General features: G+C 41.8%; 1 protein-coding gene, 1 long non-coding RNA gene and 1 pseudogene across 7 annotated transcripts; 2 read left to right on the top strand and 1 right to left on the bottom strand.

Moving 5' to 3' along the window:
• Positions 1-43,205: 43,205 nt before the first annotated feature.
• LOC140599975 (uncharacterized) lies at positions 43,206-47,375 on the bottom strand. Its single transcript, XR_012003066.1, has 3 exons — positions 45,600-47,375; positions 44,028-44,123; positions 43,206-43,290 (listed from the first exon to the last, which is right to left on the bottom strand). It is a non-coding gene; the product is annotated as an uncharacterized lncRNA (long non-coding RNA).
• Positions 47,376-47,915: 540 nt separating this feature from the next.
• On the top strand, positions 47,916-137,988 carry SLC22A15 (solute carrier family 22 member 15). Of its 6 annotated transcripts, none has more exons than XM_072766800.1 (13): positions 47,916-48,070; positions 64,934-65,146; positions 88,813-88,945; positions 89,754-89,918; positions 92,942-93,071; positions 98,851-99,066; positions 105,412-105,552; positions 107,717-107,802; positions 120,628-120,748; positions 121,451-121,518; positions 122,215-122,291; positions 125,789-125,977; positions 126,309-133,346. In XM_072766800.1, the coding sequence occupies exons 1-13, from the start codon at positions 47,984-47,986 to the stop codon at positions 126,396-126,398; spliced, it is 1,716 nt and encodes a 571-aa protein (XP_072622901.1). In that variant the 5' UTR covers positions 47,916-47,983; the 3' UTR covers positions 126,399-133,346. The 6 variants fall into 6 exon arrangements, 3 of the variants coding, with proteins under 3 accessions (XP_072622901.1, XP_072622900.1, XP_072622903.1); XR_012003065.1 differs by lacking the exon at positions 121,451-121,518 and adding an exon at positions 124,378-124,457 and having other exon boundaries at positions 47,936-48,070; positions 122,215-122,287; positions 126,309-137,988; XR_012003064.1 differs by having other exon boundaries at positions 47,936-48,070; positions 122,215-122,287; positions 126,309-137,988.
• LOC140599974 (high mobility group protein B1 pseudogene) lies at positions 76,160-81,903 on the top strand (annotated as a pseudogene).
• Positions 137,989-144,179: the final 6,191 nt, after the last annotated feature.

The raw sequence follows: 144,179 nt of genomic DNA, 5'->3' as shown, positions 1-144,179 counted from the left end.
TAGTTCAGTAGGGACTGCTGCTCTTGATTTAATTAATAGTTTGCATAATTTTCCTTAGGAAGAACTATTAGCACATCAAAAGGACATTGAAAGTATCCGTGATGATAATAAATACAAACCTAGTTCATCACTTGGTCAGTTTCCACAAACACCACTCTGTTGCACTAACCTTGCCCATTGAGGTGCCCTAGTTAAGTCCACAGCCAGCCAAGTGGGAAAAGTGAACAGAGGCTCAGTCTGTGACCTGGTTGATGGTGAAAGCCAAAATCATTTTTAAAAGGATATATTTTCTTTGAATTCCCAAATACCTGAAAAATGCCAGAGGCACGTGTATGACTCTTCCCTTCCCTCCTCCCACTTAAACAGTTTCATGGAGAACCTGCTGTGCTGCTAGCCCTTTTCTTTGCATCTCAAGGGAGCACTTTGTAAAAATGTTTTTAGAACACTAATTTTTATAACACCCCAGAGGAAGAAGAAAAGGTGGGTCATTTACATAAAATTAAAGAATCCTGTACAGCCCATTTCTGTCCCACCCCCAAAGAAGAGAGAGGGAGAGGACAGCAAATGTCCTTCAAACATCAGTAGCCATGTGAGGTTTGACTCAATAAAGAAAATGCCTCTGAAGGCAGAAGGTAGAGAACCAGAGAATCTGACCAAGCCCCCCAGTGGCTCAGGATCTGCCAAAACATAGGTGAAACCAAGCCACCCAGTTATGTGCACCTCTGGGCGGAATTCTAAGGAAGCTTGGTTCTGTGTGGTAAGTATACTCCATAAAATCGCTCCAGCCTCTCCATGGAAACTTTGGCAGTTAAAGCCTGTGGACTATTTTCAAAAACGAAAATTCAACTGATTTGGCTAAAAAAAGAAGTACTTATTTTAGTCATGTATGTACCACACCCAGCCTCATTTTCATACTGAACACAATGAATTTTTTTTTTATAGTCATCATCTGGCAGGTCTGAGCCTGGTCTTACTAACTGGAAACTGGAGAAGTACGTTCAGAAATGAACAAGATGTCCCCGAGGCAACCAGAACTCCATCCAAAGTGGCAGGGCAGTGTTGGCCTCTGTCCTCTGTTCCTGTTCCTCCTTGCTGCTTGAACTCTGGCTCCCGCTGGCATTTCTCTTTTTGCCACAGAGCTCTCCGGCCTCCAGGGAAGTGGATCCAACCCCAGTTCCCGCCTCCACTTGACCCAGGGGTTGGATCTGATCTGGTCAGGGGTCATCTCAACCCGCTGCCAGTGATTGGTTCAGAAATGGGTGTGTAATCATTTGGGCCGATGAAGAAAAGGAGAGATTTTTCAGAGACTGCCTTGGGAAGAGTTTCTCTGAACATCACCATTCCTGGATGGGAGGTCCCTCTGCGACAGATGTCTTGCTGCCAGGTTGAGGATGAAGGTGCAAGCACAAGTGGGCAGAGCTAAGAGAAGAGTGGGAGAAAGGGGCAGGAGCCACAGGACCCCACCCACCCCAAAGCCTCAAACCTCTAGACTTTGGTTTTGGGGGCTGTACTTTATTTTTAGCTTATAAGCCAGTTTGAGTTTTCTATTGCTTGCAATAAAGAAATCTTAATACAAGTTGTCAAAAACTAAAAACTTCTAAGTACTAATGAGAAAAACAAAGCATGTGGCCTATGTAAAGAAAGAATGTAATATTGACCAATGGATAAAAGGAAGAGAAACTGCAAGGTAATAGAACTAAGATAAGATGGCTTCCTTCCAGTGCAAAGGGTTAAACTATCAAATAATTTAGTGCCAAACCTAAAGCACTGTCCTCACTCAGGATGGCTTGAATATGACCATCTTGGCCATCAACCATGGCTGTACTCAACCTCAGCATAAGACCTGTTGTAGAGCATGAAATAGATGCAACCTAGCATACTATTTAAAGTGGCCCTCAAGGGGCACATGGATGGCTCAGTGGTTGAGTGTCTGCCTTCAGCTTAGGGTGTGATCCTGGGTCCAGGGATCGAGTCCCGCATCGGGCTCCCCCCAGGGAACTTGCTTCTCCCTCTGCCTATGTCTCTGCCCCTCTCTCTGTGTCTCTCATGAATAAGTAAATAAAGTCTTTTAAAAAAAGGAAAAAAAAAAACATAAAATGGGCCTCAAGATGCCTGGGTTGAGATACCAGAGATTGTTCTGGAGGCTCTGACAATAATCATACAGTTCCCGATGGAAGGGCATGGGCCGGAGGAAAGACATTTAAATTCGTGGAAGCGAAGGTCAGTTTTATGCATAAGTGAAAATGGAAGGCTTTAAGGAAATGGAAAAGTGTTCCCTCCCCATCTGAAATACATCCCCCAAATCCCTGCTGTTTGCAATTGTTACCTTAGGAGTGAAGACAGATAAAGGACCTCAAATGAAAATTTCCATGAGAGCACTAATATATTGTACTAAAAACTTGGCCATTCGAAAGTCTGTTTCACTGCCTCTAGAAAGTAAGCTTTGCAAGGCCAGAGATAATTTGTCTTGTTCATCACTTTATCCCTTCTAACCAAAAGGATGTTTAAGCCACAATACATGCAAAAGAAACATTTGTGACTAAATGAATGACCTATATCTGAGTCTCACCAAGGGCAAACCTTTATAGGAGACAAGAAGGTCTCCAGAGGCGGATTTATCAGGCAGCTGGGGAAAGGTAAGCATTAGTGCCCCTCAGTCTGCTAGGAGGAACCCTACCAGTGCATTCCCTTGTCACATGTTTTTGCAAATTTGTAAAAGTCAGTTAGTTTAGTCTGGACAGATCAGACTTCTGTCTGTGTCTATTCCTTTCATTTTTCAGATTTTATTTATTCATGAGAGACACAGAGAGAGAGAGAGGCAGAGACACAAGAAGAGGGAGAAGCAGGCTCCCCACAAGGAACCTGATGTGGGACTTGATCCCAGACCCCAGGATCACATCCTGAGCCAGAGGCAGATGCTCAACCACTGAGCCACCCAGGTATCCCTGTCTCTCCATTCCAACGGCTCTCCTACCCGGTGGCATCAGTCGCTGTGGGCATTTGGTAGTGGGGGGGCGAGGCAGCTGAGGCAAGCGGATTCAGAAATACATTAGTTTTGGTGTAGCGTGATATATTTATGTGATTCCCAGTCACTTGTAAATGTGATATTTCTAGCCTTCCTCCGGTGGGAGTGGATTTCAGGAAAACTGTGGAAACGCTTCTGATGTCCTAACAACGTAAAGTGGCAGATCTAAATGTTGTATCACAATATGAATATGTCCTATGACCTTAGTGGAGGAAAAGAAATATTTGAAATGGAGCCCAGGAGCTAGTCTGTGGAAAATTCTCTTCAATCAATTGTAAACAAAGTGGTTTTCATTGACACCTAGTCAAAATGAAGTTTTCTCTTATTGGGAAGGCACAGGAAGATGTAGGATATACTTTTGTGTTTTGGTACCATATAATAAAATCATTTTTCATGTATTTGCAAATGATGGTAGTAGAAATCATTCTGACATCTAGACACGTGAATTGTAACAAAAAAAAAAAGATGATTCCAAGAGTAGTAAATCATTAAGAGGAAGAGATAAATTGCTAATAGAAATAATAAATAGGCTCCTAGATTATTTAATGATCCAATTAATGAAGAAGAGTGAGTTCCGAGAACATTTTTGAAAAATATTTAAATTTTTTTATGATTTGACAAGAACTTCATATTGAGAAAGATAATGTAACTAATGATTCATCACTACAGTGAAGATATTGGCAACAAATTTGTTCACAGTGAGCCCCAACTCAAAACATTTATGATTTGGCACCAAACACCAAAACCTGGAAATGCTCTGAAATCTTATAACTCATATATGACAAAATGTTTCCCCAGAATGACTATAATCCTGAACACTTCCGTGATGGTACCAATAATGAGATAAGGAGCTCACAAAATTTTCAAAATTACCAATGAAAGACACATTTGATCAACCATGTACAGGAAAGATTGATTTATACTTTCTAGGTAACAAATATACAAAATATTTGCCATATGAAGAGGTAATCCATGCAGAGTTAAACAAAAAGAATGAAAAATCATACAGGGGTTTTAGATAGTCAAGTAACAAATATATCATAGTAGAATAGTATATGTGTATTGAGGATGGAATTCAGGAGCCCTCCTAGACTTTCTAAAGTAGAAGAAAGAATGAGGGTCACTGCCCTGAGCAATGGTATCTAGAGGAAAGAAAACTGACTTTGGACTTCATGTGTCTTGGGTTGAAATCCCAGTCCCTCCACTTTAATAGTTGTGTGACTATGGGCCTTGATTTCTACATTTGCAAAAATAGGCAGAATATTAAGTGCCTTTTAGAGCTTTTGTGAAAATTAAATGCTACTACTGAAATTAAATGAAGCTATAAAAATTAAATGAATAGGGCTATCCTAAAGTCAATGTGCTCAGTAAAAGGTGTTCTGTAAATGTTAGCTTCCTTCTGAAATACATAGAGCAGGATGTCAACTTATGCAAAGGATGTAAATTTGTTCTGGTCATAAATGTCAATGCATTTTTTGACAATGCTGGTGAATTTGTACAGACTATATGGATTATGTTTCACCTTTTTGCCTTATCCTGAAGCTAATACCGAATAGGGCAATGACATGTATGGACAATTTATGAAGAAAGAAATAAGAATATCTGGTAATATAGCAAGAATTGTTTGACATACCTGGTCGTCAAACATGGTGTAAACAATCAAATACCATTTAATCACTCAGATTGACAAAGAGTAAGAAGAATGGAAAAGACTGACCCAGATGGTAAGGGTGTGAGGGAGAGGAGTTCTCAAACTACTGGCTGCCTGGAGTTCAAATTGGGACAACTGTTTGGAGGCCAATTTAAAAATACAGTTGAGGGCGTCTGGGTGGCTCAGTCAGTTAAGCATCTCAGGACATGATCCCAGTGTCCTCTGTCTGCAGCTCCCCCTGCTTGTGCTCTGTCAAATAAATATTTTAAAAAATACATAAAAAATAAAAATATAGTTGACCCTAGAATGATGTGGGGCTTAGGGGCTCCAAGGCCCCACTTCCCGCACAGGTGAAAATTGTGTATGACTTTTGACTGCCCCAAAACCTAATTTCTGGTAGCCTACTCTTGACCAGAAGCCTCACCAAGAACCTGTGGAGTGGATTCGTGCATCTTTCATATGTTATTATGTATCATATATTGAATTCTTACAATAAAATGAGCTAGAGAAAAGAAATTTTGTTAAAATTGTAAGGAAAATACATTCATAGTGCTATACTGCAAAAAATCTGTGTAAGTGGGCCCATGCCGTTCAAGCATGTGTTGTTCGAGGGTCAAGTGTAGACCAAAACAGCAACAAACAAAACCCTTTAAAATTGAACACCAATAAAAATTAATTTATTAAGAAAAATAATAAAAATATATAAAAGGAAAAAAAAAGTTTTAAAAATAGGGATCCCTGGGTGGCTCAGCGGTTTGGCACCTGCCTTTGGCCCAGGGCATGATCCTGGAGTCCTGGGATCAAGTCCCATGTCGGGCTCCCTGCATGGAGCCTGCTTCTCCTTCTGCCTGTGTCTCTGCCTCTCTTTCTTTCTCATGAATAAATAAAATCTTAAAAACAAAAAATGTTTACCCTGGGGCAGCCCCTGTGGCTCAGCAGTTTAGCGCCACCTCCAGTCCAGGGTGTGATCCCAGAAAGCCGGGATTGAGTCCCCGGTCAGGCTCCCTGCATGGAGCCTGCTTCTCCCTCTGCCTGTGTCTCTGTCTCTGTTTCTGTCTCTGTCTCTCTCTCGCTCTCTCTCTCTCTCCCTGTGTGTGTGTGTCTCTCATGAATAAATAAATAAAATCTTTTTTAAAAAAATGTTTACCCTGCATTTAAAGCTAAACATGCCTACCCCATGACCTACTCATTCCACTTCTAGTTTGCTTCAAAATAATATGTACATATGTCCTCCAAATGGTCTGTACTGAAATGTTCATGGCAACTTTATTCCTAATGATCTAAGTGTCTATCAACAGTAAAATGAATCAAAGTGTAGTATAGTCAAAAAATAAAATACTGTGCAACAATATAAAGGGTGAATCACTGTTATCCACAACAGCATGGATGAGTATCACAGACATCATGCTGACTCAAAGAAGCCAGAAACAAAAGAAGTATGCACCCTGGATCGTTCCATTTATATGAAGTTTAAGAAGATGGGGGTAGGTACCAATTAGGAAGGGGCCTAAAGGGAAAGTCTGGAGAGCTGCAAATGCCTAGTACATTGAACCTGGGTAATGGTTATACAGTTGTGCACACATATGTAAAATTCAACTAGCTATATACTTAAGATTTATTCATTTGATGTATATATGTTATATTTCAACTAAAAAGTTTTCTGAAAACATACCCTTTCATTTAGCAATTATGTTTTCATCCTAAAGGAAAAATCAGAGGAACAGAAAAAAGGTTTACATGGAAGAATGATCACCACAGTGTTTTTATGATAGCAAACCCCTAGAAATCAGTTCATAAGGGAGTAGTTAGGTAAATCATGGTACCTTCAAACTGTAGAGTGCTATGTAGTCATTAAATAACAATAAATAGGACACCTGGATGGCTCAGTCGGTTAGGCATCTACTTTTGGCTCAGGTCATGATCCCAGGATCCTGGAATGGAACCCCACATTGGGCTCCTTGCTCAGTGGGAAGCCTGCTTCTCCCTCTCCCCCACTGCTTGTGTGCTCTCTCTCTCTCTCTCTCTCTCTCTCTCACGTTCTCTCTCAAATAAATAAAGATGAAATAGAATAAAAATTTGGAAAGATGTTCATAACATATTGTTGGAAAAGGGATGGTTAACCAAATGGTATTTAAGGTTTAATACTACATTTGGTTAAAATGTACTATATTCCTATGGAAATGTATATACTCGTAGAAAATGTCATGTAGTATATAACCTACATGCTTATCTCTAATGGGATTTTTTTAAATTTCTCTTGCTTTAAATAATTTTCTACATTGAACATGTCTTAAGTTTTATAATCTGCAACAATTTAAAAATTCAGAAAAGGAAAGAAAAAATCAAGAGTAAGCACACCATTACCTCTCCTCATACAAGTAAACTGTTATATACATTCTGCATTCTGGGTGTGCTCTTAATGAAGGTGAGTTAACCTCTCCAAATTCAGTTTCTAGCTGTAACATGTTGATAATAACAGCACTTTTTTAAAAGATTTTATTTATTCATTTATTTGAGAGAGAGGGAGAGAACACAAGCAGGGAGGAGGGGCAGAGGGAGAGGGAGAAGCAGACTCCCTGCTGAGCAGGGAGCCCCCGATGGGGGGCTGGATCCCAGGACCCCAGGATTGTGACCTGAGCTGAAGGTAGAGGCTTCACTGACTGAGCCACCCAGGCTCTTGGCATCTGTCTTACAGCATTGCTATCTGATTACATTAAATAATCTGTATCAGCACCATGTGACAGCCACAGCATCATAAGCACATTATAAATACTAGCCATGGTGTTGCTCTGGGACGTGGGCTAAGACACTGAGTTACCAGCACTGATTTAACCGTTCTGTTTGCCTTGGGTATCTGCTGACCTGGTTATCACTTGCTCCTTTCAAGGGTGAAGCAGAGCACTGCCAGCAAGGAGGTGGCAGGTCCTGTCGCATCTGGCCATCTGATGGGCCCTGGGGACACCCACCCCCGTGTGATCAGGGGCCCTGTGTTCTGACAGCCAGCCCTCAGCATTCTTGGACAGATGCACCAGATCCCAACTGATAGCAGAGCCAGGAGCCCACGCTCTTGAGTGCCCTCGGCAAGGCGTGGGGCCCAGTCCCCCAGCATTCTGAGGCCTGCAAACACCAGCAGCAAGTTAGGAAAGCACTGACTGCTTTCTCTCGGGTTTCCCCGCGCCAAGCCCCCAACCCCGATCAGGAACACATATTGCATGATCAGGTTTAATTTAATTTTTTCTTTGTGTGTCCTCTTTCTCTTACTCCTGCTCTTCTTGTTTTCTGTTTCTATTTCTACCTTTTTTTCTAAAACATTCATTTCCCAGAGCCGCTCCTGAGCTTTCTTTTCTCCACACCAATCCGCCCCCACCCCGCCTCCTTTCTCCCCTCCTTCCTTCTCTTTCTGTCTCTTCCTTTGCGTCTCTCTTGAGACAGGTCTAGTGGCCTGGTTGCCATCTGCTGCCTTTTTTTTTTATGAGGTTGAGATCAGATGGCATCTAATCGATCGTCATGGTCTCCATGGTTACCAGGGTGACAGAGCACTTGGGAGAGACACATTCTCCAGCCTGGGGCTGTCAGACCATTCCTGTGAGGGGGAAAGAAAATAAAACCTCTTCCATCATATTCACACATTTACATCTTTCTCCGAGGCACCAAAACACAGACCCTGTTTATGTTTTACACAGCTACCCAGTGGCTTGAGGCCAGGGAAAGCAGAGTGACTTTTTTCTGTCAAAAAAAGAAAGAAAAGAAAACCAAACAAACAAAAAATAATACACTCAAGCACAAGGACTTCACTTCTCGCAAAGATCTTTTTTTGGGGGGGGACCCCAGAAGACCCCCTCACCCAAACCTCCGTATACACAGAGTATCACTTTGTTTTCTTTCCCCTTTCAAAGTTTGGACATTAAGTAATTCTAATGAGTTGTTATTCTTCCAGCAAATCACAGAGTAGTTGTACAACTAATAATTGACAACTATTTGCTTTAGAGAAAAGGAATAGGTACCCCTAGGACTACCCACACTTACTTGAACCTTTGATCAGGATCGGTGGTAATGTTTTTGTGACTTGTTCTTTGGCCAAGAATCATTGTAAGACAGGAAGCCATCGTTCCCATGCAGAGTGGGGCACATATGATGAAATGTAAGCAAAAAGAACCCTTCCTGACACAAAAAGGTGCCAGGGCATGTCTGCATCTATAATGCTTTAGTGCACAAGGGTGTCCAGTAGGGCAGAGATGTACCCGGCCCTTAGAATACGGTGGCGTCGACAGCCCAGGTCTGGTTGAAAAAGACAGTAGACACGTCTTGATAACAAGGATATAAATATAACTAATGGAACATGCGCTAGATTTGGGGAGAAACTCAGAGAAAAGAAAACAAGCAATCTGCATATCATTAAGTAAGGGTAAACCCGCAAATAGAATCCTTTGATTTATTCACACACCTTTAATGTCAGGCACGGATGACTTGGGGCTATAGGCTGTTTTACTTCCTCTCCTGGTAATATTTCATGCTTCGTAATGATTATTAGAAATCCTGTTCTTTTTGCCTTTGTCAGGCAAAGAACCAAGCTTAAAATTATGGCACAGGTAGAGGGCTTAGAAGTAAGTGATTCTTTTTCATTTAAGAAAGCGTGTCACCCCAAAGATGGGCAGTACCTCTTTCTGCTTTCCTTCCTTTGTCTCTGACGTTCCCTCAGACCTCCTCCACCACCTTCTGTACAGTATCTTAGTAAGATTCAGATATATTCATCCGCAGTGCCTTTGGCCGTTGAGCAAATATCACACTGATATTTGAAATAGAAATGATGCCATCAATTGGAGGAGAGACTTTAATATAAAGGGAGAATAATTTCTCATGAACATGAACCCTCTTATTCACTTTGCACCTCTGCATCTTCTCTAATGCCCGTCTCTCCCCTCCCTCCAGGCACCCCCTCCCACACTCCCCTCTTTCCTGAAGATCTGCGGAGCAGGGCCAGGGAACCGCTTTGACTGCAAGTCCCACCTCCTCAGAAAAGCTCCCCAACCTCTCACTCCCCATTACACAGAGCCCGCTCCCCCCCCCCCCCCAGCCTAATGGTCGAATGGTCTACCCTCTTTCAGGTCTTAGCTGTGCTGCTGCACCTTTGCTGATATATTTGTTATGTGTGTCTCCTGCCTCTCATTTCAGTGCAAGCTGCAGAAGGGAGAGACTGTGTCCCCTACATCCAGGCTTGTCTCTAACTTTCCATCCACCTAGTCAGCCCCCACTGAATGTTTAAGAAAGGTGGGAGCAGCCTGCGGTGCCTACAGTAGCTGGCTTTTCCTTCTTCAGGATTTGGTTCTTTGCAGGTCTGGACCTGCAGTGATGCTACTTTGTGTCTCCCCTACTCTTGTACCCAAGCGAGCTTTGCAGAGAAGGTGGGTTCCACCTTGGAATGAAATGAGTCATTTGTTCCCATCAGGACAACTGCCACAGCATGGTGTCAACTCACTCTTGCCTTTGGTAAATTGAGTTTGTCAGTGCTCAGCCACACAGCTGAGTGAAGTGTTGTGTGATGCGGGCTGTCTCCTGGGAGAGACAAACTGGCATAAACCACATCCTAATGGGATCCAGAAACAAAGAAGCGTGAATGAAGTGTTAATTGCATTCATAAAGACATTAACAAAGGAATTAAAATGGCAGGAGCTTCCGTCCCCCAACTCAAGATTCAGAGAAAAACATGTTATCCAAAGAATGTTTTAACAATAATCATCAAAGTTTGCTTGCCCACTACAGAGAGAACTCTCAATAAATATTAACTTCTCAAAGGACAAACATTTTTTTTTGTTCATTATCTTGAGTACATTAACTAGCAGACAGTTTATTGTAGCCCACCTCCAGTTCTTTTCTGGGTCCTTGCTGCCTTTGTATGATTTACGTTTCCGGAGAATCAAGAGGCATTTTCAATGCTGCTTCATTAACCATAAGGATGTCTGTTAACAGTTTGAACCTAATCAATCCTACAGTTCTTACTGGAGCAAAATACTCATTATCTGGAAGCTCTTTTGCTTTCTGAAGTAAAATTACAAGAGTAGGGGTTTATTCACAGTCCTTCTCAAATATTCCTGAGATATTCTGCAATGTTGGCGACCTGGTGCTACCGCCCTTGGAAGGGCCCCCAGCTGCAGACCAGAGGGCTAAGCTGGCAAAAGGTCAGAGGGCTGCGTTCAACTGAAGATGGGTCACACTGATGAATATCACGCCTGCCTGATGAAGTCAAAGCCACGGATTTGGGGTGTTGATGGTTCTTCTCATTTCACTCAATTTCACCTTCACAGACAGCTCCGCTAATCCCAGCCAATCACTTTGCATCTATGTGCAACCAGTGACCCAGGGACAAGGTAAGAATCAATGACTGTCATCTGGAAAACAGTGACCGGAAATCTCTATACAGAATGGGAATGACGGAGTGTGCTCCCCAAGAGTGCCTCCTGGAATTCACGCGGCAACTGCATGGGACACACGGAGCAGACACTCCCACCCTCATTCTGCAGATAAGAAAATGAAAACTCAAATTCACTCAAACCCCGGGATTAGGATCCAGGTGTTTTTGATCATCAGACTGCTCTTTCTATACTGCAGGCGTCTAACTCTCCCGGGAGGTCATTTGATTCTTGCAAGAATCCTGTGAAGTAAGGCAGGCTGTATAAACAAGTGGGTTGATTTGCCAGGAGCCATAGCCATGCAACCAGAGGAGCAGGTGCTCTCAAGCTCATGCCCGGAATTTGGCGGAAGCCACTGGTTCCCTAAAAAAACTGCACTTTTTTTCAGTTTTGTCTAAACCATATTCATGGATAGCAGTAGGTTTAAAAGTGACAAAATGTTAGTGTGTTGTGTGGGGAGGCTGACTGACATGGCTCAGTCCCAGGAGGGGGGCTCAGAGGTGCAGGCGGCCCCTCAGGAGTGCTTACATCCTGTCTTCATGATCAGACCCACTGAGTCTCCGGTGGCTTCTACTTCTGCTGCAGATGTTGGGAGCATTTTTTTCCCAGACACATGTGCATTATATTTAGGGATATCATAAAACCTAAAATAAAAATTTTTTGATTCAGTGCTGTTTTGTCTTTAGTTGTGCCTAGTGTCCTACTGATCACCATACACTCAAGAGGCCGTTGTCTTTACTTCTCATTAGAACACATCGTCTCTGTACTTGATTCTCTAATTTTCAAGTAATGGCAGATTTAGCTTCAGGGTAGACATGTTACCAAGTTGTTTAAGAGTCTGCTCCAAACAGCACTTAGAGCTAATTAGCTAGAGGTTTTATTAATATTACTTGTATTTACTATGTATCTATTTTCATAGTTTTTTTGGTCCTGGTTGGAGGACCTTAATGTTGCTTCTAAGATGGGAGACTAGTGGGGTGCCTGGGTGGCTCAGTAGGTTAAGCACTGGCGTTCAGCTCAGGTTATGATCCCAGGGTCCTGGGGTAGAGCCCTAGATGGAGCTCCCTGCTCAGTGGGATCCTACTTCTCCCCCTCCCTCTGCCTGCTGCCCCCCTGCTGTGTTCTCTCTGTGTCAAATAAATGAATAAAAATCTTAAAATAAGATGAGAGACTAGTAAATTGCAGTCTTACTTGTCCATGGCTGGGAGTGGGAGGCAAAGATGGCAAAGACGCACAACGGGAAAAAAAATCAAAGCTTCTAGTTGGTCAGTTACATATTCAATCTAGATAGCTGAGGTTAAAGCTTTACTTTTTTTATCCATATCAGAAAGGCTGAATATTTTTCCTCTGAATTCCCTTGATCAGAATACATAACTTTCAATTGCTTACAAATGCTGACCAGGGACATGAAGAAGTCTGATGCTATAATTATCTACTGATATTCCAAACACCTAGGTAACCATGAGATAAAAAATCTAGTCTCCTAAATTATCTTCTTTTTATCTTGACATTTGGGTATTGAGACATAGCCTGAGATGCCATCTGAATACTGGGGACAAAAAAAATCTTTCAGACACTAGTTCATTCTATTTATGTAAAAAATAAGAGAATTAGTTCACATTCCTAAGTCAAAATTGTGTCATTGTCATAGGGTGATCATTTATTCACTTCTACTCAAGGCTACCCAAGTGGATGAAGTCCTCTTAGAGGGCTGTACTGGTCATTATGGTGGTTACTAGCCATAGCTGGCTATTTCAATTAAAATTAATTAAAAATAAATAAAATTAAGAGCCGCCTGGGTGGCTCAATTGGTGAAGCATCTGCCTTCAGCTCAAATTATGACCCTGGGGTCCTGGGATCAAGTTCTGCATTAGGCTCTCTGCTCAGCAGAGTCTGCTTCTCCCTCTACCCCTCCACACTGCTTGTGATCTCTCTCCCTCTCTCTCATTCTCTCTCTCAAATAAATAAAAATCTTAAAAAAAAAAAAAAAGAAAAGAAACCAGACCTTTAAAAATAAATAAAATTAAGAATTCAGTTCCACATTCCAAGCACTCCATAGCCACAAGTGGTTAGTGGCTACTGTATCAGAGACTGCAGATTTATAGGTTTGCCATTTTTGCCACTGCAGAAAGTTCCATTGAACAGAGCTGTTCTAGGACGAACGATCTGAATTCACACAGACCACAGAGATACGTCCTATATCTAATCATATAGTTATTTGTAAAACAATAAAGTTTCAGTCGCAGTGACTTGTGAGACCAGGTTGCTGGTGCCTGGGCATCAGGGAGGGGGTGGCCTGCAGCCTTCTTTCTGAGTGCAAACGGGCCTTGTGTGTCATGGGAGACGATGAGCCAAATCTCTGGAGAAAGGGCAGGTGCAGATGAGCCATTTCCATTTTCCACTCCTGCACTCCCAGAACCTCGAGTCTAGACCTGCCGCCAAGTCACACTTGCACGGAAGCCCAAACCAAAGCTCGTTTTAGATTAATTTTCTGGCGGTTATTTCCTTGCAAAATCTATCTTGTGCCTTTGATTAAGGGCTTTCTTTCTTTTTGCCATGAATTTCAATGCATCTGAACCTAGCAGTGTTTTCCGCCAGCCACGATATTTAGCATAGGCACTGACCAAAAGAAATAAGGCTTTGGACAAGCCAGAATTATAACAGAGACTGAATTATACAATTCAGAGCTCCTGGACTGGCCGTCTTTAGGTGAATGCCATTCGTGGGCTGATCATCATTGCTAGTCGGCAAGTAAACATATCCATCAACTGGAGAAAAGTCTCTTCCTAAGATGGAGAAAGTGAGAACAATCTCTAGTGTTCACTGCCTTAGCCACTTTAAACTTAAAAGTACTGGGGCAGCTGGGGGCGGCTGCCTTTGGCTCAGGTCATGACCCCAGGGTCCTGGGATTGAGTCCCTCTTGGGGGGGGGCTGCTCAGTGGGGAGCCTGCTTCTCCCTCTCCCTCTGCCTGCCACTTTCCCTGCTTGTGCTCTCCCTCTCTCCCTTCCTCCTCTCTCTCCTCACCCCATCAGATAAATAAAATCTTAAAAACAAAAACAAACTTGAAAGTACTAAATCACCAAAGATATCCTTGTCTCCTGTGTATCTCTCTCTCTCTCTGCTATACATATTCAGAGATCAAGTCATGGTGTTTCTATAAGATTGTTCAGTCTTGGGATCCCTGGGTGGCCCAGCGGTTTAGCGCCGCCTTCGGCCCAGGTGTGATCCTGGAGACCTGGGATCGAGTCCTGCATTGCGCTCCCTGCATGGAGCCTGCTTCTCCCTCTGCCTGTGTCTGCCTCTCTCTGTGTCTCTCATGAATAGATAAATAAAATATTTTTTAAAAAAGATTGTTCAGTCATTTGCAGCAAGCACATGAGAAATACATAATTATTTTATCACATAACTCATCTTATTCAGGCTTATTGGGAACAGGTTTTATTTTCTCAATAGACTGTAAGCCCCCTGAGGCTGCCGATCATACATGTTTGCATCCCATAAGCCCCTGATATGGTAGGAGGTGCTCAGCACCTAGGTTCAAACCCATCAGTAAGTAACTGTTGAACAAATTAATGAATAAGTGAGATTCCTGGTAACAAATTTGTCCTGCCTGCGTTAGGGTAACCTTCTGCTGACAGCTATAGAAAAGGGGGCAGGGTACCTGGGTGGCTCAGTCAGTGAAGCATCTAACTCTTGATCTCAGCTCAGCGCTTGATCTCAGTGTTCTGAGTTCAAGCCCCACAATGGGCTCCATGCTGGGCATGGAGCCTGCTTTAAAAAAAAGTGGGGTGGGGGGTCAGGAAGCAGAGATGCAAAACTTGAGGAGAAACGCAGATTGTGAGCTGATTGAAAGTGTATCACTTCAAAGGTTCCTTTGAATCTCCATAGGGTTGTTGTGGGACAGAAAACATCTTTTTAAGGGCAACTAGGTGTTTCAGTTGTGCATTTGGCCTATCTCGTTTCCAGAATTTCTTCTCTGACATTCCATCCAAAAGAAGGGAACCTAAAGGTATCCTGTTAACTTGTATTGTATTGTTTTGTATTAACAGCTGAACGGCACAATCATGGAGCTAGCAGATGCTGAAGATGATTGACACCGTTGAGCCCAAACCCATGCACCTCCAGACAAATGGAAGGAAAATTAATCCTAAAACAGAAGTGACCACAGGAAAATCTTGTAATCCACCTCCGTATTTCAAATCATCCCTGAAAATCCAGGTCCAACTCAATCGTCAACATTTCCAGGAAAAGAGAATCTGAGTAGTATGTGCAAGGCCATCAAGGGGAGTTTTAAAAGATGTACGTTAAAACCTCTTTCGGGTTCTAACAATGCCGGTTGCTAACAAATTTTGTGATGTAGCTTTTTAGGTCATGCATCTTTAAATCACTGAGACTCCTATTTGTCTCTTGTTCCAACTGTTTCCTGGTGTCTCTCTTGCCGAAATGGTTTCAATTAGAGCCTGGAAAGGCTTGATATCGAACTCTTGCATGGTGCTTGCCAACATGGGAATTGGTTTTAAACATTGCTGTTTTTCATCCAAAAATAAAAATCCCCCCTTCTTGCTTTTGAGTTAGAAGAGATTATTCTCAGACAGGCGTTTAGCTGATTTTTAATGTCAAAGAAACTTAATTTGCAAACTCGTTAGAAACTCTTTAGTAAAAGCTGCCTAGTAAAACAGATGATTAATACTGGTAAGCTCTTCATTTGCATATTAATTAGTCTCCATACTCAACTAATTAAAACTGCACTGCCTGTTGGAGGACTTTTCTCTAGACTGGTGGTCTTGTTTCTATGTACAAGCTTGTCTTTTAAATAAAGGTACTAATTATGTCTGTCCTTTCCTAATGTACTCATTTCCCCTCTGTGGCACTTAGGACTCCTTGGGAGGTCATAGAACCTTCTGAATCAGCCATTTCATTGGCCCAAAGATGACTTATGTCCTAGAATGTGTGTATTTCTTTAGGTTGTGATGGGAAGAAAACAGTTGGATTATCCATGACTGGTAATAATTGAAGATAAATAAGAAAGACACTAAATTGTGTCTCAATATTTGTTTTCTTAAATCCTGCTCTGTAAAGGTAGCTGTCCAGTGTAACTTTTTTTTGATATTTAATCTTAGCTACCCTAATAATTTATTCTACTTTTTAATTTTTAATAAAGAATTATTGGGTGGGGGGGTCACCTGGATGCCTCAGTTGATTAAGGGTCTAACACTGGCTCAGGTCGTGATCTCAAGGTCCTGGGGATGAAGTCCCGCATTGGTTGGGATTCCGGTTCAGAGTTCAGAGGGGAGTTTGCTTGTTCCTCTCCTTCTGCCCCTCTCTCAACTCATGCTCTCTCTCCCTCCCTCCCTCTCTCTCTCTCAAATAAGTAAAAGAAATAGTCATAAATAAAAAGAATTATTGGATGGGTAAATAGGCTAATCTGTTTTAGAAAATTATGCCTGTAGAAAGCTCAGTTATTGGAAACACAAGACCCTTGTTCTTACTGGAAAGAATGCATTTCCATTGTAGGCAAAACAAAACCAACTAAACAAACAAAATACCTATGTAAGTGAACAACCTTTGAGTAGAATGCCCTCAAATGAGAGTCAGGAGAAATTATATTAGTCCCAATAATCAAGAGACATTGGTCAAATAGCTGAACTTCTCTCTCATCTACGACAACCAAAAACTAAATACTCATCGAATGTCTACATCAGGCATTGTCCTGTGACATTCTGTCCCCAAATTGAGTTATGTGTCACTCCTAGGTTCTTCCATAACACCCAGACTTTATCCTTTGGATAGCCCATATCTGGCAGTACTATAATCAGATCTTTATTTTTTCAAACCCCTTACTGGATGTTTCTCTACGGCAAGGCCTTTGTCTTGTTCATTATTATATCTCCCTGTGCTTATCACAGAGTCTATGCTATAGCATGTGGTAATTAAATCATTGCTGAATAAATGAATAAACAAGTAATACATAGCTACAATAATAAATAAGTTATGCTTCAGTATCTATTATTACATAACAAACAGCCTCAGGACTTAGAGACTAAAAACAATAATTTATTATTTCTTATGACTCTGTGAGTTGACTGGAAAGTTCTTCTGCTCTTTTACATGAGCCCAATCATGAGTTGGGGGTCCCTAAGGGTTGGGCTTGGTGGGGATAGCAGAGAGTCTAGAATTTTCTCTCACTCTCAAATTTTGGCTCCTTGGACTTTCTAATATGGTGGTAGCAGTGTTCCCATTAACAAATCCTCGCTGAGCTTGCATCAAGTGTGCAGACATCTCATTGGCCAAAGAAAATCATGTGGCCAAAGCCAGAGTCCGGTGTGGGTGGGGACTGCACAAGGGCATGAGTACTTGGGAGGCCCTGAATGTAATGATCAACCACGACATGTCTCTACCTTAAGGGAGCTCCTAATCAAGGGAAATGATTGAGCATATAACTTACCCAATGTGGTAAATGATGTACCAGAGATATCAACATACTGTTAAGGACATAAGTACAGACAGCATTAGGGACAGAAGATCTTAATTTTGGTACACAACTGGTACACAACCTCTCTTAGGTAGCTATTTACCTCCTAAAAGATCGGTTTTATAAAAATGGTTATTGGCCTTCTTGACATTTGTTGCAACCAACTTACAATATGGCTTCCTCATCTGCAAAATCTTAAAAAGCACAAAACTATATTTATTAGACTTCTTGCAGCTGAAGATCTTTATGTGACTTGGCTGTAACCAATCAGATTCACACCATGCAAGCCCATGTTGGGAATTGTGGGAAAATAGGCTTGAAGGGCATCCACTGTTGACTGCCATGATCTAGCAGCTCCAGCATAGCTGTGGGGCCAACAGTCCTCATTGGAGTCATGTCCTGGCTGCACAGCTTTGATGGAAGGCTCTCAAAGTCTACAGCAGGGTGGGGTGGGGGCAATGTCCAGAATCCTAGTACAGTCGAGGGTGCAGTTCCCATGGCAGCTTGGTTCCATGGTGGTGTTTGGGGCGCCATTATTCTTGAGGTCTTGTCTGAAGCTTGCTCACTGAGGCCTTTCAGTACTTTTGTAGGTACCAGATTCCCTTTCTGTTTAAAATAGCCCAAGTAGATTTTGTTTTCTTCACTGAACCCTGATGGATATATCTCCTTCCAGGATTATTATGGAGTTTATGCAAGATATTTTATATGAAAGTGGATGGCACTTAGTGTGTACTTAGTAAATACTAATTTTGCTTCTCTTATAATTTGTATACAAAAAAGCACAGATGAATCATCCAGATGTTTGAAATCATCCAGATTCTGATCACTCTCTCTTTCTCTTAGCTTTTCAGATGACGTGCAACACAATCTTTAACCAAAACCTAGTGTCAGAGCACCTGGGGAGCTCAGTCAATTGGGCGTCTGACTCTTGATTTGAGCTTGGGTCATGATCTCAGGGTCATAGGATTAAGCCCCATGTATCCGGCTCTGCCCTCAGCATGGAGTCTGTTTGAGATTCTCTCTCTCTGCCCCTCCCCACCGACCCCCCCCCCCAGCCTCTCTCTCTCAAATAAATAAATAAAATCTTAAAAAAAAAAAACCTAGAGTCACACCAATACACAAACATAAAAATAGAAATGCAAACTATATCATTCTTTTATTCATTCTTCTAACCAAGTCTAATGGACTATGTATTAAAATTAAGTACCTGATCTTAACCTTGAGCAAATCATTTTATCTTCCTAGGCCTCAGTTTCCTCACTTAAAAAAATGAAAGATTTAGAATGTATAATTTCTAATGTTTCTTCCTTCCTTGCTTTAAAATCGTATATTCTTTATATTAGTAAACAATCAACTCCCAATTCTGAGCTATACACATGCAGCTCCAGTTTGTGTCAGGACAAGAGCCTTCTATGGAGATTTGAGATTGGATGAGAAGAATTGATATGTTTTTATCTACTCGTTATGTCTCAGATCAACTAGGACTGCTGCTCCCTTATCAATAATAATATGTTTTCTTGACCAAATGGATCATGGATCTGACCTTTCTAAACACAATTCCTCCCTGTCTTCCGCTTTTAAGAAAGCACTACCATCATTATCATCATTGATAACATTTATTCAACAATTACTATTCATCAGGCACTTTATATTTTCTAATACACATGATTTATTGACCATGTAACATCCACTGTGCTTTATGTATTTTTTTGATATCATGAAACTGAGGCTAACAGTATTTAAACAAGTTGCCTGGAATCACGGAACTAGTAAGTGGCAGATTTAGACTTGACCAGGTTTATTTGAACTGAAACATTCTTTCTTAACCACTGCATTAGATGGCCTTTTAGTAATAATAATAATAGTAGTAGTAGTAATCACAATAGCAGTAGTAGTGGTTTTGAAAATAGTGTTATTTTTGCTCAACTTTTTTTGAATATTTATTATATGCCAAGTACTCTACTCTTTTATTCATATTCTGAATTCTCGTAATTTGCAACCAAAATTTTTTATAACCTAAATAATTTACAATCCTATCATAACCCTCATTTTATAAATGAAGAATGGAGGCTTATTAATTTCAATTGTCTTGACTAAAGTTTTTCAACTTGTCCTTGGTGTAGCTTAGCTGAGAGCTTAGGGAGTATGGAACCAGAGTGTTTTTATGTGTCATGCCTTATTGCCTCCTGTTTCCTCTTGTGACGGTATTCAGGAAAAAAAACCTTGACTCTACCTTAATTTAGGGAAAACGTAAATTGTCTACATATTTAAAAGCCTTATAAGTACATACTTGTATTTATAGGCAACAAGTAAATGTGATGCTCCCCATAACTGACTCTGCCCAAAAGCATGCATAGACACCATGATGCCATAGCTGGGAAACACAAATAGTGAGACTTGTTGGAGGGAATGAACAGCACAGATGGAGGGAATGAATCAGTGATCTATATATGTGAAAAGAGCTGTAGTCTGGATACATTCTCCTTTTTCTCACATTGGTATGAAGAACTATAACAACCCTCTTCATTATCCTCCCAGAGCTGGAGTTTCTAACCCTGTTTCTATCAGGGTGGTGGTGATTATATTTCTGTTTGATTTTTTAAAAAGATTTTATTTATTTACTTGAGATAGAGAGCTAGAGAGTAAGAGAGAGGGAGAGCATGAGTGGGGGCAGAGGGAGAGGGAGAAGCAAGCTCCCCACCAAGCAAGGAGCCTGATATAGGGCTTAATTCCAGACCCCAGGATCATGACCTGAGCCAAAGGCAAATGTTTACCTGACTGAGCCACCCAGGTGCCCCTATATTCTGTTTTAAACATAATTTCTAATGTTATATAGATTGTGTGTTTAAAACTCTTTTAGGGCAGGAGGGAAGGCATGGTCATTTTAAAATCCGAATCAATCTTTCAAGTGCCTACTAGATTTAATAAGGAGAAAAACTAAAACCAGGTAATTAATTATTAAACACCTAACAGACAAATATAGTACCTGTGGGCAGAGAGGTCCTCTCCTTTGAGGAGGTAAAAACTAATTGCAAAAACAGAGTTGCTGAGAAGTCACACTGGGAAGCATGGGGTGCACATAGCAGTTGTCGCTTTCTGTGTGTTGAGCCACATTAAAAGAAAGGTGGAGATCTAAGAAAAAATATTTAAAACCCCTTGGCGAATTTATTCAATAACTACACATGAAAAAGAATAGGTGATAATGAGAGCCAATGAGAAAGGCAGTAAGAGGATGTCTGTTCTGGGTTGCAGGGAGCTCTGTGAGTCGTGAAGTTTTCAATCCCTGAAAGATCAGAGGTCTGGCACTTAGTACATCCTCAAAAATAAAATTAAAATAACCAGCTAGAGGATCCTTGGGTGGCTTAGCAGTTTAGCATCTGCCTTTGGCCCAGAGAGTGATGCTGGAGTTCCCGGATGGAGTCCCACATTGGGCTCCCTGCATAGAGCCTACTTCTCCCTCTGCCGGTGTCTCTGCCTCTCTCTCTCTCTCTCTCTCTCTCTCTCTCTCTCTCTCTGTCTTTGTCTCTCATGAATACATAAACAAAATCTTTTTAAAAAATAAAAAATAAAAAAAATAAAATGAAATAACCAGCTAATCAATGATGGATGCATGACTTTTCCCCCCCAAGTTTGAGAAAAGAGAAATAATGTTTATATTCTTAAACATTATTGACAATTGTGCCTGTTATGTTTATGTCTCCTGCCCCCAGAATCACTGTTGAGGCCCTAACCCCCAAAGTCATGGGATTTGAAGATGTGACCTTCAGGAGGTCATCGGGGTTAGAAGAGGTCATGAGCATGGGGCCCTGGTCTAATGGGATTAGTGCTCTTGTAAGAAGAGACACCAGAGAGCTAGGGCTCTCTTGCTGGCTGCACAAATAAGAAGTCAGGTGAGGACATAGCCAGAAGTGGGTCATCTGCAAGCCAGGACAAGTGCTCTCATCAGGAGCCAGGAAGGTTATCACCTTGATTTTGGACTTAGCCTCTGAATTGTTAGAAAATGTTGTTTAAACACTTAGTCTGTGATATTTTGTTATGGGAACTCAGCACTTAACACCAAAGTCCTTAGATATCTTTAAGTCTTGCTCTACTTGGGAACACATATAATTATACCATAGTGTGTATATAAACATGAAGACCTATCCATCTATCAATGTATAGACATACTATGTATGTCTATATAGATATATTTATATATATACACATATATATACACTATATATTGTAAACTGTGTATACACATAATATAGAGTGTATTTATATAATATATATACATTTATATATAAATATTGATCATTTTAATGTTTTATTTTTTAATAAGTAGTTAACTTTCAATGTAAAATAACTTCCTAATTGAATGAAAATCACACTATTTTCTTACTTGGGGTCATGTCTGAGAAGTTGGCATTTAAGTCATAGGGCCATAACCAGGCCCTACAGTCAATGTGGTTGTACAATACCCAACATATAAGCAGCATATCAAGTAAGAAATTCAAATTTCTATAATACGGGTGAGGCACAAATCCACATATTACAGCTCACTTTTTCTTGCTTTCTCTCTTTTTTTTCTCTCACTTTTTCTTTTATCTTTGTATTGGGCCTTTGGGATATATAATAGATAGAAAACACAAAACCCACAGACCAGGTGGTCCCAAGATGGGATGTGCTGAATGCACTATGGGGCCGCCATAGCAAGAGCTTGCAGAGGAGGCTCAAAGCCCTTGGGCCTGCTTCCCGAGGTTAAGTTTCTGAGACTAGAGAGCATCAGAAGATGTAATTCTCCCTCTCAGTGTCAGTGTTCCTCACAATGAATACAAACCACTTCTGAATGTCACATAGAGTACCAACAAACCCCCAGGTAGGAGAGCTCTCCCTTCACCTGCAGAGGCAGCCCATTCCTTGGGTATATACATAGCCAAGAGTTGAGAGATTTTTCTAAAATTTGTTGTACAAATGAGTACCTGGGAGCATGGAAAATAAAAGATTAGCAGATTCTGGAGACTAGGGTCCGTTCTCATCTGTAATTATCACCTGTGATCCTGAGTACATTTCTTGATCCTTCTGAGACTTTCTTCTTCTCTGTAAAATGGGGCAAATCATTTCTTCTCTACCTACTTCAGTGAGTTGACCTGAAACAAGTGAGGTACATTTGGGTATATGAAATCCTTTTGTGAAATATAACATCCTACACCGGGGGAGGCAACCACTGGCCCACAAGCCAAATCCATCCCACTGTATATTTTTGTATGACCTGCAAACTAAGAGTGGTCTTTACATTTTTAAATGGCTGAGAAAGAGAATAACATTTTATGACGTGAAAATTATATATGATTCAAATTTCAGTGTCCATACAAATGAGTGTAAATGCATATTATCTGTGGCTACTTTAACACTATCATGTCAAAGTGGAGTATGGCCCACAAATCCAAAATATTTATTCTCTGGCCCTTGACAGGAAACCTTTGCCAGCCCCTGCTGTATACAATTCAAGGGATTATTCTCTTTTTATGAAATGGGTGCACTTTTATTTACAAGGTTTTCCCAAACAACCTGGCCTGCCCTCATTGAAAGGTGAGCGCTGACCCTTTTCTAGCCATAAAGTTGGGCATGCCCAGCAGTTTCATAACATCAGGAGAAGTGGTGCAGTAGGGCACCATCAGGAGAAGTGGTGTACAGGGCAGGATGAAAGACCCTAAAGATACCATAGTCATAGGAGCAGAACCTTCTCCATGGCAGGTCTTTATAAATCCATAACTGTGGTCTTGGATGATGGGGGGAAGATGTTGAGAGATGGCTCTGCATGATACAATGACATCAGTGAAAATGGATGGCACAGCATCATAGCCCTACTCAGGGTGGTCCTGAAGGATAATCAGGAAAGAAAATCACTGCAGAAGGCAGAATTTCAAGAGGGACACCAGTGCATTTTTCTCAGAAGGAGACGTGGCCTGAGGTCAGGATCTATTCTGTTTCACAAACATTAGCCAGTGATGATATGGTTGGATGGTCTGGGACTAAGAAAGCACAAGATTGGAGGACTGATTGCAAGAAAGTTTGGAGGAGTGGATGGTAGATCCCTGAGAATGGTCCAGAAATGTGAGACTATCAGTGTTCCATGTAAATGTTTACCCAAAAGTCCCTTCCAAAGTGGAAGATTTTAATCAGGTGGCTGAAATTATTTATTTTCTCTGCAAGTTAGTCACCCTCCTCCCCCAGGTATGCTAGGGCTCGTTCAGCAGGATTCTGAACCACCATCACTGGCTATGATGGTAGAATCAGAAATATTCCTAGGGATAAAATCATGAACTGTCCTTCTCTCCTGCCATTGGCTCTTGCCACTTCTGAGTGCCAAACTTGCTCTCAGGTCTGCCAACATGGGAATATGATGTGGTGCCATATTCCTCAGAAGCCCATCTGATATATCCCTGTTCCCCACTGGTAACATTGAACTCCAGCCTTCAAGTAGGGAGTCAGAAATCTGTCCTCTCTGGAGTAGATCTATGCTCTGAATTCAGAATTATTTTCCCTGTCCACCAGGATTCTGCCCCTTTATTAGACAGAAAGATGCCTGATGTATCGCCATGGCATCCCACAGAGCATCGGTTCTGACCAAGGAATTTGCTATTCTCTGAAAGAAATAAAGCAATGAGACTCGCGGGATTTATTTCTCATTACCCAGAAGCAGCTGGCCTTATAGAATAGTAATGACAGCTAACATTTACAGATCTTCCTTGACTTAGAGTGGGGTTATGTCCCAATAAATGTATCGTAAGTTGAAAATATCGTAAGTCAAAAATGCATTCAATACACCTACCCTTTCAAACACCATAGCTTAGCCTCGCCTACCCGAGGCATGCTCAGAACACTTATATTAGTGTACCCCTGAGCAAAAGCAGCTAACACACAGCCTATTTTATAGTTAAGTGTTGTCTATCTCATGTAATTTATTGACTACTGAAAGTGAGAAACAGAAGCGCCGCATGGGACAGAATGGTTGTCAGTGTACCAGTTGTTCACCTTCATGATCACGAGGATGACTGGGAGCTGCTGTTGCCCAGCATCACGAGAGGGGACCATACTGCATGTCCTTAGCCCAGAAAACGATCAAAACTCAAATTTCAGAGTATGGTCTCTACCAAACGCATATCGCTTTTGTACCATTGTAAAGTCTAAAAATTGTTCAGTAGAAGCATCATAAATCAGAGACCATCTGTATATTCCAGGGAATGTTCTAAGAACCTCACATGTGCCAACTCATCTAACCCTTATAACAGCCCTGTGTAGCAATTACATCATTATACCAATTTCTCAGAATGGTCAATAAATTGCTTCTGGTCACCCAGTTAGTAAGGGGGGACTGAGATTTGAATCCAGATAGTGCAGCTACAGAGCCTGTGCTCAAAAACACTACTATATACAGCCTACAACAGAGGAGTGGAAGGGTACATCAAAGGCCCAGTTATGGAACCTCAGTAGAAACTGCAGCAGGTGAGGTTGCAGTGTGGCCTTGGGAGACAAAGTTTATTTTCTGAACCAGCAGCCGATATATGGTGCCATTTCAGCCCTGGAGGAGATGACCCTATCTGGGAATCAGGAGGGTAGAAGCAGGAGTTATGCCTCACTACTACTTGTAAAATTCCACTTATGCTCCCCATAACTCAGTGCCCCACTGATGTAGAGAACTTAGAATCCAAAGAAGGAACAGTCCTGGGGGAGCAAGCAATAGTCCCACTGAATCAGAAGCTGAGACTGTTTCCAGGCCATTTTAAGCTCCTCATGACGATGGTGAACAGTCAAAAAAGGGAGCTCTGCTGTAGGTCAGGGTGCTTGAGCCCCACTATTTAAGGGGAATATATCAGGGTTCATTTGGCCTTAAGTGGCAACGACAGCAATACATTAAAAGTGATCTAAATCTTAACCACGTAAGTCGTGGGAAGGCTGATGGTAGGCATCCAAGGGTGGATCAATGGCTCAGCAATGTCATGTGAGAAGCAGGCTCTCTCCAGGCGGCCACTCCTCCATCCTCAACACTTGGCTACATCTCTCCATGGCGCCAAGATGGCTGAGGCCCAGCCTGGAGGGAGGAAGCGGGGGAAGCAGAGCCAGACACAAGTGGGCAAAATACAGGGGGGCTTTTAGGACCGTGAAAATACCATGGGATTCTCTAATGGTGGATACACATCATTATACATTTGTCCAAACCCATAGAACGTGAATCCCCAAGAATGAGCCCTAGGGTAAAGCGGGGACTCTGGGTGATAATGGTGTGTCAGTGGAGGTCATCACACGCAACCAGTGCCCCACTCTGGTGGGGTGTTGGTAACAGGGGAGGCTGTGCAGGTACCGGGCAGATGGGGAATCTTTGTACCTTCTTCTCAATTTTCCTATAAACCTAAAACTGCTCTAAATAATAATAATGATAATAATAAAGTCTTTAAAAAAAAAAAAAAGCCAAGGGATGGCAGAAAATGTATTTTGCAGCTGGCCCCAGTGGTTTCCAGGCCAGCAGTGCTTTGTGGCAGCATCAAGGTCCAGTGCTGGCGGGGTGCTGGCCCAGGCACCCCCTCAGCTGTGCAGGCAGCCCCACAGGCTGTGGCTGTCCCTTCCCGCCTCCATTCATTCCAGATCCTTTTCTGGCCCTGATTCTCCAGCTGTCCCAGTGAGTCAGTGAGCTACCAACACCTCTGCAGCATACCTTTTTCCTCCTTCTATCCGCAAGAACCAATTTCTGTGGTGTGTAGCTAAGAAGTCTGACTGATAACACAGCTAATCAGTTCGTTAAAAATGAAGAGGGGTTTTCTCTTTTTGTTGCGGTTCTTTTTGGCATTCCCCAGAGTTTTTAAAAGATGGCTCGAGAATAAATATACTTTACTGAAAGTTGTAGACTTTACCAAGTCTCTACGGTAATGGGCCCTCTGCAGTCAGAGATTCAGTTTCAGTTTCAGGAGAATTCAGTTTCAGAATTCAGGCCAAAACCATGTCCTCGGGAAAGGGGTACAGCTGCTGATAAATACCACATGTACTTCATATGAGTACTTACTATGAGCCAGGTACTATGAAAAGTACTTAAGTATATAAAAGTACTTTACTTATAAAAAAAGTATTTTGAAGAAAAAGATTCCTATCAGCCCTATGAAGAAGATATTCCTGTGCTGTCTATGTCTGCAGTTAGGCAAGCTGGTTTGGAGACTGGTCACACTTGGTACACCCGGCAAGTGACCCAGGTCTGTCTAACCCCAAAGGCCCCAGACTCTCTCCCGTGTACCAACCATTATTTTCATTTCTTTATGCGATCAGAGGGCAAGACCAGAACTTTTACCCTACCAATCCGCAGAAGACTGCTCAGCCATAATTGAAGTTAATGCTAAAAGCAGCTATTTTGGAGTCCATCCAAAGGGTTTTGCTCTGGAAGGACCATAAAGGCATTGGTCACTGTTTAATGTAGAACATAGTCCTTGGCCCAGACACTGAGGTTTACCTGGAAAGTGTGGCTGCAGGCCATGTGCTCATTTTAACTCACTTCACCTGCCGTGTCTCCACTCCTTCATGGAGCATGTCCACCCACGGGCCCTGGAAGAGAACCTTCCCACCCCCATCGTCCCTGCAGCTGAAGCAGACGTGCTTACTACTAACCGCTACCACCGATGGGCGATGGACAGCTTGCCCAAAGGCCCGATTTTTTTTTTTTTCTAATTCATGAGAGACAGAGAGAGGCAGACACACAGGCAGGGGGAAAAGCAGGCTCCAGGCAGGGAGCCTGATGCGGGACTCGATGCGGGGACCCCAGGATATTGCCCTGGGCTGAAGGCGGCGCTAAACCGCTGAGTCACCAGGCTGCCCAAGGCCACCAATTTTGAGACAGACCAGCCTGTGGCTCATGTGGCCTGTGTTGAAAAGATGGGCCTCTCAGAGAGCTGTCGTAGGAATCAGGAATTGGGAAACGGGAACAAGGAATGAGTTAGAAGCGGAGCTGAGGGTGAAGGGCGCCTGATGCCAAAAGGATGAGAAAACTCACACAGAAGCTGATGTTACAGATAGACTAGATAGATAGAATCTATGCTCTGGAAAACCGAGGGTCGGGAGGCTGGTTGGTGGAGAGAAGATTACCAAGCAGATGGGCAGAGAGACACTCAGAAGCTCTGAGGGAGGACGAGGAAGGGGAGAGAAGTGGGAGAAAGCAGAGATGCCGAAAGAGAGACCTGGCCTCAGGCTTCTGGGACTTTCTGCATTTCCCAGGAAGTTTTGGGGGAGATCTGTTGTTTACAATCACATGATCCTGTTGGAAACTCTGCCTACTATTGAAAAAGGAAGCTTGCAAACTAATTTGTCTTTCATCATTTTGGTTTTACTCCATTCTTCCTCCTGTGACCTGATGAATGGTTCCAAAGGCCGGAACCCCGAATGTGATGAAATGGAAGCAAGCCCCTGGGATCCTCCACAGACTTCAGAAGCAGACTCTGAGGGATAGAACCTGATTACGTGGTGCTGACACGGGGCCTCCGATAACCCCTCTGCTCCTCTCTGGGGATTAAAGGCAGAACTGAGAGCGTTTTATGTTCTTTATAGTCTAAAAGCAGAAGCAAAATGGAATTCTTTCTTTCTCTTTCCATTTCAGGACTATGAACTCAACGTGTAGGTCCATTTCCTTAGAAAAGGTATCGTTTTCTGATTCAATAACCTGCTATACTTAGGCTAAGGTGGTCCAGACACACACATCTGGATCATTTGTCTGCCATGCCAGGCAGGTGGTGGGTGAGAAAAGATGCAGCGGGCTGTCCTTTTGCTATGGGCTACCTGGAAGACTAACATGTTCCTCCTTCACATGATGTTGCTGCAGACCCCAGGCATCAGCTAACAAAGCTGAGGGCCTCTCTTGATTTCTGAGCCCACAATACTGACCTTCTGGAACAGCTCAGAAGCTGATGGAGACACAGAGGGTAGGTAGTTCCATCTTGGGCTGTGTGGCTTTCAAAGCTTCTTCAACCAGTCCACAGAGCCACGTCTCCCACCTCTTCCCTGTTTCTTTCCCCTCTTATCTGCTACTGTCTTACTTTGCCTCCATAACACAGAATGTGAGTTGCAAAGAAGGAAATTGGGGCAGTGGGGAAGGCCCCGGACCCTGGACACAAACTTCTTGTGCTCAAATCTTGCCTGTGCCACTTACGAATAGATCTCTCTCAACCTCAGTCTCTTCACCTGGAAGATGTGGATACTAGAGAGTTCGTATTTGTAAAGGGTCTTGGAAAGTTCCCAGTATATAACACACCCTAGAAGCATTTGCTAAATCAGTAAACAAACCTGCTCCACCGAAAGGAGACGCCTCCCCTACAGAATAGCCAGGCTGGCAGAAACAGAGCTTGGCTTCAAAAGACCTGAATTGTGTTTCTTATTATCAAGTGATTTTTTTTCCTTGCAGGAAATTTCCATTTGCTAATTAATCTTCACTAGGCCAGTGACTATTCTAAAGTAAGAGAGTGTTTCAAATTATTGGTAACTTGTTTTTAGAAAAAAAAAAGGAAATTAAATACAGAAATGCACCATTTAGGTCAAGGTTAATTAATTGGCAATTGAGAGCATAGAAATCAGTGACAATGCAGAATGGAGGACTTGAGGGAGTTTGCGCCAAAAGACCTGGGCTGAATCCCAGCTCTGCAACCTTTCAGGGGACCTTTGGCAAGGCCTTGTCCTTCCCCAAGCTTCAGCATCTGCAAAATGGGGACACTAGTACCCAACTTACAGGGTGGCCCTGAGGATGTAGCATAGTGCAGGCCACAGAGTATGGCGCTTACTGACTCAGCCGTTTGGGGGATTTTTTTTTTTTTTAACATTTTATTTATTTATTCATGAGAGACACACACAGAGAGGCAGAGACACAGACAGAGGGAGAAGCAGGCTCCATGCAGGGAGCCCAATGGGGGACTCGATCCCAGGACCCTAGGATCACAACCTGAGCCCAAGGCAGACACTCAACCACTGAGCCACTCAGGTGCCCCCTGTGGTGTTTGGGTTTAAACCCCTTCAAACTTTCACTCAAAATGCATTTTTTTTTTTTTTTTTTTTTTTGCTGAGCAATATTTCATCTTGGTCATGGGCACAAGATTCCAAGAGGCATGTACTCAGGAATAGGTACATGCCTCTTCCTTGAATGTCGACCCCCTGTGCACATATTTGTCTGTGTGCTGGCAGCATGTGAGTCCTTTGGTTTCCTCATACTTTTGTCAATGCTCAGTGTCAGCAGACTTTTAATTTTTGCCAGGCTGATAGGTGAAAAGCCACATCTTAATTTTCGTTTCTGCATAAACTGAGATTGAGCATGTCTTTGTATACTTGTTAGCTATTCTAATGTCCTATTCTGAGAATTGTCTAGACATATGTTTTGCCCATTTTCCTGTTGGGTTTCCTGTTTTTGTTGTTGCTTTGGAGTTGTTTCTGGTCTATTTTAGATATGGTGGACATTGGAAATATCTTCTTCCAATTTATCATCTTTTAATTACTTTTGTTTAGATTTTCCTTATTGAACAGAAATCCTGTGGTGTACTGAAGGTACCAAACTCAACTCAACTCCTGGCTATATTGACTTAACCCTCCGTCTCTATGGCCAGTCAGAAAAAAGCAGCATACCTATTTTTGGACATAAATGCTATTTATCTCAGTCGTGACTGTGTTTTTACATACAATGAGCAGCATTCAATAAAAAATTAGAAGACATACAAATATCAAAGGTTAACAATATTACTAAGACAAAGCAATCAAAGATCTTGACTCAGAGATAACCTAGATGGTCCAACTATCAGGCGAGGATCCTAAAGAACTATAATTAGTGCGCTTAAGGATCTAGTGGGAAAGGAGGACAAGAAGTAGGAAGGAATTTCAGCAGAGATAGAAATCATAATAATCCAAAGTCACACACATTCTATCTTTACTCTTCTATTTTCTTAAATTACTAAGACTTTTTCTTATGTTTATTTTTTTTCTCCTCTCTCAATATTTTTTGTTTTGTTTCTCTCTTGATTTGTTTTGATATTGTGGTCGGTTTGTCAACCTCTTTCTCACTTTTTTGGCATCCCTAGGGCTGAGATTAAGAGATGAAACAAAGTTTACCCTCTTGTCAGGAATCAGAAACCTCCTCCCATGCCTCAGCTGTGATATTCAAACTGTGAGAAAGGTGGTTTCAGTGAAAATATCAAGAAATTGCCCCAGAGCTTAAATGGCGGACCTATATGATTTTTTGAAAAGGGTTAATTTGTTTTTTATTCAAGTAGAATATCTCATTCTCTCAAAGAGCCACAAAATGGAATACTGGTTACATGTAGAATAATATTACTAACAGGCAGTCAGATTGGAAAAACAAAACAAAATAAAAGCAGTTCATCAGCCAATAATTACTTGGCCTATAATTAAGTCCATTTTTTTCTCTCAGTAATATCAGACACTATGTGTTATGTCCATAGCCATGTACCCTGAAATACTCAGATTTGGATAACATATTTTAACATTTACCAAGCTTTGGTTCTACTGCAACTTTTACATAGCTTATATTTCCCTCCATTCATTTTGTTAATGGTTTTGATATATCCTAGATTAGGCTAAAGAATGATTGCCAGAAGAAATGGAGGGTTGGGCACCTTAGTCAGTTCTACTCCATCTTGTTTCATCACTAGAAATCAAGAAAGTTGGACCCTTGGAGACAGGACACTGAGACACCTTCCTGCAGGCTATTTTTCCATCACATACTGAAGGCATGGTGCCATCAGCCTCTCAGTTTTTAAAGACTTTCAGAAATGTTTGAGGCCAGAAAAAATTCCTCTCTCTAATACCAAAAGAAACTTGTATGTTTGATACACTAGGATGGGGTAATGGGACTCCAAAGGAAAAGTGCTTAGGCTTTGCAAATCCTAAGGCAGCCTTGAACACTCATAGTCATGATCTACCACCCACTTTGTTGTTTATCTACTGTGTTCTTTTTCTTGTTAGTTGAGAGCATTGGTTGATAAAGTACAATGGAGAAAAACAGAGAATGCTAATGTTTAATTCTGGAATCTATGGTGGAGACCATCTAGTCAGAGTTTCAAACTGTGCCTAAGACGCAAAGGATGGTTGAGGCACGGGGCTCTGGTCCATCCTGCTCCCATATATACCCCTCATCTCCTTTCACTCTCTGTTCTTCCTGCCATCAGAGTAGCTACTCTTGGATATATTTTTTTAAATATTTTATTTATTTATTCATGAGAGAGACACACACAGAGAGAGAGAGGCAGAGACACAGGCAGAGGGAGAAGCAGGCTCCACGCAGGGAGCCTGATGTGGGATTCGATCTTGGGTCTCCAGGATCACGCCCTGGGCTGAAGGCGGCACCAAAATGCTGAGCCACCAGGGCTGCCTCTCTTGGATATATTTAATGTATTGAGACTCTCCATAAAGTTTTGTTTGGAAACAAGAGTTCAGGGGCACCTGAGTGGCTCAGTTGGTTAAGTGTCTGACTGTTGATTTCAGCTCAGGTCTTGGTCTCAGGGTTGTGAGTTCAAGCCCCATGTTGAGCCCCACCTGGGATGTGGAGCCTACTTTTAAAAAAAAAAATAGACTTCTGGAAAGAGAGTTCACTGCTGAGCATGAAAAAAACCACTGGCCTATCTGACTTCATCATTTTACTGATGAGTGCTCTGAGGTTCACACAATTTCAATAAGTTACCCAAGACCTCCCAACCAGCTATGTAAGCCAGGTTTTCTGACTCCTAGTTCAGGACTCTTTCTTTAGGCAGAGCAAGTTTATTCCAGAATCTGACCTATTCTGAGAGGGTGTGACTGCTGCCTTTGGGGAGCATGTGGTTTTTCACTGGAGTCCTCATGAGGTGGTTCTATCACCCTTCCAATACTGAACACCTGCCCATTGCAACTGAGCCGAGAAGGCTGGAGTTCTTTCTAGAAGCAGCTTCCTCTCTGAGGGCATGAGACTAGGGTCTCCTTCGAAGAGCAGCTCCAAGCTTCCGGATTCAGGCACTCTCAAATGATGGGCCTCCAGGAAGTGACCATTAAAGTTAAGGATAATTTGACTTTCACCTGAGGATTTGTAGCTGAGCAGGTTTTCAGGGGCTGCAGATAATGGCCTCAAGGGCCAACTTCATTTCCTTGATTTTCAATCATCAGTTGAGCCAAGTGAACAGCCGAAAGCTAAAGCACAAGACCCTAAGCAGTGAATTCCTCCCTCCCCTAGGTAGGAGGGGACTGGGTCTGCTAGGATCAGAAACATGAAAATGTGTCCATCAGCACTTTGCCGACTAGAAACCTCTGGGTGTTTTATTTTCTACACCTCTAAAACAAACCTTTAATCAAATAAATATTTATTTAAGTTTTGTCCCACTAGAGGTAGCTTTCAAAAGAGACACCTGATATAAAACAAAACTGCTGTTATGTTGTTGGTATCATAATACATTTGCTCCTCCTTATAAAAATAAAGTTTTGGTCAATGAGAAATGAGAGGCAACTGCCACTTTAGAACCAAAGTATGGGGATGGCTGGATGGCTCAGCGGTTGAGCGTCTGCCTTCGGCTCAGGGCATGATCTCGCAGTCCTGGGATTGACCCTCATTGGGCTCCCTGCATGGAGCCTGCTTTTCCCTCTGCCTGGGTCTCTGCCTCTCTCTGTGTCTCTCATGAATAAATAAATACTTTTTAAAAAGTGAACCAAAGTTTGATAAACATTGACAATTGCTGGAGTTCTGAAGAATAAAGAAACTGCTGAGTTCTCAAACCCCAAACCAAGCAAATAGAGCACCTGCTTTTTAAAAGAAGCAATCCAAGAGAAATTCAAATTTCAGATGGGCCCGAGGTAGGCTGAGTGATGGGCCCTCAAAGATCCATATCCACACCCTAATCCCTGGAAGCTGTGACTGCTACTTTATATCAAAAAGGGGACTTTTGCAGATGTGATTAAATTAAGGATCCTTCTAGAGAAAGATTATCTGTGGTATAGGAAGAGGATCCTGGGTTATCCAGGTAGGCCCTAAATATAACCACATGTGTCCTTGCAAGAGGAAGGTAGAGGGAGACTTGACCACAGAAGAGAAGGCAAGGTGAACAGGAAGCCGAGATAGGAGTGATGTATCACAAGCCACGTTTTGTGGCAGCCACTGGGACCTGGAAGCGGCTGGGAACAGATTCTCCCCTGAAGCACCCAAGAAAGAGGCTGCTGACAGCTTGAGTTTAGCCCCGTAAGACTCTTTCAGACTTCTGGCCTCTAGGACGGTAAGAGAGTAAATTGGTGTTGTTTTCAGCCACTACGTTGGTGGCAATTTGTAACAGCAGCAATAGGAAACTAAAATAGGACTCCAGTGACTTCACAAAATTAACCTAGAGGCTGAATATTTTTCCTCTTCAATCACATTAGTTTTTGCAAGCTCAAACCATGGAACGTAGAAATATCTAAGGGAAAGGTCTTGGAAGAACACAAATCAAAGAGTAAATGTTCCAAATGGCATTTGCTCCCTCAGCTTTTCTATCATCCCATTCTCCAGCCCTCCCCCTCCCAACACTCTCCATCCTGAGTTCAGGGAATCATCCAGATGCACCCTCCAGGTGACTTCTACGTGTCTGACTCGCCAAACCTCCATAGTTTAACAAAAACATCCCGATGGTCCTTGTCAAGCTACATATGGTCTGATCGTTAATAACTATATAACTGTCAGCTCATAGATTTTTATACACATCCGTTCTTTTATTCAACAAATACCGACTGAGTGCCTACTCTGCCCGAGGCACTGTGCTAGATCCTGGCACACAATAAACGAGGTACATGTGCTCACACACACACCCCGTCTTCTCACAGATTAGTAAAGGACCTGGGTTGAAGCAAGGAAACCACAAACTCATAGAAGTACTGCCTTCGGTCAAATGCTGTGGCAGAGACAGGGAATAGGGGAGCCTGCCTCTCTTTGGAAGTGGCATTGGGGTTGTAAAATGAGCTCACCTCCTAAAAACCAAGTGGGGGTGAAGGGAGCATCCCGCAGACAGCATTCAAGGACCCAGGTGGGGGGAGAGCTTTGTCTGTTTCAGGGACAGAAACAAAACCCCTCTGGGCAGAGCAGGGTGGGAGGGGAGGTCGGTTGGAGAGGCAGGCAGCCCCCTCACCCTCGATGATCTGGGGGTTGGGGGTAATGGCAGAGTGCCTGGTGCCTTTTTTCCTAGCAAACAGCCTGGAAATGTCAGGAGCTGAAAAGTGTCTACCTCAGCAATATGCCAATAGTTGAGGCTTTACCAAGAGAGATGTGCTCCTTTAAATTTATCAGAACATCCTCTAGACAAGCACTTGAACACATTATCAGTTAACGCTTCAGTGCAAATTCGCTTTCTGGACTCCTTTCCTTCATCCAGCACATTTTGCAATCCCTCTTGTGTCAGATGACCCCATTTGGGGTGCAGTGTGTGTCCTGGGGACCGGGGCTAGTAGGCCCTGGCCCTGCCCTTGTGGAGCACGGTGGAGGTAACGCACTGTGAGGGCAAAACAGCAGGGAGCAGAGGCAAGTGGCTCAAGGAGCCCCCAGACAGATCTGGGTGAAGGAAGAAGGTTCCTAAGAGGGGTGGCCCTTGAGCCAGGAACTAAAGGATGTATGGGAGTTGGCCAGGTTGGGGTACCTGTGGAGGGGACCCAGGAGCCACATTCCAGGCAGAGGGAGGCCTGTGGAATTAGCACCCCGGGGAGCAGGGGAAGCCCAGTGCTTAAGAATGAAGGATATAAGAGAGGGTGACAGAACCTGAGAGACTCCTAACTCTGGGACATGAACAAGTGTTGTTGGAAAGGGAAGTGGGCGGGGGGATGGGGTGACTGGGTGATGGGCACTGAGGGGGGCACTTGACAGGGTGAGCACTGGGTGTTATGCTATATGTTGCCAAATCGAACTCCAATAAAAAGACATACAAAAAAAAAAAAAGAGAGAGAGAGAGAGAGAAAGAGAGAGAGAGAGGCCCGGATGGGTAAGCCGAGTAGGGACTTCACTCTAAGAACAAAGAGAAGCTGTTAGGGTTATAAGCAGAGGGGCATGGCATTAGGTTTGCATACCAGAAAGAGCACTCCTATTTTGGTACAGAGAATGAGATCAGAGGGAAACAAGATTTTAGGTGAGAGAATATCAAGGAGGTGATTATTGGCATTCAGGCAAGAGATGACAGGTGGCTTGGGTGAGGATGGTGGCAATGAGGACTGCCTGACTGCAGAGCCCCTTCATCTTTGCATTTACACTTACAATTTAGCTTAAACATCAAGTCTTATCAGTGACATTGTTCACATGCTGGGTATGATTTTTATTCTTTTGCAAAGGAGGAGCATATTGTTTTGTATATATGTGAAATTAATTTCAGTTTCAAGCTCTCATTCATCTGGAAGTTGGCAATCTAATTTTAGTCAATTGGGGGGGGGGGGGTTTCCACCTCCTTGGTGTTGACCTGAATTTAGGGGTCAAGGTATGCTGAGATTCTGTACAAGGCTGGTGTAGGGTGAACAATCTGGTCTCCTTGATCACTTTTTACAGCAGAGTCCTTGGTCCATCTGACCTATGGTCAGAGGTTCACCCGGGCTTCTGCTGTACCCTTTTTGTACCATCTTGAAACATACTTGTGTCCCCTCTTCCCTACACCATGTCTGATCTGTTCTCCAACAGAAAATGTTCTGTGTCTTCCAAAACAATCTGGCTGTGGACAACACTCTAAAGCTGTTTCAATCTTGCCATCATATTAACATTCCACACGTCTCTCTTCTGCTCTAGAACCACACGTGGTGTATAGGACCAACAGATTCTTGTTGGATCTCCGAGACAGAGTCAACAGATATCTACCTAGAAGGAAAAAATGATTGTATTTGCTATTCATATACATCAAGGGTGAGGCTACAAGCATGACTCAGATTTTTTTGTATGAGACACTGGATAATGCCTTTTCATGAGACAGAATATGGGAAGAGAAGCAGGTGTAGGGCAGTGGGCTGGATTCATGAAGTCACTTTAGCGCATGATGTGTTGGACATACTCAAGAAGAGATATTGAGGATGGGGTTGGTAATGGGAAGTCCAAAGTGTGGAAAAAGCCCAGGATTGAGAACACACACCTACACACACATTGAGAACACACACCTCTCTTACAATGAAAAAAAAAAAAAACCCACCTTTTTATAGATGGGCATGGAAGCCACAGCACAGCATGAGCTCCCCTGGAGAACGAGAGAGAGTGTAGAGTGAAATGGGAAGAGGGCTTCAGGAAAACAGTGAGGAATATTGAAAAATTAGATAGGAGAACCAGCAAAATTGCCATGGAGGTGAGAGCAAAACAGGGAGAATGGCATGAAACCAAAGTCTCAAGAAGAGACTGTTTCAAGTAGGTGGGAGTGGTTAACAGCCTTAAGTGCTACCACCAAGAGGTCAAGTAAGATGAAAACTGGAAAGTTTCCTTTGGATGTCAAAGTTATTGGTGTTCCCATAAAGAGCCATTTGGTATAGAAAAGGCAAAAGACAAACTGGTGCGAAGCGACTACCATGAACACCTGGGGTTGCCACTAGACACAGCAGAGGAATCATGCTTTTGTTGGAGGACTAAATTAGCCCTGTGGTAAGGCTACTCCAAACCCACTCCAGCAAAGCCTAAGGAAAAGCTTCAAAAGGTCAAGCTGATGCACAAATAGATTAACTGCCTGCTAGAATAAAATCTAATATGCTTTAGCTAAGACAAACTCCAGTGCTCAATAACCAAACTTCACAATTTCCAGCATTTAAAAAAAAAATGTATATAAGAGAAAACAGGAAATTGGGACTTAATCAGGAGAAAAATCAATCAATACAAAAAATCTACAAAAGGAAGAGATAATGGAATTAGATTGGCAGACAAGGACTTCAAAAGTTATCATAAAAATGTCCATGTATTTGAGGGAAAACATAAATATAATGAGAAGCAGAAGCTGTAAAAAATGAAAATCTAATCAATCATATGAAGATTTATTTTTCAGTAAACCTCCCCCTCCCACACTCCCCAAAACCTGTAACTAAGTAAGCCCTGCAGCTTCTTTCTATGAAAGATATTATTTCAGGTAAGTTTCTCCTTTGGTTTCCCCATATGGAAGAATTTTTAAATGATCTTGGGGATATCATCTATATCCTGAAGGAATAAAGTGACCTTGCAGGAGCTGGGGTATCAGAGAGATGGGTAGGACTGCCAGAGAGTTCCAGCGCACTCCTGCCCAGAACTGACATTGTAGCAAATACAGGACCTGGAGGTCTGTCTCTGTGCACCTGCATCGTGGTCCATCTGAACTTGAGGTCTAACAGTTCCGAGCCTCTTACAGACAGGCTCTATCTTTTTTGTAAAGATTTATTTATTTATTTGAGGGGGTTGGGGAGCACAAGGGGAGGAGCAGAGAAAGAGAAAGTGGAAGAGCTGACTCTGCGGATCACAGAGCCAGACATAAGCCAGATCTCAGGGTCCTGAGATCATGACCATGACCTGAGCCAAAATCAAGTGTCAGTCTCTTAACCCACTGAGCCACCCAGTACCCCCAGAGCTCTTTAACTGCTGGCCATTTTATCTTTTTTTCCCTCCTTTTAACTATCCTTTGAGAGCTTTAAAGGCATTTTTTAAGGTACCCTTAACATTAAAAGAGAAACATTAATGAAAGGGAAAGCATTAACATTCAAGAGCTCATTTGAGATATTTGTGAGTCTTTAGCATGGCTATGCTGATTAGAGGTCAAATGGAGCATTTTAGGGGTAAAAGCAGAGGGCTGAACCTTCTCACCTAGCTCTGCATCCCCATCAAGGAGGTGTAGGTCAACTAGAAAGATATTCATCCCATAAACATTGCCCTCAAAGCTGAATTTTTCAGATGTGAAATCTCTCATATCATCAGCCTTTTCAAGTTTGTCCCTATGATGGAGAATGCATGGGGTTCACATTGCATTGGTTCAAAGATCACTCTGTTCCTAAAACACGACTACCAAGTGTCAGCTTTACAACTGTAACTGCTTGGACATATTTTTATTTAGAATCTTCAACTGAAAGCTCATTTATTTCTGCACTGCCCCGTGCCAGTAAGGGAATTAGAGATCCTGTTTTTAGCTATTCCCTGGATGAAGGAAAATAGAAACGTGGGTCTCAGTTGAGTGCACCAAGCTGTCATGCTTATATTTGGTGCCAGCTGGTCACCTGTTGGCAGGGCCAGAGAAGAGCCCCAGGACGAAATCCATCCTTGCCTTCTACATCCAGCTTCCAATAGAACATCTCCATCAGAATGCCCACTCCCCCTGCAAGCCACTCCACAGAAGAGGAAACCTCTCTGCTTAAGTGATGTCTAGTTATCAGCTTGTATTTTAATAAACAACAAATTAAAAACTTAAATGAACTTTAAGGCAATATCTTCTCATTATATGTTGTTCAAAGAGACACCCATCTCCTTGCAACAGAGCATGTTTTTATCTCACAGACATACAGCTGGGAAAAGCCAGGATAAGAGTGAAGACACAAACTCCAAATGATGGGGATCTTTATTCAAATACCTCCATTATCATTTCTATGGGTTTATTTTTATGCCTCAGCCATTGCACTCCTAACATCCTGCCTTCTTTCACCTACCTTAGTTCTTCCTTTGACCCTCCACAGACAGGCGAGGGAGGAAGATGGAAAGGAGAGGAAAGCTGGTCACCCGGACACTGTCATGATGATGACACATCATTAGGAACACAGCCATTTGACAGACCAGGCTGAGAATACGTCACTGATGACCTGGACAGAAGATTGTCATCTCCCATTATCATCTGAAATTTAAAAGTACCTCCTAAAAAACCGTTTGCTGCTTTGTCTGCAAAAGGTGCTCTGAACAGTAAACCAGAGACAAAACAGCCTTCAGTGGGTTGGTAGAGGACTTAAGGAGGTGTGAATTGTAATTAGCCATATGCTAGACGTTCACAGCCCAACACGAAATATGCCTGATGGTGCAGGATCTCTGTGGCCCAGTTTTATCAGGTCAAAAGCAGAATGGCTGTTCGGTGAGGAATCATCCACAAAGGAAAGTGACAACACTATTCCATTCTTCAGCTTCAAACACAACAAATGGGAGCTTGTTCTGCGTGTGCTTGTGATTGCAGCCACGTTGCTGAGTTATTACATAGACCCAACTAGAGCCCCTGGCTTGGGAGACAGGCAGGGAAGGTCTACTGAACTAATGCCCTAATCTTAACATCATTGTGGATTTGGGGACATGTTTACTCTGTTTACAGAGGAATCAGAGCACAGATGTGTTACAAAGATAATATTGTTCTGCATTAATATTTCCATGTGAGAAAAAAATGCTCAGAGATGGGACCTACCATCTGAGAGTGGTCTCTGGTAGTTTTAAAAACCAAAAAGGCACAAATTTTTGAGAACTGGGTTTTCATGTACTCTCTACCAACCCTGTGACTTTTGTGATGTTCCTTTATCATCTTAAACATATGACCTAGGGGGCGCCCGGATGGCTCAGTGATTGAGCATCTGCCTTTGACTCAGAGTGTGATCCCAGGGTCCTGGAATCAAGTCCTGAATTGGGCTCCCCACAAGAAGCCTGCTTCTCCCTCTGCCTGTGTCTCTCTTGAATAAATAAATAAAATCTTAAGAAAATATATGGCCTAATCTCTGATAGCCTTACATTCATCATTTCTATCATGTCGGGGCTGGACTTGGTGATTTTGAAAAAATAGTATTCCAAATGTGTGTATGAGTACACCCTGTCCTGTACCCTCATTTTCCTGAGAAAAACCATTCACTTGCATTAGATTTGCAAAAGGTCATGTGACTACAAAAAGGGTGATGGAAGCATCTCAGTCCTGGTAGGAGTGGAAAATGAAACTGAGAATATTCAAAATCCTGTGCTGGAATAGACGATTGACAGGAAGATCTGATTCGCTGTGTTTGGCTGTGAATAGGACATTCTCCTCATGCAAATGAAGGCTGATGAAGAGGAGTTTATATTAAAATACATTATGATCTTTTGGCTCAAATAGCTGTATGCCAGTAAACGAGGGATTCATTTGGTTCTGATGATCACGCAGATTCTTTTTGTGAATTTATGTATTACTGTAACTTTCTACTAAATGACTTTCACTACCGGGAGATAAAAGACATTTGGCTACCTTCTTCTTAAAGGAGATAAACACAGGGACAAGAGCTCTTAGACTGAAGATTGACTGGATTGCAAAGCCCCCTTTATGATTCACTTAGTCCACATTGTTAGTTTGGATTTGGGGTTGATTTCATGATCAGATATATAGAGCAAGTGTGCAATTTCCATAGTTTCCAACTCCTCCTCCCTCTCCACCCAGGCCATCCAGAATTGCAGCTAAGAAGGAAGTCTTCCCTGGAATGCAAGTGCCCAGGCAGAGGGAGAGGGAGAGGCTCTCCTGGTTTAATGCCATATTCCTCACACCCAGAACACCACCCAGTACAGAGGAGTTGCTCAGCAAGCGTTTGTCAAATGAATCTAATGCTTGCATTTTCAGAGTTTAGGATTGGCAACCTCTCTTTTCTGAGATTGAGTAGATCAAGGATCTCACCCTTGATTCTCTGAAGTCTACTTTGGCTTCCTATTTTCTGCAAGCAGCGTCAATTGTTGGTTTTAACTGGAAGATCCAGTTGTGATTAACTCTCGATATGCAGGTTATCTTCCACTTTGGGCAATACTCACCAGCTAAAGTGTGTAGGCAGTTTCAACAGCAGCCAGATTTTAATCCTGGGCACCTTGGAAGCCCTTGTCCTTGTATGGGGTAAATGTTCATCCATCCTACTGCACTGTTGTCCCAGTTTATCAACCCCATGGGTAAAGCAAATTCATCATTTCGGGCTGTACTCCCTTGTTGGCTAACTTCCATGTAAGAAATAGTAGCAGCAACCCCAGAAACAGCAACATGGACATTTGCATTAAAGTTGAGCACTTAGGAATGAATTTGTTGAATTAAATGAACATCCTATTATCTAAGCTCAGTGCCTCTTGGGACAGACAGCATGTAAAATTGGACTCTCAGCAAGCAAAACACTCTACTATCTAAATTCAAAGACAACTAATGGCAAATTTCCCTCATATTTCATATTCTACCATAACCTCCTGAATTTTAGACTTAACTCTATTCATCCTCTTTTCTTGTTTTATTTTATTTTTTTTAAGATTTTTAAAAATTTATTTATTCATGAGAGACAGAGAGAGAGAGGCGGAGACACAGGCAGAGGGAGAAGCAGGCTCCATGCAGGGAGCCGGATGCAGACTCGATCTGGGGTCTCCAGGATCACGCTGAAGGCGTGCGCTAAACCACTGAGCCACCCAGCCTGCCCTCTTGTTTTATTTTTAATTTAAATTCAATTAGCCAACATATAGTACATCATTAGTTTCAGTTGTAGAGTTCAATAATTCATCAGTTGCATATAACACTCAGTGCTCATCACATTAGGTGCCCTCTTTAATGCCCATCCTCTCTCTCTCTCTCTCCTTTTTAATTGCGAAGGTTTAAGACATGGGAATGGCCAATTTCTCCCCATTCATTTAGGTTTATTTTAGTATACGTTTGTCATCCACTCAAAGATGGTTTTAAATGACAGTTGTTGGTTTGGGAGGCTAGTTGACCGAGACATGTTCATCCCCCTGCCAATTCCATCTGCTTTTTGCTTCTCCTCCCTCAGTCCTCTTGCTCCTTCCACCCAGGAGGGAGGCTTTCTTGTGATCCGTTTATTCCCATCATATTTGCTGTGTTTATATCATCTTAATGTTGACAGAGGTATTTGTCCTTTGGTTATCTTTATGAAGGTACGTTGCTGTGAAGTACTAACAATGAAGGATTATCACAGCATGAAGGTTTATGCAGAAGGAAAAATGTTCTTCAGATTTTTAGAGAAGATAGTAATTCTCAGTACATTTAGGTGGGTCTAAACACTGATTCCCGAGGACTTAAACAACACTGGACATGCATGACCCCTGTTACCTTGCAAATTTCAGTGGCCTTTTGGGACACCAAATTACCAACAGAGCAAAAGACAGGATACAGTGGTTAGGTGCGCAGCTTTTAGAATAATAACTTTAAAAAGATTATAATGATTGATTCTATTCACCTCAGAGCTTTATATAATTTACCAAATCAAGTTTACCGTTTTTCTTCTCAGATCCCAAAAAGTATGTATTTGATAACCTATTCTAAACATTATTTTAATTTTTATTATCAAAAAAAAAAAAAAAAAAAAAAAACCTCGCGATGCTCAGATGCTCATTACTCCTGCGTGATAAAGGATAGATTCAGATTCAGGTACTATAAAAGTACGGTTGGAAAGGGCTTAAGAAAAAGAAAAATGAGAAAAAAAAAAAACAGTCAGATGGGGAAAACAGGCTCTCAAAAAGGAACTCTTTGCTAAGAGCCACAGATGCAATACCTGGAGCCTCAGGAGAGCTTTAATTAGTCCTGCTCTTTCTTCCGCGCATGCCCAGAAGCTCGGCGCGGACTGTAATTTAGGGCAAGGAAATCCAGCAGGGGCCTCGGTGGGTTAAGGGGGGAGGGCAGGATCTTAAAGGGGCAATGGCCATTTAAAAGAGCAATGCCTCTCAACAGCACCATTCCGGTCGGAGGCCCTGCAGCCCACCTCTACCAACCTACCCCACCCTCCGCGTTCCCTACCTCAGTTAATAGTACCTCCGTTTTCTCAGTCATCAAGGTCAGAAATACAGGCGTCATTCCTGATTTCCCTCTCTTTTGCCTGTGCAAAATGCAGTCACTATCAATTTTTGAAATTTTACTTTAAATTTTTTTTTTAATTATTTATTTATGATAGTCACAGAGAGAGAGAGAGAGAGGCAGAGACACAGGCAGAGGGAGAAGCAGGCTCCATGCACCGGGAGCCCGATGTGGGACTCGATCCCGGGTGTCCAGGATTGCGCCCTGGGCCAAAGGCAGGGCCTAACTGCTGCGCCACCCAGGGATCCCTGAAATTTTACTTTAAATCTGACTTCACTTCTCCATTTCTATTATTACTGTTCCGGCTTGAGCCCTCAGGTCCTCATTGGTTTTTGCCTGGATCATTACAGCAGTGTTTCAACTGGTATTACATGCTCTTAACACTGCTGTCAAATCATCTTTTAAAAATCATACCACTCCAGCTTAAAACACTTCAGTGGTTCCCCATTCCTTGTGGGAGAAAGTTTAAGCTCCTTAGCACTGCATGCATACCTGGCCTCTATCAACCCATCAGGCCTCATTTCTGACAATCCACAGGTTGCACTTTCCGCTCTCATACTAGCCAACTGCTTTTAGCATATATGTCTGATGTAAGATGAATTAATATATAAATTTTTAGGAAGTAAGATGAAATACCCAAATTTCTACTCAACAATTTATTAATTTAGCCATATATCATACGAATATATAATGTTTTCATTCCCCATACATCATGATGTCAAAGAAAATTTTCAAGAGTTAAAAATATGACTCCCTTACCAATAGAGAATGAACCCATGTCAAAGATTTTAATTGATGAAAGAACCAGTATTATGGTAAAGCTGGTGCCAAGAGCAGTTGAGAAACTGGTAATTTCTAGGAAAAAAAAAAAAAGCATGTTAAAATAGGATTTCTAGATTTGTACAAAACAAATGAATGTTTTTATAGGGTAATGAAATAATAGATTATCTTTTCTATCGAACATAATCATTTACATCTCCACTGAACAGAAATCTACAAACTTATATGGAGCTGCACAGTATCTAGAATCCAACTTGTAGTAAATACAAAGTTAAATGGAGATAAATTCTCTTACAGAATTAACTAATCCTGGGATACCTGGGTCGCTCAGTAATTGAGTATCTGCCTTCCGTGTCTACCTTCTGCTCAGGGCCTGATCCTGGGGTACCGGATACAGTCCAGCATTGGGCTCCCCACAGGGAGTCTGCTTCTCCCTCTGCTTGTGTCTCTGCCTCTTTGTGTCTTTCATGAATAAATAAAATCTTTTAAAAAAATCAAATAATCCTAGGGTGGGCCTGTTAAACAATGCTTCATTACTACATTGAAAGGATACATAGTCCTCCTCTTGCTTTCTTATTATTTCCAAGTGCAGGTTAATTTTTCTTAACAACAGTTAAGCTTTTTTTTTTTTTTTTTTAAGATTTTATTTATTTATTCATGAGAGACACAGAGAGAGGCAGAGACCCAGGCAGAGGGAGAAGCAGGCTCCATGCAGGGAGCCTGATGTGGGACTTGATCCCTGAATTGGGATCATGCCCTGAGCCAAAGGCAGATGCTCAACAACTGAGCCACCCAGGCATCCCAACAGTTAAGTTTTTTAAATAAAACATTTCACATGAATTTTCTCCACCAATGTTTTATTTATTTTTTATTTTTTAAAAAATTATTTATTTATTTATTAGATATATATATAGAGAGAGAGAGAGGCAGAGACACAGGCAGAGGGAGAAGCAGGCTCCATGCAGGGAGCCCGACGTGGGACTCGATCCCGGGTCTCCAGGATCCCGCCCTGGACCAAAAGTGGCGCCAAACTGCTGAGCCACCCGGGCTGCCCTCCACCAATGTTTTAGCACCACATCAGTAATTTCTTGAGTCACCTTATGAAATATTCTGGAATATAACATCTTTATGTCCTCCTATGTTTTCTCAGATAAAGCATTCTTAGAATTGTTGGGGAGAAAACATTTTCCTCTTACCATTTGAGGTTCTTTGGCTCGTTTAATAATAACAAAGCTACATTAACAGGAGAAAAACATTTAATTTCATGCATACAGGGAATATGATATCCAAGGACAAGTGGGGCACTTGAGGCCTATATGCTATCCTGAAATAAGGAATGGAATAGGGGCTTGGAGTAAAAGGTGAAGGGTGATTCATAGGACAGTAAGAAGAGCAGATAGTTGGTAATTACGTTTGTCTTGCCATTCAGATAAGTCTTTCAGATAAAAAAAAGTTATCTCTTAGTAATCATTCTCTTTCTGGGTTAGGCCTCCTATCTAAATTCTTTTAGGTAACTTAAGGAGAAAAAAATGTTTCTTGAGTCCGCTGTACCTCTATGGCCTTCTGCTAAAAATAGTCAACATGCTGAAGTGACACATTTTGGGGAAACTTGTTCTGTATACCTTCAGAATCTTGTGTAGGTAGGTTCCTATAAGTTTGAAAAGAGAATAGGTGTATTAAGTACATATGAACATTAGAGAAGAGTGTGTAGTTATGTAGATGCTAATAATATAAGAGTAACTACCAAAATAATAATTAATAATAATAATAATAATGCAATCTGTAGGTCCCCAAAAGACCAAAAAGAGAAGGGCAGGATAAAAATGGCTTTTGGAGCCCAACAGATGGCCAAAAAGGAAAAGAAGGAAAAAGATGGCAAACAGAAAACAAAATGAAATGGTAGAAATAATTCTAAATATATCACTCACAATAAATATAAATGGATTTAATTCACATGTTAAAAGATAAAGACTATCAAATTGGATGGACAAAAAGATCCTCCTTCCATAACTATGCCTAGAACATAATGAACACAAAGGTATGAAAATAAAGATTACAAGGAAAATAATACCAAAAGAATCTCTGATGCAGCAATATTAACATTAGACAAAATAAAAATCAAGACAAAAAGCATTAAAAGGGAAAAGAAGTATTTGATCATGATAAAAGAAATGATTCAATTGGTAATTTTACAAACCTACAAAAATAAAAAGAACGTGATAAAAACTGCATAATGATAAACATTTTGGAAGATTTTGACACAATTATTAAAAACTGATATATCCAGTGGAAACAAACATTACTTGAATACAATTAACAAGCTTGATCTAATATATAGAGAACCTTACACCCAAACAAATGGAGAATATTTGCTATACATTCAGTCCATTTTTCTAAAATGACCGCATACTTGGTCCCAAGAAACCTCAAATATCCAAGATTTAATATCATCTCTGTTCCCAAAACATTTAAATATTTAAAGTACCATTCAAAAATAAAAGGATGGTTAAAAACAGCAATAACATTTAACTTGGAAAAAGAAAGAAAGAAAAGAGAGAAGAGGAAAGCAAGCAAGCAAGCAAGCAAGCCTTAACAAACAGTTCATTGGTTTAAAGAGGACATTATGTCATGGAATATTTCAAACTAAAGGCAACAAAAGCCACATGACCAAAGTTGTAGGACAGAGCAAGGAGAAATGCATAGCCTGAAATGTAATTATTCTTTAAAAAGTAGAATGAAAAGCAATTAAGCTAAACTTTCAAGTCATGTAGCTAATAAAACAATCACACAGTAATAAAAGTAAGGAGGAATTCACATAATCCATAACATAGAAAGCAAAGAAACACAGGAGAAAAACCACAAAATAAAAATGGGTCTTTAAGAAAAAAAGAGAAACCTCTAGCACGACTGGTACGAGTGAAGAATAAACAATATTAACAATGAAAAATACGGCATAAACAGAGAGAGAGCATGATTTTATAAACCCTAAGAGAACAAGATGAACAAGTTTATCACAAACCAAAAAAAGTAATTTAAGAACGGAAAGTCATAAAAATGTGTGCAATCTATCTCCATAATGAAGGGGATCACCCTGCAAAGGAAGCCAATCCAGACGGCTTAAAGGAGGGTTTCACCACACGTGCACCCCCTGCGAAGCGCTGTGAGCTTACGGCCAGACGCAGACGGGGGCAGGCAGGTGGGAAGAAAAGAAAACCGTGGGCCTGCCTCGGTCTCCTAGATGTGAGAGCCTGAACAAAACATTCTTGGTCCCGTCGTCAGGGCCTGGACCGGGCAACACTGGGCGGCTCGGGAGGCGCGGAACGAGGGGACCCGTTCCTGGGCGCGGCCCCCCTCCCCCCCTCCTGCCCGGCAGATGCCGGGTCCTGCACCCCGCGCGGCGCCCCCTCCTGCCCCGCCTCCACCCGCGCTCTCCCGCAGTTCCTTTGCCCCCGGGCAGACTTCTCCTCGCAACTGAATCTGGCGGCTTTGCGAGGACTTCTGACCCGTGACCCCCACCGAGCTAGCACCGCGAGGGCGGCGCAGGAACGCGGGCCAGCGCTCTCCTCCCGAGGCTCTAGCACGGCCCCCCACGCCGAACCGCCGCCAGGTCGCCCCGCCTTGCGCCCCGCCCCAAGCAGGGCCGGGGTCTCCATCCGCGGGATGCCGCAGCCCCAGCGCACTCCCGCTGGCCTCGCCCGGACCCACGGCCCCGCCGGGAAGCCCCGCGGTCCGGGCGGCGGCGGCAGCGCCCCGCCCCCGCGCCCGCGCCCGCCCCCGCCCCTTCCCCTTCCCGCGCTCGCTCCGGCTCCGCGCTCGCCCCTCCCCGCCCCTCCCCGCCCCGGCCCCCGCCGCCGCGCCCGCGCCCGCGCCCGCTCCGCGCCGCGCCGCCGGGGCCGAGCCGGGGCCGAGCCGGGGCCGAGCCGGGGCCTCCAGCCATGGAGGTGGAGGAGGCGTTCCAGGCGGTGGGGGAGATGGGCATCTACCAGATGTACTTGTGCTTCCTGCTGGCGGTGCTGCTGCAGGTGAGTGCCCCGCCCCCGCCCCCGCCCCCGCCCCCGCGGACCCCCGCCGCAGGCGCGCAAACCCCGGGGGCCCCAGCCCCCCGCCCCCCGCGCGAGCGCCCCGGGGGCCGCAGCGAGCCGAGGTCGCCGGCGGGCCTGGCCTGCGAGCCTGCCCCCTTGGGCGGTTCCGCCCGGGGCCCCCACCCCGCCACCCCGCCACCCCGCCACCCCGCGCGGGGGAAGGAGCGGGGGAGCCGTGCTTCAGCCTCGTAGCCGGAGGACAAACGGAGCCCATTTCCCCGGTTACCTGCGAGACGCGGGGAGTGCGCCAGGGGGTTGTCCTCACCTGTGGCTCCGGTCACCTTGGAATCCGGGGCCCTGGGAGAGCCCGGCCCCATCCCGAGCGGCCTCCCTCACGTCTGGGGCTCTGCTCACCGTCTTTTCCTGGATTCCAGGGGGCTTCCTGTTCCAGATGCTTTCCGTGAAGAGGCTTTATTTCCCTCGGGTGGAAGTTCTGCTGGGTCATTCTGCCCAGAGGCCAGCCTCGGGCCGAGACTTTTACAAGCCGAATAAGGCCGTCTACGACGTGGGCTTGTAAAATAGAATCGTGTCTTGGTTGCACAGAATTCTCAGACTGCTTGCCCACCCCAGCTTAAAAATGTAGGTTTTAGAATGCTCAAGGTCACGATAGATAGACTTTGCCAGGCAGGAGTTACTCCTCCTTTGCCAGCTTGAATGGGCCACTGAGCATCAGTTACTTCTCCCGATACTGTAAAGGCGTTTCATTCACCCATTCTTTACTGGTATCTACTGTGAGTGAGTCCTTGTACCACCCCTTCATTCAACACCTGTTTAGTGAGTGCCTACTATGTGCTTAGCAGGGGCTACAGTGGTGGACAAAGCAAAGCCCCTTTCTCTTGAAGCTTATCTTCTGGGGGGTTGGGGGGGGAGGAGGCAGGCAGGCAGTTAAACGAGTACAATGAACCTGCAATGATAATTATCCTGGGGAAAGTATAGGGAAGTCATGAGTCTAACCGCCACTCCAACCAGTTGCTTAAATCTCACGTAAGGCAACTGCTCAACAGGAAGATGGGGGTGGGGAAATGTACAGGCTGTCTTACTGATTACTTTTTCCACTAAAATATTTGCAAGTTCAGCCGATTTTGTCACCAGCCAGAAAAGCTATTCGAATGATGGACTGATAGAGGTTGTCAGTCCTTTTTCTAGCAAAGCCAGTTGTTAGTTCACAAATTTGCATATTCTGAAGTTCCTTTATGTTCGTTGTTTCAGCTTTAAATGTAATTTTCATGTGGGGAAAAAGTATTTCCTAAGTCACAAAAGAGTGACAGAATTGTATCCGTGATGCCTGATGTTCATTTATAATACGTTTTCTTTGGGAAAATTCTTTTTCTTTCCTCTTCTAACCAAGCATCCCAGAAATATGACTCCTTTTCTGAACAGTGCCACCTCCCATCCCTGTACTCCACCTGCTGTCATTATCTTCTTACAGGCCTAGACAGGTATCCACGCACAGAGAAGTTTATCTTGAGGGAGTGCCGCCTTGGAAGAGCCACTGATCTGAGTTCAGGACCTGTTGTTTCCGTTGCTTACTCTTCTTTATGATTGACCCAGTTGGTTAGTGTTTATTTTATTATTTTTTTAATCTTTTTTTTTTTTAAGATTTTTATTTATCTATTCATGAGAGACAGAGAGAGAGAGAGAGGCAGAGACACAGGCAGAGGGAGAAGCAGGCTCCATGCCAGGAGCCCGACGCAGGACTCGACCCCCGTCCTCCAGGATCACACCCTGGGCTAAAGGCAGGTGCTAAACCGCTGAGCCACCCCGGCTGCCCTGGTTAGTGTTTAGTAGCAAAGAGCTCTAAGCCTGTGACTGACTGTCCACTGATGCCTGCCTGACATGTGGTCAGTCTTTGCCATCAAAGAAGAACTAGATCTTTTTTTAAATTTTAAATTATTTTTTTTATTGGAGTTCAATTTGCCAACATATAGCATATCACCCAGTGCTCATCCCATCAAGTGCCCCCCTCAGTGCCCATCACCCAGTCACCCCAGCCCCCCGCCCACCTCCCCTTCCACTATCCCTGTTAGTTTCCCAGGGTTAGGAGTCAAAGAATCAGATCTTAAGAGTGTTGGGGGACACCTGGGTGGCTCAGTGGTTGAGTGTCTGCCTTTGGCTCAGGGCATGATCCCGGGGTCCTGGAATTGAGTCTTGCATCGGGCTCCCCGCAGGGAGCCTGCTTCTCCCTCTGCCGGTGTCTCTGCCTCTCTCTCTCTGTGTCTTTCATGAATAAATGGATAAAATCTTAAAAAAAAAAAAAGCTTTGGGAATAAGTGATGTTTATTTTGTAGGTGTGGGCTGGGAGGCACCCTGTAGCTCTATCTATCCCAACAGGGTAGATGGGTCCATCCAGACAGAAGTGAATCCTTCATAGTGGTACCTGTTTATGAGGACTTAACCACCCCATTGAGATACATGACTCAGGTGGTCCTGAGGTCGCCCATAGCTATCCTGGATATGACAGTGACATCACCAAAGATCTCTCTACCAAGTCTGTTGTTGGAGATGGTTTCAGCTAGGCTCCGCCTGTGGAGTGGTAGTCCTGGGAGCCTTATTACACAGTTGTAAAACGATGCTTTCATTATTTTGTGGAGGTTACTTCTTCCAACAGAGGAAAAAGTAAGAAGTCCTATTCAGGGTAGGCTCAGGTGGAAGTTGATGTTTGCTTTAAAACCCAAAGCCCTGGAGTGCCTGCTGGCTCAGTTGGTGGAACCTTGATCTTGGTGTTGTGAATTCGAGCCCCATATTGGGTATAGAGGTGACTTAAAAAAATTTGAAGATGAAACCCAAAGCCCTGGTGTACCGTTGCCCAAGGAACGAACAGACCACCTGCGCAGCAGCAGTGCCAGGGAGAGGGAGCCCTGCCAGGGAGCCCTGCACATTGTAGATGGGATTGCCAGAGAGAGGGGTCAGCCAGACAGGGAGCCTCTGCTACAGCAGGAGCCTTTTCTGCATCTGTGGTTTGGTAATGACTAACCCCAGCTGAGAAACACAAAACTAGAGAGACAGAGATAGCAGGTTTTATATCCTTTCCTTTATTTCCTTCTGGGGCCATTATTATTTTTAATTAAAGGTTTTAACTGCCTTTACTTCAGACATATCCCAAGTTCAAACTAAAAGAACAAAACCTGAGGACGCCTGAGTGGCTCAGTGGTTGTGCACCTGCCTTGGGCTCAGGGTGTGATCTGAGGGTCCAGGATCGAGTCCTGCATTGGTATCCCCTTGAGGAGCCTGCTTCTCCCTCTGCCTGTGTCTCTGCCTTTCTCTGTGTCTCTCATGAACAAATAAAATCTTCAAAAAATAAAAATAAAAAATCAAAAGCACAAAACCACATTACAAAGCCAACTCTCAGGGTCTTTAGGTTAACTGTTTTCACGGATTATTGATACCATCTTGGAGCTCATCAAAAGTTACCTCAATATCCAGTTTCCTTCAGCTAGGAGACTTAACATTCACACTCTTTGTAAACACAATCTTTGAAATCTCTATAGTGGTCAGCTTTCAGATACATGAGGAACAGATGTAGATTTTGTAGAGGTCTCTTTATGTGATGCAGATGCCTCTGATAATAGTGATAATGTGGTTTGAAAGTACATAAGCAAAAATCTAAAGGAAAAAATAAGTGCCTTATGTAAAAATAGTCTTATGAACAAGCGGTAGCGTTTACAGTTTTGCAGTTAGTGAAATTCTCACTCTCCAGAAATGTGTGCCTTCCCTTGGGTAAGAGCTATTTGTGGTATTTAAATATGAATTATTCTGTGTACTTTGTTTCTATTTCCTGACAGTGATTCAGGGTTGACACCATCATCATTATTTGATGTTTGTGTATGTGTGTGTTTGTTTGCCAGGCTGTCTGGAGGAGGAGTGTTGGAATACAATTCTTTGTTTTTGGATCCCTTTAGACACAGAGTGAACATGGATCCTACTTCTTTGTTCTAAGCTATAGACTCCAGCTCCTTCATTTTCCTAGGGACCACGAATCACAGATTGTAGTATAATTTGCACAGGGCCTAAAACATCCATTAGCAAACAAGAACCTGTAACCCGTAACAAGCATTAGTTTCACCAGCAAAATTGTGATGTCACTGTGAACCAGAGCTTGAGGTATGTATGGTCCTCAGGTGTCCTGATGTGCATTATTTTAATAGAAACTCTTAATAACCCCAACCTTATTTATCAGATCCAGTGCATTCAAGTCATTTACGCAATAAATACCTTCTTTAGGAGGTCGAATGATTGACCAGGTAGTGTGCAGAAGAGGAGAGTGCATTAGTCAACATGTGAAAAGATGTTTACCTTCGGTAGTCATCTGGGACAGGTGTATTAAAGGACTATGAAATATCATTTCACACTTATTAGATTAGCAAACATTAAATAGTCTAACAGTACAGGTGTGATGAAGATGAGGAGAAGCGGGGACTAGCAGTTTAGAGAACAATTTGGCACTAACAGAATTAAAACCCAGCATTGGACTCCTAGTGTACATCATCCCGCTGTCTCTTGAACATGTGCATAATGCACATCCAGGATGTTTATTGCAGCACCATTTGTAATAACAAAAGTTAGTAGCCACCTGAATGACTCTCAAAAAGGGAGCAGATAATTAAAATGTGGTAGAAATTTGATAGAATATAACAGTTGAAGTAAATGAACCAAATCTATAAATAGCCACAGGAATGAATTTTTAAAACACGATGTTAAATGAAAAACAAAACAAAAAAACAGCCAGCGTGATGTGTACAATGTGATACTTAGCTCTTCATAAAAATTTGTAAAAACATAGGAAACAATCCCACATTTGATTTATGAATGTAAATGGACATTGTAGAAGTATAAACACATGGAGTGGAAGGCTCCATGCTCAATTCAAAAGGTTGGTTACCTCCAGGGGATGAAGGGACAGGTTGGGACTAGAAAGGCTATCAACGAGATTTGCTCTGTATTCGTAATACTGTATTTTAAAAATCGGAAGCAAATATAATAAAAGAAACCAGTTAATTGTGTGGGTGGGTTGATGAATTTTATTTTGTTTTGCTTCTCTGTTAAGTTTTGAAAAACAAAAATGTTTAGAAAAGAAGATGTCCATACTTAGAAGAAAATTCACCGTATGGGAATACCCGTCCACTCTCCCATTGCTGTTCCTTTAACCAGTTAGCCTTGGAAATTGCGGTCAGTGAATTTCACAGTTAGGAGCTTGGGGTCGAGGGAGTTTTGTTCAGGGAGCTTTACTAAACTCTATATAGAGCACTGTCACAACGAATGTCTCCTGCCTGCTTGCATCTGCCTCCGTGTCTTAATCTCCCCAGGAGATGCGTGGAAAGACTTCCTTTGGTGAGATAGCTCTAAGGTGGTCCCAACCCCTCCACCCTAAGCAAGGTCCTACAGGAAACATTAGTGAAGACCTCTCCGTGTTAGTCATTAGGACCAGTCCTTGTGCCTCAAGGGATTCTCTGTCAGCACCACCAGGCGTTCAGCCGGGATGAGAACTTGTGGCTTCATCAGTTAGAGCTGCTCTATCCTGACTCCAAGAACATAGAGCATCCACCATGGTTTGCAGCTAGTTTGAGCAAGTTTTATGCTGCCCTACCCTCAGATGTAGTACTCTCTGCCCTCAGACTGTGGCCGTGATTTGGGGTGATAAACCGGGGACCCTTTGCTCGTGTTCTTCCATCACTTTAGGTGAATGGGGCACCATAGTTCAGAGAGACCAGAGCTACACTTGGCCCCAGTCTGTCCTCAGGAAAGCTGTTGTCTATAGACAGACACTGCCCCCTGGTGTAAAGCAGATGAAGTTGCAGACCAGATTTCCATCTAGGGCGGTTATGGAAATAAATGGAGCCTCCAGGAGCTTTAAGGAAGCTCCTCTGAGCCTCGAGCCTCGGGCATCTCAAGAATTGGAATACGCCTTGGAAAGCAAAGCTCAACACCTCTGCAGCGCCCACATCCCAGCAGCATGCCTGCCAGGGCCACCCACAGCACAGCTGCTTAACATGTGCCCTGACACAGAAGGTATTACCTTAATAAGACAGTACACACACACACACACACACACACACACAGGTCATTAAAATTGTGAAGACAGTAAGACCACCAGACTGGAATGCTGTGACCCTCTGCTGTGAGATGGCTGAGGGCGTCTCTGTAGATAGGTCTCAGTCATTACTGTGCTCTAGGAAATGGCTGGACCATGAGTGTCTAATTAATTTGTTTTGCAAGTTCAGAATTTCTTAAAGTTGCCCAATGCCCAGCAGTTGGTTGGCATTGTGTCAGTGTCACCTTGAGGTCTGCAGAATATGAGCTTGATTCATCCACACAGTCAGAGGCTGCCTTAGGAGGGAGAGCCAGCAAATCCCAAGACACAGGAATCTCGTCTCTGGTTTCCTTAACCAAATATTCAGGCAGAAACAGACATCTGCACTTATGGGAATCATGTGATGCTCATCAAGTCATATACAGTGATTTGTACAAAAAAAGGAAAATATAGAAAAAAGGAAAAAAAACCCACCAGAACTTGGACCACCCAGACATGAAACATGCTCCCATTTCAGTGGATTGCCTTCTAGACTTTTTATTATACAAATGTGTACATTTGTCTTTTTTTGTGTGTAAATTTGTATCCTAATCTGATTTTTGTCTCTCAGTGGTATTGTGAATGCCTTACTGTGCTCATAAATGAACAACCACATATTTTCTAATGGCTGTAGTGTGGTGTTCCAACGTATGGCTGTACTATAATTTGCTTATTCTGTTCTCTCTTGTTGCAAATGTAGGCTTGTTGGTTCCTCTTTTTCACAGCTCTGAAACCCATGCACTTGGGGGTAGTCTTCTCCTACTTGGGTGTTGACTACACTTCCTAAGCTCAGATTTCTCTTGACTCCATTGCTCCCTTTCTCCCCAGATGTTCTTTCTTTCAACTTTATGGGTGGTATAGAAATGTCAACTTCCTAAATACCCCTTCCTTTTACTTCAGAATTTTTATTCTGAAATTTTTGTTCTGAATGCTCACCTAGCATTATAGTTTTCCACAACGTCCAAGAAGAAGACATCTCTACCCTCCTTCCAGGGATATTCTCTGACCTTTTTCTTGATTCTATATTACTCCATTTCATTAGTCATTTCTAATCTAATCTTTTTGTTTTAAAGATTTTATTTATTTATTCATGAGAGACACACACAGAGTGAGGCAGAGACTCAGGCAGAGGGAGAAGAAGGCTCCATGCAGGGAGCCCGATGTGGGACTCGATCCCAGGACTCCAGGATCATGCTCTGGGCCAAAGGCAGGCGTTAAACTGCTGAGCCACCCAGGGATCTCTGTTTTTTTTTTAATTTAAATTTTGTTAGTTAACCTACAGGGCAGCATTGGTTTCTGGAGTAGGATTCTGGGATTCATCACTTACACACAACACCCGGTGCTCATCACAAGTGCCCTCTCGTCATTTCTCATTTTTTGTCTTTCTGCATGACATGATGTCCCAAAGAATGGCTTGCGTGGTAGGTTTAGGGGTATATGGAAATAGTATTAAATTGCATCAGCTAATAAAGTGACAGGGTTATTCCCTCTTTAGTTCTTCCTTAATCTGCCTTTTATCTAAGAGGAAAGTCTTGTTTGGTGCTAGCACTTTTCAATACATTTGCAAATATTTCTGTCTGAGCAAAGGGAATGGATTAGAAGTAAGGCTTAAAGAAAGCTCAGACCTTTCTGAGCTTTCTGAGCAGAAAACATTACCCTGTTGGAATTTAATAACTTTATTCTGGTTTTAATTTATTTACTATACCTTTTCATTTAAAACTTCTTTTTTAAGTTCTGAAACATTTCAAACAAAATACAGGAAATAATGTCATAAACATACGTATATCTACTTCCAGATTTGATAAGTGCTAATGTATCATGTTTGTTCAAGGTGGTGTCAGTCACAGTTCAGCCAGAGAGGCAGGAAGCAGAACTCCTGGGATGGGGACACATGTAGGTGTATATAAATGTGTTTATCATATATATTTGTATATATTATTATGCATGTAGTCAATGAATTATTACAGAAATTTGACCATATGCAATTGGGGGAGCTGGCTAAACAGTCCCTGTGAAGTTGCTGTCTTTGTGTCTGATGTTAGAGCTTGAGTCTGCAGGGAAGGCAGTCTGGAAGGGAAACTGACCTGGAAGCCATCAGAATTGACTGGAAACTGTGTCATTCTCACTGCCTTCAGCCTTGATGAAGCACCTGCCTTTCATTGTGGAACTCAATGCACACCTAGCCCAGGAGTCAGAGATGCTGAGGGAGGGTCCAGGGGATTGTGGCTCAACTGCAGGCTCAGCTGCCCTGTTCCACCAACAAAGTGAACCAACAAAGAAGTGGCAGTGTATGGGAGGCACAGAAGCACCTGCCCCAACCTTCTGAGCATAAAAAGCAAGAATGGCTGCTCCTTTGCTTTCACTCCTCCCCCCAGATCTTGCTTGAAAATATCTCCTGTGGCTCACCTTTTTTTTTTTTTAAAGATTATTTATTTGTGAGAGAGAGAGAGAGAGCAAGCGAGAGAGAGCGCAAGAGAGCCAGAGAGCACAAGTGGGGGGAATGGCAGAGGGAGAAGGAGAAACAGGCTCCCTGCTGAGCAGGGAGCCCCATGTGGGGCTCAATCCCAGGACCCTGAAATGACCCGAGCCAAAGGCAGATGCTTAACTGACTGAGCCACCCAGGTGCCCCTCTTGTGTCCTACCTTACATAAAAACATACTAGGCAACACTTGGGATTATGACATGGTGTTTATATTTGTAGTTCTGTTTGACTGGTCATATCTCTATTGGTATAAAATTGTATTTCCCTGCAAATTTGCTTAAGTTAAAAATTTTTAATTGAATTTATAAATGACATATCTGATAAAGGCTTAGTATCCAAAATATATAAAAAACTTCTAAAACTCAACACCCCGAAAATGAATAATCCAATTAAAAAATGGGCAAAATTGCAGCCTGTGTGGCTCAGCAGTTTAGCGCCTTTGGCCCAGGCGTGATCCTGGAGACCCAGGATCGAGTCCCACGTCGGGCTCCATGCATGGGGTTGGCTTCTCCCTCTGTGTCTCTGCCTCTTTCTCTCTGTGTGTCTCTCATGAATAAATAAATAAAATCATTAAAAAAAATGGGCAGAAGACATGAATAGACATTTTTCCAAAGAAAACTTACAGATGGCCAACAGACACATGAAAAGATGTTCAATATCACTGCTCATCAGGGAAATGCAAATCAAAACCACAATGAGATACTACCTCACACCTGTCAGAATAGCTAAAATCAACAACACAAGTAATAACAGGTGTTGGCAGGGATATGGAGAAAGGGGAACCCTCTTGCACTGTTGGTGGGAATGCTACTGGTGTAGCCATTCTGGAGAACAGTATGGAGTTTCCTCAAAATTTTGAAATTGGAACTACCCTACAATCCAGCAATCGCACTACCAGGTATTTGCCTGAAGGATACAAACATGCTAATTCAAAAGGACACAGCCCCCCAGTGTTTATAGCAGCGTTATCTACATTAGCCAAATCATAGAAACAACCAAGTGTCCATCAATTGATGACTGTATAAAGAAGATGTGGTGTGTGTGTATACACACAATGGAATATTACCCATAAAAATGAAATCTAATAATTTGCAATGACATGAATGGAGCTGGAGAGTATGTTAAGCAAAATAAATCAGTAAGAGAAAGACAAATACCATATAATTTCACTCATGTGAAATTTAAGAAACAAAACAAATGAGCAAAGGGAAAAAAAAGAGAGGCAAACCAAGAAAGAGACTCTAAACTCTAAGGAACACACTGATGGTTTATTTGTGTGAGAGAGAGAGAGAGCAAGCGAGAGAGGAGGGGAGAGGATGGGGGATGGGTGAAATAGATGATGGGGATTAAGGAGTGCACTTGTCAGGGTAAGTACTGAGTAATGTATGGAAATGTAGAATCCCTATATTATACACCTGAAACTAATATTACACTGTATGTTAACTGACTGGAATTTATTTTTTTTAAAGATTTTATTTATTTATTTGAGAGAGAAGAACACAAATGGGGGAGAGGGAGAAGCAGATTTCCCGCTGAGCAGGGAGCCCAATGTGGGACTCTATCCCAGGACCCTGGGATCATGCCCTGAGCCAAAGACAGCTACAATTGAGCTACCCAGGTGCCCCAACTAACTGGAATTTAAATAAAATTAAAAGACTGTTAAGTAAATAATAGAAAATAGAAAATGGGTACATAAAACTCTTGCAAGGGGGTAACCAGATGTCTGAAATTTGGGAAAAACTGAGTGAGCCCTGTAATACTTCTTCAGAGAACACTAAAAATACATTCTTTGCTTTCCTGACTCCGATTGTCTTTTTTGTTTTTGGGGGGTTTTTTGGCCTAATAACCCCTTACAAGTCTTTTACTTCCTAGCTCGGGTGTCAAGCAAGCTTTTCTTTATTCTCCCAGTTGGAATTCCCATTCACTTTCTTTGTGTTCTCATTAACCTCATTTCTACCATGGCTAATACCGCGTTTGTCAAAATCGGCCTTGTGTTTGCAGCTTTGTGCATATTTGTTGTCCTCAGTTGAATGTATTTGCCTAGAAGGAAGTAATTGTTTCTTATCCATCCTTGTTATCACCTGAGGCTCATAATATAATGTGTTGTAAAGTGTTGGTACTCACTACAATTTTTTAAGAATGAAGCAGAAGTAACAGAAGGAAGATGGTCAGGTGGTGGTATTCCCATTTTATTTGAGAGAAAAGATTGAGAGGGAGGGAAAAACAGATGCAGATTAAATCACTGTTTACCCAAATGCTTAATTTGTCCAAAGTCTTAATTAGTGGTTGGAACCAGGATTAGGTCCTGGAATTACTAGGTTGTCATCCATCATCATCTATTTTTCCCCCTACACCATTCTGTAAGGAAGTAGTTAACAAAATGTATCCTAGGCTGTTATGTATACAGTGGTATGTTGGGTTAACTTGGAAGGATAGAGAAATGTAAGTTAGGGTTTCTTTCCTTCAAGATATGAGAAATCATTAACAAATTAGAATTTCACTATATCTACAATGTGCAGAATAATAGTTCCCCTGTAAATAGTGCAGCCACCCAATGGATGCTTTGTAAATTAAGAAAGGAGCCATTGGTGTCGTCAGGAATGGCTTGTTGAAGATTTCAGAGGGACTGAGCTTAAGCTGAACTTTGGAGCTTGGGTTTAAAGAGAAATGGGAAGGTCGTTTCAGATGGAAAACCATAAAATTGGAAAAAACATGTAGAAGAGAGAGTGGCCTGTACCCTTGCCCACACAAAGTGTGGTCCAGACCAGCAGCCTTTCACTCATGAGAACTTGCTAGAGATGTGGCACTGGGTCTCCCCCAGGCTGTGGGATCAGAAAAGTTTGGGAAGCACTGATAGATACCATTTGTAAGGGGCTGTACAGTTTATGGTTGGGTGAAGAAACATCCCATTTGACATCCCGAATAGGTTAATTAGATCCCAATGAATTAGATCAAGAGGTGGACTACTAGCATTCAATCTCACTGAAAGAAAACATGAAGTTTGGAGAGGTTTTGATTTGCTGTAAGTTTACTAGAGCTGAGGTTCTGAGGAATAGAGATTCCATGTACTTTTTATACCATGTGATAAAAAGTCACATTTGGGGATTTAAGTAGGCTAGGACAGAAAGCTTGAATGCAGATTGGGTGGCAGTTGGATCGTACAGTGGAGATCCGGAATGTTAGGGCATTTGTCACTTACTCATTAATAGGTTTTGGCCAGAAGAGCTTCATGAGGAGCATCTCAGGGAGACCAATCTGATGGCATTATGTGGATGAATTAGAGTCAGGAAGAAGCTGGACTAGAGACATCACTAATTCAGAGGCAATAACTGAATATATTTTTTAAAGATTTTATTTATTTGACAGAGAGCACATGTGTATGTGAGCACTAGCTGGGGGGAGCAGCAGGCTCTCCCATGAGCAGGGAGCCCAACTCAGGGCTTGATCCCAGGACCCCAGGATCATGACCTGAGCCAAAGGCAGACTCTTAGCCCACTGAGCCACTCAGGTGCCCCAATAACTAAATATTTTAAATTTTAAAAAAGTGGTATTGGTAAGTCACCCAACAAATATTTATTGAATACCCAATTTGTGCTGGGCCCTGGGCGCTTGGTCCTGTAGTTCCTGTTGTGCTCATGTAATGCTACTGGTTGAGTCAATTATATAACTGAGTCGGAAGTGGTGCAGAAAAGACCCAACAGTAATGACAATAAAGTCATCTTTGATTTTTCCCGTTTTTTTTTTTTTTTTTTTTTCCTTTCTCTGAGGGAATCTCTGGCCTTGAAGTCTGGTGACTCCCATTCTCATCCTGGTTTTGCTATTATCCTACATGTCCTTGGATGATTCACCTAATTGTTCTGTTGCCCATTTTTCCTACTGAAAACATCAGCGTCATACTTACCATGACTTCACAGCACAAGGTATTGTGATGAGATAATTTATTGGGGGTATTTTTGGTTTCCGGAGCATTACATTATAATGCCATTGACATAAAATCATTTTTGAAACCTTCACTTTCTGCAACTTCAAAAATTTCAGTCCCCTAGTGCATTTTTGTCACTTTTCTTATCATAATGATATTGAGAGGGGGGAAAATGTAGCCATCTGTGGCACTTGTTCTTTCCGGGAGGTAGTGTTGAAGAAGATAATGGTCTCTTTGCGATGTTGGCCTCACTCCGAAAGAGCGCGGGTGGTGGTTTCTGATTGTGGCTTTAAGGCCCATCTGCTGATGGATGTGGTCATTAGACAAGAATATGTGGGTGAGTGTGTGCGTGGTAACTGGTAATAGCAGAGACATGATGGAGAGTATTTGGACTCCGGGGAGAAAAGCGTGTGTGTGTGTGTGTGTGTGTGTGTGTGTGTGTGCATGAGGGTGGGGTGGGCCCTGGGAACATTGTGAGGGGTGGAAGGAGGGCAGAGAAGATGAGAAGGTCCAAGTGCTCACTGAGGCTACAGGTTGCTATGAATAATACTGATTAGGTTTCATTGCTCCCTTCTGTGAATTCGAGTATGGATCAGCACCACCTCTTTGTTTCTGAACTGCTTTCTTTTTTTTTAATTTTTAAATTTAAAATTGTAATTCCACCAGAGTTAACATATAGTGTTATATCAGTTTCAGGTGTACAATACAGCGATTCAACACTTTTTTTTTTTTACATCTCCCAGTGCTCGTCACAGCAGGTTCCCTTGGAAATCCCCATCATCTGTTTCACCCCGCCCTTCCCTCTGTTGACTGTCCTTGTGTTCTCTGCAGTTGAGTCTGTTTCTTGTTTGTCTCCCTCTTTTTTTTTCTTTGCTCATTTGTTTTCTTTCTTAAATTCCAAATAGGAGGGGATCCCTGGGTGGCGCAGCGGTTTAGCACCTGCCTTTGGCCCAGGGCACGATCCTGGAGACCCAGGATCGAATCCCACGTCGGGCTCCTGGTGCATGGAGCCTGCTTCTCCCTCTGCCTGTGTCTCTGCCTCTCTGTCTCTCTCACTGTGTGCCTATCATAAATTAAAAAAAAAAAAATTCCACATAGGAAATGACATCGTATGGTATTTGTCTTTCTCTGACTTATTTTGCTTTAGCATATGCTTTCTGGCTCTGTCCATGTCCATCCTATTTTATGGCTAAGTAAGACTCCATTGTGTGTCTGTGTGTGTGTGTGTATCTCACATCTTTATCCATTCGTCAGTCAGTGGATACCTGCCTGCTTCCATAGTTTGGCTAATGTAGATAATGCTGCTATAAACATTGAGATGCATGTATTTTCAGACCTACTTTCTTTATTTCTTTCTTTCTTTCTTTCTTTCTTTCTTTTTTTTTTTTTTTTTAAGATTTTATTTATTTATTCATGGGAGACACAGAGAAAGGCAGAGACACAGGCAGAGGGAGAAGCAGGTTCCATGCAGGGAGGCTGATGTGGAACTTGATCCCAGGACCCTGGGATCATGCCATGAGCCAAAGGCAGATGCCCAACCACTGAACCACCCAGAGGTCCCTCAGACCTACTTTCTACACATTGTAGCTATTGCTGAGAATGGTATTTCCCATGAGGAAACACACCTCAGATTAGAGGACCCTTTGAGCATTTCTTTTCTTACCTAGACTATTGCTTATCTTAGAACAATCCAGATAAAAATATGATGTGTTAACATATTTGCAGCAAGTACTTTGAACAATGCCTGGCACATAACTAGCATTAAAGAAATGTTTGCTGTTGTTATTAGCATTGGATCCTGGTCATTTATTCATTCATTCACTTGTTGAGTGTGTACTATCATGTATCTAGAAGGTGAAGTGTTTGCTTTGGAAGCCCAGGGCTGGATCATACAAAGATCCTGTCTTCAGGGACAGAATGTTCCAATAGGAAAAAATAAGATGAGCAAACACATAAATATAATGGAGTGAAGGAAAGGATATGTCTCTAAGAAAAGTCTAGGATGGTGCTTTTGAGGGGTGAGCAGAAGCAGGAGAGGGCTTCTGGAGGGTCGGAGAGAAGGGTGGGTGGGAGGAAGGGAAAGGTTCAGAGACTCTGCTGGACCCTGCAAAGTGCTTTCCAGGTGAAGTGAATGGTAGGAACAAAAGCAGAAAATAGCATAGAGAGAAAATAGAGAGAACAAAAATAGTTTGTTTTGCCTGATTGAAGGCTGTGTTTTGAACATGTGTTTTGCCTCATCTCCAGCATTCCCTTGCCCCATAATTTTTCACTTCTTTACCCATCAGTTAAGTTCAGCAGATTGTAAGAAGGAGGGGAAGTTGCTAAAACCATGCAAAGGGCTTTGCAATTCTAGTGGCTGCTAAATGTGCTATCTGTGCTTGTAATTATTAAGGTTTTTATTTTTATAAACTGCCTCCTGTTCTAAAACTTCCTTGATAGTATGCAAATGGAGGCCAGGAAGCAATATAAATCCAGAAACATGATTTCCTTTGTATTCTACAATAAATCACCCACGCAGACTGACCCTCGAGAGGCCCACCATCATTCGCCTCAAAATAGACAGGGGCTGCCTTACATCCTCGCAGCCTTTCCCTGAATGCAAGAATCACACACCTTGGGTTTTACATTAGCTTTCTGCTCTGACAAATACAATGTCACGACTTCTTTTCTCTTTCCTTGACAGTAATTCTGTCATCTGCCTGTGATAAATCATTTTGCCTTTGGTGTTTTAGCTTATCCACCCAACAACTGAATATGCCCCTATGGAGTGTGGTGGAAGAGGCTCTAGGTTCACCAATAGTGGGGGGTGGGGGGACTGTTGAAGCTGTTGGCAAGTCGCCAACTCTTTGTTCCTCAGTCAGTGCATCCATCCAGTGGGGCTGTTACTGTATGCTGTGGAGAAATCACAGCTTTGTATTTTGGAAACACTTATCTGCTTAAAGGTATTTTAAGATACCAGGTTTGTGGTTAATAGGGATAATTTCTAAAAATAAGATTATCTCATTTAGTGAAATAATTTGCCCTGGAACAGACAAATTCTGTGTTTTCCTAATTCATCTGCAGCTTGAAATCATCATCCAACAATGAGAACTTATATAAATGGAAATTCCTGGCATAAAAAGGCTGCAGAGGGCGCAACAGCTTATAAACCCAATTGTGAATCACTATCAGGCCCAGAACAATCAGAAGCAAGTGGCATATGTGCTTAATAAAATTTTGTGAATGATTTTTTTTTTTTTTTTTTTTTTTTTTTTGCTGTGGGAGTGCAACAATGTTTAGATTGAACAATGATTAAGTAGAGCTAAGGGTTATAAAGTGAGTATCCATTACTGGGATTTTGAATTTCTTTACATTTTGTAAGTTGTATACTGTTTTTAAAATAGTACCTACTCAGGACGCCTGGATGGCTCAGTGGTTGAGCGTCTGTCTGCCTTTGTCGCAGGGAGGGATCCTAGGGTCTAGGTTCGAGTCCCACATCGGGTTCCCTGCATGGAGCCTGCTTCTCCCCCAGCCTGTGTCTCTGCCTCTCTCTCTGTGTCTCTTATAAATAAATAAAATCTTTAAAAATAAAATAAAATAGTATCTACTCAAGTACATATTATGATTACCTGCTTTAATAAAGTATTTTCGTTGGTGCTCACTCTCCTTATATATATGATCTATCTATCTTTGTATATGTTGTCTCTGTGTTTTTTTCTGTTTATGCTCTGTATACTCTTATGCTCTCTATATATACATTGTATATACTCTCTTCTCTATATGCATATACTCTCTATATGTTTCTTTACTATGTATATATATGTGTGTGTGTGTATATATATGTGTGTATGTATATATATATATTTTTCTCTATATATATGCTGTTTTCTGAGACATTTATGTCACAGTTGGTTTTGTTTAGATTGTGAAGTCAAAGCCAAGATACTCTTGGGCTCTTGTGCCTGCTTACCTGAAAGGAGGGTATAGTGTTGAGGGGAAATAGCTGGAATGTCAGTCTTCCAAACCAGAGCCGGTAGTATCCCCCCACACACACCTTCTCCAGGGTTGAACCAGCTGTGTGCTGTTTCCTGAGCATCAGAGGTATCTCAAATGTAGAAGAAAATTCCCTCCGCCGCCCCGAAAAAGCCTAGGGTGCTTTACAAGTAAGATCGCTGATGACTCTGTCGGTGGTAGATTGGGAAGCTTCCTTTTCATGTTTCTCTCCTTCGCTTCTGACCCGTCTCATTTCTGTGGCTCCTAGAAACACAAAAGGCGGGAGACTGGCCTCGTGAGGCCCGCAAGCCTGCTGATTGTGATTCCAGCGGCGATGGCTCTGTGTGTTTGCTCCTTCAGCTCTATGTGGCCACGGAGGCCATCCTGATCGCGCTGGTGGGGGCCACGCCGTCGTACCGCTGGGACCTGGCCGAGCTCCTGCCCAACCAGAGCCACGGCAACCTGTCAGCAGGTGACGACCGCGCCCTGGGGCACTGGCTGCTGACGGCCAACGGCAGCGAGGTCCGCAAGCACGTGCACTTCAGCAGCAGCTTCACGTCCATTGCCTCCGAGGTAACAGCAGAGGGGGGTGCTTGGGGGGGATGGCAAAACAAAGGCAGGCCCTTCTGACGGCCAGAGGAGCGCTTCTCCCCGTCCACACGGAACTGTTTCCTGTGCTGGTGTTTCAGATGTCAGCCACATCTTCAGATGCTGTCTAGTGACTTTGAGAGTTCAAGGAGGATGTCCTGTGAGAACACATCCTCTTTCCTTCGGGCCTTACCAAACTGGTGAGATGAAGTAAGATGCCAACTCCAGCAGAGCCGCATGCCCGTTATAGTTCCCTTGAAAAAGTGAATCCAAACTTGCATATTTTTTTCCCTTACCTACCCCCAAGTTAACAAGGTCAAGAGAGGGAGATGCTATGGCCATGTACAACACCTGCAGCCCCGTGTGTTGGGCCAGTCCCATGTGGAGGCCATGTGGGGCCCGGGGATGGTACAGCACAGGATGCACATGGCACGGCCTCGTGGGGGCAGGAGGCTCTATGTTCAGGGCAGGCTTTGTGGTCGATATGGTTCTGCTGAGGAAGTGCCTGCTGAGGCAGCCTGAGGTAAAAGGTAAGGATGGTGCATGCTGAGGCAGCTTGAGGTAAAACAAGCTGAAGGTAGATCATCTGGTAAAGAAAAGCCTTGGGCTAAGAGGGTCAGGGCTCTTGCTCAGGTGGCAAGCATGTGTTTTGGTTGTTAAAAAGTTGGAAATACCCAGTTCTTTGCGTGCTTCCAACAAGCTGCCCGTTTGCCTGCTGCCACCAGGGCCCAGGCCTTGGAATCACGGAGCCAGTAACTATGAGATTGATGCCTGGTGTGCAGGGAGCCTCCACAACCCTCTCCAGCAGTTAGTGTGGACTGCCATGCTAGTTAGCTCCCCCCATATCCATTTGGCTGCTCCCCTGAGGGCTACCAGAGGGCTTGCCAGATGTCCATCCTCTTCTCTGTGTGCATGTGCGTCTTGTGTGTGTGTGCCTGCACCATGGCATCAGCTGTCTTACCTATTGTTGATTATTTTCATTATCACCGTTTGAGTGGGACGTGCTGCAAACAAGAGACATGAAGGCAGTATTTGCCTGGCTTTCTTAAGAGTTTCCATTCGAAGGAATAATTACTGGATTGATTTTTCGAGCAACTGCCCAGGTGGTATATTTCTATTTGACAACAGTCCAGTCATGTCGCCCCACACTCAGGACCTCCAGTGATTCTCCCACTGGACACAGGAAGCTGTGAAACCCATTCCATACCAGGTGGTGCATTCAAGACCCTTTACCCTCTACAGCTTGGTCCAGCCCTATCTGTACTTCCCTCTGCTACCTCTGTCCCACACAGGCCCTGAGCACTTGGCCCACCGGTCATCTTGGTAGGTGACTAACCTTGGCATGCCCTCACCTCACCCTTGTGTCCACCTGGTGATACACTAACCTACCCTCTATGGCTCACCTTGACTGTCTTCTTCCCTGGAAAGTCCTTCCCAATCTACTCCCCTGAAGAAGTAAATATGCTTGTTTCCACCCCACTAATGTCTTATTTGCACTCATGTTACATACTTTAGTTTGTGGTTCAACTCTATTTTTTAAGTCCTTTGAGGTCAGAAACCATGATTTGGTTATCTTTTTATCTCTGGGCCTATTGGAACACTACCATCATCACAAGTACTAACCAAGTACCACCACCAATAATCTATTGAAATAGCAAGTGACATTGTGGAATGGTGACTCCATGCCAGGCATTGTGATAGTTTACAGTACTGAACTCATTTGTTTTGTATTATTTATTTTTTATTTATTGTATATTTTTTTATTGGAGTTCAGTTTGCCAACATATAGCATAATACCTAGTTAACTTTCAAAATGATTTTGTGAGATAACATTATTTTCCCCATTTTACAGATGAAGAAATGGAGACTTCTTGAGGTCAGGTCATCTTATAGGGGCAAAGTTAGATTTGAACCCAGATATGTCTTAACTCAGGGGCCTATGCTCTTAATTATTGTACGTTTTGGGAACCTATCCAATCCAAGTTGGTATGCACATTTCCTAGTTCCTTTTGATAGGTAATAGTAGCCAAAGAGCTTAAATTTTTCAAAATTTGAAGTAATTTCAAAGTAATGGAATTTTTAAGACTCATGCAGAGAATACCCTTATATCCTATAATTTCATTTATCATTACCATCTCAATTTTTAAAAAATATTTTATTTATTTATTCCTGAGAGATGCACAGAAAGAGGCAGAGACACAGGGAGAGGGAGAAGCAGGCTCCCTGCGGGTAGCCCTATGCAGGATTCGATCCCGGGATGCGGAACTCAATCCCAGAATCCTGAGATCACGACCTGAGCCAAAGGCAGATGCTCAACCACTGAGCCACCCAGGTACCCCACCATGTCAATTTTTTAAAGCCTTTTGAAAGTTCCATATACAGTACTGTTGTTCTTTTATGCCCAAATACTTCAGCATGTATTTCCTGAAAATAAGGGCATTTTCTTATATAACCATAGTAATCAACTTGAAGATATTTAGCATTGATTCTATAGTTAAATAGGGGCAACCCGAGTGACTCGGTGGTTTAGCACTGCCTTCAGCCCAGGGTGTGTGATCCTGGAGACCCGGGATTGAGTCACACGTCAGGCTCCCTGCATGGAGCCTGCTTCTCCCTCTGCTTGTGTCTCTGCCTCTCTCTCTGCGTGTCTCTCGTGAATAAATAAATAAAATCTTAAAAAAAAAAATAGACCACCTGTACCCAGTTTTGTCACTTGATCCAATACAATCTTCAGTAGCATTGATTCCCCATCCTATACTCAATTCCATTTTAGGGTCACATGTTACATTTGATTGTCATGACTCCTTGGGTCTTCTTACCTTCAGCTTTTTCCCTTTTATGACACTAATACCTTTGAAGAGTACATAACCCCTCTCTTTTAAAAAACAAGAATGTTCTTCATTTTGGGTCTGATAATTTCTCATTAAGGTTGTGTATCTGAAGTCAGAATAGTAATAAGTAACGTTGTGTCCTTCTGGATCACATCTGGGCATACACTATCCCATCTGCCCCTTTTCGGTGATAATTTTGATCATCCACTCCAGGAATTGCTTGATTTCTCTCTTGTACAGTTAATATCCTTTTCATTTAAGGAATAAGTAATCTATGGAGAATCACTTTAAGATTATGCAAAGTTTTTATTCCTTATCAGAATCTCCCCACTCCAAATTTAGCATCTTTGGATGATTCTTTTGTAAGCCAAGCTAGATTATGATGGTTGCAAAATGATTTCCTTACTCTAGCACTTCTCCGTATTTACCAATTGGCATTCTGCCTTTGTTTTTGTTTTTTTTTTTTGAGGTGTAATTGACCTATAACATTGTATCGCTTTCAGGTATACAACATGTTTCATGTTTGAATGCACTGCAGGAAATGATCACTGTAGGTCTAGTTAACATCCACCACCATATATAGTTAACATTTTTTTTTCTTGTGATGAGAGCTTTTAAGATGTACTCTCTTAGCATTTTAGCATCTTTTTTTGCATATTTATGCAATTACAATATTATTAACTATACTCACTATGCTGCACATTACATTCCCAGGATTTATTTTTTTATAACTGGAAGTTTGTGTCCTTTGAACTCCCTTACCCATTTTACTGGCTCCCAGCCCCTGCCTCAGCCACCACCAGTCTGTTCTCTGTATCTATAAGCTTGGTTGTTTTGTTTTGTTTTGTTAAGATTTCCATGGCATTCTGCTTTCAGCTGTAAGCAAAAGCCCATTCTTCTCCCTCATCTGTTTGTATACCTGCCTATCCATATCCATCTACCTACCTACCTACCTACCTACCTACTTACCTACCTACATATCTATCACTAGTATGTACTTAGAGATTTCTGTTCTTTTCAATTACTTATAATTTCTTACGTTTATTATTTTGGTGCCCAAATTACCCCCAGGTTACCATTAGGGACTTCTTCAAGCTGACTTTTGTGTCCTTTTTTCAAAACAAAAGTTTTTGAGATGATTGTAGATTTACATGCAGTTGCAGGAAATAATACAGAAAAATTTTGTGAACCTCTATGCAGTTTCTCTCAATGGTATCTTGCAAAATCATAGGATAATATCACAGCCAGAATAATGACATTGATATGGCTAAGACGCAGAACATTTCCATCACCACAAGGGTCCCTCATGGGGGTATGTGTGAGTGTTTGCATGCGTTTAGCCACAACCACTTCCCTTCCCTACTCGTTCCACATCCCTGGTAACCACTAACCTGTTCTCCTGTACTTTAACTGTGTCATTTCAGAATGTTATAACAATGGAATCATGTTGTGTGTAGTCTTTGGGGATTGGATTTTCTTATTCATCATGATTCTCTACAGATTCATCTCAGTTTAATTGTATTACTTTACTTACATAGTAAGTTCTGGAATCGAGTAGATTGATTCCCTTTTATTCTTTCAAAATTGTTTTAGCATTATAGTTCTTTGGGCATTCCATATGAATTTTAGAGTAATTTTTTCTATATCTACAAAAAATCTTTTTGGGATTTTGATATGAGTCGCATTAAAACTATACATCAATTAGAGGAGAACTGGCATCTTTGCTATGCTGTGAGTACTGTATGTGTTAATAATAATAATAATTAGAGATTCTTTGATTTCAGTGTTTTTAGTCTTTAGCATCTAAGTCCTGTACATACATGTTTTGTTAGATTTACACCTAAATATTTTCTTTTTTGGAGTCTTGGTAAATGGTATTGTGTTTTAAATTTTGATGTGCACATGTTCATTGCTAATATATAGACATATTGATTTTTACATGTCAATCTTATAGCTGAACTCACTAGATTTTCTAGATAATCACGTCAAAAATCTCCCTTTCCAATCTGTATGCTATTAATTTCGTTATTTGCCATATTGCTCCAGCTAGAACCTCCAACACTGTGTTGAATGTGAGAACTGACATTCCATGTGTGTTTCCAGCTACAGGGAAGCTTCATTCAGTTTTTCACTGTTAAATACAATGTTGCCTATAGGTTTTGTAAAAGTTCTTTATTCAGTTGAGAAAATCCCCAATTCCAAATTTTTTTTATTTTAAATAGGAACTGAATTTTGTCAAATAAATCAACTTGCAATTTTCTACATCAATTGCAATGATCATGTGATTTTTTTTTTCCTTTCTACTACGGTGGATTGTCTGGATTGACTTTGAATATTGAGCCAGCTTTGCCTCTCTGGATGGTATAACCTCTTTATATATGGCTGAATTCTGTTTGCTGTATTTTGTTAAGAATTTTTGCTTCTGGGGGATCCCTGGGTGGCGCAGCGGTTTGGCGCCTGCCTTTGGCCCAGGGCGGGATCCTGGAGACCCGGGATCGAGTCCCGCGTCGGGCTCCCAGTGCATGGAGCCTGCTTCTCCCTCTGCCTGTGTCTCTGCCTCTCTCTCTCTCTCTCTCTCTGTATGACTATCATAAATAAATAAAAAATTAAAAAAAAATTTTTTTGCTTCTGTATACACACAGGATATTGATCTCTTATTTTCTTTATTTTTTTTGAACATTTATGTGGTTTTGGTATCGGATACTAGCTTCATAAAATGAATTGAAAAGTATTCCATCCTTTTCTATTTTCTGGAAGTGATTGGGTAGAACTGGTGTTAGTTCTTCAAATATTTGGTGGAAATCTCCAGTAAAATCATCTGGGCTCTTTTTTTTTTTTTTTTTTAAGATTTCTTTTTTGGGAGTTTTAAAATTATGAATTCAATTTTCTTAAAGGTTATAGGGATATTGGAGTGATTTGTTTTGAATTGTGAGTGGTGACAGTTTGTGCTTCTCAAGGAATTAGTCCATTTCTTCTAAGTGGTCAGATTTATGTATAGAGTCCTTCAGTGTATCACTTTATTATCCTTTTGATGTCTGCAGAGTCTGAAATGAAATCTCCCCTTTTATGACCTGATATTGGTAATTTGTGTCTTCTGATTTAATTATTTGTCTGTCATACAGATTTGTCAACTTTATTGATCTTTTTAAAGAACCAGGATTCATTGATTTTTTTCCCTATTATTTTTCTATTTTTAACTGTATTGATTTTTGCTCTTACCTTTATTATTTCCTTTCTTCTGCTTGCTTTGGGTTTCTTTCTTTTCTTTTTCTTTTTTCTTTTTTAGGTTATAGACTTGCTAGCCTAGATTTTTAATGAGTTGTCTTCTTTGCAAATATAAGTATTTAGTGCTATAAATGTTCCTCTCAGGACTGCTTTAGCTGTGTCCCACAAATTTTGATATGTTGTATTTTTATTTTCATTTAGCTCAATTTATTTTTTTTCTCCTAAAGACTTCCTCTATGACCCAGCAATTATTTAGAAGCCTTTTATTTAATTACCTGTGTTTAGAGATTTTCCTATTAACTTTCTGTTTCTGCTTTCTAGTTTGATTCCATTATGGTCAGAGGACATTGTATGATTTCCATTCTTTTAAATTTGTTGAGATTTCTCTTACGACTCAGGCTCTGGTCCTCTTGGTTTGTTCCATTGACACTGCAACCAACTTCTGCTGTTGGGTGGAGTGTTTTATAAATATTGTTTAGATCCTATTGGTTGATCGTATTGTTGATTTCTTCTGTATCCTTACTGATTTCCTGCCTAGTTGTTCTAGAGATTGTTGAGAAAGGAGTATTTATGTCTTCAATTATTATTGTAGATTTGCTGAATTCTTTCACTGTTCACAGTTTTTTCTTCATATATTTTATAGCTCTATTGTTTAGTCTGCATATACTGGTGATTGCTATGTCTTCTTGGTGGATTTACTTTTTTTAAAAAAATCATTTTATAATGTACCTCTATGTCCCTGCTAATTTTCTATGTTCTGAAATGTGGTTTGATACTAATCTAGCCACTTCTGCTTTCTTCAGTTAGTGTTGTTAGCATGATATGTATTTTTGCCTCTTTTACTCTCACCTTTTGTACTGTTATGTGTGAAGTTCGTTTCCTGTAGACAGCATAGAATTGGGTCAAACTTTTAAATCCACCCCGTCAGTGTCAGTCTTTATTTGTGTTTTTAGATAATTTGCACTTAATATAATTATTTATATGCTAGAAATTACCTCTTCTAGTTTATTGTTTTTTGTTGTTTTCTAGTCTCTGGTTTTTTCTTTAATTTTTCCTATTTTTCTGTAGGTTACCTGAACATTTTTTAGTATTTTATTTTGACTTATAGTGTTTTTAAGTGTATCTCTTTGTATCACTTTTTTAATGATTGCCTTCGGCATTGCATTATATATACATAATTTACCACAGTCTACTGATGTTGTCAGATCTCCAGTTTGAGTGACATACAGAAATTCTACCTCAGTTTACATTCCTTTGCCGCCTTCTGTTTATAATACAATTGTCCTAAATATTTTCCGCATATTCTTAGAATCACGTTACAGAGCATTATGTTTGCTTCAACCATCAAACATCATTTAGAAAACTCAAGAGAAGGAAAGTCTGTTGTATTTATCACAACTTTTTCTTATAGAGTTCCGTTTTCCTTCCTGATATTCCAAGATCTCTTTTTTACGTTTTCTTTCTTTTTTTTTCTTTTTTTTTTTTTTAATGATAGTCACACAGAGAGAGACAGGCAGAGACACAGGCAGAGGGAGAAGCAGGCTCCATGCACCGGGAGCCTGACGTGGGATTCGATCCCGGGTCTCCAGGATCGCGCCCTGGGCCAAAGGCAGGCGCCAAACCTCTGCGCCACCCAGGGATCCCTGTTTTCTTTCTTTTTAAGAGAACTTCCAATGGCCATTGTTTTAGGGTAGTTGTGATGGCAACAGAATCTCTTAGTTTTCCTTCATCTGAGAATATCTTGGTTTCTTCTTCATCTCTTGTTTTCACTGGTAATAAAATTCTTGGTTGACAGTTCATTTCCTTCAGCATTTAAAAACTCCAGTGCCACTTTCTTGTGGCCTCCATGGCTTCTGATGAGAAATATGCTGTTATTGGATTTGTCTTTTTCCTATAGGGAAGGTGACATTTCCCTCTTGCGACTTTCAAGATTTTCTAGTGTTTTAGTCACTGGTGTTTAGAAGTTAGACTATGATTTTTCTTGGTGTGGATTTCTTCAAGTTTATCCTCTTTGGGATTACTGAGCTTCTTGGATCTGTAAGTTTATGGTTCTTGACGAATTGAGAAATTTTCAGCTATTATTTATTCAAGTACTCCTTTTTTTTTTTTAGCCTATCCCTTCTCCTTCCCTTCCAGAACTCCAATGACAAAAATATTAGTTCTTTTGTTATAGCTCCATATATTTCTGAAGCTTTGTTCATTTTCTTCTGTCTGGTTTTGTCTTTGCTTTCATATTGGATATTTTCTATTGTTTTATTTCCAAGTTTATTGATTCTTTCATCTGTCCCTTTCATTTTGCTGTTGAACCCACACATTATATATATATATATATATTTTTAGTTCTAAATTTCCATTTTGTTCTTTTTAAAATATATTCTCTTTATTTGGTGAGACTTTCTGTGTTTTCACTGAGTCTCTTGACATCAGTTTTGAGCATGTTTGTAGGTGCTCATTGAAGCACTGTTAGGATGGCAGCTTTAACTTTCTTCTCAAATAGTTCTGACGTCTCCATCATCTCAGCATCTTTTTTCGTTCCACTTTGAGATTTTATTTCCTGGTTGTTGGTATCACAAATTATTCAGGTATTAACGTGAAGTCAAGGGGATTATGTTAAGTGGTTCTGGGTCTTAGTTAAATCTTCCTGTTTTAGCTGACTTTCTCAGACATAGCTCTGGCAGAGGGAGAGGAGAGGGGTGCCTCATTACTATCTCATGGTGGTGGAAATCCAGTCTCCCCATGTGATTGCACTGACACCAGGGGTGGTGGTGGTGGTAGTGGTTGTGGTGGTGATGGTGATGATATGGAGGGCTCCTCACCGCAGGTGGCACGAATGAAAGTGCTGGCTCCCTGCTTGTCTTTTTCTGACACATCCAAATGGAGTGAAGTGCAGTGACTTGTTACTGCCCAGCTGGGGAGGATATTTAAGCTCCCCACTTAGTCTTTGTTCCTGTGGTTGGGGTGTGGCCATAGTTTTATTTGTTTGTTTTTGTTTTGTGGTGGTCATTGGCTGGAATAAAGCAGTTCTTGTCTAAAAGTGTTCTGTCTTGCTGGGCTGCCCCTTTCCTGGGCCTCTGGCTGGAGAGAGCAAGCTTTGTTGGGGGTTTCTTTTGTCATTCCTTTTAGCATTTCTGAGTTGCTGTCTTCTCCAGCACCCAGTCTCTGGTATGTGAGGCAAAGAGAAACCCTTTTGATGTGTCTATCACTTTGGGGTTTCTTTGAGCACTTAAAACATTTTTGGCATTACAAGATATTCCAGATTGATCTTTCACACCCCCTCCCATCCCAGCTGTGGAATCAGCCATTTCTCTGAAAGGCTCTTGTTCTGTTTATTACACCCATTGGATTTTGCAGTGGGTGTGAGCCTTAGGTCTGCCCTCCAACAGGTCCATTACCACATTACAATGAAAGTGGATCAAAGGCCAAATTCTGCCACATGTAGAAACATTTATTAACACATTTCTTATCAGAGAAGCACAAAATAAAATATCTTGCAGGCTTGAGAAGTCCTAGCTCTGTGGTTCTGAATACTTTTGCACAACAGGTCACTACAGAAAAATGCCAATTTTCCACAGGGATGGTACTGCTACCTCCCCTCCTCATCAGCATCTAGCAGGCAGACTCTTCCAGAATTCATATTGTCTCAGGAACAAGGAGGGGTTTCAGCCCTAGGGCATCACCCCCATATAAAGAATACAGAACACACTGATTATCTCAGAGATTCACAGATGGGAAGTGAATGTCTCTAAAGTATATTGAGCTAATTCATGTATTTTGAGTATCTTTAATTTTGTCAGAGAAAGCCCATTTTTTCATAGTCATCACTGCTAGTCAGCAGGCCACTATTTTAATCAGATAGAAGCATAGCAAGCATTGTTGAAAGAGACCGTGATGACTCAAATCCTTGTAGGAGCTTCCTTTGGAGAATGGGCTTTCTAAAGAGAAAGACAGTGCAGCCTCGACTAGAATGCTCATATACCAGGGTGGAAGCTAAGTAACATTTATCTAGAATATCCCACAGTATGTGCTTCATACTGTGAAGTAAATCAGATACCATAGCAACACTGTGCTTCAGCACAGCAAACCTCAACATAGTTCAGTGGAATTGAATTAAATTCCATTTCCGCTAATGAAATCTATCATTGGGAGCCCTTTTACATATCACCAGAGGGACACCATTATTAGCAAATATTCCTTGAGCAGCTACTACTTGCCTGATGCCAGAGAAAGCCTTCATACAAGCCACAGAGGGAGAGCGCCATTGGACCTATACTCCAGGACAGCACACCTCCTGTGCTGGCACCCAGGGGCTTACTCTTCATAGGGCTCCCTGGGGGCGGAATATGGAGAGAAGGGGGCCCAGAGAGCTAGCTACTGCTCCCCAGATACAGAGTTAGTAGATGCAGGAGAAATGGGCTGGAATAGCTTCCCCAGCAAGTGTTGACGATGTTTAAAGCAGCTCTGAGAAAATAAAGGATGATGGGCCAAGACAGCCTCACCTTGTCCCCCTGGACACCGCTGAGGTGCATCTGTGAGTCAGTGTCCCTGTTGCCATCTGGCTTCATTGTCACATCGTCTCTTCTCTCCTTTCTCCTGGTCCCTGTCATTTGTCTTTTGGTACCTGTGTTTCTCTGTGCACCGCTCTCCTATCTGAGTCCCTGCCTTTCTCATCTGCCTCTCATTTCTTTCTCTTTCTTTTCTCTGTGTCTCTGTCTCACCAGCTATCTCTGTCTTGCCCTTTTCTCTGTCTCTTTCTCCCATGTTTCTGCCTCATTCTCTCTGCATATGTCTCCCTGGTTTTCTCTTTGTCTCTCACCCTTTCTTCCTCACCCCCTCTCCCTCTTCCTGTTACTCATCTGTCCTTTCTCATTCCCGAGTTGCACATGTACTTGGATATATATGCTGCTATGCATCTGGATTAGATGTCTATCATTACAGGTTTTTTTTTTTTTTTTAAGATTTTATTGAAAGAGAGAGCATGAATGGGGGGAGGAGCAGAGGAGAGGGAGAAGCAGATTCCTACTGAGCAGGGAGTCTGATGTTGGGCTCAATCCCAGGACTCCAGGATCATGACCTGAGCCAAAGGTAGATGCTTAACTGACTGAGCCAGGTGCCCCAATTATTATAGATTTATAGATCCTGCTATTTTCCTCCCCCACGAGAGAGGCGCACATCAGGTTCCCATTCCATCAAGAGGTCAGACAGTTATCTACCTCAGGGGTGGTTCTCAAGGCACAAGTATTCTCTGTGCAAAGAATGATCTTCATTCTCCAGCAGGTACTCCAGGATGTGTCCAGAACAGCGGGTCGGGGTGGGGTCATCCAGCTGCACACTTGAGGGTATCAAGGCACCACTGTTCTACAGGATCTCCAGGGCATGCTCCATGGGGATGCCAGCATCATGATTTGGGATGAATTATCTTTGGAGCGTCCGGATGCTAAATGGGCTGCTTTCAGCCTGAGTGGGCTCATGATGCTTTGCCAAGGTGGCCGCTCTATGGATGGAGGAGTACAGATGGCACTACTGGCTGCACAGTGATACAGAAGCCCAGAGTCCTCACTGGATCCTCAGCTGCAGTGAGACCATTCCAGACCAAGAGTTTGTGGGTGCAGATGAATTTTATGAGGCTCGGTAGGTAGAGGACAGTGAAGAGGCAGGTAACTGTGACTACCTTTTACTTTGCTCCTGTGTGAGAGGCTGTCTCCCAGATACCCTTCCTCATGTGCTGCTTAGTTAGTTTAGCCCATAACCCTATACTGAATGACTGGCATGTAGACAATTTAAAGAATTTGCCCTAAATCACGTATTTAATAAGTCACTGGTCTGGGTTCAATGAGATTATATTCTTTCCACTATCCCAGTAATTTTCAAACTTTATCTTTCTTAACAATCAGAAGCCTTTAGGTTTAATGGTATCTCAGTGGCATTTCAGTATTTAAAAGAACAAGGTACTTTGCTGCTGTCAGTGAAGAGGAGTGGGGTCCAGGGCTCCAGTACCTCTCCAGCCACTGCCAGCCGTCCTCTGCAGCTTAGAAGCACTTACACGCAGAAACAGGGGAGGAGCTGGCTCCACCTGGGAAGAATGGAAGCAAGTGTGGGTCAGTGGATCGATGGGAATGAAAGTTGGCCAAGTGACCTTAGCACAGTGGCACATGATACATACACACTGAATGGAAAGCCAAGCAAAATAAATACTCACTTACCCCGGGCTGTCCATCCCCTGTTTGGATCTGCCTCTGACAGAGTGAATTCTAAGGAAGAAGGGCAAACAGTCATAATGTTTGTATTGTGGCTTGCAAATGAAAAATATCAGAATGTGTGGGCTCAGAGTAGCTGGCAACTTAGTGTCACACAGTAGATGGAGGAGCCTGGCCACAGATTCCCTGGCCTTTCCACTGTGGCATGTGACCAAAGAAAAGAGGGAATCAGCCTACCTGTGAATCTGTCATGAGGTTGTCTTCCCCAAGGTGATCCTGCAACTCTCAGGATATTGATATCCATCTCATGAGGATCCTGGCTGGCGGTCCCCCCAGCCCTCCAAAAAAACAAAACCCCAAACCACACAAGTACTACCAAAATAGTAATGATCCCATTAAGCTTGAGTAATTGTCAAGCCCAAAGAAACTTAGCGGTTTACTGATTTAGCCAAAATTAGACAAGGAGACTTAGGTCGGATGAGCAGCAGCCCCCGTGCTCCACAGAGGTTTGCCTGCATCAGGCCCAGCAGCCAGCTGCCCTCACACTGATGGTGCCACTGGTGTCTCTCCTCCGAATATATCCTGGCAGAGCCAAGAGGACACTCGTCTGCTTTACATTTTTAGAGCAGATCTCATGTTTTCCCCGAAGTCATTTCATTTTATTTCGGGGTACAAATAAAATATCCAGCTTGTGTACCCTTGTGCTCACCACTCAGGCAGCGTGAGTCCCATGTGAATTCCCACACTCTCCTTCCTCCTCCAGCATCAGGGCTCCGTGTGGGTGGTGTTCCAAGTCCTGGAGTGGTTCAAAGCAGGTGGTATGGGTGGCTTCCAAGTTTCCCGCTGCCACTACCAAAATGACAAGAGGTAGCAGAGGAAAGACTAAAGAGAGTGGGGATCAAGGAGCAGCCCAGGGCCCCAGTGCTGGATAGGCTGGCAACTGCAGCCACTCTTTAGCCAGTGCGTTTTTAGGGGCTGCTTGCCTCTGTGGCCCCAGTCGAGCTCATCTTTGTTTCGGTGGATGTGGTTCCCAACCAAACCCCTCATTAATTTCTCAGCGTTAATTCAGTTTTAATTACCTGTGTAATTTTTTGGTTGCTCCTCCAAATCTCCAAAGTGGTAGTATTGAAACTGGTACCTGGACTTGTCAGGTAACTTACCCATTAGTTGGTAAATACTCTTAATATACAGATTTGTAATATATTGATACTCTGTGGTTTTTATTGATAATGTTTGGTATAAAGTAAGAGTTTAAAAAAAAAAACAAGTGTAAAGCCCATTGACCACTCACATACTCATATAAAATCCCTGAAATAAATATCAGGATAGGACCTGTAGAACCATATGGTTTAAGGGGATTGTGTTAAAAATGCATATTTAAAACTCCTACTCCGCCCTTTAAACTCCCCCCCCTCCCACTTGCACACACACCTTATTACATTCAGGTCGGGCCTTGCAGAAGTTATTCATGGAGGGTTTGGAGAAGGGTGAATAAAAGGTTATGTAGATGTGATTAACTTGGTATTAATGCAGAAAAGAACCCTTCTAATCTAGAAGTCTTGACTATTTTAAAATGAGCTAATAGCCATTGGGGTGAATTTATGTAGCAAATTGCTATCTGCTGTATTCAAATTATTCCCCGAGCTCTGACTCATTCAGAAAGTACCAAATATCACGGAGGCACACAATTATCATGCTTAATTAATGTTTGCAACCAAAAAGAGTAAGGTTGGAATCTTTAATACCATCGTTGATATTGAAGAACTGAAATTGACTGATTATTATCTTGAGATTAATATATTTTCCCCAAGCCATACCCTGGGGTCAAAAGACCGAGTATTAAAACTATTTGAAAAATTCACTGCAATAATTGCTTTAGGGGCTAATTTTTTTTAATGTCTTGCTTCCTTATGCCTGTACTACTGATTGTTATAGTCTGCACATTTCACCCATTAAGTGGTAATTCAGAGTGACAACTACATTGAAATGAAGCAAGTTAGTTAATCACCATGAACCATCCCTGAAATACCCTGTCCAACTACTCCCAAGTCACTGGAGGCCTCTGATTACCTGATTTTCTACTGAAGTGAGATTTTTTCTGTACGAAGCTGTAAATATTTTTATGGGAATTCAGGACTGTGGGGGCTGCAGTTTGGTTGGAGCTTGTTATCAGAGCAATCAGAATCTGCCAGAGAGCAGAAACTGGCTTGCTGGTGGCACTGTGCAGATTCCTCAGGGATGTCCTGCAGGTGCCCGGTGTGGGGCAGGCAGGACCGTTGCTTATTCCAGCCCTGGAGCCTCCAGGTACTGACCAGATGAGGGTCTGGGGTGGGCTCTGGCCCTTGTAATAGGACTTGGTTTTCACCAAAGCCAGACTGGGGGGGACAGAGAACTCTGTCAGGAAGCACCTGCACAGTTTCATCTGCCCGTTTTGGCTGACCAGTCTGGACTGCTGGGGGAAGAAGCTCCCTTGGTCTTCCTTTATCTTTATGATCAAGTAGGCTGTGCCCTGGGGTCTGCAGCCCCTGTAGGGAAGTCTGTTGGGTCTAGTGGTAGACACCAGGCTTGTGAACCAGTTCACCCTTAGAAGAGACACAGCAGCCATGCATGGGGCTTGGGTGCCACTCAGAGACCTGCCATGGCCCCTGCCATGGCCCCTCCCTGGCTGCGGTCTGTGGGTTGTCCATAGCAGTGTTCTTACTCCTCCATGCTTCTCTCTCTGGGGGTATCTGTGGTCCAGTGGAAGTGCTTTCAGGGGCCACACTTCTTCTGTTTCACCGGCTTTGGGAAGTATGTTTCAGTGACACAGATTCTCCCTTTCTAGCTTAACATAAAGGCTGAAGATAAAGCCAAAGTATTCTATATGTCAGATAGAAGAAGGGAACCCCTCTGATTCCAGAACTCCCTCATTCTTCCTGTCCTGAGAACACCACTCCTGGGTGACTAGTATGGCAGCTCCTGCCCTGCCTGTCCATAAACTCCCAACTCGATCCGTGAGGCCATGACATTGAGATGTTGCAGGTGAAGATGCCTATAAACCATAGTGCCCACTCTTGTTACAGAAATAACTCAGCAAATACCTCATTAATGCTGGCCCCATCAGGTAAGCACTTAGACACAAATATATCCTTAAGAAGCTCACTGCATTGTATGGGAGAGACAAGTGAACATGCAATTCACTGAACATTGTATTGAAGGCAACAATAGGGAGAGATGATAGGATGAAGAAGGTGGTCAGCTCCAGTGGATCACGCAGGACCTTGCAGGATATATAGGAGCCAAGTGGGGATGAGATGGGGCTGGGGTGTGTGGGGGCAGATGGGGCACAGCCTGAACCAGTTCCTGGAGGTGCCAGGCTTCATGTAGAAGTGGAGTGATGGATGTTTGTTTGCTGTGGGGAGCCATGCCCTCCCTTGGGCTCTGCATGGCAGTGGCCCTACATTATTCACTTGTGTTTGAGGCCTTATTTACATTCACCTACTGTGGGCCAAAACGAGGACTGGCATGCCACAGCCTCTGTAGGGAAGGGAAATGACCCACTGCTTGGAAAAGCTTAGGGTACACGGTTTTTATTTACCATTCACTGTCCCTTCCATTAGAGGGGTCTGTGGCTACAGCATCTTTCTCAGCTCCTAGTCTGTGAAATGTCCCCATACATTGGCAGGGGATGGGGAGAATGGACAGTTCAGGTCACAGGCAAAAAAAACTGGAGCAGACAGAGTGGAGAGAGTGAGGAGTCTGCGGCTGGCTCCCACTCTCACAGCCATTGCAGTACATTGAGCTCCATAGAGACAGCGCCAGGGCAAGTGAGAGCCAGACAGGCACTGGGTGACTCTGTGCCTCGCTGAGGAAAATAATTAAACATGGGCAAAGGAGATCCTAAGAAGCCGAGAGGCAAAATGTCATCATATGCATTCTTTGTGCAAACTTGCCGAGAGGAGCACAAGAAGAAGCACCCAGATGCTTCAGTCAACTTCTCAGAGTTTTCTAAGAAGTGCTCAGAAAGGTGGAAGACCATGTCTGCTAAAGAGAAAGGAAAATTTGAAGACATGGCTAAGGCGGACAAGGCCCATTATGAAAGAGAAATGAAAACTTATATCCCCCCTAAAGGGGAAACAAAAAAGAAGTTCAAGGATCCCAATGCACCCAAGAGGCCTCCCTCGGCCTTTTTCTTGTTTTGTTCTGAGTATCACCCAAAAATCGAGAGCATCCTGGCCTATCCATTGGTGATGATGCAAAGAAACTGGGAGAGATGTGGAATAACACTGCTGCAGATGACAAGCAGCCTTATGAAAAGAAGGCTGCTAAGCTGAAGGAAAAATATGAAAAGGATATTGCTGCGTACCGAGCTAAAGGAAAGCCTGATGCAGCAAAAAACGGAGTTGTCAAGGCTGAAAAGAGCAAGAAAAAGAAGGAAGAGGAGGATGAAGAGGAAGAAGATGAAGAAGATGAAGAAGAAGATGATGATGATGAATAAGTTGGTTCTAGCGCATTTTTTTTCTTGTCTATAAAGCATTTAACCATCCTGTATACAACTCACTCCTTTTAAAGAAAAAAATTGAAATGTAAGGCTGTGTAAGATTTGTTTTTAAACTGTACAGTGTCTTTTTTTGTATAGTTAACACACTACTGAATGTGTCTTTAGATAGCCCTGTCCTGGTGGCATTTTCAATAGCCACTAACCTTGCCTGGTACAGTATGGGGGTTGTAAATTGGCATGGAAATTTAAAGCAGGTTCTTGTTGGTGCACAGCACAAATTAGTTATATGGGGATGGTAGTTTTTTCATCTTCAGTTGTCTCTGATGCAGCTTCTACGAAATAATTGTTGTTCTGTTAACTGAATACCACTCTGTAATTGCAAAAAAAAAAAAAAAAAACTGGAGCAGAGACTGACAAATTTGTGACATTGACAGAGCCAGTGAGAAGTTGCTCAGGGCAGAGGCTGGATATGGATCTGAATTCTCAGAGTTAGTGTAAGAGGGATTCTTTTTGCTTTTTCGTTTTCCTGATATTCACGACCAATTTAAGAAGCATCTTATAATGTGTGTTCTAGTGCCACAGGGAAGGGATAGTGGAGTGCTGTTCAGCAGAGGGGGAAAAAAGCAGACAAGCTGGGGGTGCATTTTTGTGTCATGTGGGTATACTAGGATGTCACATAGTGCATCAAAGTTCAATAAAAAATATAGAAAGTTTAGGGGCTCCTGGTGGCTTAGTCAGTTGAACATCTGACTCTTGGTTTTGGCTCAGGGCATGATTTCCTGGGCAGTGGGATGGAGCCCCGCATCTGGCTCTGTGCTCAGTGGGGAGTATGCTTGAGATTCTCTCTCTCTCCGCCCCACCCCCCAACATGTCTATGTGCACACTCTCTCTCCCTGTCTCTGTAATAAATAAATAAACCGTAAAAAATATATAAATTTTAGGTACTTGTATTTATAACATATACTGTGGAATACAGTAAATCCCTCCTTCCCCCAAATAAAACACTTTGGAAGTTGATTATTAAGTACGGTATACTGATCTCTGCACCTTCAGCCTTCTCACGTTCCCAAGCTCACGGGCCACATGACCTTAACTTCCTATCTGACATAGGACTTTCTTTTTCTCTCTTTGCCCTCTCCTTTCCAGGAGCCCCTGATTCTGTTACCCTAAGCCAGAAAGACCTACATGTTTCTAGTGTTCCTTCGAATACTGTTGATTTTTTTTATAGCTTCCTGGATGGAACATGTGAAGAAATAGTATATGGTAACTGCTGTGCTTTGAATTTAACACACTTCAATGTAGTGTTATGTATCACTGGTTAGCTCCAGAATTCTCAGGCTTAATTCAAGCATACAGTATTCAAAGTAGGCGATTTTGAGACCGATGTCAGCATCAGGTACAGGCTCTCTGGTTTACTCTAGGGTGTTCCTGTCTGATCTATAGCCGCATCATCTAGAAAATGGGAATAATAATGATAATACCAATTATAAAAGGTGGTTGTTGGGATTAGGGGAGAATACTATGTGAAAGTTGGTTGTTTGTTTTTTTTTTAAGATTTTATTTATTTATTCAGAGAGAGAGAGAGAGAGAGAGGCAGAGACACAAGCAGAGAGAGATGCAGGCTCCATGCCAGGAGCCTGATGCGGGACTCGATCCCAGGACTCCAGGATCGTGCCCTGGGCCAAAGGCAGGCACCAAACTGCTGAGCCACCCAGGGATCCCCAGTTGGTTGGTTTTTAATTATCTGGTTGTAAAGTACTGAGCCTTCCCATTTGATGCATTTTTGGTACCTGTTTTTCATCACTTAGATGTTAATTTTGTTTTTAGGATTGTAGAAGCATGAAGTTCACTTTAAAGCAATAATTATTATTTTTTAGATTATCCTGTTTCTGCCATGTCAGAAAAATGACTGCTTTGACTTGTGACATTTCCATAAAGCTGAAGGTTTGATGATTTCAAGGGAGATGCTAAAAACACATTTTGTAACTTCCTTTAAAACTTATCTTCTAGCTTTACTCAGTCTGTGACTGATCTGTTTGGTGTCAAATGATAGCTATTTATGGATGGCTAAACCCAAGTCTCTATTTCCAGCTTGAATCCTTTTTCTTCTCTGAGGTCCCAACCCTGTCCAAGCTGGCTTGGATCACCATAATGACCTTGATGGGTCTATTCCAGTCTTGTGTTGCAGCTAGAGGACCTTTTCTTGACATATGGAATACTTCATCCCTTTGTGGGGGTGCCATCTTATTCTTAGCCTCTGAGCAGTAAGAATCCAAATATTAAAAAGCCTCATGGATGCTTCACTACTTCCATGTCAGTAGTCAACACTCTTCATTTCTGCTGGCATGCCTTTTTTCATCCTTAAGAGCTGGATGGCTCTGCATGGCACCAGCTGTACCATATTGGAACGCTGTACTCAACACCCGTGTTCGCCATATTTATGTTTCTTTCATCTTTTATTCTTGAGGCACCTGCTGCTAGGGTCTGATTTTCTCTCAGGTCTACTTTCTTTCGATGAGTGAATGATTGTGTCTTTGCCTTTAGTATTATCCCGCTAAAATCCTTTTTGAAAATACAGTATAATAAATGCCCATTTTATGAACTCAGTGATTGTGGTAAGTGTATGATCAAAAATAAAGATGTGGGTTAGAAGACAAAAATAGACTTAGCTAGGTCATCCTAAAAGACTGAAAATATTGTATTTTTATATTCTTCCTCTTCTGTTAATGTATGGGAATAGAAGGTTTCCAGCTTTTTCAATTTGCAAGTAATTTTTCAGTTTGAAATGAATTAGTATAAAAAGAACATGCTAGCTTTAGAATTTGACTTATCATTAAAAAATAATAGGAGAGTCATCCCTTTAATAATCTCTAGCCAATTAAGGGTTTCAGTGACTTATATATCTATGAATTTTATAATTTAAAGCTTCACAAAAAACACATTTTTTGGAGAATGTAACAGCCATCATATTTAGTTTTATTATAGTTTAGTTTCCAATGTCCTGGTGATATCCTGGTTTGGATTTTACTTTGGTACTAAGTGTTGACAAAGACACAAGAAAAATGTGCTAGCAGTTGAGTCTAGTCTGGTGGAAGACCTCTTTTCAAAACTTTAAAAATAGGTTACACCAGTACACTTCTCAAATACTGTTGGGACCACTATCATAGTGTATCTTGTCTGAGCTTTGAGAAAATAGAACTCTTCAGATCAAATAATAGGTATGTGATAAATATATAAAATATATTTGAAAAGTTTTAAAAGTTGGAAGCAAAACATTTTTTTTAAAAGATTTTATTTATTTATTGATGAGAGACAGAGAGAGAAAGAGAGAGGGAGAGAGAGGGAGGCAGAGACAGAAGCAGGCTCCATGCAGGGAGCCCAACATGGGACTTGATCCCGGGACTCCAGGATCACACCCTGGGCCGAAGGCAGGTGCTAAACTGCTGAGCCACCCAGGGATCCCCGGAAGCAAAACATTTAAACCAAAGTCTCACATATTAGGGGATGATGCATATGGAAAGCTGGTTGTAAACATATTGTCCTAAGTCCTTGAGTTGACATTTTTTGAGTCCGCCATACCCAGTTTACCTAGGTTTGTCAGAGAGTTCTGCATTCCAGCTTCACATGCTTTAATTTGCTTTTTTAAAACTTGACAGTGCCTTTAGATTTTTCTACCCATTCCTGAATGTATTCTAGGAGAAATAAGGAAGGTTACTACCCTAGTCAGCATTGACATGAAGAAGAATTACTAAAAATTTCCTTGATACATGAAGCTGGCAGCCTGATAATAAGAATTTGGAATTTGCCGGTCAAACATCTGGTGGGCTACTACTTCCTAAAACTGCCATCCAAGTTGGCGGCTTTCCAGTTGTTGGAAGGATGATTATTATGGCCTTTATGGTGGATTTGAGAAGTTCTGCAAATGTGGTCAACAGAACAGTTGATTACTGGCAAGACACATCAGCCATTTTTTGTTAATTAAGCATAAAACAGATCAGTATGAGCTTAAACATCTTGGCCATATAAACAGACTAGCACAAATTGAGGTATAGGATAATCAAAGCTAAAGGTGCAGTCTATATTTTAGAGATATGAAAACGCCAAAGCAAACACTAATACCATAAAAAAAAAAGTTGTTTGAACTTCAGGGTATTAAAAATTAGTACAATGAGGCCTTCTTTATTGGCCATTGTAGGAGAAGGAATATCCTTGTAAGAAACAGTCCTCTATTTTGTAGGCCAACCAGATATCTAAGATTTGATTTATTTTTCAGCCTTGAAAGTATCACCAAAGACATTTTTCATGAGTTAAAAATCTACCATAGAACTATTTATAATCCAAAATAGTTAATTTTTCACAAAATAAAATTTATCCTTCAAATTCCAGAGCCCTTCTAATCTCTTATGTGAAACTTTACAATATATTTTACCCTATTCTTTACAAATCCTTAAATCTTCTTACCATGATTTATTTTTTTGCAGACTCAGGCCATACTTACTGTAGAACGTGGTGACCAGGGATCTTGAGGAGGTTCAAGAATGTTTGGAGTAGGGTACTGGGAGAAGTAAATTGGAAGAGTAGGGAATCGGAGGACATAGCAAGTAGGATTTTAGAGATAAAGCAGCTATTGAGGATGACCAGGTCTAAGACAGGGGTTCTTAACCTGATTGCCTATGAGAATCATCTGGAGAACTTAAAAAATATGACAATGCCCAAGTCCTACCCCATTGTTCTTAGGGACCCAGGCTTCTCAGCTTTTAACTTAACCATATCTAATATGTGGCCCTTATTCATCATGGTCCCAGATAAAGCTCCAGCTTTCATGTGGACATTCTAAGTAGTAGGATAGAAAGGAAGAAGAGGCAAAGAGTAAATCACCTGTCTCTTAAGACAAAGTCCTGGAAGCTGCCACATGGTGCTTTTGCTTACATTCATTGTGTAGAACTTGATAATGTGTCATACCTAATCGTGAGGGAGATTGGGACATTAGCCTTCAATCTAGGTAGCCATATGCCCAGCAAGCATATTATTACTATGGAAGAGAGAAAGAATGGTTATTTCAAAACAAGCAAGCATCTCTATCGGCTCTAGAAGGGCTGTGGATTAAAAAAAAGAGAGGGGGGCGTGGATTACCCTGTCTGGTAATATGATCTTCAGGCAATTTGACGATTTTGGAGTTTGATTATCTTCTCCCATCCAGGCTCTCAGGTCCATAGGTGTAAAAGGAAAAGCAGCCTCCAGGTGAGAGGGATCCAGTTCACTGGATGATTTCTGCAGGGGATCATCAAGTTTCAGTTAGGGCAAGAATGGGAAGTACAGGAAAGTTAATGATGTAGGGAATTTTTCTGATGATGAAATTATTTCTCTACCCACCATCCCCCTCTGTCTGCCTTTTCTCCTTAAATAGCACATATTCCATTACTACAATAATCACTCCTTTGTGAATCCCCACAATGCCCCCTGCTGCCTCTCTTTATAGTACTTCTGGGAAGTCCCCAACTCAATGTAAGCTTAACTTCCACCATCCTCCTCACAAAATTATTAACCACAAAGCTTAAATGTGTATTCACCAAGGCCTGGCAATCCCGCAACATTTCCCTTGAATGGGTCACATTCCACTCCTGAGAGGAGTGTCTATTCTATTCCTCCTGAAACTTGAAATGACCCCTCCACTTCTGCTCTCCTTCAGCTCATTTGATACTCCAATAAAACAGAAATGAAGCAATCGGGCGGGAGTTTCTCGCTGCCTACTTCTGAGCCTACATCCTGCCTTCCTCTCTTATTCACCTTACAGTAACATCTCCCAGCTTCTCTGAAAGGCTGACCTCTGCTTTGTACCCTCAACCCCATCCCAAGATATTTTTCTCCTGCAAGGATATCTTCTCTGTCAGCTCGCCCTCATCAACATGAACATGGGGCCCAGTCTTGAACCTCTTCCGTCTCTCTAGGTTCATAAACCCTCATAACCTCTTTCTGGAGCTCAAAGCTCATGTCCAGATATCTGCTTGGCATCACCAGTTGGGTATTCTCTACGCATCTCAACCTCAGCAAGTCTAAACAGAGCTCTTTTTTTCCCACCACATACCAGATCCCCACTTGCCACCTTCTCCATTTCAATAGAGGTCATCCACTGAGTGGCCAAAGTTATAACACCTTAGGTGAAAACCTAGATTCTCCATCCCTCACCCTGTGTCATTCATCAGCAAGTCCTGCCAGTTCTACCATAAGGTTAAAGTTCATCTGTGTCCTAGCTTGCCAAAAATCTCAATCCTTTTCAAGTCTGCGTAATATTTTACTGTATGTGTATACCATACTTTGGTTATCCTTCATTCGGCTTTTGTGAGTAGTGCTACCGTGAACGGAAGGGTACAAATATTTCTTTGAATCTCTGCTTTCAGTTCTTTTGTGCCTGTACCCAGAAGTGGAATAACTGGATCATATGGTAATTCCATGATTAATTTTTTAAGAAAAAATGCTAAAGGGACTTATTAAAACCCATCAACTGTTCATTGATTGCTTCATATATGTCCTATAGTATGTTAGGCATCAGAGAAATGGGAACGGATAGATCACGGCTCCTTCTCTCAGGAAATGCAGGAGTTTAGGAGAAGGAACGTTATCACCAGATGCATAAATGAAAGTAGCTCTTATATACTATATTTAGTGCTGTAATAAGATATAACAATAAGTGTTATGGGAGCACAGTAGAAAAATAATGATTTGTAGTTTGTTTCTGAAGACAAAACTTCTTTGGAGTTTATCCAAGATAGGTAATCTACCACATTTTGGTTAGTAGTGGGTAATGCAGTTGAGAATTTACAGTGTACAAGTTTTGGTTGCACATTTGTTTTTTTAATAGCTAACTCAGTCCATCTACCTTTTCTGTGATCTCAGTGTCTCTTCTGTTTTTTCTTCCCTTAGTGGTTTTTAATTGCTGACAGATCTTACAAAGTCAGTGCAGCAAGCTCGTTCTTCTTCAGTGGTGTGTTTGTGGGAGTTATCTCTTTTGGTCAGCTTTCAGATCGCTTCGGAAGGAAAAAAGTCTATCTCACAGGTAATTAGTTAAGCATGTTCATGAAATGAATAGGAGGACTTATTTCCCTAAGGTTCTTGGGGAATTGCCATGTTGATACAGAACTGATTTTTATTACACTGGCAAGAAGCTACACTGCCGCCAGAATTGATGCTGGCCAAGCGTTTTAAAGGGACCAGCATTATACTTGACGGAGGCCATGTATTTGCATCATTTTAGAGATGATGGTGCTTTCTGCAACTCCCAAATTCTAACTTAAGCCATGTTTCTAAAGAGAACAGAGACTGAGCCAGTGTACTAAATCCATTTCCGTGTATCTTGTATGTTGGTTCATTTCAAACATGCTCTATAAGGCCCAGCATAGTTCTCTTGACAAGCTGAGCATGAGCTGGGATTTTTCTATTTCCAACATTATTGTGAATAATTGAAAACTGTGCATGCCTGGCAGATGCCAACTTGTAACAAAGAGAAACCTTAGTTTTTCTTTATAGTTTTTAAGAGAACATTTTTTTTTAAGATTTTATTTATTCATGAGAGATGCAGAGAGAGAGGCAGAGACAGAGGGAGGGAAAAGCAGGCTCCCTGTGGGGAACCCAGTGCAAGACTCGATCCCAGGACCCTGGGATCACGACCTGAGCCAGAGGTAGATGCTCAACCACTGAGCCACTCACATGCCCTAAGAGAAAATGTTCTTAATGAAAAAAGTATAGCTTAGGAAATTTAAGTTTACAAAGGTTTATCTTTACAAATGTAAAATGAGTATAATTTATTACTTTGATCAAATGCTGTTTTACATCTAGGTTGTTGACTACTGTTTCTCTCATTCTAGGTTTTGCTCTTGACATCTTATTTGCTATTGCAAATGGGTTTTCCCCCTCCTATGAGTTCTTTGCAATAACTCGCTTCCTGGTGGGCGTGATGAATGGAGGAATGTCCCTGGTGGCCTTTGTCCTGCTGAACGAATGTGTGGGCACCGCCTACTGGGCACTCGCAGGTACTGCTTCACTCCATGCAGATAACAGACTGAGCTGCCCCAGAAAACCTCACAGGGAACCAGTTTAATCCCAGAGTCTAAAAATGCACTTGGACTTGAAGCACTCTATCTAAGCATTACATTTGCTTTCCAGAGTTTGTTCTGTATGACCTTGCACAAGTCATTCTATTCGTATTTCTCTCCCCTGGAGCCTGCCTCCTGTAGATGGTGAGCTTGCCTCCCGTCCTCACAGATTGCCTCCAGATTATCCCGAGAGTCTTTTTCCTCAGAAGGGTATTACCTGTTTATACCTTAAACTGAAAAATAGTGCAGACATAAGAAAGCCTAGGCACTTCTTTTCCAGCACCGTGTTTTTTATTAAATATTTATCTCATGGGCATTGCGGAGGAACAGCAAGTTGGAGGGACCAGATGATGTAGGGCCTGTGCTAGGCCAAATGAGACATTTGTTTTTATTTGAAGTGCAATGGGAAGCCAGTGAACGAATTAAATAGTGGAACAATAGCATCAGGTGGGATGCAGAAAGATGACCCTCGCAGAGGTATGGAGAATGGACCATTGGAGGGTAGAGGAGAAATTGAAGGGCCATTCGGGAAGTAGTTGTGGTTCACCCATGAAACATGATGGGGGCTTGCTTAGACAAGGTAGGGGGAGACGAGCAGGGAATACAGCCAGTTGAGCTGGATTTTGGTGGAACAGTGACTTACTGAAGGATCAGAGCAGGGAGAGAAAGGAATTGAACCTCACAGCTTTGCTTGAAAACTGGGTGGATTGCTGGTACCATTGACAAAAATGAAGTCTAACCTGCTGAAATGTAGTTTTTACTAGTGCACACTGAGCAAAAATAGCAGACTTGAAAATTATTTAAAATAAGCAGACTGGAAATCTGCAAAATAGGATAAATATGTAACAGCCCATAAGCAGTTATAAAACCCCTCCAGAATTACAACATGCAAAAGCAGTGATTTGAAATGTTCACTTTTTAATTAAAATTTTTAACCAAATAACCTACAGCCTTAGCACATCTCCATCTCCACACCTTACCTCTGTTGTCATTTCTAGGCATACATGTGTAGCTTCTTGCTGAACATAAGATATGAATGGTCAATTGGACCCTCAAATAAAAATTATTGCTTTCTTTTACCTAAGATCTTCATCTTCTGGGACCTCTATCTATGGTAATGTCATCACAGAATTTAAGGTTATTCAACTAGGGTGCCTGGTGGCTCTGTCAGTGAAATATCTGCCTTTGGCTCAGGTCATGATCTCAGGGTCCTGGGATCGAGCCCTGCATCAGGCTTCACACTTGACATGGAGTCTGCTTGGGATTCTCTCTCTCCCTCTGCCCCTTCTGCTTGTGCAGTCTCTCTCTCTCTCTCTAAAAAAAGTAAAAATATATTTTTTTAAGAAAAAGGTCGTAATTTTTTTTAAAGATTTCATTTAATTTATTCATGAGAGACACAGAGAGAGAGGCAGAGACACAGACAGAGGGAGAAGCAGGCTCCCTGAGAGGAGCCTGATGCGGAACTTGATCCCAGGACTCTGGGATCATGACCTGAGCCAAAGGCAGATGCTCAGTAAGGTGCCCCACATTATTTCATCCTAAACTAACAACCACCTCAAGAAAACTGAGGCTCAGAGAAGTTTAGTGATTTGCATGAGATCACACAGCAGCAGGTGGCAGAACTAGGGTCTGAACTCAGAAACAGTCCCATTCTGTGGGCCGTTTTCCTTTTGCCTACATTGTTGTCAGTGGATACTAAGTGCTGGGAGCTGTTCTGAGCAATGACAGAAAGTGTTATTCTTGGAAGCCAGGTGCTGTCTGATGCACAATAATGAAGCTATAATAGCTATTGATTATCTTAAATTCCCAGGGAAATCATAGTGTCCCCACTCTCTTACTCATCAGACCACATGTTCTGATTGGGTGTTCTGACATGCTGGCCATCCTGCCACTTCAGCTCCCTGTCCTACTGCCCCCTTTTCCTCACTGGGGGTACAGAATGTACAAGTCATTATTGCTAGAGAATTGATCACCTATGGGCAAAAACACAAGAACACATTTCTTTCACAGAATTGTTGTAGAAAGTTCTTGTAACAAGATCGACAAGGTCCTGTGCCATGGGTTCCCCACAGAAGCCTGCCTTTCCCTGGAAGGGTAGAGAGAGGACTGGAACAGCACACAGGCTCTGCAGTCAGGCACACAGGGTATGGTCCCAACCATCCTATGTGCAGCTGTGTGTCCTAGACAGAGGCTCCTAACCTCTGTGCTGTTTCCTCTTTGCATATGGCCCATAATGGCACCTGCTTTATAGGACATTGCATGTAAAAGGCTTAATGCACAATAAAAATAGCTAGTATTACTACTGGTAGTGTTAGAAAGTGTGTCAGAGGTATAAATTCACAAGTATATTGGGCAAACAAGTGGACATAATAACCATCTCAGCACTTCGAAAAGCATAGGATTTTTAACAATCCCATGGTTGTTTTTTCCTGTCAGCATGCTGGCAAAAATCCATGTTTCAGGGAGGCAGACAAGAAACAGATAGCTGTGAAATATCATGTATCTGGTGCTGATACACGAAATAGGGAAAGGCAAGAGGGAGAATTGAAGAGCAGCCTGGGATTTAAGATGAGGATTTGAGGCACAACTTTTGTGAGAAGTTCAAGTCCCAGTACTACGATGATCTTATCACCTAAAAACCTTATCATCACCCAGCAAAACATCAGCTTCAGCACATGTTCAGGTGGACCGCAGGAGAGCATTCAGTGCAGAAAGCACTTGGGCAAATGCTTAAAATTCATCTTGACCACACGTAGTTTGTATTTTTCACCTTTCCTTTCTCCTTTTCCACTCACTCACTGGCCTCTCTTCCAGTTTTAGCATCTATGGTCAGTATTTGTGGAGGCCTCGTGTTTTCTGCTGATACCACCCAAGGATGGTGTTGGCTCTGTGGCTTGGGTTGGAAGGGATGGCATGCATGGTGCATTTCTCTAGTAACAGGTGTCTTTTCCCTGAATTAGGATCGATTGGTGGCCTCTTCTTCGCAGTTGGCATCGCTCAGTATGCCCTGTTGGGATACTTCATCCGCTCCTGGAGGACCCTCGCTGTTCTGGTTAATCTGCAGGGAACAGTGGTCTTTCTCCTATCTCTGTAAGTAGTTTTTCCTCATACAGGTTTAATTGAATAAGCAGAAGGAACATCTTAAGAGGATGTGGGTCAGTGAGCAGCGTTATTCCCTTTCAGGAGTTTGCCTGAACTGACTTTGGTGAAGAGCTAAATCCCGCAAGCGCTCCAATGCTTGGCAGCTGCCAGGAAGAGAGATGCTTAATTAATTCAGAATGCAGGTATCCCTTGTTTCAAGTCACATCTCCATAGACTGTATTTTAACATTCTAGTTGTTGCCACAGGGTACCAGTTTCTTTTGTAACATAATGCCTCAAGCCTAAAGATCTTCAAGCTGAATCAGATAGGGTGCTACGTGTCCAACTCAGGTATGAGATTGCAAATATCACAGTCCATTCATATTGAATATGTAGCAGCAACTATCCATCCAATAGGTGACTCTTATCTCAGGGCCTCTAAATGGTTGTGGATGTGGGAACTCTTAGATGTGGGAGAAATCCTTAGGGTGGATGGACTCAAAGCAGTAAAAGGGTGATTCCCTGGTCAAGGGGAGGATGCTCTAGACAACTTGCTCAAATGTCACACTGTGGTGCTCTAAATGTGTAAGGCGAGCTACCAACTTAGAGCTGTTTTACCAGTTCTTTCTTCCTGTAGCAAATACTTTGTTAATTATATTATTAATTATATTAATTATTATTAATGTTATTAACAGTGTTATGTAATAATATATTATACAATATAGAATAGAAGAATATTACTTATTAACATCAGCCCTAAATAGCCTCGGGCTCCAGTAACAATAGAACATATTTAAGACAAACTTACAGAGTTCTCCATAGAATTAACATTCAGTACTGACCATCTCATTGGCACTTAGAAACCCAGTTTCACTCATAACTACTGTACTACATTCTGATCTTTAGTCACAAAGAAATAATGCTATTTCCTTTCTTATTTAATCATTTTAATGACGTGTTTAAGAAGTTTGACTTTTTAGGGGTGTCTGGGTGACTCAGTTAAGCGTCTGCCTTCTGCTCAGGCAGAAGGGTCCTGGAATCGAGCCCCATGTTGGCCTCCTGCTCAGTGGGGAGTCTGCTTCTCCCTGTCCCTCTGCCACTCCCCCTGCTTATACGCTCTCTCTCCCTCTCTTTTTCAAATAAATAAAATCTTAAAAAAAACAAATGTTTGGGGATCCCTGGGTGGCTCAGTGGTTTAGCGCTTGTCTTTGGCCCAGGGTGTGATCCTGGAGTCCCGGGATCGAGTCCCATGTCAGGCTCCCTGTAGGGAGCCTGCTTCTCCCTCTGCCTGTGTCCCTGCCTCTCTCTCTCTCTCTCCTTGTGTCTCTCATGAATAAATAAATATAATCTTTTAAATCCTTAAAAGTTTGAGTTTTTAGCTTTATTTCACCAGAAGTTTTAACGTGCTTAGGAAAGGCTTTCTCCTGAGGTATCAAACCTCTAATTTTAATCATTAAAATCTTTGGAATAAATAAAATTTCAGCCAATGGTACCAGCTTCTGTGCCATAAAGTAAGGGACATCTGTAGTAGAATTTTCCTTCAGATGCTTCTTTAGTAGAGTCGTTCTTTATTCAAGTTCTACTAATTGAGGTTTGGTGGATTGAGGATTGAACTAAAGTCTGTTTTTGTATTCTCTTTGAAATAAGAGAATTAAATGTAAAAATGATTGTAATAGTGGGGCTCCTGGCTGGCTCAGCAGAAGAGCACAGGACTCTTGATCTCAGGGTTGTGAGTTCAAGCCCCATATTGGGTGTGGAGATTATTTTAAAATGAATAAACAAGCTTTAAAAAATGAATATAATATGGGACACCTGGGTGGTTCAGTGATTGAGCGTCTGCCTTGTTCCTGGAGTCCCAGGATCAAGTCCTGCATCGGGCTTCCCCAGGGAGCCTGCTTCTCCCCCTGCCTGTGTCTCTGCCTCTCTCTGTGTGTCTCTCATGAATAAATAAATAAAATCTTTTAAAAAAGAGAGAATATAATAGAAATGGTTTGCCTATACTTAAAAGAGCAAAATGTATTAAATGTATTTAGTTATGTGAATTGGAATGAGATAATTCTACCAGAAAGGGAAACTAACAACCTTTTATTAGTTCATGTATTATAAATTTTTGCAATAAATGGGTGCCTAGTATTGTCTTTGAATTAATAAGCATTCATGTAAATGTGGGCAGATAAATGAATCTTCCTTTTAAATGGCTAATAAGTCTCTTATTAGAGCAACTTCGATGGATGGCATGAGCTGTTCTGCCTTTCTTTCCTGAATGTAGTCTGAGTTTGTTACAGCCTAGTGCTAGGTGGGGACGTCCACACCCTAGGAAATGAATTTAGGTCAGGAAAAAATAGGAAGCAGAGAGAAAAGAGCATATACAACTGAAACACATATTTGTTCCATTAGGCCTTCCCACAGCCAGCCTTCAGTGTATCTTTTCGGATCGTCTCCCAGCTGGTTTCCCAGACCCTGTGCTCCAGGCACGGCAAGCTGCCTGTAGTTTGGCATCAGCTTGTGCTGTCCTATCCGGGCCCCCTGCTTGCTGCTGCCCCTGCTCCTCCAATACCCTGCTCTCCATTTCTTCCTATTTAACTCCTGGCCTTCCAGGTTTGTTCAACTGCCACCCTCTGCAAACTTCACCCCATCATATCTCCAACTACACATCATTTGTTTTTGTTTCTGAATTCTATAGCACGTACCCCGTGTGCCTCATGCCCTTTGGGCAGTGCTCTTATTCCCACTCACGTGGGAGTCTGTCTCTTTCTGCCCCAGGACCTCCCTCCCGATGGCTGCAGGCTCTCTGCTCCGTTACATGTCCCCCAACAGTAAAGCCCAGGGCCTCCCGCACAGATGATCTTTCCTATCCATGGGACAGGTGTTGGCACAAAAATAGCTGGAATTAACTTTCAGGATTAGCTGTCAGCGACATAAGAATAAGTCATGTTATTTTAGAGTCATACCTTGGGTTTTTTTGTCTTATTAGAAATATTATTGCAGTGCTTAAAAATTCCTCATTTTCACAATACTTGAATTTGAACAGTTTTACTCTAAAAATCAGTGCCCCCCAAATTTACAAAGATTTCCCGCCTTCTAAGAAATTCACAGGACATGTTTTGAGCAGAGGCAAAGTTGTTAAATTAGCACTACAGCTTCCAAAGGTGACCCTAGCACTGTGGAGGGGGCAGCATGTTCAAGACTGCTTTTTCTTTTAAAAACACATCCTGTGGGGCGTGTGGTGACTCAGTCCATTAAGTGTCTGCTATCTGCCTTTGGCTCAGGTCATGATCCTGGAGTCTGGGGATCGAGCCCTACATCAGGCTCCCTGCTCAGCGGGGAATCTGCTTCTCCCTCTCCCTCTGCTCCTCCCTCTGCTCATGCTCTCTCTCACTCAGTCTCTCAGAAAAATAAATAAAATCTTAAAAAAAAATAAAAATTAAGAAATTAAAAAACACATCTTGCTGTTTGCTGTGCAAAATCTGCATGTGTTAGAATTTCTCTTCCCAAATCCACCCATTGGCAGCGAGTGAGCCTTTGTATAATTTGCCTTCTCCAAATGTGGGAACATTTGGGGTCAGGTTTGTGTACATGTCAAACCCTTTCCCTCGCACAAACAGTGTATTAACTCAAGTTTCCAAAGCTTGACTATCTCTCAAGTATAAAAATGATTTATAAACATTTACCAGTAATGTAAATATTTATAGAACAGTTATTTACAAACATTTTAACAGTGATTAATGCTTATCAACAATTCTGAAAACAGGGAAATTTGGAGGAGAAGGACAGTGACCTAAGTTCCCCAGAGATAGTGATTGTTAGTATTTCCGCTCTTTCCTATCTCTTTTCTCTCACCTCCCCACCCCCCTCAGTTTTAATTTTTATTGCAATGGTCTTCTGGTATGTCACTTATTTTTCCTTCCCAGGCATACTCTCTCTATTCATCACAGTAGGCTTTGTTTATGTTCTTTGTATTTGCATTTAGACGCAAACAGGTGGTTTACATGGTAGCTCATAAGCAGCCCAGTGGAGAGGGTCAGTGGGTCCCCTTGATGATCAGCAGACCTAATTTCCAACAGAACAATATTTTACTTGATTATCTACTTGTGTATTAGTAATAACAATCAAGTGGTAATGAAGTTGCAAATCAAGGGATTTTTCAGGCTGTTGTAGAAGGCCTGTGTCCCTGCTTTTGTTGACAATCAAATGCACGAATGTGCACAAATGTTCTCTCCCCACTAGCAAAGCTCTCAGAGGATTCTTGCCTTCTTGTTTCCTCTGAGCACCTACTGCATTGCTCGATACAAAATGAAAGTGCTCGACAAGTGGTTATCGATGGACTGGCCATCAATGAAGTTCCAGATTCCTTGGCATTTGTTGCCACTTCACCATCCTTTATGGAAAGGCATGGAGAATTCTAAAAGGCATCTTCCACAGCTGGTGGTACTTATAGAAGTTTCATTTTATGCAAATAATGTCACAGTAGATCAAAAGATACTAGATGCTGTATTTAGTAAATACTTGTTCCTGTCCAAGTTTGTCTTTGGCAAGTCCTCTAGACCTGCACACAGAAGTGTGAAGAGGAAAAAGACACATCAGAGAGTTAAGTCTTAAAACTATTGGAAAATATCAGTGGCGATATAATTGTTCAATACTTTGTAGTTAGAGTAGGAAACAATTGTTTGGTACCTGGAAGTTAACCAGGAAATGACTTTTATTCTTTAAGGTCGTGGGGGACAGGAAATATCCTGAGGACAGAGTGTGTCAGTTGATTCAAGTGTTTTGAAGCAGTAAATGCTCGAAAGTAGTTGAGATGTGATAAACCCTGTTTAATTTTTATGTAGTCTTAAAATAATCTCTGCCTTTTTAAAAACATATCACTATGTTAAAAACATTTTTTTAAAAATTTATTTTTTCTGATGAGACAATAAAAATTGTGAGGCTTTGTCAGAACTTAACTACCTGCTATCTCTGTAGTATTATTTTCTTTTTTTTTTTAATTTAAATTTTAAAATTTATCTATTCATGAGTGACAGAGAGAGAGAGGCAGAGACACAGGCAGAGGGAGAAGCAGGCTCCATGCAGGGAGCCTGACGTGGGACTCGATCCCAGGTCTCCAGGATCACACCCTGGGCTAAAGGCAGGCGCTAAACCACTGAGCCACCAGGGCTGCCCCTCTGTAGTATTATTCTCACACTTTGTTAGGATTTAGAACCCTCTCTCTGACCTGTGCTTTATGAAAAATTTGTATAATTCATTATTTTAGGTTTAACTTGCCATTCATCTGTTAAAATTTGTTTAAAAAATAAATGCATACTGCTTACCTTTTTTCTTTTTTTTCCACTACTGTTTTAGAAATATGTTCTTGGTTTCCATTCCATTCATAAAGCAGGCTACTTTTTAACACTGGCACACTGTTGAAAGTGGCCCCCTCTCTTTTTCACCTGTCATTGGGAGAGTTGGTTTGAAATCTCACATGGGGGTCACCTGGGTGGCTCAGTTGGTAAGGGGCAGCCTTTGGCTCAGGTCATGATCCCAGGCTTATGGGATCTAGCCGTACATTGGGTTCTCTCCTCAGCGGGGAGCTTGCTTCTCCTTCTCCCTACACCTGTGCCTACCCCTGCTAGTGCTCCCTCTCTCTGTCAAATAAATAGAAATCTTAAAAAAAAAAAAAGAAAAAGAAAAAGAAAGCTCACATGGATTCTGGTTGTGGTGAAGGAATCCACATATTCCAAGGTGAATTCTCTCCTCCCCGTGCCCATGTTCCTCTATGAATACACAGCCTTTAATGACATCTCTTTCAGATTCATTCCTGAATCACCTCGTTGGTTATACTCCCAGGGTCGGCTGAGTGAGGCTGAAGCCGCTCTGTACCTCATTGCCAAGAGGAACCGCAAGCTCAAGTGTACGTTCTCACTAACACATCCGGCCAGCAGGAGCTACAGAGAGACCGGAAGTTTCCTGGATCTGTTCCGTTACCGGATCCTCTTGGGGCACACGCTGACCCTGATGTTCATCTGGTAATTATATCTAAGGGCTGTTGTCTTGATCCTCACCTCTGGTTGCTAAAAGGGCTGTTGATATTATGTTCCTTCTACGGAGTTACAGAAAATTTGACCTGATTTGTCAGCTTGAAGTTGTTTTCATAAGAACACATCTTATCTCCTCTGCTTTTGCAGCATCCTCTCCTGGTCAAGGAGAAACCCATGGTTTACCCATGGAACGTTTACTGAACTTGAGTAAATAGACAGCAGAAACACATCTTTGCTCCTGAGTTCTTCAATGTAAATATTTAAGTACCCGCCCACCAACCTCAAGGGAAAAAAAAAAAGAGGAAAGAAAGCATATTAGAAGAGTTTCTAAATAGGAGCTTAAAGTACCTCCCTTTGGTTTTAGCAGCAAGTGGTCAGTTACCATGCTGTAGTTGTAGTGCCCTGGGCTGTACTTTGTGTGGCATTTCCACTTGCTAGCTCACTCACTCACTCCTGGGGGTGGGTAGGCAGTGGTGTTCCTTGCACAGATGGGATCCTGAGAGTGTGAAACGATGGACTCAAAGTCACATGTACAAATTAGTGAATGAAGAGATTGGCATTCTCTGAACCTGATTTTCTTGTTTACCTTATTTCTTCCTGCCTCTCAATATGCTCTTAGCATTCATGCGAATCACACTGAATGATTCAAGATGGTTCCACTTAAAGCATGAAGTGCAAAGGAGAGAAATGGATGGGCAGTGAAGAGAATATATGAACTGCATGTGTGTTTTAGTACTGTATAGGCCTACCACATTTTATTGTGCTTCTCAGATACTGTGTTTTTTACAATTGAAGATTTGTGGCAACCCTGTATCAAGCAAGTGTACTGGCACCATTTTCCAACAGTATTTGCTCACTTCATGACTCATTTTGTTAATGCTCACAATATTCCAAAACATTTCCAGTATTATCATATTTGTCATGGTGATCTGTGATCAGTAAACCTTGGTATTACTATTATAATTGTTTTGGGGCACCATGAACTACACCTATATACGACAGTGAATCTAATAAATGTGTGTTTTCTGACCATTCCACTGATTGGCCATTCCCCTGTGTCTCTCCCTCTTTTGTCTCTCTATTCCTTGAGACACAACAATATTGGAATTAGACCAGTTAATTAGGCCTACCATGATCTCTGTGTGTTCAAGTGAAAAGAAAAATTGCATGTCTCTTACTTTAAATCAAAAACTAGAAATGAATCAGCTTAGTGAGGAGCCAAGGCCGACCAAACTAGGCTTCTTGTGCCGGTTAGCTGAATTCTCAGTAAAAAAAAGCTCCTAAAGGAACTGAAAAGTGCTACTCCAGTGAACATATGGATGATTAAAAGCAAAACAGTTTTATTGCTGATATGAATAAAGTTTTCATGGTTCAGATAAAAGATCAAACCAAGCACAATATTCCCTTAAGCCAGAGCCTAATCCAGAGCAAGATCCTAATTTTCTTCAACTCTCTGAAGGCTGAGAGAGGTGAGGAAGCTGCAAAAGAAAAGTCAGAAGCTAACAGAGATTAGCTCGTGAAGTTTAAGGAAAGAAGCCATCTCAATAATATAAAAGCACAAGGTGAAGCAGCAAGTGCTAACAAAGAAGCTGCAGCAAGTTATCCAGAAGATCTAGCTAAGATAATTCACAAAGGAGGCTACACTAAAAAACAAATTTCCATGTAGATGACACAGCCTTCTTTTGGAAGAAGATGCCGTGTAAAACTTTTATAGCTGGAGAGGAGAAGTCAGTGCCCAGACAGTTTGACACTTGATAGGGGCCAGTGCAGCTGGTGACTTTAAGTTGAAACCAGTGCTCATTGACCATTTGGAAAATCCTAGCTACCTTAAGACTACACTAAATCTACTCTTCCCATGCTCTCTAAAGGGAACAACAAAGCCTGGATGACAGCACATTTGTTTACAACATGGTTTACTAAATATTTTAAGCCCATTATTGAGACCTACTGCTCAGAAAACAAACAAACAAACAAAAAAGGATCTTTCAAAATATTACTGCTCACTGACAATACACCTGGGTGCCCAAGAGCTCTGATGGAGATGTACAATGAAATTAATATTGTTTTCATGCCTGCCAACACAACATCTGTTCTGCAGTGCATGTATCAAGGAGTCATTTCAACTTTTAAACCTTATTATTTAAGACATGCATTTCATAAGGACATTGGTGCCATAGATAGTGATTCCTGTGATGGATCTGGGCGAAGTCAATTGGGAACCTTCTGGAAAGGATACATCTAGATGACATTAAGAATATTCATGATTCCAGGCAGCCTGGGTGGCTCAGCGGTTTAGCACCTGCCTTCTGCCCAGGGCATGGTCCTGGAAACCCGGGATCAAGTCCCATGTCAGGCTCCCTGCATGGAGCCTGCTTCTCCCTCTGCCTGTGTCTCTGCCTTTCTCTCTCTCTCTCTCTGTGTCTCTCATGAATGGATGAATAAAATATTTAAAAAATAGAATATTCATGATTCCTAGGAAAGGGTCAAAATATCATCATTAACAGGAGTTTGGAAGAAGTTGATTTCCAACTTTCATGGATAGACTTTGAGGGGTTTGAGACTTCGGTATAGGCAGTTACTGTAGGTGTGGTGGAAACAGCAAGTGAACTAGATAGAATTAGAGCCTGAAGATGGGACTGAAATGCTGCAATCTCATGATCAAACTTGAATGGAGGGAGTCACTTTCTTACAGATGAGCACAGAAAGTGGTTTCTTGAGATGGAATGTACTCCTGGTGAAGATGCTATGAAGACTGTTGAAATGGCAACAGAGGAGTTAGAATATTACATAAACTTTGTTGATACAGCAGTGGCAGGGTTTGAGAAGATTGACTACAATTCTGAAAGAAGCCCTGCTGTGGATAGAATGCTATCAAATAGCATCACATGCTACAGAGAAATCATTCATGAAAGGAAAAGATCAATCGATGTGACAACCTTCACTGTTGTCTTAGTTGAAGAAATTGCTCCAGCCACCCCAGCCTTCAGCAACCAGCCCCCTGCTCAATCAGCAGCCATCAGCATGGAGGCAAGACCCTCCCCCAGCAAAAAGATTATGACTTCCTCAGAAGCTCAGATGGTGGTTAGCATTTTGTAGCAATAAGATATTTTAAATTAAGGTATCTACATTGTTTTTTTTTTTTTAGATAATAATGCTTTTGCACATTTAATAGACTAGAATATAGTGTAAACATAACTTTCATATGCACTGGGAAGCCATACAATTCATCTGACTTGCTTTATTGCAATACTTACTGTATTGTGGTAGTCTAGAACCTCACCCACAGCATCTCCTAGTTATGCCAGTACATTCTGCTAGGGTGCCATAATTCGGGTCCATTGTTAGGGTGTGAACATCATACTTACTGGCTTGAAGGACTGTTGTGCTGGTTGGTATGCATTTGCCATGAAGGCAGCGTGGAAACCAACCTTTTTCATGTGGGAATTAAGGAGCATGACCTATGAAAGTGATCTTAGATAGAAAGCTGTAAAGAACAGCAGATTGAGAGGAAGATGCTGTGAATATATTTTTCTATATCATGGTTCTCTTTTTCTATGCAGCCAAGCACTGGCTGCCACCTGTATGGTTAGAGGCCAGGGCCACACCAACTGCTGCCTTCCCCACAGACCCAGAACAGTGCTGGAATATCACAGATGCAGAATAAATGTGGAACAGAGGACATAAGCTTGGAGACATGGAGATTAAGGGAACTTTTAAAAGCAAACCTGACAATCTGGCACAGAAGCTGATCATTTGAGGATCTGCCTATCGCAGACACTTAGGAAATATGTTCAGGTGCTTTGGGCTCTATAAAATTCCACATTTGCATGTCATATAGACAGGCAAACTCTCTGCCTACTTCATGAGGATAATTTACTTCTTGTTTTTAAAGTTTTTGGGGGTTTTTTGAGGCATACTAAGTTTTGGATTCTGGCCTTCAGGGGATAAAAAACAGACGAACAAACAAACAAAGTAGACTGGGAGCCAGGGAGAATGTCCCTGTTTATTTTATATTTTACACAGCCAAAGGAGTTCTTCTCAAATAAACCTCTTCCCCCTGGGCTCCAAATGCTAAAATATGCCATAATAGAGACAGTGTCATTGCACATAACTGCTGTTGTTTTTGAAGATGCCATAAAACTCTTAAGTCTTTTCTGTGGATCTGTCATCGAAGAAGGCCCTTACCAGGGAGTAAAATGATACCTCTGTGTTTCACATCTGTTCCTTTGGTTATTTCCCACACTAGTACTTTTTTTTAAATAGTTCTTTGATGCCCTAAATATACTGTTAAATATTTTGCAAGCATTCTAAATTTTTATTGAAGCCCATAAAAAGGATTGAAATGATTTTAATAGCTGTAATTATGCATCCCAATGTGACCCACTTGCCATTAAGGAACCTCGTGAGCAGAGTCCCTGCCTTGGGACCATAGTCCCTCCTTTCCCATGCTCTCCCACCACTGGCAGGTTCTGCATGCCTCTCATGTCCTGAACTGGCTTAGTTTATTTGTGTCTGACTTGCTACTATTCAAACTGTGTTTAAATATGTATGTGTGTTTCCATGGCTGGAATTACTTCACTGGGATATTTATTTATTTATTTATTTATTTATTTATTTATTTATTTGGGTTTTGTTTTGTTTTTGAGAGAGAGGGAGCATGAGAGCAAGCAGAGAGAGGGGTAGAGGGGCAAAGAGGGGGAGGGGGGAATCCCAAGATGCGAGGCTTGGTCTCACAACCCTGAGATCATGACCTGAGCCAAAATCAAGAGTTGGATGCTTAACCAACTGAGCTACCTAGGAGCCCCAGGATTTCTGTGTTCAGTGCAGAGTAGTCACACACTGATACACACAACACATGGCAGAAGAGAGTGTTTACTGCAGGTAGAAAGGATTTTTAAAATAGTTTAGAAAGCTGCATGGGTTTAAATTGTTTACCTTACTGCTTGCAGACAAGCTGCTAGGGACAGGGAACACAGACAGCCCAGTGTCACCTTGCATCCTCACACATGATGGCCTGGCTCCGACACTGCTCATCATCCTTAGTACACGAGTGACAGCTCCACCCAGTGAGCTGTAGCAGGAAGTAGCTGCTGCCACTGGCTCATTTGCCAGGGAGGGATGACCCACTAAGCAGTCCATCTCCAGCCCTTTCGCCTCCTCCTGTCTCTCTCCTGTTCCCTGCAGCCCCTTCTTAATAGCCCTGGACACATGACCCACTTTGCTGTTTTGGCAGATATGGAAAGAAAGCTTTCCGTCTTCTGCTTGATCTCCTGATAGCCGTAGCTCATCGGACGTTTTCTAAGGAAACCTAAGGGAACCAAACAGGAACTTCCCTGTAATAAACACCTGTCAAGCTGAATTGCAAAAACATAAAAACTGACGGATTTCCAAAGCCTGCAGTACATTTTGTAGAAATGTATGGTTTACAAAATGTGTTCATAGACTAGTAAAGCCTAGTTTTAGGGTTTTGCTTTTGTTCATTCTGTTCTGTTTCATTTTATTTTCAATAATTCCATTTCCTAGGCACAGACGTTTGTTTGTTTCTCTGTCTGAGAAAGCCCCAGCTTGGAGCTTCAGGATGGCACTTTGTTGGGCTTATGAGCTCCCGGGCTCCTCAGTTCCTGGCCCATGGGAGGTAGGATCAGTACCTGGCACAGTGCCTGCTGCCTAGCAGGCTCTCCCCAAGTGTTGCAGCAAGAGCATGCAAAAATAGACTGACGGCTTCTCAAAGGGTCCTTCCTCAGCTGCTCCTCCTGGAGGATCCAGCCCCTGCTGGGCTCCTGGTCTTCTCTTTCCCATCTGGATGTTGGCAGCATAGACACCTGGCAAATGCTGGGCGAGTTGAGAACCTGGTCAAGGGTTGGAGGGCCAGTCATTTCTGGCCTGCAGGTGACCCACTGGCCATCCAGTCGCTTCTCAGCACTCGTTCTCAACACCGTCCTCTGTTGGCTTTCCCCTTGGGAGCTCTTTTCTCGAGTCATTTTGACAATATCACAGCAGTCGCCTGTGGCAAGTGTTCCATAAACTGCCGGATTAAATAAAGCGAGAATAGTCATTGTCTTCTATTAAATGCAGATATGCCTGATGAAAGGACAGACAATGTCTTTGCCCTTTTGGGAGCTGGCCGAAAGCATCTAGCTGTAGCTCAACGGCCCCTTTCATTTGTATTTTTTTTCCTAGTATAAATGTAGATTGAGATAGGAAGGTCACTGGGAACGTCAAGCTTATTGCTTTAGACAGATGACATTATACTGAGCTAGTGATTGAATCTTCTCTGGCAGATTCTCATATGCTTTTTCTGTTGGCTTTCTTGTCTCTTATCCCCAACTGCAGGTTTGTGTGCAGCTTGGTGTACTATGGCCTCACTCTCAGCGCAGGCGATCTAGGCGGAAATATTTATGCCAACCTGGCCTTGTCCGGCCTCATAGAGATTCCCTCTTACCCTATCTGCATCTACTTGATTAATCAAAAATGGTGAGTATAGATGAATATGAAATGCAGCACATAGGGTACACACATATACATGCCCTTAAATCCATAAGTACTTAAGTTCTGTTGTCTTTGTCCATAGGCAGTATCTGCTAAGTGCTTCGTGGTGATTAGAATGCTTTTCAGTGCAAATGCAGTTGGAATTCATTTTTTAGTTTGGTATTTCTTGGGTTTCGTGTTTATGAGTTTTTCTGCAGGATATCAATCCAATATGGAAATACACTACCACTGGAAGGTTTTGCATAGTCTGTGTGTAATCTGAGAGCCCCAACAGATAAGGTTATTGACTCTCTGGAGATAGAACTCCATGGACCCAGCCCCTATCATCTAGAAGTCCTTACACAAGGCATAGAACTGGAGGACCTGACAAGACTTTTCTTAACCTCTTAAGGCCCACTCGACTTTGTAGAGGGGAGGAATGCATCCTGCTTTTGTTACTTGTCAGCAGGCAGTTTAGCAATGCTTTTTAAAAGCTCTTTTATAGAGCACCTTTCTCAGTTTCCTTAGGTCACTTCTGTTACTGAGCCCCTGACCAGGGCAACTGAGCATCCCACTCAGGGTGAACCAGCTGGATTGTGCCATTTCTCATTTTCCAGAAATCCTCATTTTAACCCAAACAGCATTCCTTTTGCGTGATGCATGGTGCTATTGTCGTGGATAGCGGGCTCAGTGCGTTTTGAAGGGCAGGTTGGGATTCTGTTCAGCTGAAGGCTTTTCTCTGGGAGCGGTCCCGGTCATCTCTGCTGACCCCTCTATTAGTGACTGAACTTGCTGTCATCGCAGTCCAAGAGCCAAGTCCGGCTGCATATTCAGAAATCTGTCTGCATCACCTCTAGGGTGCCAGACATCCCTCATTTGTGTTGTCGCAGCTTCTGTGCATGCCTCTGGTGACCACATAAGGTTTTAGAAGGATGCCATCCCAGGGAGTAGCCTGTATGGCTTTGTATCCCTACTGCCTGCCTAGCATGGTGCCTGTCCGTTGAAAGGCGTTCAGTACTGATGTTAAATGAGGTGCCATGAACTGGAGACTCACATGCTGTCCCGTTTCCCAGCTGTAGTTTTATGGCTGTGCCAGGGGATGGCTTTGACAAGTTAGCTTCCATGTACTTATCCTTAAACTAGGACTTATAAAATTCTCTGGCAGAGTTGTTACAAAGGTCACAAGCACTACCAGAGTTCCTCCAAGGGACCTACCACGTCATAGGCCCTTAGGGAGGGGAGGCTTGTTAATGCCAGTCCCCTTCCCCCAAGCCTCCAGCTCTTCTTTGAAAATTATTTCCCTTAATAAAGTGTGCAACACACATCACTTAATTCTGACATACTAGCAAGAAATGTCTTTCAGTTTGTATTTCTAAGAGAGAGAACTTTGTTTTACAGTGTTTAAAATTTGCGATGACGTGGATGGAACTAGAGGGTATTGTGCTGAATGAAGTGTCAGAGAAAGACAAATACCCTATGATTTCACTCATATGGGAAGTTTAGGAAACACAGCAGAGGAACACAGGGGAAGGAAAGGAAAAAATAAGAGGGAAACAGGGAGGCAAACCATAAGAGGCTTTTAACTATAGAAACAAACTGAGGGTTGTTGGGGGGGAGATGGGTCGGGGGTTGGGGTAACCGCATGATGAACACTGATCTCTGCCTCTGAAACTATTCATACTGAAACTATTCATACACCGTATGTTAATTCATTGATTTTTAACTAAAATTCAAAAAATGAACTGCTAAAAGATTCATGTAATGAGGAGAGGAAGTAAGCTGGAAGATTCCGCTCTCCATGGTTCATTTGCATCCTCCGGGAGATGTAGAGCAGAGCACATGCCATACAGGTTCATAGTGAGGATTAAGTAAGATACCCAGTGGAAAGCATTCAGCACTGCCTGGAACACAGTGAACCTCACAGAGATAGAATGATTCTCTGTTCTTTTCCTGCACACGCCATTCCATTCTGCCATCCAGCTGGTTTTCCCTTGTTTTGTGATGGTTACGTATTTTATGTCCTGGTCAGTCACATTTGCCATCCATTCCTTAAGCAACGATGAACATATATAATGAAACCAGGGACATTTCAGAAAGAAGGTTCAGGAGATGAAGCAGATGAAGTTATAAGATCCTCGAGAGAAATGTGTCATTTCTTTCTATTGTTTAGGTTTGGTCGGAAGCGCACATTAGCAGCATTTCTGTGCCTAGGAGGACTGGCTTGTCTTATTGTAATGTTTCTTCCAGAAAAGAAAGGTATGCCTTTCAGAATTCTACAGAATGGTTTTGAACAGCACTTTTATTACAATGAATCTCAATATAGTAGAGAGATTACCATATGCCATGCTTCATTTCTGTGATTGCATATTATTTAGTGATTGTGTGGGGTATAATGGGCCAGATTCTTCCCATTGCCTAAACTATTCTCTGAGTGAATAATGTGCTTAGAGGTGCACTATTAATTCTTTCAGGCGATTAAGCTACCATCTGGGGTGTCTGGGCTGCGGTACCGGTGATGTTAGAGTTGTTTATTTGATGATGGGGAGGATCATTTAGCTCTGCAGAGAGAGAAACTCCATCCAGGGCTACAAATAGCACTCCCCATCCCAGCCAATCACAGATCAGAGGTCAGAGCCGCTGATTCTCAAAGGCAGCCTTGGCACCCTCGGCATATCCATCCATATTCCCACGACACCCTGATGGTAACAGCATAATAAGAGTGATAGGGACTCCTGGGTGGCTCAGTGGTTGAGCATCTGCCTTCGGCTCAGGGCGTGATCCTGGAGTTCCAGGATCAAGTCCCATATCAGGCTCCCCTGGGGGGGCTTGCCTCTCTGCCTGTGTCTCTGCCTCTCTCTGTGTCTCTCATGAATAAATAAGTAAAATCTAAAAAAAAAAAAAAAAAAAAAAGTGACATTAACTGTTGGTGACAACTGACATTTTCTCAGTATTATATAAAGTATGAACAAAACATCTTTAGGAAATCTGGTGTTTTTTATATATTTGTAGCTTTGATGTGCATCCTCATCTAACTTGATTTCTGCCCCTCTATAGAAATTATGTAGACAGTGATGGTTCTTAATCTTTTTTTTTTTTTTGCTCTAGCACACCTAAGGAAGCTAGCTATTGTGTCAAAGACTGATTTCTGGCAATAAAGAGTGGATTATAACACACTGCAGCTGGGGCATATGGTACAACAAAATCCCTCCTTTGGGGGCTTTGGGATCTTAATAGGCCTCCATCCTGGAGCTTTTACTTCAGTGCGAATCATTGTGAGGCAGTTTATATAAAGTTTGACAGCTGCTAGAAACACAAGAATTTACTTCCTGACACAACGTATCACATATGAAACACTCCTTTGATCATTGCTTCTCCTTGAGATTCAGTTGTAGCAGTGTCTCACTGAAGACCCCCAAGGCCACATATTCTAGTTCTGTAACCCTCCAGAACACTCGCTGTGCTGCTGGTTGCCATCTCAAGTTCTATGCCTTGAGTCCAGGGGACAGTTTGCTCCCCACTGTGGATGTGACTCATATTTAGAACAACCTTATAGTGATTTTCATGGAATCACAGAAACTAGAAAATTCAGTAAGTTTGCCTAGTTCTTATTCTCCAAGGAAATCATCACCTCTGCTAGTGCCAGAAAACGGAGAGTCCTCAGCTCTCACCTTGCTGTGGGTTTATAGAACCAAGCACCCAGTTCTGTTTGTCTGGGATAGGCTGTATGTAGCAGGCTTAGAGTCATAGGTTGAGATTCAGATTTTGTTTTTCCTAGGCAACTTGGAAATTCAGTTTCTTTCTTTCTTCTTTCTTTCTTTCTTTCTTTCTTTCTTTCGATTTATTTATTCATGAGAGACACAGAGAGAGGCAGCGAGAGAGGCTGTAGCAGGCTTAGAGTCATAGGTTGAGATTCAAATTTTGTTTTTCCTAGGCAACTTGGAAATTCGTTTCTTTTTTTCTTTTCTTTTCTTTTTTTCTTTTCTTTTTCTTTTTCTTTTTCTTTTTCTTTTTCTTTTTCTTTCTTTTCTTTCTTTCCATGAGAGACACAGAGGCAGCAAGAGAGGCAGAGGGATGAGCAGGCTCCATGCAGGGAGCCCGATGTGGGACTCGATTCTGGGATTCTGGGATCATACCCTGAGCGGAAGGCAGACACTCAACCACTGAGCAACCCAGGTGTTCCAGTTGCTTTCTATCTGTAATAGTCCTGTATTTTTTTTGTTGCCTGTAAAGAAACATTTTTCCTTGTTGCCATAAGCACCCCTGTAACCTGTCACACCTCTGCCAGCCTGCCCAGTTAATGTCTTTCTTCCTGCCATATAGCTGTGCACTTCAGGGAAATGACCCCCCAGCCCAACACTGTGCACATGGCGCTTTCTACAAAAGCCCAAAGTGAAAGGAGATGTGAACTGTGTGGTCTCCATCCAGACCCGTCCTCACTCTCTGCTCACTTCAAGTCAGTTTTAAGAGAGAGAAGCTCAAGCCCTTTTTTTGGCTGTGCCCCTGGGTGGACAGGGAATAAGGAACAGCTAGCAGGATATCTTTCATACTCCAGGAGTATGTCTCAGCAACTTGGTACCTCTGTTATACCTAGAAAAGTAGACATCTGGTCTATTTTTGAAGATTTCTAGGAAAAGAAACCTCACTGTGTCCCTTAGAAAATTCTATTTTTAATAGCCATTAGAACGGGCCTCTTCCACCACAACTGAGCCCATTTCCTTTCCTTTTAATTCACCACCAGAGATGGAGAACAGATGGCCGGTCCCTTTTCTTGCATAATCCTTTCTATATTTGCTGGGAGTGTTCTTAAGTATTCCTGAATCTTTTCTTCATTGAGCTGAGACAATTTGTTCTTTAAACTTTCTTTGAACCTTTCACACTTACTCCTTAGAACATTTTGACGGCTCAGTTTTAAATCTGTTTTTTCAAAGTTCTGAACCTTAAGCTACTTCTTATAAAAGTTCTGATAAATATATATTAAGAGAGAGATCTAATAGTTTGAAAATCCCTGTTAGCATCTTGTGTGAGCTTGGAGACCACACATCTTCTCACTGCTTTTTGTGTCCATTTTCCCTTACTTTTTCTCACTAAACACATTCACTGTCTTCTTTCTGACAATGTAGATGTCCCAGTGCTGGCTGACTTTTGTTTTGGTACCTGTGTATGATTGTGGTTCTCTGTGTCTGAGGCGCAGACAGACATATAGACAGGTACACCTTTAGAAGAAACAGCCAATAAACTAGAAAACAGATGCTTTGGCATTCCTTAACTTGTGGTTTATAGTTATTAGGCAAAGTAGCCTGCCCAGTGCATATTTGCACATTGGTTGGCCTCCAAGTAAATGTTCTCCCTGGGGATAGTTTACCAGGTGGCCACTAATATTTTTCTACAGATTTCTCATCATTCATTTTACCTGATTTCTGTCCTTGCTCAAAAGACCCTAATTAAACCTACAGTACTGTCATTTATAAAGGTTAACTATATACTGGGTTCTCTTCATTTATAGAAGATAATATGTAATATCCCCATTTCATACAGTAACTAAAGTTCAGTTGGGTCAAGTAACTTGTCTGAGTTTGCATAGCAAGTAAGCAGCACACCCAGGATTCAGATTTCAGGTCTTTCTGACTCTAAAATCAGTGCTGTTTGGGGGAATGCTGTTTTGCCCACTTAGAGTTTTATAACTAGAGTATTCATTGCACATGGTGAAGCTCTTGTCTTAGAGAATTAATACCGACTAATTAGAGCTGGTTCTTAACTCTTCAGTAGGCAGGTCTGATGGGAATTGGCCAGGGTTCAAGAACCCAGATTGTCAGAGTGACACTGAGCTCTTGTTGGCAAGGTCCTGGCAGTTTGGTCCTGCCAGAGACCAAGTACTAGGGAGTCATAGCACACAACCAGATAAACAAGTTTCACAGGTGAAAGAGTGCCCTCAGATCTCTACTCTGAGCTCCTTTATATCTCATTTCTCTTATCAACCTCTGTCCATTTCTTATTCACTTGACTTCTCTAGTGCTTGCTATATACAGGATGCTATTCATAAACGAGACCTAAACCCTTGACTCAAGAGGCTTACAGTCTGTTAGGGAAAATGAGTGATTAGAGAACAACAACAACAACAATAAAAGTCAGAAGGTACCATATGAGAATTGACAACAAAATGCTATGGGGACTTTAACTTCAGACCACAATCTTAATGGAGACCAGCTTTCCTCCTGTGTTAGACAACTGTAAACCCAGACAAACTCTAAGAAGCACTGTCAGACACTGGACAAGAGGCTACACAGGACAGACAGTGATCCCTGATAGGAAGGAAATAAAGTGCTCCCTAAGAGTTACATAGCTTAGCATCTCTGAGCCACTGTACAAAGACTGGGAGCCCAGCAAATCTCAGTGCTTTACTCTATTGAAAAGACAGTATTAAAACTTGAGGAGGCCAAGATTTCAAGAATTGGCTGGAAAAAATACTGAAAAGGAATAAGATACAAAGAGGAAGAACTCCAGATATCTGCAGAAGGGGCCTCCAAGTCTTTGGCTGCTTACTGATCTCTGTATGAGTTTGAGGAAGCTACTGAGGTCACAGAGGACCACCAGGAAGCAGCATTCAGAGCAGTTCTTGGAACCCAAGGCCATGCCTAGTTTCTTTTCAGCCAGATATGCTGTGCTAGGTAGAGACTTCCTGGGTCAACGTAGCCCTACACTAAAGGCTATTCTATGCTTGCCCTCAAAGTACTTTAAAAGTCTGAGAAGGATGAAGTGATTCCAAATAACTTAACTGCATCCCAGAACAAAGAGCAACAGTATTTAAAGGAATACAACAAAATCCAGCACCTAACAATATAACATCCACGTTGTGTGGCATCCAACCAACATTACCAGGCAGGAAAATACCACCAGCAACCAGGAGACATATCAATAGAAACAAAGCCAGAAATGACCCAGATCAAATGAGGAGACAAGAACTTTAAAACAGCTATTATCAGTTTGTTCCACATGTTTAAGAAGATAGAAGAAAGTATAATCATCCCGAACGGAGAAGTAGAGGATATAAAAAAGACATCGTGTGACATCTAGAGATGAAGCATACATTATATGAAAAAAAAAATGCAGTGAATGAGATTACCTAGAGAAGAAAGGATCAGTGAAAAGACATAACAAAAGAAAGTATGCAAAATGAAGCAGGAAAATATAATTGAAAAAAAAATTGAAAAAAAAATTGAAAAAAAAAAAAGAAAATATAATTGGATGAAAAGTTAAAAAAAAAAGCTTCAATGAGTTGTAGGACAATACCAAGCCTAACATATTTGTAATTGGAGTCAAAGAAGGAGATAGTCAAGAAAAAATTACTTGTAGAAAAGATGGTCAGATATTTTTGACATTTGATGAAAGCTATAAACACATAACAAGAAAGTTTGTTCATTAAGGAGATGTAAACAGTCCTGACTGTGCAGGCGTCTACAAAATACATGAAGCAAAATTGGATAGAATTGAAAAAATAGACAAATCCGAAATTACAGTTCAATATTTCAGTACCCTTCAACTATTGATAGAAAAATCAGACAGCAAAACTACAGATATGAAGACTTGAACTTGACCTAACTGCCATTTGTCAAACCCTCTACCCTAACACAGCAGAATGTGCATTCCATCTGAAGGACACATGGAACATTACCAAGTGTTTGGGCCATAAAACAAGTTTCAATAAAATGAAGAGAATTGAAATATTCCAAAAATAGTTATTTGATGAGAATGGAATTAAGCTAGCCATCAGTAACTGAAAGGTATCAGGGAAATCCTCATATATCTGGATTTAAAAAACCACTCTTCTAAAAACCCACAAGTCAAAGAAGAAAGGAAATCACAAAGGAAATTAGAAAATTTTAATTGAACAATAATTAAAGTTTAACATATGGAAGTTTGTGGGATGCAGTAAAGCGGTGCTTAGAGAAAAATTTAATTGAAAATGTCTGAATAAAGTCTTCAAATTAATGATTTAAGCTTCTTTCTTAAAAAAAAATAGAAGACAAACTTTAAAAAATGACAAGCACAAAACAAGGACGAGGAAGCAAATAATAAGCAAAAATCAATGAAGTAAAAACAGGAAAACACTGGGAGAAAAAAAAAATCAATGAAACCAAAAGTTGGTTGTTGAAATCCATAAAATCTGTAAACCTCTAGCCCACATGAATAGAGGATAAAGAGAGAAGATGCACATTGCCAATATTGGGAATGAAAGAGGGGAACCTATAGTATCTGTCGCCATTTATAAGGGAATATTGTGAACATTTTTATGCCAGTAATCCAAATTGGGCAAAAATGGATCACTTACTTGAAAGATACAAGCTACCAATGTATACTCAAAAACACAATTAACCTAAATAGCCCTCTATCTATTCAAGAAATTTAATTTGTAGGTAAAAACATTCCTACAAGAGAATTCCAAGCCCAGATGGCTTCACCAGTGAATCCTGTGAAACACTTAAAGGAAGAAATAACACCAATTCTATATATTCTCCCAGAAAATAGAAAAGGAAGGAATACTCTTCCAACTTAATTTGTGAGGTCAGCAATTATCGTGATGCTAAAACCAAACAAAGACTTTACAAGAAAACTGTAGATCAGTATAGATGCAAAAATCCTGAACTAAATATTAACAAATTGAATTCAACAGTGCACAAAAAAAGGGTAGTATGTCATGACCAAGCAGGGTATATGCTACCAATGCAGGGTTAGTTTGACATTCAAAGGCTAATTGGTGTTATTCACCATTTTAAAAAGCCAAAAGAAAAAAAATCATATGATCCTGTCAATACAAGTATAAAAAGCACTCGTCAGAATTCAATATCCATTCATTATAAAAACCATAAGAAACTGAAGTAATTGATAAAGGGCATCAAGGGAAAGCCTACAGCTAATATCACAGTTGATGGTGAAAAAGTAAATACTTGCTCCCTAAGATCAGGACAAAGGCAAGGATGTCCATTCTTACACTTCTGTGGACATTGTACTGAAATTACTAGTGAATATGACAAGGCAATAGAAAGAAATTAAAGGGATCCAGGTTGGAATAAAGAAGTAAAACTGTTTTTATTCACAAGACTACATGGTTGTCCCCATAGAAAATCCTAGGGAATATACAAAAAAATCTACTAGAATTAATACATGTGAACACTTTTATTTCTATATATTAGCAACAAACAAAACTGAAAGAAAATACCATTTATAATAAATAAAAATGAAATATATTTAGAGGCAAATTTTACAAAATATATTTGAGACCTGTAGAGAACTATGAAATACAAAACATTGATGAGAGAAAGTCAAAGAAGATACTAAATAAATGAATTGGTGGTGATTAATAATTAATTAATAATAAGTATTATTATTACATAGAGAAATTACCATGCTCAGGGTCAGAAGATCTTGTTTAAGGCATCAGCTCTCCCCGAATCAGTCTATCTTCAGCACAGTCAATCTCAATACAATTTCCAACAGACTTTTTGTGGAGAAAAAGATTGACAAGTTAATAACAAAATTTTTTATGGGCATGTAAAGGATCTAGAATAACCAAAATAACTTTTATCAAGAAAAAGAAAGTTGGAGGATTTATCCTACCTGATTTTAAAACTTACTACAAAGTTAATCATTATACTATATTGCAGATAGGAATGGCTGTATAGATAATAGAATTTAGTATGAAATAAACCCATGCATGCGGTCAGTTGGTTTTTTTGTTTGTTTGTTTGGTTTGGTTTGGTATTTATTTTATTTTATTTTTATTTTTTTGGTTTATTTTATTTTTTGGCCTGAGATTTTGATCACTTATTAAAAATGTTTTATCCAATTGTAACATACATAAAATTGCACACAGTCAATTGATTTTTAGCAAAGATGACAAGTCAGTTAAATGAGGAAAAGATAATCTTTTCACCAATTGGTGCTGGGATAATTGGATGTCCATGTGCAAACAATTTTACATCAATTTGCTTGTCACATCATATACAGTAATTAACTCAAAATGGATGGGAGACTCAAATGTAAAGGCTAAAACTATACAAGCTCTATAAGAGAATGTAGAAGAAAAACCTTACTGCAATTTAGGCAAAGATTTCTTAAATGAGACAGAAAATGAAAAAAAAAATTATTAGTTAGACTTCAAAATGAAAAACTTTTGTTTTTTGAAAGACATAAAGAAATGAAGAACAAGGCACAGACTGAGAAAAATAATTACAAAGCATATACCTGATAAGGACTTATATCCAGAATATAGAATTGGACTCTTGCAGCTTAATAATAAGAAAAAAATTGGGCAGAAGATTTGAACGGACGCTGCTCCAAAGGGACAAGAAAATGGTCAATAAGCATGGGAAAAGATGTCCAATCATTTGACATTAGGGAAATGGAAATCAAAACCACAATGAGATATATACCAGTATGCACCTGTTAGAATGGCTAAAATTAAAATTAAAATTACCGTCATTGGCAATGATGAGGAAGAACCAGGCTGATAGAAATGTAAAATGGACACTTTGAAAAACATTAGTAGCTTATTTAAAAGGGAAACTTGCACTTGCACTTGCACTTGCACTCACTTTTTTTTTTTTTTTTTTTTCTGTTGGAGCATCTGTAACTTTCAGCACACACTGGTTTGAAACAGAGGTGTACCCCGGACCCCTTGTCAGCACCCTCTGACAAGGACCTTGACACTCATGCCTGTATTTCCAGCTCTGCTTGGCCCAGCATGGAACATGCTTAGCCTGCACACACGGAGGGGCGAGGGGATGGGGAGCGTGGCAGCATGGAGTGCCTGGGCAGCTCGAGGACCAGGGTTTGTTCTGACTCCGGGCTGTACGGGAGTGTACCCACAGCAGGTGCTCGGTGCATGTGCGCTGAGTGTGGCTGTGCGAAGGGAGAAAGGCACACTACTTCAGGGGGTCCTAGGAGGGGCCTGGGCTGAAGGGCAGACAGTGCAGCGGGGCCCAGGGACCTCCAACCAACGCATCAGCGAGGGCTTCCTGAAGGAAGCGGGGTCTTGCTGGGCCTTGACAGGTAGAACTTGGCCTTGTGAAGGGGGGACCAAGGGGGCAAAGACCTGCTACAGTGAGGAGGAGGCAGGCACACAGGCCACAGAGGGGGTTCGTGAGGCTGAAGATTCAGAAGGGCCGTGGGTGCAGCTAAGGCTCTTGAAAAGTCCTCTCTGGATTCTGGAACTGAGTTCTTAGCAGAAAGGTAATGGGATTAAAGCAGTGCTTTGGAAAGGCCACTCTGGGACAGAGGGGAGCAGCTGGGGACGTGGTGGAGCAAGCAGGAACCAGCTTTGGAAAGCAGAGGAGAGAGGAGGCCTGAGCTGTGACAGCCCCACGAGGGGGAGATGAGGGACACCATAATCCTCATCTTCGCCAACAAACAGGACCTGCCTGATGCCATGAAACCCCACGAGATCCAGGAGAAACTGGGCCTGACCCGGATTCGGAACAGGAACTGGTATGTGCAGCCCTCCTGTGCCACCTCAGGGGATGGACTCTATGAGGGGCTCACATGGTTAACCTCTAACTACAAATCCTGATGAGCATTCTCCACCTATCCCCCGGAAGGAGAGAAATCAGAAACCCATTCATAGGATTATCGAGTTATATAAACTCACCATTACCTAGTGAATCAGGGACGCAGATTTACACAAAGACTTTGATGCAAATGTTCATAGTGGCTTTATTAATAATAGCCCCCAAGTGGAAGGAACCCAAATACCCATTGGCTGAAGAATGGATAAACAAATTGTGGCATATTCATACAATGAAATATTGCTCAAGAACAACAACAAAAGAATTGAACTCTGACCTACCAATATACACAACAACATGGATAAATATCAACAACATTAAATGCTAACTAAAAGAAGCCAGACACAGAAGTCTACAAATTGAATTATTTTATTCATGTGAAATTTTAGAAATGGTGAAACTATAGTGACAGAAATTTGTGCATATATGTTATTTTTCTTTAAAAAAAAAGTGTATGGAAAGCAAATAATTTTGGGGAGTTTTTTGCCCACCTGTGTATCATAGCAAAGAGCATACTGCTATCTTAAAGATATTTAACATATGCATGAGCAACCAGAAATTTTCCATAATCACTCAGTGAATGAAGCAGATAATTTTTTTAAAAATTTGTTTGCAAGAGAGAACATAAGTAGGGAGGGGAAGAGGCAAGGAGAAGCAGAAGGAGAGAGAGAGAAGCAGGCTCCCCGCTGAGCAGGGAGGCCATTGTGCTCCCTCCCAGGACCGTGGCATCATGACCTGAGCCACAGGCAGGTGCTTAACCAACAGAGCCACCCAGGAACCCCTGAAGTAGACAAATAAGTTGAATTTTTACTATTTGAGGTCAGTGAAATATGACTATAGCATACTGAGACTTTTTTTTTCTGGCAACCTCAGATGGACTCTGAGAAAACTTTCAGATAGCTGGTTCTAAAAATGATGTCCTTAGAGCTGCATCATTGGAATAAACTTAAAACCTCTCACATTCAGTGCTATAAAGGATACGGGTGTTTTGAGAATTACCTTTTTTCCCCTCACCAATAATTGAGTTTAGTTTTCCTTTTTAAATTACCTTTTTTTTACCCAGTCACTTTGGACATTTGCTGGTAATAGCCAGTAACATCTGATTTTATTTTCAGATAAAGAACCAAAGTCAGGAATCAAAGGAACCAGCCCAGTGGCTGCAAAGCACTCCTGAACATTGACTCAGGATGACCAACAGCCCAACAGCTCCCCAGGCAGGAGCCCCAGAAAGGATAAAAAATAATTTTCTAATAAAAAGAGCTATCTGACATTGATACGGGCTACCTTGGGATAAGGTAATCTCCCCCAGGTTCAAGTGGTGACTGCAGACTCCATTGTCAGGACCACAGGAGAGAAGTTTTTTCAGGCATCTGATGAGATGTTAGGCTGACATGGGTGCTCTGTGCATACGTGGCTGGACCCTGGTTCCCCACATGGGTTACAGCTGGAAGCCTCCTGAGCTTTACGTGAAAGACTTCTTCCAGCTTTGGATCTTGTGGGTGTTTGGATAAAAGCCTTCTGTGGTGTGCCATTTGAATTCAATTTTCGGGATAGCAATCCCCTAACCTGTTGTTAAAGGTGTTACAGAGTGTTGCTATACAGCTCTGAAAGATGCCATCATGTATGGGTTGAAAACAGTCCCAGAGATCATTTGCAGTAAGGCAAATGTGCATATTCATGTTTGCTTCAAAGCTACCGAATACCTTTTCCTGACACACTTAAGTTTTCTGGAAAATAATTGATGAATTGCCCTTATAATTGTTATAATGGAAGTGATTGTTAGATCTCAGGCGCAGACATATATCTTGGAGTAAACGCTGAAGACAGAGTTCTTTTTCCAGAAGCATTTATGGTTTAAAATAATATATTCAGTACTTAAAAAGCTAGCATCTTCTTCCAAATGGCCTGGCAGAAGAGGAGAAAGCCCCAGATGGTCGGGTTTGGCAGTGCCTGGGCCACTGTGTCGAGGACACCATCTTTAATGTAGATGAAGATTTATTTCATAGTCCAGCCGGGAAGGTGAAGCATATTGTAGGATGGGGTATTTAAATGCCTCCTTCCTTAGAAGTTGAGAGAGCATGAACACAGATTCTTTTTCGCTAAATAATCCCTATTGCAGTCCTTCTACTTATTTGTTCAACAAACAGCAAGCACCACGGAGTATTGTACTATGGGAGACGGTGCAAGGGGCACAGATACAAACGAGATACCAGCCTTCCCCTGAAGTATCTTGAAATATATTTGGGGCAGATGAGATGGAAGAGGAAGCAGCTACAGGAGTGTTTCTGAAGCATGGCAGTTGAATAGATCAGGGACTAGAGATAGTGGAGGTCAAAGGAAGGAAGGAATATTGCTTTTGAGTTATTTAAGGGAAGAGTGGTTTCTATGAGCCATGCAGGCAGCCCCAAGGAAGGGGACAAGTGTATTCTATTTGGCAGAAATGTCAAGGAGGATGAGAGGAAATTACTTTGGTGATTAGGACCTCGCTGTTGACCTTCAGGAGAAGGACTTTGAGGAGAGCATGCTCTCAGAAGCCAGATTGTAGTGAGCTACAAGGCAGAGAAATTGGGGAGATGGAGGATTGGTCACTCATTGATGATGTCTGCCGGTGAAGGGGAAAGTACAACAGAGTCAATGAGATTTTTTTTTTCCTCAGAAGGAAAAATTGTTATTTTGAAAGCAAAGGCTAGTGTGTTATTGAAGGGAGAGGTTAAATATGTTTGAAAGGGAATAATTACACTGTAAGACCCCAGGGAGGATAACGTTAAGCAAGGAAAGAACCACAGGACAATCAGTAGTATTTTGATAGGAAAATGAACAGCCCTAGTATGTGTTTTTGCATTTTATGGAAAGATGTCACATTAGGAAACAAATAGCATTAGTGATCAATAGATTCAAGTAAGAAGTTGAGCAGGAAGAAAGATTAAAAGTAGTTGCACATTTAGAATCTTGTTCTTTAAAGAACGTGAACAATTTATATCCTCTGGTAGTAATTTAACAGGGTTATTCCATGTCTTCCAATGGAACACCAAGAAATGCAAACTGAAGAGAGTTGTTTTCCTGGACCTCGTCTCTGCCTCTTGTATCCATCAGACTTACTCTGTACCCGTGCCAAGGCTTGTCTTGCTAACCACCATTTCACCTCACTGGTTGTTGAACAAGGTTGAGAAAGAGAGGCAAGGAGCCCCATGGTGGATGCGACTTAACGATCCCCATGAAGCTTGCTTTACTGCAGGGCAGAAGTGTTCCAAGAGCCCTGTCATTGAGGAGTAAGCAATTTTCATCACCCATAATGACCACCCTTGTGGAAGATGTCATGGGGACAGCCAGGACACTTGGAAAGTATTCACGTGTGTGTGTTGTGAGTGCCTACCAAGCCTTCTGAATGTGTATTCCGTCATACCCCCTCCTCCCATTTGAGATCAATATTCATGCCTCTGGCTCCTTCAGAATTAACTATGCCATTTAAAGAAATTTTTCTCTCTCTGAAGGACCTCACAGGTGTCACCTTTGTGCTCCTCAGACACAGGTGTGTTTGCGGTGGTGAACAGCCATTCCTTGTCTCTGCTCGGGAAGCTGACGATCAGCGCTGCCTTTAACGTGGTATACATCTACACCTCCGAGCTGTACCCTACCGTCATCAGGTGCGCCTCCCACATCCTGCATGTCTTGTGGGTGCTTGCAGCAACAGAGGCCCAGTTCTCATTCCACCGGGTCCATCGTTAGCGTGCGCCAGCAACAATTCAACAAGCAGGTGTGAGCCCAAAAACTAACTGTGTAGATGATACTCGGGCTACTTGGCAGAGAAAACGTAGCTGTAGTTAGGCCTGAGTTCCCTCCTGTAAATCGTACGAGAAGTATTGTCCACTGAATGCATCCATCACCCAGAGAGTGCTCGGATGCCATTTTGATTTCAGTGGACTGGATTTGTTCAGTCACTCATCCTGTGTCAGGTACATGACAGGCAAGGAAATGAGTCCCTGTTCTCACAGAACCCACATTTTAGCTCAAAATAAGACACATTTTTAAAAAGGTAATTCCACCCAGTAAGAAGTGAAGATGAGGTGTACCTATTAGTTGTTAAATGTGGTTTCTAATGTGTAGGACATGCTTGTGTCAAAAAGAACATATGAATTTCCCCTCATAAGTCTGAAAACAAAATGTGAAGGGCAGGGATTTAGCTCAGTCTTCTTAGAACTGGCTCTCTTGGCCCTGAAGGTATTCCCTAGCTCAACATCTCCCTTGTCTTTTTCAAGATCATTCCAGATGTTTTCCCTCATCCATGCAAACTTAATGATTCTTTCTACCTATTAATTTAAAATCTCTTTTCCTCCAATTTTTCCTAGGCTGTCTGTTACTGGCTGGTCATTTCCTAATTATTCCTCTGACCTGTTTTCTCTGGCTGCTGGCTGTGGTACTGGGGGTGACCATTTTGTCCAAACTGGGGTGTTACCAACAATTGGGCTGGGGTGAAAGGGTGATGGGTGGCCATCCCAACTGCATCCACTCTCATTCCCACTTCTTCCCACCTCTTCCATGTCCATACTCCCCAGGAAGGTAATGTTCCTGGTTTCCTGAGAATATGTGCTCAGTTCCTAGTCATATGCCTGACCCTTTAATCGTCAATTAGTTGAAACTAAATAAATGGGCAGACATCTCAGATAATAAACCCCTGGCTCTCCATGAATATATTAGTTCATAGGATATCTCACACACAAAAACCCCCAAGAACATCTGACAAAGAAATACTCACATGGTCATTTCTGTATTGTCCTCTGTAATAACTACGGTGTCTAGTATTATTAACCTCATGTGGCTATTTAAATTTAAATTAATTAAAATGAAGTAAATTAAAAATCCACTTCCTCATTCTCACTAGCCACACTTCAAGTGTTCATAGGTGCGGGCATCTAGTGGCTTCCATATTGGATAGTGCAGTTACAGAACATTTCTAGCATTTCAGAATGTTCCAGTTGGCAGCACTGCTTTAAAGGAGCCTGTGTTCCCTCCACTTTGGGATTTATTATTACTATAGGCCCTTGTCCCACAGGGTCTTTACATTCCCTTCCTAAAACTTTACTAATGTTTCCCCCTTTTTTATGCCTTTCAGGAATGTTGGACTCGGGACTTGTTCTATGTTCTCCCGAATTGGTGGGATTATTGCTCCCTTCATCCCCTCACTGGTTGGTTTGTACCTCCTGGTTTTGTTTTTCTAGATTCTCTGCTTTGGAAATGCTTGTGCTTTTGAGTAGAAAGTGGTAATAGGGGTACCTGGGTGGCTCAATTGGTCAAGCATCTGCCTTTGGCTCAGGTCATATCCTAGGGTCCTAGGATCGGGCCCTACATTAGGCTCCCTGCTCAGCGAGGAGTTGGCTTCTCCCTCTGCCTCTCCTGCTGCTTCTGCTCTCTTTCAAATAAATAAATACATTCTTTAAAAAAAAAAAAAAAAAGGAAAGAAAGTAGTAATGAACAGCTGCTACTTAAGATCAGCCTGACCAAGTATAAACCTTATATCTTTTAGATTACGTATCCCTCAGGGCAGATGAGGTGTTACCCAGGATGCTTTTACCCTGAAGGCTCTGAGAGGTTGCTTATCTACATTCATTGTGGAGAGTTAGCAACAGCCAGCTTGCCCCCTCCTAGGAAGTCACCATTCATAAGTTAATCAATTAGTGAATGTTTATTAAGCTTCTGCTGTGTGCTGGGCCCTGTGTTGAGCTCTTCAGCACACATCATCTCGTGTAAGCTTCACAATAACCATGTGAGGTGGGCATTGGTATTACCCTTTATTAAACATGAGAAATTCTTTCAGAAACAGGTCAAGTAACTTGCCCAAAGGCACACCACTCAGAAAAGAAAATTGGAAAAGAAACATGCCTGACATGTGTCTATTAAGAGTTTTTAGCATTTTCTAAATTTCATAGTCAAAAGAAAGGGGATAGACTTAATGGCAGCCCTTAAAGTCCTTCCAGTCTTGAAAGGTTCGGATTCAGAGATGGAATCCATGGAGCCGCTGCGCCTGTCTCTGCTTGGTCCAATCTGTGGCCCTTGCAGCCAGAGTTCATTAAAGGGTGACTAGATTTGCTGTGTAGACAACTGTTCTCCCCACTTCCTAGCATGCTGGCAGGTTGGGTCCAAGGACCCCGGGAGGGGAGGTTCCCACAGGACCAGCCAAGAGGGTCCTTGGCTTCCTGCAACATGAAAATCAAATGTGAGCCAGCAGGAAGTGAAAGCAGAGTTTATCGAAGATCTAGAGAGAGCAGATACAGATGGAGTGACTGGGAGGCTCAGAAAGGAAAGGAGGGAGTCTCATCTTTGTTCAGGGGACTGGAGGTGGTCTGGTGTACGTGTCCTCTGAGGCATCCAGGGACTGGTTAGAACCCAAGACAAGGGCCCCAGTGTTATTCCTTGGAGCCAGGGGGTCTTGGTGTGGAGATGTCTAGATGTCTAGCTCCCAGTAGTCTGGAATGTGCATCTGATAGCTTCAACTGGTCATTCTCACCTGGTCCTTCCTTAGACGTTATCTGTTCTAGAGAAATCATTAAGTGTTGGCCCCTCACAAAGAGGACCTATGCTATTTGCATTACAAGACCTGTGTCAATCGGAGAAGGACAAACATTATATGGTCTCATTCATTTGGGGAATATAAAAAAATAGTGAAAGGGAATAAAGGGGAAAGGAGAAAAAATGAGTGGGAAATATCAGAAAGGGAGACAGAACATGAGAGACTCCTAACTCTGGGAAACAAACTAGGGGTGGTGGACGGGAAGGTGGGTGGGGGGTGGGGCTGACTGGGTGACGGGCACTGAGGGGGGCGCTTGATGGGATGAGCACTGGGTGTTATTCTATATGTTGGCAAATTGAACACCAATAAAAAATAAATTTATATATATAAAGACCTGTGTGAAGTGGAGTGAGGGTGCAGGTCCTAGCAAGAAGAGAAGCCGGAAAAGCAGCAAAGGGCAAAAACAGCTTTTTCTCTCATGGTGTCCCTTTGGTTTTCCTGTCTCACCGGTACAGGAGGATATCTCTGAAATGCCGCTGTAGCCTTTTCTTTCTTTCTGTCTTTGAGTTGCAGTGTACTTCCTTTACATAAGTATCTCTTTCCATGTTTCATGCCTAATTTTACACTATAAAACCATTCTCTAATATAAATTAGTTCCATTCTGCCAAGTGTGTCAGACATTAGGTGTTTAAATCTAAAGATCTGTGACTCTGGATGGTTCTCCCAGAACATTCAAATACCTAGTACTGTGTCTCTCTTCCTGCTCAGTTGAAAAGCGGTGAGAGTGCTGTGTCCCCTTTGCTCCAATGACACACCCACGGTGTTGGACCTCTCTGTGGGTTCCAGAGGTGAGACTCCCCCTGTCCACCTCCCCCCTTCCACCCGCCTTCTCCATCATCTCTTTACTTCTGAAAAATCAGCAACCCATTATCTGAGAGGATATCCTAACTAGTAGCGGTTCCGATCCACACAATGTGGAAGCCCAAGTGAGAAGATCATAAAGCTAAGCAACTCCTGTATAGGAATTCAAGAATATTAGCTCAGAAGGACCCTAGAGCAACACCCCAGTTGCTCTAGAGCAACAGTTTTCTATGTTATCTTTGAACCTGTTTGTGTTTAAAGAAACAAATTTTCCTGAGAATGTCTTCTGGGTCTCAGAAACGATGTTGTATCACCATGTTCAGTTCAGGTTGTTTCCAGACCACATGGATATTCTAGGGCTCTTGAGGCTTTTCTTTTTTTTTTTTCGGGGGTGGAGAGTCCTACCTTTAACCCCTGTCCTTGAGGTATGATGCTGAAGAGGGAGAGCCAAGATTTTGTCTCATGGAGTCACAGAATGAATCTCACGGATAAAGGAGAGCAAGTAAAGTGATAAAGAGTTTTTATTAAGCAAGGATACAGAAAAAAAAGCTCTCAGGAATGAAAGGGGTCCTCATGAGGTTGCCACTGAGGGCTTTTAGGGTTGGTCTTTTATTGAAAGCTAACCAGGGAACGTAAATCTTTTTAGTGTCTCCACCGACAGCACCTTTGTGTAAGGACTAGTGATAACATCTTTAATGCCTTACAGTTTTTTAGGGTTTGGTTATTCTTTGTTGGTCACAGATGGCTGTCATAAAAAAGCACCCCCCCCCCCCTCAGATACCTAGGGCAATTTATCTCTTGTTTCCTTATACTTCCTCATTTTTGAGATTTCTGTGAGCCTGATCCCGCAGTCCCCTACCTATCCCTCCCTACTGCACCCCACCTGTCCCTCAGTCGGTGCTAAGTGAGTCAGCCACCGTATATGGGATCCTTTCACTGATTCCAGTGTTGAGAACTTTAACATTTATCGTGAGTATTTGGGGTGTTGCCCAAGCCAAGAGTATGTGGAGATCCCTTGTCTTAGAAGTGAATCTCTAGCAGTGAAAGCAATACCTCCCTCCCCTACTGCTTCTGACCCACATACCTTGGCTGCTTTCTGTGTACCCACTCCCACTTCTGCGTGCCTGAGCAGCCACTCCATGGCTTTCCAGGGTAATTCGCCATGGGGAGAGAAGTGGCTTGTAGTGGATTCTGGTGGGAAGGCATGAATTGGGTAGTAAACACAGCCATCCCTCGGTCATAAGACTGCTGATTGTCACGTGGCGGGAAATGGATACTAATTTTTTGTGTGTTTCTGTTCTGTTCCTTGCCCCCACAGAGGTATGTGCAGGGGTCTCTACCCTTCGTTGTCTTTGGAGCCACTGGCCTGACTTCGGGCCTCCTAAGTTTATTATTGCCAGAAACCCTTAACAGCCCATTGCTTGAGACTTTTTCTGACCTTCAAGTGTATTCGTATCGGAGGCTGGGAGAGGAAGCGTTATCTTTACAGACCTTGGATCCCCCACAGGTATGGCATAGTTCTTTTGATCATTCAGTTGTACCACTTGGATGATGATAGTTTTCTGGGTGTGGGGGAAAATGTTCTGGTTAGATTTTACAGAACTGAGCAAAACTGTTGAAAAACAAAGATACGGGATAAATAGCAGCTGGTTGGTTTAGAGGAACAAAGACAGCCAGTGAGTCATTTGCTCTCTGGCTTTCTTGGAACACGGCAGGGTAAATTCTTTGGAGAGTAGATGTCATGAAAGTGCGTTTGTCAGTTGAGTGTCAGATAATAATTTTCATTTTAGAAATGTCATGGCATCATGTGACCATCCTTTTCTCCTTTCCTGTCTCAGTCTGTTGACAAGGACAACACTTTAGGCAGTGAGAGTGAGGAAGAAGAGGAGTTTTTTGATGCCGATGAAGAAACCCAGATGATTAAGTGAAGAGCCTCGGATTCCCCCTCCCAAACAGATGGTCTCCTTGTCTCTGGCCAAGGCAAGGTTTTCCAGGAAACCTAAGAGAGTGGTAGAAGTGCAGGCTTGAACGTATGTGGAAGGTACTCAGCATGGGCTCATTTTTTCTAGGCACAGAGGAAGCTGGGGAAGGGATTTCATGAGAGAGAATATGACCATTCTGAGGGTACAGTCACTCTTTAGTCCAAAATTCTGGTTTATTTCTGAACCATGACTTCTGGCCAGAGAGTTCAAAAACACATGCCGGAGTGGAAAGCTAATTTGAAAAAAAAAAAAAAAAAAAGGAAAGCTAATTTGTTTCTGGAAGTCTGATCATGTTGCTTATCCTTGATCATGACCTAAAGGCAGACATGTAAAATTTCTTCGCACTTCGAAGTGGGATAAGATAAACCATCCTTAAGATTTCATCCTAATACCATATTTGACGCCTCACCAGGAATCTCCTGAGGCAGACTGCTATTCACCTTTCAGTTTTGTGCCAGAGGAGGAGCACCGAGAGGTGATTGATTAAATGTACCCCAAGGCCTCTGGCTTTCCCCTAACTGATGAAAGGTGGGTCTGCCCCTTGGTTTGCAGGCTGAGGGTTGGCTTCACCTCCTGCCATTAGCTCCAGAGACGATCCCCTGGGAAAAACCAACTGTACTGATAACGATTTTCTCAGAGCCAGAAGTGTGGCCGCAGAGCCCTCTTAACTCCCTTTGACATTCCACTTGTATCACCTCCTCAGTTCTGAGGTGCACCTCCAGGAGGCCCCACCTCAGATTCTAGTACCAGCAAGTAGCTTCAGAACTGTGCTCGGTAAGGAATGAAGTTCTGTAAAGGCGGAGGGCAGTTACAAAGTGACACGTCAGACCCTTGAAGAGGTGCAGCTTTTAGAAGGAATAAAAGGAAACCATCTGTCACGAGTTTTTGTTTGGTCTGTTTGGGCATTGTGCAGCGAGGGGCTTTTAACATTTAAGACCTTGAACACTTCCAATCTCAGATCAGTCCCTGCCTCTGGAGTCCGAGTGGAAAGCAAGTAATTTCGGAGGAAATATTGTTTTTTCATGAAGTACCACCAACTTTCAAATAAGTCTGCCACACTTCAACTTCCAAAACCATGTGCTGGAAGTATCTGTTTCCCTCAAAACTTGAACACTCTCTCAAAGTTGGAGTATTAGCCTGGAGTCAGCAAGCTTGCACAGCATGGCTTTGGGCCACTTTCCCAAGGGGGAACATTTCTGTGTCTTCAGGATTTCCCATTCTACTAACTCTCGCAGAAAAGGAAGTTGCATCGGAGATGAAGGGAAGACGTCATTGGGACTGCTTCTGGATGTCTTGTTGGCCTTGCCCCCGGTTGACTCTGACCCTACCTACCCCATCCCCTTCCACATCAGCCTCTTGGTTTGCACTTTGTCAGGCTGTACCTTTGTACCTGTTAAAGTATTTTTATGTCCTTTATGCCCTTGGCTATGTTTGGAGCTCTTCATAAATAGGGGCCATCTTTATTGCTGTTTGTTTCTATCTACTGTGCCCAGAAGAATATGGACTAGACACAGGAAAGACCTAATAAATATTACTGTTTCTAGACATGGAGAAAACTAGGGAACTCCTTGCAGTATCATTTGTATAAATCCCAGGCAAATCTGACCCAAACCCCCAAACTGTGGAATCCTGCCTTTCTCTGGCAATTAGAGAGACCCTGCCCACCACCAGGGGAGGAAGAGATGAGGAACTTACAAGGACTCTTAGAAGCTCTTCTTAATGATCAGGAGGTAAAAATAAAGCAGTGAACTAGCATATATGTGCTCTTTAGTCAGAGCGCTCTTTGCATTCTAAGAGCAATACATCCCATTGCAGAAAATTTGGAAACCAGAAGTTAATAAATTTGTCACCCAGAGGCAGCCAGTGTGATAGCTTCATTCTAACTGAAGACCGGTTGGGAATCCATTTCTCTGTTGTCACTGGGGTTCTCTCTGTCTCTGGCTAAATAAATGAGGATTCCATTAGTTCCCTCCCTGGGTATCCTGCTTTCCCAGCTATGGAGTGGAAGAAAGGAAGGGGGGATACACATGTTGCTTACAAAGGCCAGGCAGGCCATCAGCTGCCCATGTCTGTTGTGTCACTAATAAGGTACTTGTTTCTTTCTAGATGGTCTTTTGGCAAAGTTTCATAATTACTGTTTTTTCATCCTACCGCCTTTTATAAAGACAGATTGTTTTCCTTTTGATATTAAGTGTTGAAGAATAGGATTGTAGAAAGTGTGTACATGTGTATATTTGCACTGACGAAATTCTTAGAAAGCTTTGAATTTATAGGTAACATAATTTGTGCAGATGATTTTGTAAAAAGCATCCTTTTTACTTTTTTACTCTATTCAAAATTAAATGTTTTTCTTTTCAAAAGCAGCAAGAAAAATGTAAGACACATAAGAAACCCCCAGTTTCTAGAGTCAAAGGTCTTAAAACAGCTTGTCCAGAACCTTGGTACCACACTGATTTGTTAAAAGAAACAGTGTTGAAGTTTCCTGATTTGGTGAGTTAAAACATTGCCCATTGAAAATGCACTATTTGTCATTTGGCTGCTTTCAAGCAATATAGATATTCTTTAGTATTTAAAAATGAACAAAGAGGGGCCCCTGGGTGGCTCAGTCGGTTAAGCATCTGCCTTTGGATCATCAGGTCATGATCCTGGAGTCCTGTCATCAAGCCCTACATTGGGCTCCCTGCTCAGGGGGATGTCTGCTTCTCTCTCTTCCTCTGCCTACTGCTCCTGTTGTCTCTCTCACTGGCTCACTCTCTCTCTTTCTCAAATAAATAAATAAATAAATAATTTTTTTTTTTTTAAATGAGCAAAGAAAATACAACAAATAAGGAAATGAAAGTTTTAGGGACATTGATTAAGTGATTTTAATCTAGGTAGGTATTTTTGTGGAGGTCAATTTGATGAAGAAACTGTTAGTAGATTTATATTCTTAACAAGAACATGGAAATAATTGTCACTGGCAAATCAGAATTAAAGTACTGTTTTCCAATAGGACTTATTTTCCACTACAAATTCTTATTAAATCATTGGTTCTGGAATTTGAAAGATATCTATAAAGGATTTTTTAACTAAATAAAGTGCAGATATTTTGGCTTCCTATAATTTAGGAAAGAATCACAAATCTTAGGCCTTTTTTGTTCTTAAAGAACGTGTCAGGATGTGTAGTGGCATCTTTGGCAAACTGGACAAATAAGAATCTGCTAGAAATTATGGATGGTATGTGGTACAAGAACTGTAGCAAAGTAAGGGAGTCATGACAGATAGGGCACAATAGGCAACTATAAAAATATTTTTAGAGGGAGAAAAATGCAAAGATAATGGGTTGTCAGAAAATTCATCAACGTAGTATATTAAAGGAAAAAGAACTTGTGATTACCTCAATATATATGTGAATATTATTTGGCAGAATTCACCTATTCAAAATAAAAGCTATTAGCAGATGAAACTTCCTTAGTAAAATAAGGGATATTGTAGTCCATGTGGTGAATTAGCACAGTGTCTCTGCACCTTCCTTAGGACCTTGGCTTTCAAACTTTCTTGATCATGACCCATAATAAGAAATGTTTACTTTATATATATTTTTTTTCTCTTTCTCTCACCCCTTATATATATAATGTTTAAAATATTTTAATATATCTGTGTATATGTGTATATATGTTTATGTATATATTTTATTATATATAATATATAGAATAATATATATTTTATATATAATATATAATATATATTGTTATTATATATTTTATATATATATATAAAAGAATAAGTGTTGTTTTGGGATGCCTGGCTGGCTTAGTCAGTAGAGCATACAACTCTTGATCTCAGGGTTGTAAGTTCGAGTTCCACGTTGGATGGAAAAGATGACTTAAAAAAGAATAAATACTGTTTCATAGAAGTTCTATATATGTAGTATATAGTTTTATATATATTTTTTGGGGGGGGGTACCAAATTACTTTATTTGAAGGAAGATACAAATGAAAGAAGTAGATGTTTTGGTACAACTTATAGAAAAGTATACATAAAACTTGAATGAAACAATATTCTTGCTAGGCACACTGATAACCTATATTCTGTTTTTTTTTTTTTTTTAAGATTTTTTATTTATTCATGAAAGACACAGAGAGAAAGGCAGAGACATAGGCAGAGAGAGAAGCAGGCTGTCCGCGGGGAACCTGATGTAGGACTCAATCCTAGGACCCTGGGATCATGCCCTGAGCTGAAGGCAGATGCTCAACCACTGAGCCACCCAGGTGTCCCCTGTTTCATTTTCTTAAATACTATTTGTTTTTTGTTTTTTTTTAATTATTATTATTTTTTTATTTTTTTTTATTTATTATTTATGTATTATAGTCACAGAGAGAGAGAGAGAGGCAGAGACACAGGTAGAGGGAGAAGCAGGCTCCATGCACCGGGAGCCCAACGTGGGATTCGATCCCGGGTCTCCAGGATCGCGCCCTGGGCCAAAGGCAGGCGCCAAACCGCTGCGCCACCCAGGGATCCCCTCTTAAATACTATTTGTGATTTCATAACCCACTAATAGTTTGCCACCTGTAGTGTGAAATCCACTGTTTACTACTGTGTACTGCAGAGACTTTAAAGCTAAAATGTACATTTCCCAAAGTCCCTTCAGCTAGGATTCCATCCTGAGCCAAAGGCAGATGTTCAACCACTGAGCCACCCAGGCGTCCCAAGAACAAGATTTTTAACATAGAACCTGGCAAAATAATTCTAGTGTTTATATGGAAAGGTAAAGATCCAAAAATATTTAGGACAATCGTAAAAAATAAGAGCAAGCAGAGGGACTTGACTCTCCAGATAACAAAACTTATAAAGAATCTATAGTATTGGTGCAGCAATAGACAAGTAGAACAATTGAACATAAGAGAGATCCCAGAACAAGACCAAGCATATAAACAATTTGGCATTATTAAAGATGGTATCACAAATCAGTGGGAAAAGAGCAACCTATTCAATTATGAATGTGAGAACTACTGCGTTTCCATATCAAAGAAGATAAAATTAGGTCCTTTCTTTTTCACCATAGCAAAAATAAATTCCATGTGAATTAAAGACCTAAACAGAAAAAAGCAAAACTTTAAAACTATTAGGGATATAGGAGAGGGGTGCCTGGGTGGCTCAGTTCAGTTGAGCATCTGACTCTTGGGTTTAGCTGGGGTTGTGATCTCCAGGTCAGGAAATCGAATTCCACTTTGGGCTGTATTCTTAGCACGGAGTCTGTCTGAGATTCTTTCCCTCTTCCTCTCCCGCCCCCTCGGCACCTCCCACCACTCTTGTGTGCACATGTGCTCTCTCTCTCTCTCCTCCCTCCCTCTCTTTCTCTCTCTCTCAAATAAATACATAAATAAAATCCCTTTTAAAAAAAAAGTTATATAGAAAAATATTCTTATGACTTTGTGAGATAGATGGATTTCTAAGACAAAAAGTGAAAATCACAAATCATTAAAAAAATTGATAGTTTGATTATATCTAAACTTAAATTTTCCTTCTATATGACCAAATATACCACAAAGTTCAAAGGAAAGCAATAATTTGGGAAAAAATATTTGCAACACCTATTAAGAGATAAGGATTAATATTCAGAATGTATCAAGAGTAAGTACAGCAAATTACCAACATCAAGAATAAAAGAATAGACATCACTAAGATCCTATAGGTGGTTAAACATTATAAACAACTTTATTCAGTAAATTTTATAATTTAGATGAAATGGAGAAATATTTTGAAAGACACAAACTGCTGAAGCTCACCCAAGAAAAAATATGTAACCTGAATACCCTTTATCTTTGAAAGAAATTGAAGTCATGGTTACAAGCCTTTCCACAAAGAAAGTTCGAGGCCCAGGTGGCTTTACTTGTGAATTCTACCAACTATTTAAAGGAGTAATGTTACCAATTCTACATAGTCTTTCAGAAAATAGAGGAGAGGGAACATCCCCCACCTCACAGAAAGATCTAAAAAACTTACAAAAAAGCTACTACAACTGAAAAGTTGTGCAAGCTGGGGCTCCTGGGTGGCTCAGTTGGTTAAGTGTCCAACTCTTGCTTTTGGCTCAGGTCATGATCTCAGGGTTGTGAGATGGAGTGTCTTATCAGGCTCAGCACTCAGCAGGGAGTCTGCTAAAAATTCTCTCCTTCTCCCTCTGCCCCAGCCCCCATTCCCTAGCTTGCTCACACTCTCTCTCTCTCAAAATTCTAAAAGTTGTACAAGGAGGTGTAGATAGTTTAGCAAGGTGATAGGATGTAGGCCATATGTAAAAATCAGTTGTATTTCTATGTCCTAACAACAAACAATTGGAAATTAAAATGTATGTCATTTCAGCAGATTACAAGCAAAGCCATAAGAATTTTATAATTAAATTGCCTGGGTGTAATTCAGAACCTTGTCATTTACTAGATGTGTAATCTTAAGTAACATTTAAGATTTTTCTTTAAAAAAGTGCATATCAGAAAAGTAATAGGAAGTTTACAAAAATGTTGTTAGGCAGTTCACAGATGAAAAGATGCTCCACTTTACTGAAGGGTCAGAGAAATGTAAATTGAAATGACATTAAGATATTGTTTAAAATCCATTAGATTGATGGGGGAAGTTTAGGAAATCAAACTTTAAAAATATGAAGAAAAAAGAATTCGCTTATATCTAATAGAAGCATAAATTTATTCATCAACTGGATTGTTAATAGTGAGGCAGGTTGAAAATGTGCATATTCTATGATACAGAAATTGTGCTTCTGTGTATTTATCATAGAATGGTTTTCAGTTATTTTTGACTAACCCATTATAAGAAAAGTGTTTTACACTATGACACACATAATACACACATCTGTGTACATAGCCATATACATAAAAAAATAAAGTTTTGTAAGATAATCCTTACCCTTTGTATATACATTGCTTTGTATTTTATAACTTATTTCACTTTAAAATGAAAAGAATGTTGATAAAGACACAGAAGAGTGATTTCATAATTCATAAGCAAGTAAAAACAGAGCTGGTAAAAGTAAAAAAAAAAAAAACTTGGTAAGCTTAGTATTTGCCTTACTACTTGCCTGATGCATGTGTGCAAGGAGATGTGTATAAAAATTTCCATTTAGTTATAAGAAAACAATACCATTAAATACCTTCTGTAGGGGGATGTAAAATACCTTCAATTTTATACTCAGAGAATGGAATGAATCAGGAGTTTTATATATTGAAGTCTCCACACTCTTGAACAAAATAATGTTGGTGAGTTTTTGCTAGACCAGAGTCATGTCATGATTAAATTCTTTAGTGAGCAACTGGAGTACTTGCTAATTGTAGAGATTCAAATATTTTTAAGCCATAGTTACAGTCAAGATTGATACTCTGTGACAAGAAAATAGAGAAATCTCATTGTTATTCCCATTTATCCTTCTCTGTAGGGTAAAAATTCTCTTGAAAAAGAGCTTTGCATCTGTGGGAACATTTAGACAACTTCTCAGCTGAGACCCTAGAGCTCTGTCATACAGAGCTTAGAAGAGATTACTTATTTATTAAAAAATGTCAAGGACAGATGTAGCCAAATTAGTATTAAAATAACTTCAGTCCAGACCCCACAGAACAATTGGCTTTGAAGAGAATAGATTCTGATGGAATTGCTTTGCCTCAAAATATAACTTCAAGAAATGGAATGAAATAATTGTATAAAATGGGCAAAAAGTACTCAGCTCAGAGGAGAGTTTAATAAATGAATGATTTACCAAGATGTGGGCAGAGCTTCCAGAAACCACAGAAGAGGAGTCAGTATGCAGAAGAAAGGCCATTGATAACAGTGGACACAGGTCAGCCTTCTGGGGCTCAGCGCAGGTGAGGAGTGGATCCAGAGAAGCAGACAGGAGTTACTCAACACTGGGAGGCACTTGAAAGTTGGTGAATATCTGTCACATCAGATCATTAGGGTTTTAAAATCATGGAGGTTAAGCTGTTCTTGCAGGTGGTGATACAACAGACTCATTTGCTTCCTAGAACCACTTTAATGATTATAGATGCGTTTCATATTACCCGATGTTTCCTCTCCTGTTTGCTATTGCCGGCGGCAAGCATCCATCTAATTTTGCAGCACGATCAAGTTATACGTTTATGGATATAAACGTTTATGGATACGTTTATGTAGAAAAAGAGGGACTGGAACATGTGTTACACTGCCTACAACTGGAGTGGGCTCTGCCACTCTTATATCCCCCCCCCCCCCCCCCCCACTAATTTCCTCAGTGAGCACTAAAGAAATACTGGTAATCTCAAGGGTGGCATCTCACCACATTGCTGATCCTTTTGGGGGCAATAAAGATTGTCATCAGCAAATAACTTAAAGCCTCATGTCTCCCCCCCGCACTAATCCTGATAACAAATAGAAAAACAGTGATCTGAAATGAACTGTTATGTCTATAACATGCCTGCCTCTAATGCAGCATAGATTGAAAAGCGCAATTCACAAGTTTATAAGGAAGAAAAGTGGCAGAGAGCAGTAGTTCACTTTCAAGTAATCTTCCCAAATGACTTACTGTAATTAATTTTTCCATTATAGTTTCCTCTGAATAGACACTATAATGAAGGGAGAGGAGGAGAATGAAGAGTATTTTGCTTTTATGGGAAGAATGGCAACAGGAAAGACCAGTGGAAAGGAAATGCCAGTTCTACTAACCTTTCCATAAAGACTCCCAAGGTCCTTTTTATTGCCATAAGTAATAGGGTGTCATGTTAGTTTCCTGTTGCTCTAACAAGTTACCACAAACTTAGTGGCTTTAGATAACACAAGTATATTCTATGATAGTTCTGGAGGTCAGACTACTTCAGGAACTAAAATGAAGATGTCAGCAGAGCTTGTTTCTTCTGAATTTTCCAGGGAGAACTCCATGCTTTGTCTCTTGCAGCTTGCAGAGGCCACAACAAACCTTGGGCCTGGCCTCATCACTCCAATCTCTGCTTCTGTGGCCACGGAGCCTACTACTTCTGATCTGCTTCTGCCTTAAAAGGGCCCACCTAGATAATTCAGGCTAATCTCCCCATATCAAGATTCTTACTATAGTCACATCTGTAGAGTCTCTTTTGCCATAAAGGGTAACAGTCACAGGTTCTGGGGATTAGAATGTGGATGTCTGGGGGCAACTATGTAGCTTATCACAGGTGTTTTAAGTGTGCGTTGTCAAGGGATCCCAAGTTGACAGGACTTGCTGGCTCAGTGTATGACTGTAAGTTTTCTAGAATAACCTCATCATTGCTGGAGAAACTAGACTCAGACCATGGCTAACACCTTCAAATGTACATTTATTGTTGACCTCACTGACCCCGTTGGCTAAGCCTAAAGTTTTTTACTTATTGTTTGAAAGAATGAACTGCTTACAAAAGTATTTAAATCTACTAAAACTTTTTTTTTTATTTTTTTCTACTAAAACTTTTTGAGTTTTATTTGTTGCTGTGTCTTATCAGTTTCCAGGAGTCTCTTATCAAAATCAATTCTATTGTTAGTTCTTTGTCATGTTTTATGTTTGTTATGTGCTCTACTTTTGTTATGTGCTCCTACTTTTGTTATGTGCTCTTAGGCATCCTATATTTTTCCATTATAGTGCTTATTGTATAATTTAATAAATGGTGATGTCTTCTCTAGGCTGCTCATAGGCCATAAGCTCTATAAAAACAAGGCACATGACTTTCTTTTATTTTAACTAAACGCCAATTGTGCCAGTCCCCACATGTCCTAGTCATTCAAACGTTTTTGAAGGTATACATGAATATCTCACCACTCCTCCACATCAACTCCTCCACATCACTGTATTCAAAAGCAAAAAAACTGTATCTTATTCACTTAGTAACTAAGAACTGACACAGTATTTGTGACAGAGTAGGAATTTAACATTTTAAACCAATGCCCAGACAGAAGACGGTCAAGATTAGCTTAACTGGTCTGTCAAGTAATGTGCTCCAAAGAGATCTTATTCCTCAAAATTAACTTGAGAAGGGGTTTAAGGATTACTTATCTGAGAAAGCTACTTGGAGGTAACCTGAAAAATCTTCATTCCACTTTAACCATCTTGCTACCTAACCTCACCATTTTGTACAAAATTAGAATTAGGACAAGAATACATTCAAGAGAGAAATAATCCCCTTTAACCAGGTCTGAGACATCTATTGAAAATGGAAGTAAGCAAAGAAGGATTGATTATTAAATGATCTTTTTCACAAAATAACAAGAACTAAAAAGCGTTGGTGAGGCTATGGAGAAAAAGGAACCCTTGTGCATTGTTGGAAAAGCAAACTGGTACAGCCACTCTGGAAAACTATAGAGATTCTTCAAAAAATTAAAAACAGAAATGTTATATGATCCAGAAATTCCACTATTGAGAATTTACCTAAAGAAAATGAAAATACTAACTGAAAAAGGTATATGCACCTCCATTTTTATTGGAGCATTATTTTTTAAAGATTTACTTATTTTAGAGAAAGAGAGACAGCAGGGGGAGGGGCAGAAGGAGAGAGAAAATTCTGAAACAGACTCCCCACTGAGGGCAGAGCCAGACATAGGACACTGAGATAATGATCTGAGCCAAAATCAAGAGTGGGCTGCTTAACCAACTGAGCCACCCAGGCACCCCTGAAGCATCATTTACAATAGCCAAGATATGGGAACAACCTAACTAGCCATCCATAGATGAATGGATAAAGAAGATGTGGTATATATATGGAATGGAACATTATTCAGTCATAAAAAAGGATGAAATCTTGCCATTTGCAACTACTGGGATGGATGTAGAAGGTATTTTGATAAGTGAAGTAAGCCAGAGAAAAACAAATATTGGATTTTACTTATATATGGAATCTAGGAAACAAAAAACAAAAACAACCCCATAAATACATAGAACAAACTGATGATTGACAGAGGGGAAGGGGTAGCAGGGTGGGTAAAAGGGGAAAAGAGAGTGGGAAGGACAGGCTTTCAGTTACGGCAGGAATAAGGCATGGGGTTGTAAAGTGCAGCATAGAGAATATAGCCAATGGTATTGTGAAAAAAAATAATAATCTTGTCCATGTACTTACAGACTTTTACCAAAATACCACTCATCCTACTGAGTTACAGAATAAATGGGTTTGGTGATTTCTTTTTAATTGAGACATTTCCCTGCCCCCAGAGAGAGGCAGTGTATTATCTAAAATCCTAAATTAAGGAATTTTTGGCACAACCATCAATGTTGTAACATTCAGGTCTCCTAAAGTAATTCATCTAATGGAAACATGTAAAAGTTCAGAAATGGTGTCAGTTTGACTCCAGGCATTTGAGGGATCAGCATATTCAGAAAAAAATATCATTAGGAATTGGATCAATGTCTAGATTTTTGTTTCCTGGGTAACTGGGAAGCTGGCTCTTGTATGTTGACTAATTTATAAGTCACCTTTGATTTATCAGAGGAATGCTTTGTCAGAGGAATGAATACATACCTGAAAACAACTGGAAGTAAACCCTAAGGGAGATGTTGAACAATAAATAATTGCCTTTATTTCTCCAGTCTGCCACATCCCAGAAGACGCTATTCATTAATTTATAAGTAGCTGCCCAAACATCTTCAAGCAGAGACAAATTTCTCACAGTGAAAGAATTTATTATCTTCCCAGTCCAGTCCACCTGGAGAAGGATGAGGCTTGATAAGGAGATGGCTGATAAGGAGAAGGGGGAACAGATCTAGGGAGGCAGCTGAGAATTTGGGGAAAACGTTTTTCAAGGAGAGAAGTTTGTGTTGGTTTTGTTTTGTAGAACAAAGTGTTTGAGTTAAGCACAACAGTAGAATCAAGTTTAGGTGACAAGGTGTCATAAAATGGCATCTAGTGAGGAACGGACTGGCTACCTGGGCTTTGTGTGTCTCAGTTTCCTTTCAAGCATTTCCAACCATCTCAGATAGCTCCAAGTTTATCCTAGGATGCTGTGCACAGAACATCAAAAGATTTCCTTAACTAGTTTCTAGTATTTCAAAGATTATTTCAGGAGGAAAAAAAATCACATTTATTTATTCATCAAATATTTTGAGTATTTACTATGTGCTGCATTCTATTTTGGGTTCCAAGTTAAAAGAGATAACACGTATTGAGCATCATTTTAAAAATTTATATTCCTTGGCACATCTAATCCTCAGAAAGAAAACTATGGAATGTATGCTATTGATTCCATTTTATGAATGAGAAAACAAGCTCCAATTAAGTAACTTTCCCATCATGCAACTCATCATTAGCAAAGCCAGGATCATCAGACTTCACTTCTTAAGTGACTGCTAAGCTGTGAATTCTTGCAGGTTCTTGATTTTAGCCAGGCTGTTCAATGATAATGTTATTGGCATTGGGGATGGTAACTGCCATGCATCAAGTGTCCTGTGCCATGTCACCATGTTAAATGTACTTCTCAGAACGACTCCATTAGGGGGCCTTATAATCCCTCCTCTGTTGGTGAAAATAATAAATTTAGAGTCATTCAGTAACTTTCTCAAGGAAACAGCTAGGTAGTTATGCTAGGTCTAGATCCCCTTTGTCTCTTGCCAAGGTCCATGCACTTAATTATCCCTTCTGGCCTGCCTCCTGTGAAAGAGTTAATTGAAGGAAAGGGGGACACATCTCCTTCAAAGACTGTTTCCAGACAAGTTTCAGGGCAAGAACAGTAATATGAGAACAGACACTGGTGGAATCCTTATGAAATCAAGACGCAGACTTTGTATATGTGGGTATGTGTGTGTAGTTGATATACAATGTTACATTAGTTTCAGGTATAAAAATTAGTGATTTGACAAGTTTACTCATTATATTCTGTGTTTACCACAAGTATAGCTGCCATATGTCCCATTATATTGCTATTACAATATCACTGACTGAATTCCTTATGTTCTGCTTTTAATTCCTGTGATGTTCATTCCATAACTGGAGGTCTGCATCTCTTTCTCCCCTTTACCCATTTTGCCCAACCCTCTGTCAATCACCAGTTTGTTCTTTGTAGTTCTAATTGTTTTTTTGTTTATTCATTATTTTTTTATTTATTTTATTTACTTTTTATTTTTGAGGGAGACAGAGAGCACGAGCAGGAAGGAGCAGAGAGGGGGAGAGAGAGAATCCCAAGCAGGCTTCATGCTCAATGCAGAACTGGATGCAGGGCTCAATCTCCCAACCCTGAGATCATGACCTGAGTCAAAATCAAGAGTTGGATGCTTAACCAACTGAGCCACCCAGGAACCCTATTCATTATTTTTCTAGATTACATTTATGAGTGACATTATGGTATTTGTCTTTGTAGTGTGACTTATTTCACTTAACATAATACCCTCTAGGCTCATCCAAGTCTCAAACGACAGGACCTCATCCTTCTTTATGGCTGTGTAATATTATACTGTATATATACAACACATTTTCTTTATTCATTTATCTACTGATGGACACGTAGTTTGATTCCATATCTTGGCTATTGGAAGTAATGCTGCAGTGAACATAGGGGTGCATATATCACTCTGAATTAGTAAATACCCAATAGTGAAATTATTGGATCATATAGTATTTCTCTGCTTAGTTTTGTGAGAACCTCCTTATTGTCTTCCATGGTGGCTGCACCAATGTACATTCTCACCAACAGTGCACAAGTGCTCCCTGTTCTCTATATCCTCACCAACACCTGTTGTTTCTTGTCTTCTTGATTTTAGACCAAGGCTCGGACATTTTGATTGGGCTCCTGCTGGCAGGCCATTTTGAGAGATTCTAATTAGTATATTTTAGAACCATTGAGATTTTTTTTTCTTCAGAATTAAATGAGTTGAGGAATTCATTTGTCAATAATATGAATTGGAAAGCTTGTCAAAATTCAGACTCCTTATTAATGGATCAAATCCAGTTATGATCTTGTAGAGGAGATGGAAAAGTTCTCCATGTCTCTAGGGTGCCCTTTGGGATTACTTTCATTATTCACTCTAGGGCTACTATTAACCTGCCATTCCACCAAGTACATTCAAGAAAGATTGTAGCTTACTGTGTGCCAGTCACTATAATAGACTTGGCATTGTCAACAATCAATGAGGGTTGCTGAAGCAGTTAGCCTTCCCAGAGTCTTTGACCTACATGGGATGTGGGAGGGGTTGCTTTACAGCAAAGGTGAAAAGGCCTGCAGAGACATTATAGTCTCTGGGATCCAAATTTGGGAAAGCTAGAAATAGAAATGGATTTCTTTTTTCAAAGAAGACTTTCTTGAGAAGTAAGATCTATGACTGAGACTTCTACTGGTGATTTCTTTTTTTTTTTTTTTTTCTACTGGTGATTTCAAGGGAAGTCTAAGTCATATAGCTTCTAAGCTACCCCTCAATGTATGCCTTTAATTATGCCAATAATTAAAATTAACAGACTAAACCCTGTCATCTGGGGAAGAGAAGCTTGCTGCTAACAGCAAAGGGAAACAAACATTTTCTCTTATAAATACTCTCCCCTTATCAGATTAGCCACGATACAAAGCCCAGAGCAAACCAACTAGGCCCTCCCAACTGCCACCACTTTTTTCTCCCACATTTTTCATTAAACATTTTTATTTGATATTTAATAAATTTTAGCTTTGTAGTTCAAAATATTCCCAAAAGATATTTCAAGTACTTTTTATAGTCTTCACAATATCACATGAATGTGGTTTTAGAATCAGGGAGACTTACTCTCATTTTCTTCTTTAACATGAAATGTTGATAATGCCATTTTTTATTATAAGTCTGTTATGCTGATTACTACACAATATGCATGTAAAATTCCAACTGCCAAGTAGGAGGGCTTCAATAAATGGTACCACTGAGGAACTGCCAAGGATTTTAAAACAAGGACTTAATACACACATTTTTAAAAAACAACAACAAAAAAGGGTGAACTCTCATAGTGCCATATTTTTTCCAAAAATGTCATTGATAAAAAATGTTTCAAGAAAACATATCTTCATCTGATCCACTTTATTTGCCAAGTAATCATGTAGCTGAGGAGATAAAATTTTTGTAAAGCTATTTCCCTCTTCTTTATTGTACTTGAAGATCTGCATTTCCCATAGAAGAATGCCTGGAAGCTGCCTCCCTTTTCTCCCCCACCCATTTTTCTGAGGAGTCCTGGGTTGGGAGGAGGCAATAGCCTCCAGGTGGGGTGGGAGGGGTGGAAGGATTTTTAAAAAATCACTTCCTCTAGCCCTGCTCAACAGATCTTCATTCTTTCCCTTTTGGACCCAGCTTGGAGGGGTAAGTGTGAGAGAGGTCATTGGGAAGGGTGTGTGTGTGTGTGTGTGTGTGTGTGTGTGTGTGTGTGTTGTTTCATCTAAACCTCTACAAGGGACCTGGGGAGATGAGGCCAGGATCCCTGGTTGCACCAAGATCTGGGCCACAGGGGAGAGAGAATGATCCTTGAGGATTCTTTGGATGTGCTCAGTGTTGTGCCCAAGATTGCGAATCCGAGAAACCACCAAGGAGCCGACACCAATGCAAACACACGGGGGTTTATTTACAAGCTCGAGCTTGGGTCCAAGTATACCCCACACAGCTGAGCAGAGACTTGGACCCCGAAGTGGGTTTCAGCTTAGTTTTAAGGGCTGGTCTAGGGGACCTCCAGAAGGGGTGGAGGAATTTCTCAAGTTCTGTTTACATTCTGATATGGGGCTTTCAAGCTCATTGAGCTCTGTTCTCATTCTAATAGGGGCTTCCTGCCCTTGGCTTGGGCTCTGTTCTTATTCTAATATGGGACTTTCTAGGGCTTTAAGCTGTAAGCTGTTTTCTTCCTGTAACTGAATAAGGTAAACTTCAGCTCTTATTCACAGGGGCCTGGGATGGTTGTACTTGTGCTAAGGATGAACTTAAAGTGGAATGGCCTTAATTTTCTTGGCCTCCACATTTCCCCCTCTCAGAGGAACCTAAGGAAGGACCCAATCATGGGTCCAGGTTGCTCTCAGAGTGAGCCAGGGGGAATGATTAAACCAGGATTCCAACTAACCTTGTTGCTGTTCTCGCTGCCATTTACATTTCAGTGAAGAAGCAACATCCTACGCTTAAGGCAGCACATACCCCACGCCCACCCTTTGTTGTAAGAAGACTAAATCTAATCCCCTTCTATTTTGAAGGACAACCTCAGACTAGGGAGTCTTGGAGGTGGGAAATAAGTGAGAACGGTGCAGTCTTAGCTTTAGGGGATTGTCCTTGTCCGGTTGACTTTTCCATTCTGGAACAAAGTCCTTGAGAACGGCAGCCTGTGGGTGTAGTGGACCCAGGGAGTAATCCCGTCGACCTTGAGAGCAGTGGGAGTGGTCAGGATCATGATGTAAGGTCCCTTCCGGGGAGGTTGGAGTGTCTGGTGTTGGTATCTCCGCACGTACACCCAGTCACCCGGCCGATATCGATGGGGGTCCGGGGGTGGCCCAGTCTCGTAGAGGGCCCTCAGCTTAGGCCACACCTGCTCATGGGTTCGTTTTAACATTTGGAGGGAGAAAAGAAGTTGGTGATTATCAAATTCAGCAAGCACCTCAGGTTTTAAATTGGGGATAGTAGGTGGAGGAAGACCAAACATGATCTCATAGGGAGTCAGTCCCATCTTCTATGGGGAATTCCTCACACTATATAGGGCGAAGGGGAGGAGAGTCACCCAGTCCCCGCCAGTCTCCAGGGCTAATTTAGTTAAGGTCTCCTTTAATGTTCTGTTCGTCCTCTCTACCTGTCCTGAGCTTTGGGGCCTATATGCACAATGTAATTTCCAATCTGCCCCAAGTATTTGTGCCACTCCCTGAGACGAATCCTGGGCGGTTGTCTGATCCAATTTTAACAGGAAAACCATACCTCGGTAAGATGTCTTCCAGCAGTTTCTTGGTCACAGTCTGTGCCATTTCATGTTTGGTGGGAAATGCCTCTGCCCATCCTGAAAAAGTGTCTACAAACACTAGTAAATACCTGTATCTGTATTTTCCAGGTTTTACCTCAGTTAAGTCCACTTCCCAGTAGGCTCCTGGGTGGTCCCCTCGGAGCCAGGTGCCCAGGTTAGATCCATGGGCAGTGGCATGCATGGCAGCTCGCCACAATCTGCTCGATCTTTGCTCGAGAGTCTTTAATAGTGATCTTTGCATGTCGTATGAGGTCTTCCATCTTCCGTGTCCCCATGTGAGTACTCCGATGCATTTTGGATAGGACTCGCCGTCTAGTTCCTCTGGCAGGATGATGCTGGAGTCTGCAGCCCTCCACCAGCCACACAAGCACTGGGTCATAGGCAAGTGTTTGATCCAGTGTAAGTCCGCATCAGTATAGTTGGGGGTGTCAGGCAGGGTCGGTGCCCCCGGATCGGGTAGCGTGGTGGCTAAGACCTGGGTCACCAAAAGGACCGCCTCCTTTGCTTTTAAATCGGCCAGCCGGTTTCCCCTGGCTACTGGCGTGTCTGCCTTTTGGTGTCCTGGACAATGGATGATGACTAGGGCCTTGGGCAGCCAGAGGGCCCTCAGGAGTTCAGGAATCTCCGTTTTGCTTTTAACAGTCTTCCCTCTGCGGTCAGAAGCCCTCTCTCTCCGTAAAGGGCTCCGTGGATGTGAGCGGTGGCCAGGGCGGACCTGCTGGCAGCGTAGATGTTGATTCGTTTACCTTCCCCCATGGTCAGCGCCTTGGCCAGTGCGGTCAGTGCTGCCCGTTGAGCCGACCTTCCGGCTGCCAGTGGCTCCGCCCACAGTTAACAAGGACATAGTAACAC

This window comes from Vulpes vulpes, chromosome 8 (assembly GCF_048418805.1).
Source record: "Vulpes vulpes isolate BD-2025 chromosome 8, VulVul3, whole genome shotgun sequence".
Classification (NCBI taxonomy): Eukaryota; Metazoa; Chordata; class Mammalia; order Carnivora; family Canidae; genus Vulpes; species Vulpes vulpes.
This window is presented reverse-complemented; position numbering and strand designations above follow the sequence as displayed.

Bases quoted from the DNA above. Each gene is read 5' to 3' on its own strand.
- SLC22A15 (XM_072766800.1), top strand. From the start codon at position 47,984: ATGGAGGTGGAGGAGGCGTTCCAGGCGGTGGGGGAGATGGGCATCTAC. The intron at 88,946-89,753 runs GTAATTAGTTAA...CTCTCATTCTAG, and splicing joins GAAAAAAGTCTATCTCACAG to GTTTTGCTCTTGACATCTTA. The intron at 120,749-121,450 runs GTGCGCCTCCCA...AATTTTTCCTAG, and splicing joins CTGTACCCTACCGTCATCAG to GCTGTCTGTTACTGGCTGGT.